Raw genomic sequence first — 144,179 nt, forward strand, 5'->3', positions numbered from 1 at the left:
GTGTCAATAAGTGGAGCACAAATACCACTAAACCCCTTAATAAACTTTCTATAAAAACTGCACAACCCATGGAAACTTCTTACCTCAGAGGCGGTAGTAGGGGTAGGCCCATTGAGTATGGCTTCTACCTTGCTTGGGTCCATTTTGAGACTGCCCTTAGAGATGACAAACCCCAAGAATATCAATTCTTCCTGCAAGAAAACACATTTTTCAAGATTGATTTTCAATCTCTCCTCTTGAAGCCTCTTGAGTACCTATTGGATATGCATTAGGTGTTCTTCCTTGCTGCCACTAAAAACCAGTATATCATCCAAATATACAACCACAAATTTGTTAAGGAAAGGTTTTGGCACCTCATTCATCAACCTCATGAAGGTGCTTGGTGCATTTGACAAACCAAAAGGCATCACAACCCACTCAAATAACCCTTCATTGGTTTTGAAAGCAGTTTTCCATTCATCCCCTTCCCTTATCCTAATTTGGTGATATCCACTTTTTAGATCCATCTTAGTGAAAAACTTAGCCCTACCCAAGTAATCCATTAAATCTTCTATTCTAGGCATTGGAAACCTATACCTGATAGTGATTTTGTTGATGGCCCTAGAATCAGTGCATAGTCTCCACGTGCCTTCTTTCTTTGGTGCAAGTACTGCAGGTACTGCGCATGGGCTAATACTCCTCCTTATGAGCCCTCTATCCAACAAGTCTTGGATTTGTCTTGCTACTTCCTCATTTTGCTCTGGTGTAAGCTTGTAGGCTGCTTGGTTTGGTAGGGTGGATCCAGGGATGAGATCAATGCAATGACTAATCTCCCTCTTTGGTGGAAGGGCATCTTTTTCCTCATTAGCTATCACATCCTGAAACATCTCCAACATTCCTTCCACTTCCTTTGGTCCAACCTTCCTAAGAGGTTGCTTCCCTTTGGCTTTCTTAGGATTCACCTCCTTGGGCTTGAGAACTACTACAAAACATGGCACCTTTTCTTCCTTGAGGTTAGCTAAAAACTCTTTTTCTCCTATCAACTTAACTGAACTAGAAATGACCTTTTCTTTACAATCATCAATCAAAGGAGTCATAGTAAACATTTCACCATTCTTTGTCAAATAAATCACATTTTTCTTACCATCATGCTGAGCATTTGTGTCATGTTGCCAAGGCCTTCCAAGGAGAAGATGGCATGCATCCATATCTACTATCTCACAAAGAACCTGGTCATGATACTCAACTATCTTGAATTCAACCCAACATTGCTCTTTCACCAAAATTTGTTGTTCCTTGGTTAGCCAAAAGACTCTATATGGATTAGGATGGGGTATCCTTTCCAATCCTAACTTATTCACCATTTCATTAGAAACCAAATTTTCAGAAGAACCTGAATCAACAATGACCTTACAAACTTTTCCTTTTACCTTGCAAGTGGTTCTAAACAAGTTGTTTCTTTGGGGCTGCTCTTGTGTGACCAGCATGATGAGTGATCTATTGAACATGAGGCATTCTCCACTCTTAGGTGCTGCTGGCTTAGAGGAGGTGGTGTGATAACTGGAGGTGCTTTGACAATCTTCTTCATTGAGGAGTTGTATCCTCCTTTCTTTCTGGTTTGCAGCAGTGTTTCCCATCTTTTCAGGACACCTAAAAGATTGATGTCCAATCTGATTGCAAGAAAAACACCTTCTAGTAAACATGCTGGAACCTCTTCCTCCACCTCTTCCTCTACCATTGCCTCTTCCTCTAAACTGACCTTGGTTGGTGTTATTTCTTTCTACTTGTCCTTGGCTGCCCTCTTGTGATCTGTTGTCATAATTTTTAGGGAAGAAATCTCTGTTTTGAAATCTGCCCCTTCCCCTAAAGTTCTGATTTCCTCTTCCTCTGCTGCTGCTTGCATCATGTCTCCTTTTTTGTTTTTCCTCAATCCTCAATGCCATTTGGAAACATTTATGAACTGTCTTAGGGTTAAAGAGACTTAGTTCATCTTGGATGGAGAATTTAAGACCATTTAGATATCTTGCAAGTTTTTGTTTTTCATTTTCAGGTACCTTGGCCTTCAAGGTCATTTTGTGAAACTTCTCAGTGTACGTGCTCACATCCATGTCCTTTTGTTTCAAGTTTTGAAATTTCTTATGCAAACTGACTTCATAATCTTCAAGGACAAATTGTTTCTTGATTTCAAGCACCATCTTCCTCCAGGTTGATATAGGTTGTTTGTCTTCCTCTATCCTCTCATTTTGGATGAAATTCCACCAACTAAGGGCTGCCCCCTTCATTCTTGACTTTCCAATCCTCACTTTCTGATTTTCAGACACTTCCTCACATTCAAAGTAGTTTTCCATTGCCTCAATCCAATCAAGGCATTCTTCAAGGTTCATTTTTCCCAGAAACATAGGTAAGTCCACCTTAGTGTCCTTCCTACTCAACTTTCCAAGGGCATCTATGAATTGTCTTTCAGACATGCCTCTTGATGGCTCTTCCATGGAGCTTTCTTCCTCTTGGTCCTCCTCATCTGAATCTGAAATAACTTCTGATTACTTCTTCTTACTCTTTTCACTCTTCAACTTTTCTATTTCAGCCTCCATCTTTTTGTTCTTGGCTGCTTGCTCTCTGACTATCTTGGCCAATTCAATATTGGTCACCCTTAAAGGGACTTCCTCCTCTTCTTCTCTATCTCCCATCTCTTAGATGGCTCTGATACCACCTGATGCAGAGTACACAACTGAAGGTGTGAGACCAAACTCAAAACCACTCTAGGGTTCAAAAGGGTGACTCCAAAGCTCCAACCAACCACACATACACTTGGTGTTGGTCACAAAGGTACTCCTAAACCTGATTAAAGGCCTGCACTAAATCAAACCTACTCACCAAGACCAATGCAACTTTGATCAAGTTTTGACTTCAGGGCTTCAATCCCTCAATAGGACTCAAAATGGGAAAATGACTCAAAACACTCCTAGGATCAAAAATTTCAGTTTGGACACTTCATATGGCCCTAGACCATCATGACTCCACCCTTGGTTGGATTCTACAAACTCCCTTTCTCAATTTGCTCCTTTGGACCTATGAAGCAACTTGGTCTTCACACTTCAAATTGGGTGGTCTCAAACAAAGATTTAAGGTTTTTCAATGCTGTCTTTAGTGTTTTGGCATCTCCTTAGGGTCCTCAATCATCCTCCAAAAGGGTAGAGACTCACTACACTCTTGCACCCCTCAAGTTTCAACAAGTCTCCCAGGCCTAGTTGGCCAAACTGAGAAAGGAACACTTGGAAAGCAAGATGGATGGGTTCTTGCTATGGGGAAGTGACCTTTAGAGGTCTGTACACCTGCAAGGGACCCCTACCAATCATACAATACTCATTTTTGGGCAGTAAACTTCAAAAACCCTCTTCACACGTGGTGAGACAGGCTAAATACATAGAGATATTTAGCCTAAAATTGCTTCAAAAACCTCCTTGCACTTTCCTCCAGACCCTGAGGCTTTGGGATAATATGGTACATTCTCCTACCTTGCAAACCCCAGAAAATGGAGTGATTTCAGTGAGGGATTTGCAAGATATGAATCATTTTCTCTAAAACCCTGCCAAAACCCTAGGTCACGGGTCACTGGCAGAAAAATGGTGATATCTCCCTTGTTACTGCTCCAAATTTGATCAAATCACCACCAATGGAAAGGTATCTGAGTCCTCCAACCTATCCAGGCATTTATTGTTCTGTACCAATCCGTACCAGGCCGTACAAACTGAGTTTTCTCAGAAAATCAGTGTTTTATTGCAGAAAATAGGTGTTTTTACATCACAAAGAATTATAACCCCTTGGATTTCGAAGGGGAAGCCTCAAATGTGCCTCTACATGCCCAAATAACTGATCCATATCAGTTAGGGGCATTCAAACTACCTTGGAACCAATTTGAGAAAAGTTGTCATGCATTTTGACAACTTTTTTGACAACTTTGCAACTTTTTTGACAACTTTTAAAAATGACTTCAAATGATCAACCTAATGATTTTTAATCATTGGAATGGGTCTAAAATGACCTCTAACTACTTCCCAAACCATTTCCAAGACCTAAAACAAGAAAAACGTTTTTGAGTGCATATGAGGGTTCCCAGTGGACTAAGAGCATTCTAGGCTTATAAAATGGCCTTAGAATGTCTTGACCACACACATGGGCCCAAAACACCATGGATTCTCAACGGTCATCCTTATTACAATGCAAAACCTGAAAAACACAATAAAATGCAAAAATCTTCCTTATTTGGGCTTCCTAGGTCCTGTGCCCTGCACCATAGTCACTTAACATTGTCTGTCAGTAATAAAGTAATTTCCAACTTCTCATCTCTAACCGAGGGAATAATAGCAAATGTGTCATTAGATTGCCCAACCCTCAAAGAAACTTTCTTCAATTTGGTGAAGAACTTCCTGCCGGTGGAGCACTACTCTATCTTGTCGGTGGAGTGATGATTGGTTCTAATGATGGAGGAGTATTCCCAACATTTAGATAAGCTTTTCTAATCCACTCTTTTGAGAATTCTTGTTTTACCTCTTTAACTTTTTCTTTCCCTTTCAAGCTAGAACTTTTGTTGTTTGTCGGTGATCCTTTGCTTCTATAGAATTTTGCAATTTGTCCAACCTTGTTACATGCATAACAAGATACATTATTCTTCTGAATAGCTTTCCCATAATCTATGCTAGTTTATGTTCTACATTGATTAGATAGGTGTCCAAATCTTCCACAAACATAACATCTCAAATTCATTCTGCAATTTTCAGAGTTGTGACCAACTTTGTTGCATTTTGAACATTGACTAGTGGGTGTGTTGATATTCTGATAATTTCTAGATCTACATTCATTTTCTCTATGACCATACTTATTACAATTAAAGCATTTTCCATTGAATTTATAAGCATTAGGTTGTCTTACCAGTTTGCTATGATCCTGAGTATATGCAGTACCAGAGCTTTCACCAACTTCAAAGCCAATTCCAGAAGTGTCACCCTTAGGTTTTTGATTCTTCAGCAAGTTACCAAGTTCCTCTGAGCTTTTCTTGATTTTTTCTTTATGTTGATTTGCAGTATCCATTACTCTTTCTAAGACTTCTTTCTGCCTCATCAGTTCATTGGAGTCATTCTGAGTGTGCATCAGATCTATCTTTAATAAATTATTTTCATAGCTAAGTCTTGTGTTTTCATTTGCTGCATCACTTAGTCTTCTAGTCAAATATTCTTCATTATTCTTTCTATCTTCAATTTCTTTACAAAATCTCATAGTCATATCTTGCATCTCATTCTTCATTGTTATGTTCTCCAGTTTTAGCTTGCTTATCTGATCATTAAGTGAATCCTTTTCATCATTCTCATTTTGCATCTTTTCACAAACTTCTCTTCTCTTGTTTCTTGAAATTGTAAGATTTTCTTGAAGTGCTTGAATAATATCCCGAGCTGCCTTTAGATCATCTTCTAGTTTGATATTTTTCAATTTCTCTGCATCATAGTCTGAAAGAGCTTCTTCAAGTTGCTTCATCAGATTTTCCATATCTACCAGTGTCAAGATCTTCCTCAAGTTGTTAGGCTTCTGAAAATAGAGAACCAAGCTCTGACACCAATTGTTAGGATTCCCACAGATACTGAGAGGGGAGGGGGGTGAATCAGTATCCAACCGATTTTTAGAATTTCTTAACTTAAAACATGTAGAACATAATATAACAGTGTACCGGTATGCAAGAAATAATGCAATAAATAGAAATGAAAGCAGCCACATAAGAAATACACCATAACACAATGATTTAATGGGGAAATCTGGTGTGGGAAAAACCTCAGTGGGATTTGTCACCCACAATATTCACTTACTGGCCAATAAGAGAATGTTACTTACAAGAGGGGCCTGCACATGCAGGAAGGCCAACTGCCTAGAGCTCACTACACACTGGGAAGTCTCACTAACTTACAATGATGGATTATACAAATCCAGTATCTTGTACTACTTCAGAATAGCATCTATAATGCCAGATCTAGTACCGATTGTTGCTCTGCTTCTTACAAAAACCCTTAACCTATAATTCTCATAATAGGTCTACCTAATATCTTTTCTTATCTCTTCTTAAAATGTCTACAATGATCTCTCTTATATATAAGAGTCATTTTACAACTTGCCAAGTTGGCTTACAAAGATTTTACAATAATAAACAAAATACAATATAACAAAAATCCTTTCGACCTCTATGCTGGTATGCTTCCTTTCTCTGTGTCAGTGCCGGTGGTCTAAGTGCCAGTGTAGAGTCTGATCTTGCTAGTTTCATTGTAATGCCTTGCCGGTGTAATAGGATTGTAAGGTTGCCATCAATGACAAAACCTTCAATCACCTACAATGTCTCATTGGAGTGTGCATATGCCAACAGAAAGAAACCGTTTCGATAACACAAAAGAAAGATAAACTAATAGCCGTTGAAAGGCTGACATTTCATTCCTACATAGCTAAGTATCCACAACAACTAAGGAAGTTATGGGTTTGTCCTATTTTGATAGAGATCCTCACCATTCTAGGTGTGCAGTTAGAAAATTTAGGATAACTAGAAAATAGGGAAGACCAATGTGTATGATCCTTTTCTTTTATACTTCTTTATCCATATTCACCTGTGTGACCTTCACTTTATGAACCTCCAAGTGATCCAAACAGATAATGAACATTGATTCAATCCTTTCTACCTTCATAAAGTCATCGGTAGTGAAAGATTTTGTGGTCTGAATGGAATGAACTCTATCTTGAAAGACTTTAATCATGTCTACAACTTCCTCAATCACCTTAGCTCTCTCCTTCATGAGTTGGATGTCAATACATTTAAGATCCTTTTGTATAGTGTTAATCAAATCAGCTAGTCCTTTAAGTAGCTTAGTGGATTCTTCATGGCCTTGCCCAATGATTGAGTTTTGCCATTCCACATTTTTCTTTGACACATATAGCACATTATCATCTAGGTTCTCTATTGGTTTCTTAGCTAAGAACTTCATCAATCCATACTTCTGAACATCATTCATTTGTGTGAGAACCACTACCCACTTAACCCTTTCCTTTTCCCAGGTGACTGTTTCCAACTCAAGCTCTTTACTCATAGTTTCTGCTTCTTTGTAAACCTTGACCAGATTAGCAATATATTCCGATCCTTGTTGAATTATTAGATCTACCCATTTTTTGAACATCTCTGTCACTACCCTGTTCCATTGAACTTGATCAAGCATCTTTTGGTTTACTGGAGACTTAGGATCAAATGACACTAGTATCTATGACAATGGTTGAGGATTTGGATTATGAATAGCATTGATGTACTCTACCATATGTGCGACCATTTGTTTCATCTCTCTCTTGTCTTTCTCATGTTTCCAAGTCTTGGAGATTATCCTCTTTGTAGAAGACTCAAAATGTTTTACATCCATGACCCTTGATGCAACACCCAAATCTATTTTCTCCACAATAAAATCTTCTTTCGTGCCCTTATCTGCATCTCTCCTAGGAATAGGCTTGGCCACTTTTTCTATCTAGTGTCTTGTTGTGTCATCCACATCAAGCATTGCTTGTGTTTTGAGCTTTTTTAGCTTTGATACTTTTCCTAGGCATTTACTAACCATGTGCTCTAATGGAATGGTGATCGGCAGCACACTCCTTTTCTTGCCAATGGTAGCTTCAAGCCATCTTGGAGCATTGGTAGATCCTTTGGGTGGCGGAGTGACTTATGTATTTAGAGAGGTAACAATTACCAGAGCATTCATGGGATCCTGTTGAGCTCCTACCCCTTCATTTGTATCCTCTTCTTGTATCTTAGGTTCACTTTGGTCTTGTGGGTCCATTATTTGTTCAGGCTCTTCATTGGGGTCTAAATCCACCACAACCTGTTGCAGAACAGGCTTTCTACTCTTCTTCTTGCTTCTTGACTAGGTTACTCGGGTGGCTGTAGGACTAGATGATGACCTTCTTAGCATTATTTTCTCTACAATGGGCTTTCAGACACCTACAATATCAGTAATTTTATTAGCGGCAAAAACAAGAGGTTGAACCAATATGTGTGAATCACTTCTTGATTCGTGTGGGGACATGAAAGGACACTCCTTGAATTTCAGTTTCCTCAACCATCTCTTTGTTCTCCTCACAACATTGAAGGTCCTTGTTTGAATGCTATCATCTCCTTTCATGTTCCAGTCCATTTCTGGAATTGGTTTCCCTTCAATCTCAGTACTGAACTTAGGGTCTAGGACATCTTCCTCAGTATCTTCCAATACACCTGATGTATTAATTGGGAGACTTGAGACAAATATCTGTCGCAAAGTGAATCTTGACGACAACCTCTTTCTCACTTCATTCTCATCCTTGCAATTTCCCAATAATCCTCCATCTGGGGTTCATGGTAGAAATGACTATCTATGTTAAGGTTCTCCCTTGCATAACCTTTGCTATCAAATCTTTGCCTAGCTACATATGGCTGCAGATTCATTCTTTTGAACTCCAGTTCCAGATTCAGAGCATCTGACACCAACTTGGAGCTGTAATATCCAAGCTCAATAGGAAAAACCACCCTGGATTCTCGCTTTGCCCCTAGTCTTTTATCTATATGGGCTAGCTGCCTACTCACCTCTGTAAGTACGAAGCTATCAAAGGCGTATCTAGGCAATTTGAATAGTTGGCCTTCAAAACCACCTACCCGTATGTAAGTAAACCATGGAAACTGGATAAAGAAGCTTCCATAAATACTCACTAACTCCATAGCCTCTACGGACATCATTTTGTTGGCATCCCCCTAGAGTTCAAAAGCCAGTCTTCTCGCAAAGACTCCATTCCATTCGTCAATTTGTTCAACATATCTCTGTTGTTGCAACAAAGGGTAAAAATCATAAACTCTCATTCCAACAAGCCAAGGTTCATTGGGTAATCCAAGCCAATCCTTTGTGTAGGCTAAAATAAAAAACAAGTAAGAAGACATGTAAAACCCAGTCATACCCACAAAGTTGCTTAGTCCTTCGTGAAGCCTCTCTGCAATTACCTGAGACCAATCCAGAAATCTGTCACTAGATAGAACTACTTGAACAAAAAAGTACATCCAGTCTTCCCAATAGAAGGAATGTGAATTCCCTTTTACTCTGTTTAAAAGGACAACAATGTCTCGCACCTCAATGATGAGGTGTTCTCAGGTTAAGGGTTTAGGTAGTCATCATCCTCCTTTGCGAGCCCTCAAGAGCCAATTTCTGGCAATTACACTTCTGTACTTTCTCTTCTTCTTCGAGAAATAGGCATATGAATTTCCAATGGTCTAAACCTCATACTCCTCCTTATGCGGTATTCCCATTGTCGCCATCACCATTTCCTTATTAATATGGACTAACACTCCACCATCTCTAGTTCTGGTACATATGTTCTTAGAATCATATCTGTTCATACAAGCCAACACTAAATTTGGACATGGTGTGGCTAACGGAAATGCAGCAACTTCCACAAGACCACTCTTAACTATCTTCTCCATTAGCGACCCAGCCTGAGGATTCTTATCCCTTTCAAGGAAATTCCTCAAATCTGTAAGAACTAAGGAGGTATCTTCCATTTTCGACAGGATACTCACTAAACATGAGGTTTAGTCAAGCTTTGGTAGCACATGCCTCATTTTTAACTACTTATTCCCTTAACTAAGAAATTCTAACAACAGTACAATATGCTACCCCAACAATTGTTAGGAATCCCACAGATACTGAGAGGGGGGCATGAATCAGTATCTAACTGGTGAATAGAATTTCTTAACTTAAAACATGCAGAACATATTATAATAGTGTACCAGTATGCAAGAAATAATGCAATAAACATAATAAAGAACATCCACATGAAAAGCACACCATAACACAAGGATTTAACGAGGAAACCCGGTGTGGGAAAAACCTCGGTGGGATTTGTGACCGTAATATTCACTCACTGGCCAATAAGAGAATATTACTTACAATAGGGGCCTGCACATGCAAGAAGGCCAACTGCCTAGAGCTCACTGCTCAATGGGAAGTCTCACTAACTTACAATGAGGATTATACAAATCCAATATCTTGTACTGCTTTACAATAGCATCTATAATGCATGATCCAGTACCGGTTGCTGCTCTGCTTCTTACATAAACCCTTAGCCTATGTTTCGCATAATAGGTCTGCCTAATATTTTTCCTTATTGCTTACATCTCTCATACCAAATGCCTATAATGATCTCTTTTATATATAAGAGTCATTTTACAATTTTCCAAGTCGGCTTACAAAGTTTTTACAATAATAAACAAAAAATAATATAAAAAAATCCTGTCGGCCTCTGTGTCGGTATACTTCCTTGCTTTGTGCTGGTGTCAGTGTCCTGAGTGCTAGTGTAGAGTGTGATCTGCTGATGTTGGTATAATGCCTTTGCCGGTGCCATAGGATTGTAAGGTTGCCATCAATGACAAAACCTTCAATCACATACAATGTCTCATTGGAGTGTGCATATGCCAACAATTTCCCCCTTTGGCATTGATGGAAACGCTCATGAGAAATTTCAAAAATGTATCCAAAAATGTGAATTCCAAAAATGTTACCAAAAATGTGTGTGCTCCCCCTGCGCATATGATTCCTATGAAATTTTCTCATCCCACTACTCCCTCTTTGGCATCAATGACAAAGGTTGTCAAGATGTCAATAGAGTTTGTAGTTTAAACCTTGTAACTGGGTGGTTACAATTTGAAAAAGATCTCCCAAAATCAAGTTTATACCATCCATAAACTTCTTGCTATCCTTTATTGTTGTCTCTGTTCTCTTCACTGTATCAGTGAGATGCTGCAAATGCTCTGCCGGTGTTTTTTGTCCCTGTATTAGTGCCTCAGATACTTCCTTCCGCAGTGATGCTAGATAGTCCAATCTTGGACTCAATTTTAATCTCAGATGCTTTGCCTTATTCACAATTCTCTCTTTCTCTCTTTCCAATTTAAGTAATTCTTCTTCAAAAAAATTTATCTTCTCCTCAAAAACTGATAGTGTATCCGGTGAGTTAACAAAATTATCTGCAAGTTTATTGATCTCATCCTGTACCTTGCTCATCTTCTTGTCTATATCTACAGTCAAAAAGTTTGTCTTACAGGTGTCTTTGTATAGAGTTTTGTACTCTTTCAATAAATTACACGTTTCCGGTAGAAGTGTGTCAAAATCTCTATTACACTTCTTTATTTGCTCATCAAAGAATTTCTGCTTTTCAATTTCTATTTTATCCTTCAATGACTCTTCCTTTATTTTCTCAATGTTTTTTGTGATATATTTACATAGTGTATCAAGTTGTCCTAAAGAATCTTTATGGTCTATATTACAGTTAGGAGCAATTACCTTCAAAATTGGTATGGTATCATCAATTGCCTTATAAGCTTGTGAGCTGCAGTCTGTTATCTTTTTGACTGAATCTAATAGTACCTCAGTCACATTAGTTGATTTGTAGCCTGATGATGAACCAACATTCTGAGTACCGCCAGTGGAAGTAGCCAAGCTTGTATTGACCTCTGGTAGGTCTGTTTGTGTCTGCATTTCTTTAAGCAATGTTTTTTCTACTTCTCTAGTTGTCGGTGGCACTGTTTCCTTATGTTCTTGTTCTGGAGCCTTTTGCTCTATTTGTTTCTCTATTTGTTGCATTGTCTCAGTCTGAGTCTAAGTCTCTACCTTTTGCTCTTTGTCTTCTACTGGTTTTTCCTATGTGTTTTCAGTTTGCTCAGCTATCAGAGGCTCACTAGTCATATCAGGGTTATCAGCTGTATCTTTGTCTACCACAATGTTGATCTTTTGAGTATCAACATCCACAGTATATAAGACTTTAGGATTAGGATTACCATCCTCTACATCCATACTCTTAGTTTCTGGTTGATCTTCTGTAGCTATTGTTTTTACTGGTGGAGTAATCAAAGGAGGTGGGGGTGAGTTGTCTCTAACCTTGATACTAGGTGGTCCACCAATTTTACCCTTACCCTTGTCTCTATCTTTCTGATAAACTTTTATGGGTTTGGGGTTCCTGTATTCTTCTTGTTTTTCTTTTTCAACTAGGAATATATCCCATCCATTTTCTGTCTCCTCAGTCACCTCATTAATTCTTCCAACCATTAAAGCAATGTGTCGGCGTGTAGTAGAAAATACTAATCGGTTGGCTTGAGCAATTAGGTCATCAATTTCTTTGGGTGCGTTTACCAGATTATACAGCAAGTAGCTTTTCAATCTTTATTTTCTTGTCTAGTTCTATTATTGCTTATCTTCTTCCTTCCAGTCTCTTAAATAGTTCATCTGGTACTTCATCTACTACTTCCATCAAAAATTTCTTATACATATCCATATACAATATAACACTGTTTTCAACTTGTTCTTTTTCTTCAGCTATTAAAGTGTAATATATTTTCTCTATATTCTTTAATTTACCTTCCTCTGTAATTTCATTCAGCAGTATATCAAGAGGGGCCAAGTCTTTGTTTGTCCTCTTCTTCTTTTCAGGTGTCAGTTTCTTCTTCTTTGGTGTAGCCTTTCTTACCGGAGATCTCACTGCTTGTTGCTTTTGTCTTGTCTTCTTGGGTGAGGGTGTGGTTGCCGGTGAGGGATCTCTTTTCCTTACAACTCTTTTGAAAGTTGCAGGCATGTCACTCTCTGAAAAAGTACCTACCAGTGATAGGTGAGTTTCAAGTTGTGGAGCTGCTAACTCATCCTTTGTTATACCAGTTTTCTTCAACACATCTTCTTTGATGGCTTTTGCTCGTCTGGAACCTTTCCTTACAACTGCCTCAACCTTTTTCACTCTTTTCTTTGATTGTATTTGGCTTTCAATAGTTTCTACACTACCAAATATTTCTTCCTTAGGTTCTCTGGGGGCTTCCAGAAGTGCTTTAGCATATGTTTCAATTATATGATCATCTGTTTCATAGCCCATCTTGGTTACCCAAACTGTCCTAGGGATGACTGCTTCCATCCAGATTTCATCCTTCTTGATTACAAAGCATATTTCATCTTTGTCTTTGTCGACAATCTTTTGTAATAACCTAATTCTTTTCTTCATTTTGGCCTTTAATGCTTGAAAGAAGTCATGAATATTGTTTTCCTTGTCTTCTCCCATGTTATTGAATAGTTGTGTTAATTTTTAACCTACCGGTATATCATATCCAAGTTCTTTGTAGCCTATACTAGGAACCCATTTGGTTATGTGTAGCATCAGACATACTAACAAATTTCCAAACCTAAAAGTTCCTTTCTTTTCCTTCTTAATCTTTCCAAGGTTGTCAATTAATTCATCCTTTAACCACTCACATATAACAATTTTTGCATTATCTATGACCATATCATAAGCACTCTTAATGCATAAAATTGAAACTAAATTGAATATATTTGCATGAGTAGCTTTATACCCTAATATCATGCTGATATATCTCACATTAATGTTTGTTACATCATTAACTCTTAGGGACCTTTTGTTGAATGCTGCACTAGTTAGGTTTGTAACTAGGTCATTGGATACCTTCTTGGTTTTATCTAGCCTTTTACCGGTGGTCGATAACCCTGTGATATCTTTCATAGCTTCCTTAGTGATTTTGTGGATTGCATCTAACCAGAAAAATTCACCATGTACCTTGCTCAAGACTATCCTAATCACATCTTTGGGGAATTCAGGAATGCTAAGGATCTCTGTAAATCCTAGGGTTTCAATGATCTTGTGTTCATCTTTTACAGTGCCGGTTTTATCACATATCATAGTTTTAAACATGGTCTTAATCTCTTCATCTCCTAGTTCCTCAATGTTGTAGTGGATGTACATTCTGGGGTCTTCAGCATAAACAAATCCCTTAGGAATTTGAGAAAAAGTACCTAAGGTATCATCTTTCTTTCCTACCTTGGGAACTAACTGAAATACGGGCCTACGTCTTTTTATCACTTCAACAATAGTAGGGTTTTCTATATATTCAATTGCAGCAGTGGATGCCATGATAAAATACCTTTTACTGCCTTTAGGATGGATGATTGCTTGGAGTGTTCTTGCTTCTTGCTTGAAATGCCTTAGCTCGGAATCTTTGTGCTCTTTGTAGGTTTGAAATCTCGGAAAAATGAAATGGAGCCAAAACCTCAATTTTTATAGTGTCTTTTCAACATCTACCACATTAAATGCATTCCGATTAAGTGTTCAGTTAACATTGTCTACCGGTAAGAAGTAATTTCCAACTTCTTGTCTCTAACCGAGGGAATAATAGCATATGTGTCATTAGATTGCCAAACCCTCAAGGAAACTTTCTTCAATTAGATGAAGAACTTCCTACCAGTGGAGCACTGCTCTGTCTTATCGGTGAATCATCACTCTATCCTGTTGGTGAAGCATCACTCTATCCTTCTGGTGGAGGAGTATTCCCAATATTTAGATCAGCTTTTCTAATCCATTGTTTTGAGAATTCTTGCTTAACCTCTTCAACTTTTTCTTTACCTTCCAAGCTAGAACTTTTATTGTCTACCAGTGTTCCTTTACTTCTATAGAATTTAGCAATATGCCCAATCTTGTTACATGCATAAAAAGTTACATTATTCTTCTGAATAGCTTTCCCATAACCTATGCCAGTTTGTGTTCTACATTGATTAGATCAATGTCCAAATCTTCCACAAACATAACATCTCACATTCATTCTGCTTCTTGTCGCGCCGCTTTTATTTCCACCACAAAGCTTTTCCAGATTAGTTTTAAAAGAACTTATGAACCTTGAACCACTTGAACACAAGGTTCAATGGGTTCAAGTTCATTTAGTTAATAAAACAATAATAGTCGACACATAAACAACATCAGGAACAAGCGACAAAGAAAAAGGAATAATTAAAAACAAATGAACCTTGAACCTTTTGAACCGCTTGAAATTTTGGTTAAAGTTTCAAGACTACATACCAACTTAACATAAAAGAAAGACTTATGCTTGTCATAAAACAATAAATTGTTGTGACCCACTTAAAAGGCATTTTTGAACCTTGAACCCTTGAACCGCTTGAACACGAGGTTCAATGGGTTCAAACCTTCAGTTACTAAAGACCAAGTGAACGCGTTTGAAAATTGGAGACAGGAATGACTGATGTTTTTTTTTTCCTTCTCTTTTAGAATGCACTTTGAACCTTGAACCTTTGAAACCTTTTTTTAAGGTTCAAGTACAAAGAGAACAAATGACTTGATGGAAACAAAAGACACAAAAAGATAACCCGCAAATTGGTATATTTTATAAAAGAAAAATTTATGGGTGGACTAACATCAGCTTTGACTGGAGACTAGAACTGTGAAGGAACTAGAAATGAATTTCAGAATCTCTGGTTTCGCACGCCAGACTTTATTCAAAGATACAAACTAACTAAACCTAAAGAAACACACAAACACAAAAATAACCAGACTCTATGTACAAAAACTATGAGGGAGTCTCATTTACAGCTGATACAATTTCAGATCTTGACCATTGTAGGTCAAAGGAAGAACAGTACCATCCAAATATGTAAGTTTAAAAGAATTTGGTCCTTTTACCTCATGAATCAAGAATGGTCCCTTCCAGAGCGAATAGAACTTAGCATGTGCTCCCTTAGGTTCTCTTCTTCTATCCCAAAGCAGTACCTGATCACCTTGCATGAAATTTTGAAGGCTTGCTCGCTTATTAAATATTCTTTTTACTCTCATTTGATGTTCTATTATCCGGTCCACTAGTCTATCCCTCTCTTCATCAATCTTTGTCAGGTGCATGATTCGCTTTTCAAAAGAGCTCTGGAAGTAAGCATCTTCAATCACTATCTATAGCTTTGTGGCTGCCAGCTCTAGAGGAAGTGCTACCTGAGCGTCAACACCATAGACTAGTTCAAAGGGAGACATCCCAATTTCCCTCTTTGGTGATGTACAGTCGGCCCAGAGAGCTTCATATAGTTTCTTATGCTAATCCTTAAAATTCTCACTCACTAAATTTTTCATAATATTAATGAGGTTTTTGTTACTAGATTCAGCTTGGCGATTTCCCTGAGGATAATAATCAGATGAGTGAGCAAGAGATTTCAGCAGAGGAGAAATTGGTAGCATTATCTGCCACAATTTTTATGGGAACTCCAAAATGAACTAGAATGTTCTCCTTCAAAAAGTTACAAACAATCTCTAAGGTTGTCTTTCGTACCAGAATGGCCTTGACCCATTTAGTGAAATAATTTGTGGCTGTCAAAATATGGGTATGACTGGCACTTGAATTTGGTGTCAAGGGACCAATCAAATCCATACCCCACTACTTTAAAGGTTCATCTACAATCACGAGTCTAAGTGGTAATGTTGCAAACTGAGGCTTACCAGCAAACAACTTACATTTTTCACACCTGGCCACCCATGTATACGTGTCCCTGAACATTCTTGGCCAATAGTAATAGTTCCTTAGGATCTTATATGTAGTTACTGTTGAAGAAAAGTGACCTCCATAGGCTTCATCGTGGAATGTTCTCAAAAGAGATTCCTGGAGTGATTTATCAACACATCTTAGAAAGGTCCCATCTAGTCCCCTTTTATATAGTACATCGTTAAATATGACATACTTAGCAGCTTTCAGTCTCAGGTTCCTTTTTTCCTGTGCAGAAAGGTGTTCCAGACAATCTCCATATGTCAAGAAATATGCTACATCCGCAAACCAGGAATCTTGTAGAGAAACAAATAAAACTAAAGGCAATTCCTTCGTCACCTCCTGCTTACTTTCAGCGATTAGCCTGCACAAACCTTGCCCCCTCACCAACTTTGTGGGTCAAATTTCTAAATTGAACTCCTGAATTTTTGATACCCAAGAAGCTATTTCATTCATTCCTATGTCTTGTTGTGTTAGAATGCTCTTGACAATGGAATGAGGTACAAAAACCACGGCATGAGAATGAAGAATATAATACCGGAACTGTTTCATTGCCTTTTTGACCGCATATGCTTGTTTTTCAATTATTGAGTATTTAAGTTCATGCTTTTTCAAAGGTATGCCCATGAGTGCTATAGGGGCCTCATCATTATTATCATTCTTTTGTAGCAAAACCCCTAACATAGTGTGCTCTGATGCATAGCAGTAGATGATAAAATATTTTCTAAAATCAAGATTTAACCAAGACAGGTGCCTGACCAGTTGCATCTTTTATTGCGGCAAATGCCTTTTTCCCCTCCTCACTCCGTTTGAAAGATTGTTTCTCACTCATCAAGTTCACAATATATCTGGTAGTCTTAGCAAAGTTCAGAATAAACCTCCATAGAAAATTCACCTGCCCAAAAAAGGATCTGACAACATTTCAATTTGATGTTAAAGTTAATTGTTGAATTGCTCTTACCCTTTCAGGATCTATTTTCACCCCTTCTTTAGAGACAATATGACTGAGAAACTTACCCTCTGTGACTCCAAATGCTAATTTCTTGGGGTTCAAGGATACCTCATGCTCGTGACATCTCTGCAACACTCGTGTCAGGTCTCAAATGTGATGTTTCCTTCTTTTCAAGAATACTATCAAATCATCTAGATTTACAACAATGATCTTATCCTTTAAGTGACCAAATGACAAATCCATAGCTCACTGAAATGTTGCTCCTGTGTTGATTAATCCAAAAGGCATCCGGTTATATGCAAATGTACCCCAGGGAGTAATAAAGGCAGTTTTGTGTTGATCATTTTCCTGAACACTGATCTGATTATATCTGGAAAACCCATCTAACATGAACATCATCTCTGACCCTGAGACGGTTTGCAAAATGTGATCCATGGACGGCAAGGGATAATTGTCTTTTAGGCTGGCTTGGTTTAGATTTCTAAAGTCGATGCAAATCCTTATTTCCCCATTTTTCTTTCTGACTGGTATAATATTTGCTATCCATGTCGAATGATGGATGGGATATATAATTCTAGCTTTTAGCATCTTATCTACTTCTTCAAATATAGCCTATGCCACTTTTGGATTAAAGCTTCGAAGCTTTTGCCTGAATGGGCTTGCTCCGGGCTTCAAGGGAATTCGATGCTGAAATTTTCCCTCTGAAGTTCTTAAGGTCGTCATAACACCAAGCAAACACATCCTTAAACTCTACCAGGAGATTAATGAACCTCTCCTTTTCTACCAGTGTGCAACACTTTCCCAAATTGATACATTTAGGTTCATTCTCAGTACCAATGTTGACCTTCTCATAGCCTCCACTATCTTGAGCCTCTCAAGACTTGTCACCCTTATTATTTGTGTGGGCATCATTACCGTCAAATAAATGTTCCAAATAAACCAATCCTCTAGGAATCTTATTTCCTTTCAATTGCATGATCCCATCAGGTAATTCCTTGGCTCGTTCAGGTGAAAATTCTTTGCATTCTACATCAAAGCCTTCAAAATACATGGCAGAAAACATATCCAAGCCTTGCATAATATTAATTATTTGTTTATCATTCTCAAATACCTACCATGAGTCAGAATTATCTAGAACACTGGGCCAATATATCAACTCTATTTTGTAAGTTTCTTCAGCAAATTCAGGGTGTGGGACAAGCAATGAAGCTGAGACTGCGAATGAATCTGCTTTTGAGTTCAATTCCCTGGGTATTGCCTCAATGGAAAATGCATCAAAACCTTCAATTTCATCCCAAACTCTATTTTGATAGTGCTTCAACCTTTTAGTCTTAACACTTAACAATCCGCTAACTTGCTTAACAATGAGTTCAGCATCTCCTTTAACCCATAGGATCTTAACCCCAAACCTTTTAGCTTCAACTAAGCCTAACAATAAGGCCTCATACTCCATTGTATTGTTGGTGTTTTTGAACTCTAGTTTAAAAGAAAAAGGAATAGGATTGTTGGAAGGTGGTATCAACACAACTCTTGCACCAGATCCTGATGTTGCACAACTACCATCGAACTCCATTAGCCACAGGCCTTCTTTTTCTTCATTTTGGGATGAATACCCATCCACTTCACTATCAGATAGAATCATGTAGCTCCCAAATTGACAATCATGGTACAAAATCTGGGCCTTAGGGTCATCGGATGGGAAAATAGTGAATTTGGACTTTGGTTCATGTTGTAGGATGACTCATTTTTTTCTAATAGGGATTGTGGCTTGGGATCAATCCATTTTGATTTCTCCACCTAAATCTTTATGGAAAGTATGACTTAAAAACATGTCATAGCTGGCTGGGATATCGGCTATTAGAATTGTCAACTTGATCCTTTTATCTGGGTGAGAAGAAAGAACTAATTGAGCATCTTTAATTTGGCCTAGCAAAGGAATTTGTTTTGAGTCCATGGAATAGCAACTACCAAAGGTTTTGGTCAAGGATAACCCCAATGCTTTGGCTACAATGGAGGACATTATGTTATCAGATGCACCTGAGTCTATTATACAATTACTCAACTTATGACCATTAATGAATAATGATATATAAAAGGGCTCTGGTTTCACCTCGAGAAGGGGAACATAATCATCTATTTGAAGAGCAGTAATTTCAGGCATTTTTTCACAAACCGGGGAATGAACTGACTCATTGCTATGTGAGGGAAAAAAGGCATTTATTGACTATTGCATATCATTAATCTATTGTGTATTATTTCCTTTCATGAATTGTACCAGTCTATCTAATTCTTTAGGATTTAATTTTAGATACTTAGCAAGTGTGATTTGAATTTGTGAGGACTTGCAAAATTCTACTATATCAAAGGAACTTTCTTTTTTAATAGTATTTAAAAAAAAAGGTTCTTGCAATTCTTGATCATTTTGATGCAACTTTGAATCCATTCTTTTACCTTTGAAGGCCATCGCGGATGAAGAAGAAGACATCTGGGGTTTCACATTTTGCTAATTTCTTGTGAGCACCGCACATGAAGGATCCTCCAAAGTAACCAAAATATCACTGCCTCTTTCTAAATCAGACTCATACTCAAGAAAATGGATGTAAGAGTTGCCAGGTTGCTTTGGAGATCCCTCTTCACCCCATTCATTCAAAGTATCTTTAAAATTCATCAATTGTGCATACCGTACCATCTCAGGGCAAGAACTGCCATCATGCTCATTAGTTAGGTGAAATACACACATATTTCCTTTAGTAGGAGGTGCTTCAATTGCTAGAGTTTGCTGAGTGGGGGGTAACTGCATTATCTTATTCCCATAGCTTGGAAACTGGTTCATATTCCTTCTAGGTATATCTTGGTAAGGTGATGAGTACGAGGTACTAGCTTTGGGAATTTGTCTTTTAAGGGTGATCACGTCATTCTTTAACCTCTAGATAATAGGATCAGAAGAGGAAAAAGAAGAAGAATAAGGTTGAGCATTGGGTGTCTTTACTTCCCCTTTCCATTTACCTATCGTGATTAGATCATCTTCCAATTCAACTGCAAGGGTTTTGGCAACATTTAGATCTACAACTCTTTGCCTACGGATCAAGAAACCTATTTTAGAAGGCATAAAATTAATAGAAAAACACTTGAGATTATCATCTGAGGGTTTTTGGTTAATTGGAATTTTTGTACAAGATCTTGTCAAACTTTGCCACAAAATCCCTCATTGGTTTAGGAATTTCCTTCTTTAGCTGGGCTAATTGGGCTAAGAGGGAATGTTCATCCTCTGCTACCTTAAACCTTTCTTCAAATCATGTTTTTAGATCATGTCCAGTCGTTATCACACTATTTGGTAAGTGATAAAACCAGTCTACTGTTGCCCCAATTAGCATCTGAATGAACAATCTCACTGCAACATCCTCATGTTGAACTGCTATTACTCCACAGGCTACATTAAAGGCATTCAAGTTTTCATCAACAAAAATCTTTCCATCACCTCTAAATTTTGGCAAATGATCCCTAGTGCCCTTTCGTAAGGGGTTAAGATTCAAACCCAAGTTCAATGGACCTACAGCCGCCCCCCAAGGATTATTTGCTGCCATTGGAAATATGATATTGACGGGAGTAGGGTTTATTATATTAGGTAGAATTACACTATGCAAGGTGAGAGCTTCACAAACTGAGGACATAGGTGGTGATGACGATGAGGAAGGAGGCCTACTTCTTGCCCTTCTCTAAGGTGAAAAGGTAGGTTGAGAATATAGGTTTTGTAACTCCTGAAAGACAGAATCAAAAACCCCTTCCCTTCTCTGGGACCTAGTATATCTCCTTGACTCCAGACTTGCAACTAGGCAACCGATTTGATAATTCAATATCCCCAGTAGAGTCACCAAAAAATCTATTGGTAAACAGATTTGTCTCTTTCTTGAAATGCTTACAATTATCTTATTTAAACAAAATATGACTTCGTTTTACCTGTTAGAAAGAAACAAATATAACAATAGTTGGAAGAATTAATGAAAATTCAACCTCTGCATTAGAGGGCGGCTCCTCGTATGATTTGCAATGAATTTATTATATAATTGATAGGCTAACACTTTTAACCAGAAAGCATTGAAAGGCTTCAGCATTTATCCATCAACACAAATAAATGCCTTCAAAAGAAATTGGAAAACATAGGAAATGTCTGAAAAGAATATTCAAAGGAGAGTTCACAGACTCTGATTCATAACATTCTTGCTATATAAATTCAAAGCAAAATAAGGACTCAGCAAAGACTAATGGCTCGATTGATACTCTCTCATGCCTCACAGGGTAAGGGGAATCAAGCTGATTAACATCATGTGAGTCATCCAACATTCTGTAATAAACATTAACCAAAAGGAAATGCAGATATAACTGATTATCTGATTAAATTATGCCCACATAACAACCTAAGAAGAATTCTCAGAATGCATAGATTTAAAGATGTATCAACATCCCATTAATAATCAGTCATTACTTCATTTCACACAATATGTATCAAAAACTCTTCTATTTGTTTCCAAAAATCACAGTTTTTATAACCCTTCCAAAAGAAAGCTTTTCAGCTTAAATAGCCACTAGGCCATAGCTTTTACATAATTAACAAATAACATTTACATTCACTTCAGTGAAAGAAACCGTTATGATAATGCTAAAGAAAGCTAAAATAATAACCGATGAAAGGCCAACATTTCATTGCTACATAACTAAGTATCCACCGCAACTAAGGAAGTTACGGGTTTGTCCTATTTTGTCAGAGATCCTCGCCATTCTAAGTGTGTGGTCGAAAAATTTAGGATAACATGGAAATAGGGCAGGCCAATGTGTACAATCCTCTACTTCCACACTTCCTTATCCATATTCACCTGCGTGACCTTCACTTTATGAACCTCCAAGTGATCCGAACAAACAATGAGCATTGATTCAATCCTTGCTACCTTCAAAAAGTCATCGGTAGTCAAAGATTTCATGGTCTGAATTGATTGAACTCTATCTTGAAAGACTTTAATCATGTTTGCAAATTCCTCAATCACCTTAGCTCCCTCCTTCTTTAGTTGGATGTCAATATATTTAAGATCCTTCTGTATAGTGTCAATCAAATCGGTGAGTCCCTTAAGTAGCTTAGTGGATTCTTCATGGCCTTGGCCAATGATTAAGTTGCGCCATTCCACATTTTTCTTTGACACATATAGCACATCATCATCTAGGTTCTCTATTGGTTTCTCAGCTAAGAACTTCATCAATCCATACTTCTGAACATCATTCATTTGTGTGAGAACCGCTACCCACTTAACCCTTTCCTTTTCCTAGGTGACTATTTCCAACTCAAGCTCTTTACTCATAGTTTCTTCATCTTTGTAAACCTTGACTAGATTAGTAATATATTCCAATCCTTGTTGAAATATTAGATCCAACCATTTGTTGAACATCTTCGTCACTACCTTGTTCCTTTGAACTTGATCAAGCATCTTCTGGTTTGCTGGAGACTTAGGATCAAATGACACTAGTATTTGTGACAGTGGTTGAGGATTTGGATTATGAATAGCATTGATGTACTCTGCCATCTGTGCGACCATTTGTTTCATCTCTCTCTTGTCTTTCTTATCTTTCCAATTCTTGGAGATTATCCTCTTTATAGAAGACTCCAAATGTTTTACATACACGTTCCTTGATGCGACGCCCAAATCTATTTTCTCCATAGTAAAATCTTTTTTTGTGGCCTCATATGCATCTCTCCTAGGAATAGGCTTGGCCACTTCTGCTATGCAGTGTCCTGTTGTGTCATCCACGTCAAGCATTGCTTGTGTTTTGAGCTTTCTTGGCTTTGATGCTTTTCCTAGGCATTTACTAACCATGTCCTCTAATGGAATGGTGACCGACACCACACTCCTTTTCTTTCCAATGGTGGCTTCAAGCCATCTTGGAGCATTGGTAGATCCTTTCGGTGGTGGAGTGACCTTTGTATCTAAAGAGGTAACGATTACCAGGGCATTCATGGGATCTTGTTGAGTTCCTACCCCTTCATTTGTATCCTCTTCTTGTATCTCAAGTTCACTTTGGTCATCTGGGTCCATTATTTGTTCAGGCTCTTCACTGGGGTCTAAATCCATCACAACCTCTTGCAGAACAGGCTTACTACTCTTCTTCTTGCTTCTTGACCAGGTTACTCGGGTGGCTGTAGGACTGGATGATGAACTTACTAACCTTCTTGGTGGTATTTTCTCTATGACATGCTTTGAGACACTTGCAATATCAGTAATTTTATTAGTGGCAAAAACAAGAGGTTGAACCAAGATGTGTGAATCACTTGTTGATTCGTGTGGGGACATGAAAGGAAACTCCTTGAATTTCAGTTTCCTCATCCATCTGTCTGTTCTCTTGACAACATTGAAGGTCCTTGTTTGAATGCTATTATCTCCTTTCATGTTCCAATCAATTTCTGGAATTGGTTTCCCTTCAAACTCAGTACCGAACTCAGGGTCCAGGACATCTTCCTCAATATCTTCCAAAACACCTGATGTATTAATTGGGAGCCTCAAGACAAATATCTTCCACAAAGTGAATCTTTACCACAACCTCTTTCTCACTTCATGCTCATCCTTGCAATTTTCCCAATAATCCTCCATCTGGGATTCATGACGGAAATGACTGTCTATGTTAAGGTTCTTTCTTACATAACCTTTGCTATCAAATCTTTGCCTAGCTACATATAGCTGTAGATTCATTCTTTTGAACTCATGTTCTAGATTTAGAGCATCTAACACTGATTTGCAGCTCTAATATCCAATCTCAATAGGAAAAACCACCCCAGATTCTCCCTTTGCCCCTAGTCTTTTATCTATATGGGCTAGCTGCCTGCTCACCTCTATAAGTACGAATCTATGAAAGGCATATCTGGGCAATTTGAATGGTTGGCCTTTAAAAACACCTACCTATATATAAGTAAACCATAGAAATTGGATAAAGAAGCTTCCATAAATACTCACTAACTCCATAGCCTCTATGGACATCCTTTTGTTGGCATCCTCTTGGAGTTCAAAAGCCAGTCTTCCCGCAAAGACTCCATTCCATTTGTCAATTTGTTCAACATATCTCTGTTGTTGCAACAAAGGGTAAAAATCATAAACCCTCATTCCATCAAGCCAAGGTTCATTGGGTAATCTAAGCCAATCCCTTGTGCAGGCTAAAATATAAAATAGGTAAGAAGACATGTAAAAACTAGTCATACCCGCAAAGTTGCTTAGTCCTTCATGAAGCCTCTCTGCAATTACCTGGAACAATCCATAAATCTGTCACTAGATAGAACTACTTGGATGAAAAAGTACATCCAATCTTCCCAATAGAAGGAATGTGAATTCCCTTTTACTTTGTTTAAAAGAACAATAATGTCTCGCACCTCAGTGATGAGGTATTCTCTAGTTAAGGGTTTGAGTAGTCGTGATCCTCCTTTCTGAGCCCTCAAGAGCCAATTTCTAGCAATTACACTTTTGTACTTTCTCTTCTTCTCCGAGAAATAGGCATATGAATTTCCAATGGTCCAATCCTCATACTCCTCCTTATAAAGTATTCCCATTGTCACCATCACCATTTCCCTATTAATATGGACTAACACTCCACCATCACTAGTTCTGATACATATGTTCTCACAATCATATCTGCTCATACAAGCCAACACTAAATCTAGACACTGCATGGCTAATGGAAATGCAGTAGCTTCCACAAGACCACTCTTAACTATCTTCTCCATTGGTGACCCATCCTTAGGATTCTTAGCCCTTTCAAGGAAATTCCTCAAATCCATATGAACTAAGGAGGTGTCTTCCATTTCCGATAGGATACTCACTAAACATGAGGTTTGGTCAAGCTTTGGTAGCACAGGCCTCATTTTTAACTACTTATTCCCTTAACCAAGAAATTCTAACAATAGTATAATATGCTACCCCAAAAATCTCATGTCTTCCCCTTTCCTATACTGGTAAAACTTTAGTGCACAAAGAAACACAATCATAGGTGAAGACAACTGAACTTAGCCGATAATACCATGAAAACTAGGGATTCTTCCAGAGAACACAACTGGATTTACCTCCGGTGCCTCTGATTAATTGAAGTCAAGCAGCTATGATCTTCCTAAATATGGAAATAAACTCATACATCTTCCTTTAACCAGAAGGGTAAATATCAATAGGGTTGCACATGCTTCATCCTAATTTACTCAAACGTGCAATGCAATGGTGAAATGACAAACTTGACACCTTCTTAATTATCCATCACTTTCGCATAGGAAATTTGACATTTTCACGATTACTTTCCACATTTAGAATTTCAAAAAGCCAAATAAGGGAATATTCCTTCTTGTCGCGCCGCTTTTATTTCCACCCCAAATCTTTTCCAGATTAGTTATATAAGAACTTATGAACCTTGAACCACTTGAACATGAGGTTCAATGGGTTCAAGTTCATTTAGGTAATAAAACAATAACGGTCAGAACATAAAAAACACCGAGCACGAGCGACAAAGAAAAAGGAATAATTAAAAACAAATGAACCTTGAACCTTTTGAACCACTTGAAATTTCGGTTCAAGGTTCAAGACTGCATACCAACTTAACATAAAAGAAAGACTCGCACTCATCATAAAATAACACATTGTCACGACCCACTAAAAAGGTATTTTTGAGCTTTGAACCCTTGAACCACTTGAACACGAGGTTCAATGGGTTCAAACCTTCAATGACCGAAGACCATGTGAACGCGTTTGAAAATTGGAAACTAAAACGATTGATTTTTTTTATTTTTTTTGTTCTCTTTTAGAATGCACTTTGAACCTTGAACCTTTGAAACCTTTTTTAAAGGTTCAAGTACAAAGAGAACAAATGACCCGATGGAAACAAAAGACACAAAAACATAACCCGCAAATTGGAATATTTTGTAAAAGAAAAACTTACGGGTGGACTAATAGGCCTAAAGGAGATGCAGGACCTCAAGGGGAGTAGTACATTGAATTTATCATTCACCCCCTTAGTGAAGAAGGACACATGGAAGAACATGTTGTTGTTGGTATGAAAGATGGAAATGAGAAGATATGTGTGTAGTGGTTTCCTTGTTCACACACCTGTAGATCAGAGTTGGATCATTGCTACATATGTCAATGGATGGAGGTTAACAATTGGAATTAGATGCCAAGTGACAAAAAATGTAAGGAGTCACAGGAAGTTGCTCTGGTAGTGATAATGGATCAGTATAGGAAACCGGTATGTGCAAGATGTTACCGATATGAATGATAACAAGTACTTGCAGGTTATGTAAGACAATGAGGTTGGAGTTCATTGCAATAGCCATGGTAGCATGGAATGCGATGTTATGTCTTAGGTGGTGTTTTTGAAGACTTGAATGACATATGTTGGCCCAGTTGTTGGTCATGCAGGCATGCATGTTTTTGGGCTAACCAGTTTACTTTATGGCATGGTGATATCATTATATGGCATTGTGTCGATTCATGATCATGTCATAGGTTGTGGTAGATATGATGGAGCTAAAGATCATCAAATGATCACATATTCAAAGTTTAGTCGATATATTGAAGAGATTGGAGTCCTTGTATTCTACCTGACCGGAGATGAGGACTTGAGATGTATGACTCAGGGGGGGTTCAAGTGCTTATGATGTTGAACCGCCATGCTTGAACTTGAAAGCATAAGTGCACTGATTGCCCAAACTGTAGACGATGGAAATTATAGGAGGAATACCCAGGAGAATTTTGTGGTTATGGGTATCTACTTGTCATTTGGTTGGTTGTATTCATAGTACAATCACATTTGATTCTAAAGAAATTTGGGATAAAACAAGACGTGATGCAGTTTGACTGTCAGAGGAGGAGAGACATCTGGTAAAGAAAAAAGGGGGGGGGGAAGAATTGTGTCAGTGTTTGGTATATACAAGGAGGAATGATACCCTGATAGTGCCCTTTGTCATTGTTGTCAAATGGGGAGAAGGATTTTGTAGTATATAGCATAATACATTTGTTGAGAATCCATGGATTAGAGAAAGGGGGAGAAGGATTATGTAGTATGTTGAATACTACATGAGTTGACATCAATGCCAAAGGGAGAGATTGTTGGCATAGGGTTGTCATTGATGTCAACCAGTATGGGATGACTACTAGTATGAGAGATGTATGTGTAACACTATCATGTAGGAGTACAGGTTGAGATATCTTTGATATCAATTTGTGTTGCTGGACACCGCTAAGGTAAGGAAGAGAATGTCATTCAGATGGATGACCACTAGTGTTATCGATACGCAAGTTAGTGCCTAACTGATAGCTCAATGATGAACAAATAGTACCAAACCAATACTAAGAGGGGGGGGGGTGAATCAGTATAGACAAAAACACACTCTTGAACCGGTTTGTCAGTAGACATTGTGCATTGATAGACAAATAGTAACATCGGTCCTGAAATAGAGTACAACCGGCAAAAACCTAGAATAACTGAGACAAGCATAAACTAGTTGATACCTATCTTCTCATATACTCTAACACTTCATTACCATTTCACCCTAATATGTAAGCAAGTAATCTACCATCAAAGATATACATATGAGCAACTAGATCAACATGATTCACCGCTTGACAGAAAACAACAAAGCATCGCATGAAGAAGACATCACACATGATACACATATTTTTCATGTGGAAACCCAACTGGGAAAAACCACGGTGGGGATGAATACCCACAAGCTTGTTTTTGAACTCTTTAGAAGTCTGCTCTGTTAGGAGCCTTGTTTAGTTAAAGACTGATACAATAGGTTTTGTTAGGAACCGATCCTATTAGGGATTACCCGGTTAAGGGATGGCTAGAATACCCGGTTAAGGGTAAAACCCTGTTAAAGGTTACCTTGTTAGAGGATTTCAAGATCTCAATGGTTTTGAGTCACCCTATTAAAGGATTTACAACAAGCCAGTTAAAGCTACCCTATTAAGGGATTTCTCAACTATTGAAGTGGTTAGAGATCAACAAGTATTACAATGATCTGGTAATAGCACTCAATGCCAATGCAGATCCACTTAAGCTCCTCTTCACCTTCTGCACTTACACTCTGCAGGTATCACTTCTCTCCTTTGGTCTAGCAAGAATCATGTATCCCTTCTCTTGGATACACACACACAACTTTTGCCAACAACCTCTGAAAGAATCACAACATCAGCCTTATAGGAAAATAGATAGGTCGATAGCATAAACCATAAACCCTAAACCTATTAGGTTAAGAAATTCAAACAGTTCAATCCTGACAGTTGAGCACACTACATTAAATGCAATAGTTCTTGATCCAATCTCAAGACATTCTCCATTGTCCATTTTCCACCAATTTCATGGCGGCTGATAACCCATCATGCGTTATCACTATTTACATACTTCGCACATTCCCGAGGTAGATAGGAACAATCTCCTTCATGCAAGATCCTTCATGCACACAAGGCTTATGTGGAAACATGATATGTTCTTCGTTATCATGCTAACTCATCACACAAAGTCACTGGTTGAGTCACACAAGTGTAAAGCACTTCAACTAGAAACCCTGAAGTTGAGACTACCAACTGGTAGTCATACAATGCTTCCATGTGCTAGTTCCCATAACCATATGCCGGTTCACCTTGAACAAACACACCGCTTCACTTTGGCACAAATGTCGGTTCACACCTCTTCAGCATATTGACATCAATGACAACACACAATGTCATTATGTCCTCATACTGGTTCACATAATTCCAACACTGACTTGTGTGGATGAGATGGATAGGTTACTAGTAGAGTGTATCACCAGTAAGCAAAGGATTTCAATTGGTAAGTGCTTTGTTGACATGGGGAAGATAGCTGAGCCAAGTGAGTAGCTACCAACCGACAAAGCTCGTGACCAGTGAACAAGCAGGATGAGAAAGGTGCTTGAACTATTGAATGTGATGAAGAGGCAGAATGTTACCTAAATCACATCAACATAGGAGGAGAAGGATGAATAGGTCACTGATATGTTGTGTGGTTGCAGAACAACAAGACTCCCACCTAATTAAGATGCAGTCATCATGAGAAGCAATGACTTACAATGAATGTGACCACACCAGATCACATGTGCCTATTTCAAGATGTGTTGCACAAACAAGGAAGTCACATGAGTGCAATGCAAGATGCAGAAGACTAGGTGTTACTCCACTAATAAGTGGAGCTTATCTCTTATTATGCATAATGTGCATTATAGTTTTGTGAGATAAGGAAGAAGAGGTGAAGGAAGATGTTTTGAAGACTCACACCAAATCTACCAGTGAATCAAAAGAAGGCCTTAAGTGCATAAAATCAGGGATATGCACTGGACTGACTAAGAAGGAATTATGAAAAGCCAGTACAGATGAAGAGTGATGATTTTGTCACTTTGACAAAATAGTTGAGATATGGTCTGAGCTGATCAGGTTGAAGGCAATGCTGAGCAGATGAAAGTGGCCAGACTGTAGATGAAGTTTGTGGAAGGATGATGGCATAGTATCATCTAGCCAGTTTACCAGTATGTAACTCCACTGGTAATATGGACAAGGTGCAGATGAAGGAGACTCCCCATCTGATGAAGATGTGCATAAGGCAAGTTAGCAAGAATGCTGATAGATTTTGTAGTCCACCTAAAGAGAAGCAGAATGCAAGGTTGATGACAAACCAATTTGAGGGTTTAATCGACAGGGTTAGTAAACTGGTAGAAGAGAAGAACCGGTTGTGTGTTTGGTCGGTGATTCCTAAACCGACACACCAATCCAAGATGGTAGTTGGTCGATGTGGATGCCATGAAAAGATGAAGTGGCAAGCATGCAGAGGTCGGTGGAGTGCTGTGTAGAGATAGGTGTCTCTATTGTTGTGCATTCATTATGGATCTCATGATTTATGGATCCGATAAAAAGAGTGTGGCTCAAGGAAGAATGAGTGATAGAGACAAATCAAGGAGTTGGTGGCGCCTAGATCAAAGCAATAAAATTAGTTTGTGAGAAGACCTCGAGAAGGAAACAACGGAGGTATTAATGGTAGTTTGACAGATGCAGGTCGAGATAAAGGGTTGTATTTTCTATATTTGGAAAATGTGTATTGGTAGGTGCAACAATTGTGGAAATGTATAGTTGGTTGTCTGGTAGATCAGATCGGACAAGATCTGATTGGATTTGGTTTCCCTCGAGGTAAGTGAGGAAACCCTAACCGCCCAAATTTTGAATTGGTTTTTGGCAAGAAAACTAGTCTATAAATATGCAAGCCAAAATTAGAGATGGTTGCCGCTGGATGAGAGAGTAGTGCTATTGAATAGAAGAATAGAGTGCTTCTACGAAGTGATTGAGCGTTAATTCTGCATGTGAGAGAAAATCAGTCAAGTTCTCAATGGGTATCTAAGAGGAGACTTAGAGTGAGGGAGAACTAGGTTTAAGTGTTCAGCTGGTAGCAATGCAAAACCCATAGTGTCCACTAGTAGAGAAAAAGTAAAGGAATCTATAGAGAAGGTGGAAATAGAACCGGAATAGTATAGTACTGGTAAAGAGAAGAGCAGTGAGGAGAAGATCTAGTAGAGAAGAATAGAAGAGAGGTGAACCGGTAGAGTTTACCAGCAATGTAGGAGTAGAAGAGTGAACTGGTGTAGTAGAGAAGGTATCTCACTAATAGAAGGAACTTGTGCGCAGAGGTTGCAAAACTCTTTTGTACCTAGGATATTACTTTTGTATTTGAATTCTTATTTGTGATCATTGAGTTGTATCTTAGTTTAGGGGTTGTAGCCCATAAATCAGTGAGGGGTTGGTGCTCCTTTGGTTGGTGCCGTAAATCAGGGGTTGTAGCTCCTTGGGTTGGTGCCCTAAATCAGGGGTTGTAGCTCCTTGGTTGGTGCCCTAAATATTGTAATAGAGTTTTGATTGTGAGGCTGGATTGGAGCAGTAGACTCCAAAAACATTGCTCACTGAGGTTTTTCCCATATTGGGTTTTCCCCATACATACTGGTGTTATGTGATGTCCCCTTGTGCGATTGCATTTGTGTTGGTATCCCCACTAATTGGTAAGCTTGTTTTGTGTTAGATCTAATAATTGATATGTTGATATGCTCAGATAGGATAGTTTAAGGAAAAAGTTTGAGAACCTCTGATTCACCCCTCTCTCAGTGGTGCATTGTGTCTAACACTTTTCTCAATGGTAATATTGAAGAAGAGGTGTATATAAAACAACCAGAAGGGTATTTGTTGCATGAAGATGGGCTTTTTATATGCTAGTTGAATAAATCCTTGTATGGTTTAAAGAAGGCTCTCGGAGCATGGTATTCCCAATTAGACAAATACTTGAAGGAGAAAGGATTCTGGAAAGGGAATGCAGACAAAAACTTGTATGTCAAGGTAAATGGAGATCACATGATTATAGTACTTGTATATGTGGATGATATTATCTCTGGTGGAGACAAGGAGATCATGTGCAAATAATTTGCAGATCAGATGAAGACAAATTGGAGATGTCCATGCTGGGTGAGTTGTCCTATTTTCTTGGTTTGCAGATCTCGTAGTAGGAGAAAGGAATTTTCATCTCTTAAACTAAGTATGCAAAAGATATGGTGAAGAAATTTCAAATGGAGGATAGCAAACCGGTAAGTACTCCCATCATTACTAGTTGTAAGTTGAGAAAACTAGAAGAGTCACTGGAAGCTGAGCAAACACTGTATAGGTCTATGATTGGTAGTCTGTTATATCTAACAACATGTAGACCAGACATTATACAAGTTGTTTGCATGGTAGCAAGATTCCAAGATACTCCTAAACAACCTCACCTAAATGCAGTCAGAAGGATCTTCAGGTATCTGCAAGGAACTATCAACTAAGGTTTGTGGTATCCAAAGAAAGGAGAGTTCTATTTGTAGGCTTATACTGATGCAGATTGGGCAGGAAGTATTGAGGACTGGAAAAGTACAAGTGGAGGTGCTTTCTACTTAGGAGACCAATTACTATCATGGCACAGTAAGAAGCAAGATTCAGTGTCATTGTCTACTACTGAGGCAGAGTATATAGTAGCGGCTACATGTTGTTCGCAAGTTTTATGGATGAAGAGGACACTGAAAAACATATAGGTGGAGATATTGGAACCTATTCCAATCTGGTGTGATAACTCAAGTGCAATCAACATCTCCAAGAATCCAGTAATGCACTCAAGAACAAAACATATTGCAATAAAGTATCACTTCTTGAGGGAGAAGGTAGCAGACAAGTAGTTCATAGTAGAATATGTTACCACAGGAGAGAAAATTGCTGACATCTTTACCAAACCACTTCCTTTGGCTTCATTTGAGTACTTGAGACAAAAGATGGGAGTTATCCCACCATTTGCCAAGTAGTTAAATGCATAGGAGAATGCATGATTCAGGTGGAGTCAACCATTGTTACTCTCTTATGACTCTTGAATCATGAAGCATGGACACAGGGGGAGATTGTGTCCTAACCGTGTATAGTCAAGAGAAATTTTATTGGTGTTAGACTAAGGTTCCCTTTGCAATTGTTGTCAAAGGGGGGGATAAACTAGAAAAGAATACAATGTTGGCATCAATGCCAAAGGGGGAGATTGTTGGCATTGAGTTGTCATTGATGTCAACTAGTAGTACAGGCTACCGGTAGAAGTATGTCAAACCGATATGGAGAAGATTGAACCGGCATAAGGAAGATTAAGATGAAGGATTGCCAATGTTGGTATTTTGGTATGGTTTTGTCATTGATGTAGACACCTACTAAAACACTAGCACTTTGGAGATCGAACAACATTCACTGGCAAGCAAGTAACTATTGTATAGTTACTGGTATATGGTACACCGGCGGGATATAATGATCACCGACACTTGGAATGGCATGAAAAACACTTGGTAATATCGAAGATATCGTATGGACATCTCATCTTAATGAATTGATCATTGGTATATTCATATTTGCATATTTTCTTTTACCGACAAACAGGTCCAGGGTTATTTAGGGTTACACCAACAGGTTTATCTTTTCCAGATCAACATGGCACGCTATGGAGATGATTAATTATTGTTGTAAATGCATTAAGCCGACATGTTCAGTTGGTTATTGCATCAGATATTATATTGTTTGTAAAATGTTTTAGTGTAATATCTTGTAGAGCCAACCTACTAAAATTGGTCTTAGGTTATGGTATAAATGTAAGATCTTAGATGTAAGATCAAATGTGGAATGCGAAAAAGAATTGTGTGAAGGTATATGCGAGATTAAGCAGAGCAATACATGCAGACATCATTTGAAGGTGAAGTGAGGTTTTTGTGAAAGCATATCAACATTACACTGGTACTGAATCCAACATATGAAGATGCTATTTTGAGTAGTACATTCTTATTGGGTTTAACCATCCAATTGTAGTCAGTGTGACTCCCATTTTGTGATTGAGCAGTGAGCTCTAGGCAGTTGGCCTTTCTGCATGTGTAGACCCCATTTATGTACACTTACTATCTGCAGTAGTATCATCTAATTGTGGGTAAGGTTTCCCACTGTTGCTTTTCCCCTTACAGGGTTTCCATGTACAAATATTGGTGTTATTTGTTGTGGATGACTTTGTGTTTATGTTTCATGCATTAATCTTTACCAGTATAGCAATTAACTGTTAAAACTGTCTACCGGCATACTTAACTCATTTACTGGTATTAAGCATTAAGCTGGTTAAGTTGTTTTTGGTTTGAATTTATTAGACAACTGATTCACCCCCCCCTCTTAGTTGTCTCCGAGACCTAACAGTCAACCGGTATGGTGGAAGACAAGTAGTTATTGAGACTATCACTGACTTCACTGGTATGAGGTGAGATGCATGTGTGTGTTATCATGTTGAGTGATAACCGGTAGAGCATAAACTAGTTTGGAGGTTGGCTGCCTATTTATGATTAAGAGGCAAAATGTTAAAATGATCACAAACCACCAAAGGTGAAGTTGTGCTACCAGTCTAGTATGCACTACCAGTTAGTAGGAGGAGAAGGTCTCACCGATAAAGGCTTGTGTCGGTATGAGTTTGGTGAATGTTCAAGTGTAAACTGACCTTCTATCAGTGAGCTGAGTGTATGATCGATGTGATGCCATGTGGAGCTGAGGTGGCAAGCATGCAGTGGTTGGTGAAGTTTCCATCGACATGGTCATTGAAATAGATAAGTCGATATTAATGAAACATCCACAAATCATGGGATGATAATAGATTTATGCAGCCCAAGGAAGAAAGAGTGACAGAGAAAGATCAGGGAGTTTGGTGCATGGATCGAAGCAAAGAAATCAGACTTCAAGAGGACCTTGAGAAGGAAACAACTGGGTCATCAATAAGTCGACAGATTTCAAGGACGAGGATCATGGTTTGGATTGCTATATTTAGAAAATATGCATTGGATAATGGAAAACATGTACGGATTCATTCCTCGAGTACAAGTGATTGATCCAAGGCAAATTGAATCGGATCTGATGCAGATTTGGTCAGGTGAAGGAAAATCTAACCGCCCTTAGATTGAATTGATTCTTGGTGGGAAAGCTCAATTTTAAATATGATGACTTGAGACGGTTATTGTTTCTACTGCAAAGTGAAGGCAAGTGTGAAATCACTATCAAATAGCCGAGGAGATAAAGACTAAAAGTGTTTATGAGTAAAGGCTAGACCGGTAAGGAGAAGCAAGATAAACCGATGTAAGGAACAAACCGATGGAGTGAGCATAGAACACAGAGGTGACAAGATAGAAAAAGCGGTACCTGATAAAGAGTGATCAAGTGTGAGTTGAGGAGTGAATAAATTATGAGAGGGGACTTAGAAAAGTTATCAGAAAAGCCAAGTTGCAGAATGCATGGAGAGAATATAGACCGGTAAGGTTGAAATTGACAGAGCAGAATATTGTAAGGTTGCAAAACTTCATTTGCAAAAGTGATTCCATTTGTATAACTGAGTTTTATATTGTTTTCACTAAGTTGATGCTTAGTGCAAGGGTTGTAGCTCCTTGAGGTTGTGGCCCATAAATTGTGCAGGGGTTGGTGCTCCTTTGAGTCGATGGTCATAAATCAAGGGTTGGTGCTCCTTGGGTTGGTGCCCTAAAATTGTAATCAAATCTTTTACATTGTGAGGCTGGATTGGAGCAGAAGATCTCCAACAACTATTCTCGCCGAGGTTTTTCCTAGATTGGGTTTTCCTTGTATATTTGGTGCTGTGTGATGCATTCTTGTCTATGAGTTATGTTGATGTTATAGTTTGCACTGTTTGAAATACCAGTTAGCACTCAGTTTGTTTTATATATTACTCATATATCCCTGTTAAATAAAAAAGTACTTAAATCACTGATTCACCCCCCTCTTAGTGATCCATTGTGTCTGACAGAATCAACAATGAGGCTAAAGCTACAATTGGAATAAAAGTTGAAGACAATTGGTCAAATGGAATGTAAGGTTCTACCAAACATAAAGGATAATCAAGGTAGTTTAAAATATTTGGATCAGTGGAATTTAAAAGTTAGTTCATTATTGTCTAAAGAAATTTCAATTATGTATGAGGAAAATGAATTGAATGTGGAGAAATTAAATCATTTTTCCAATGAACTTTGTGCCTTTGAAGTCATATGTGAATGTTATCCAACAGATTCAAGGTTACTTTTGGATTCAACCTATACTAGCTACCTTAATAAAATTAAATGTGATACTAAATTATCCTTAGCCTAGTAATGCAACATTTACACAATTCGATGAGAAGTATGGAGAATATTGAATTTGGAATCACAAATTATAATACTATTTTGGGTAGAAGTCAACATTATTCTCTAAGGAAAGAAAGTTATCACAAGTTTTTTAACTGAAATAATATTTTTCCCTCTCTTTTACTTATATTTTATTTTCACCTTCCACTAAATTCTAAAATCCAAATTGTTAGAGTGATGTTCATTTATTATTCTCAAATTAATGATTAACACTTGTACAATAGGCTTCAAGCTTAGTCAATCCCTTTCTCATATAAAAGTGAATTCAAAGCCATTGTAGCTTTTCCTGAAATATTTTGATCTCTAGGGAGAATTCGGAGCAGTGTTTTGGTATTAGCAGTTGATTGTAGAAATACAAACTTATCAATTTGCAATTGTAAATAATACTATCATATTTGATAAATAAAATAGAGTTTGGGGCCTACTTGATATGATTGTATTCTTATTTTTTTATATTTGATCCTTTGAAATGCTTAAACACTTGTCTTACTAGTTTCATCTTTTACTACTTATCAAATTGCGATTAGTTTCATATCCAAAGTCATACTATATTCTAGTCGGTTAGTATTACTGAATCATGCAGTCGGTACACATAGAGAAGTCGGTATGAACAGTCTAGTCAGTTACTGAAGAAAGTAGTCACAGAACACAGTATTCACCGAGTTGTTTACCGAGTAAAGTTTCATGGCTACCGAGTGGTAAAGTTAACTCACCGAGTTGATATTCACCGAGTGAAATATTTTACCAGATACATTGAACCTGGACATGCACATGAAAACGTGTTACAAGATCGAGGCACATCTAACCATTTTTGCATTGGGAATTGCATTAGGAGATTGTGTATGATTACAAGGCCAATCTAACCTATGAGATATTTTGTTTAGTTATTCATTTGAAGAATCTTTTTGTAAGATCGAAGCAATGAATCAGATCACCGCTGTAAGAGATCTATATATACAACATGATTCTAGGGTTAGAAACAAGAGATGATACAATGAGATAGCAGTGTGTATGCATGAAGGAAGACTGTTATAGAGACACAGAGAGGTCACCGAGAAGGTTATCAGTGAACAGTCGAAGAACAAAGTAAACAGAAGGGTTTACCAAGTTTCATTATGGGTTACCGAGGTATGCTACAAGCTAGGTAATCTTATTCAGAGCACATAGAATCTGCTTTAGCATTTCAGATGTAAAGTTGCAGATATTTGTAAAGATTATATTGAAATATTTTGAAGTTGTAAGAGAAACCTTTAACAGGGTAAAAGACTCTAACCAAGTCTATAAATTGTAAATCCTTTAACCAGGTGCTACACTTATATAGTGTCGTAAAAATCCTTTAGTAAGGTAGATCTAACTGATCTTAATACTCCTAACAGGGTAAGCTATCAGAAATAGCTAAATGTAGCTCTAACCAAGCATTCTTTATTATTGCAGTAGTGAAGTTGTGGGTGACATCCCCACCATAGTTTTTCTCTCTAACCTAGAGTTTCTGCATGACCAAAATATATGTGTTATGGAGTGAATCATGTATGATTGTTATCTATTGATTATAGTTTTATTTTATGTTACTGCACTATTTTGTTTATGCATAACAGTAAGGTTATTATCAGAGAAAAGTTTTGGAGTACTGATTCACCCCTCCCCTCTCAGTACATTAGCTTTCTATATTGGGCCTAACAATTGGTATCAAAGCTTGAATCTTGGAAAAGGGTTTATTTACCTAAAGAGAAAGATCTTAGCAATGGAAGGCTACAAACAATCTCAGAGGATTGTGCATCTTCAAGAAGAGCTGGATAATGTAAATCAAGTGATTGCAGAAATCCAGAGGCAAATGCAAAAATCTTTGAAAGTAAGGAGAAGATTATCTGATGACTTGCAGAATTCTCAAGAGCTAGTGGAACAAATCGAGACATCATCTGAGAACAGTATATCTGAAGAAACTGAAGAAATTATTGGAATGTTGAAAGAAAAGAACAAAGCATTGGCTGATCAACTAAAAGCAATGAAAAGAGAACATGAACATTTCAGTACACAAATGATTGAAAATCTAGATGCATTAAGGATAGCTAAGGATAAAGCAAGAGATCTACAAAGAGAGAAACAACAACTTGAAGCTCTAGTATCTAATAAGGATGATGAAATCATAAGGTTAACTGGTATTCAACAAAATATGATAGATCAACTAGGTTATGCACATCATGAAGCAATTATGAAGAATGATGAAAATCAATCATTGAAACTTGAAGTATCAAGGTTGACTAGTGAACTTGAAACAGAAAAGAAATCCAAAGAATCATTGGAGAAAAATTATGAAGCATCAAAGATGTTGGATGAGCAACTGAATACAAGAAGACTCTACAAAGATGGAGGACTCTGTTACAAAGAAAAAGACTCTACCGAGAAAGGAATTCATACTACCGAGAGAGGAGAATCATCAAAACAAGCTGGAAAAAGGAATAACATCAAAAGGAAGAAGCCTATTTGCTACTACTATGGAAATCAAGGTCATACTGCCAACATATGCCAAATTAGAAAAGGTAAGCAACCGAATATCTCTAAGTCTAATGGATATTGTTATAATTGCAATAAATATGGTCACATACCTAATCAATGTAGGACATAGTCTATTAACAACCATCAAAAGGCAAAATTCAAAGGGTTTTGTAAAAACTGCAATAGATATGGACATAGTATCGAGAAGTGCTGGTTTAAGAAAAAGAACTACATGAAGTATCCACACCGAGAAAACACTGGAGGTTACCAAACTCACACAGATCCTTATCGACAATATGCAGCAGTACCATGGGATTATAATACAAGGATATGGTGTGAATGTTGTGGAAGATATGGACATATAAGTGCCAACTATTTTATAATGTTTGGAATGAACAACTGGAGATCATGGAGAAATCCCGGTATGGCATGTTTTCATTGTCACAAAGCTGGACATTTAGCTAGAGATTGCAGAGATCAACCGAGAAGAGACACTGAGGAGATAAAAGAAAAATTCAAGATGATTTGGAAAAAGAAAGAGTTATGTCTGATGAAGAAAGCACCTTACCTACCGAGTTAGGTGCACCTATTTCAAATTAGTCAAGAAAAGGTATGAAGGGACTGCATTCTTTAAAAGTTAAATCATAACAATTCCTATTTTATTATGAACAAGAATTCAAAATCTGCATAGTTAAGATGCAATTAGTCAGTTTGCATACTATAGAGGAAACCTATCAAGTTGATGTATACAGGAAACCTATCAGGTTGGTTAACAAAGCAAAGTTGGGTACTCAGTGAAAATAGAAAATGGAGTAAATTGGTAAAAGGTGAACCGAGTGCATTTAATATCTTGACCTAACTTGCATGGAGCCCGATAAGGTATTTTTGAGTACTTAAAAGTGTTTTCGCGGTCATTATCATTCACCCAAGTTTTTGAGAAGTAGAGTAGAGCGAATCAAGTGATCAAACTTCATTCATAGAAAATATTCGAGGTATTTACATCAATCTATTCACACTGTTTAGCTGGTTTCTGATCTAGTCAAATTGCTAGTGTCTACTGAGTGTGAAGTGTAAGTCACTTGTAAACCCTAATGATAACCTGTTGAATTTTACTCGAGATCTATCATGGCACCCAAGATCCAAGACCCTGTAGTTGTCCAAAATGTGGAAAAACCATCTCTGAAGTAGTCCCTAACTCCTAAAGTCACCTCAGAAATGGATGATAAAACTGCATTTTCACTCATCCTGGATCGAGTCTTATTGGTAGAAGATATCAGATTCTTTACCAAGTGCCGTGTTGAGGAACTCGGTCATGTAGAGATTAGTGACACATATGATGAACTGTGCACTGACGGCAAACTGGATAGTAAATTTGAACATATCAGAATCGAGGGATTAACTAAAGCCCAGGTCTATCCTCGTGTGTTCAAACCCCAATGGGTTAAGTTTGTATTGAGTAGAGTACATTATGATTTCATGTGGCTACAAGAGCAATTGTTCAAGATCATGAAGGAATTCATTCACCTAATCACCGGATATCCCATCTACGATCATGCTCGTGCACAGAAAATGATATCACAAAAGGAGCTAATCAGTCTAACTAGAGTAGAATCCGATTACCGAGGACTTAAATTGAATAATGTCACTGATGCTGAACTAAAATTTGCAATCAGAGTTATTGGCTACTGTTTCTTCCAATCTGCAAGGGAAAACAATGTACCATGTGCTGCAGTGGACCTGGCCTACAAAATTGTAAAGAAGGGAATGAAAGTAGACTTATGTGAAGTGCTACTAAAGAACTTATTTGAGAACATGAACACAATAAGGAAGCCAAAGAAGAACAAATCGGCAAACACACTAAAGTTTAGTTCACTACTTGTCTATATGTTTTTCTATTTTAAGAAGTTCTTTCCCTCAATCGGTAAATTAGTATGGGAGCTACACTGACCTATCACCCATCAAATCAATGATTACATCAAGAAGTTAGGAGATAACTTTAATGATATCATGGATGATTATTTTAGCAAATTCCAAGAGAAAATGGACAATAGGTATAGGATGCCACCATAGTTGGTCGAAAAATACAAGGACAATATATGTTTTGAAGTCGACACTGATTATTGCTATGTAAATGTTGTTGAACCGAGGATTCAATCGTTGCAACCAATGGGTTATGAAATTGATTATGATATCACACAACAACAAATTGATGCCTACCTATCATTGCCAAGGCATGCAACTGAACTAAGGTATGGAACCTATGAAGAGGTGAAGGAGAAAGTAAAAATGAGCATTGTAGTTCCTAAGGCTACAAGAAAAGCTACAAAGATGATAAAAGCTTTATCTAAGAAATTTGAAGAAGAATCCTCATCTACACCTGTCAAAGGCAATCTGGCCATTACTGAGGAAGAATCAGAAGCACAAGAGGCTGCAATAACATTGAGCACAGAGTTGCCAAAGGGAAAAGTTCTAAAACGAAAGAAAAAGGACATCACAAAGGCCCTGCCGACTCCACCAATAAAGAGACCCAACACCAGAGCATCAGCTGCATCACGGAGCAAGAAACAAAAGATTATTGTCATTCCTAAGGTAACAAAGACTTACAAGAAATGTACTCAGAGACTCATTTTGGCAAAAGAGTCGAGTGATACAAAGTCTAATGATGCAAACAAATTCCAAATTGTGAAGAGCAAAAAGGTAAACATTCACAGTGTTAAAAACTTTTGTGCCAATCTTAAGGAATTCAGAGGATTTGCAAGATTTAGATATGTTAAGTATGAGTCTAGGAATAATGATGAGAAATATAGATTGAAGAAGTTGTCATATGTACACTTCTAAAGTTTCGGTTAGCACCATTAGAACTAGCAAAGTCACTTCTGAGTGAACTCTACTCACATATTGATAACAGATGGAAATATGCAATGGATTCAGAGAGACAAATAAGAGAAAGAAGTCTTGTCCATTTATTTCTTGACATGTCCATAGCTGAAATCAAGGAGCATTTGTCCACATACAATTCAAAATTTCTTGTGAAACAGAGAGGCTTAAAATTGATGAATGGGCTATATATTGATGTGGAGAATGAGACTAAGGCCAAGTGGCAGGATATCTTCAAACAAAAGGATGTCGGTGAACAATCTCAAATTGAAATTGTTGATGTCACTGAGCAAGATCTAGATGTCACCGAGAAAGGTCCAGACCCGGTTGACACTATACAAATTGATGAAGATGTAATGGATGAAGCCGCACCAGAGCAGGAAATGATTAAAGGCGCCACCTATGCAAAACTTGTGTCTAGTGAATCGGTCTTAGAACAAGTTCAGCCTTATCCACCGGTGAAGCCCCCAGTCCAAATCGAAACTCCCAAGGACACTGAACAAGTTACCGAAGGTAACAAATCTGAAGCTGCAGAAGATACAAGTAACAAATCTAAAGCTATAGCAGACACAACCAAAGATCAAACGTCTCAAACACAAACAAGCACAATAAATATTACAGCTGAGACCCCTAGCACCGAGCCATCCAAAGACACTGCAACTGCTACAGGAACAGTCCAAAGTGTTGCATCTATCGAGCAACCTATCGAGGGATAGCAAGCCTCGCAAGCACTTGTCTTAGTGCCCCAGACCAAAGGAAAAGAGAAGAAGGTGAGAAAGCATGGTTTTAAATTTGACTTATCTAAACCAATCGTGTTGCCCAATGTCAACATTTCCAAATTAAAAGGGAAAGCATTCACTGAATTCGGTGAACTATGCAAAGCAAAGGCCAAACAGGAGAAGCAACTAGCCATACAGAAAAAGAACAAGGTACTTCAAAAGGTTAGGACACTGCTCACAGAAATGCTACCATCAGCAACAGTGTCAACCGATGCAGCCATCCATATTCAGTTCGATGAACTCCTTAATCAGATTGAAACATTGGAGTTGATGCATTCGAGTACCTAAGCAAGCTCAAGGATAAAGAGCTCACAACAAAAATGATAGAGGAAGTCAAAAAATCAATTGCTGTTGGCAAGGTAAAACTTGTCAAATTCATTTTTGAGTTGTCCCCTCAACTCAAGCACATTCTTTACTTATTCCAGAAATTGTGTACATTTTCTTTATTAATTAAAGACCTCAAAAATAAAACTGATGTAATTGAGAAAGAGGTCACCGATCTCTCATCCAAGTTGACCACTGAGCCTAATTCAGTTTAGAATTTTTACAAAAAGCTACAACAGCTCATGGCTTAACAGTTAGAACTGAGGAATGGAGAGCATAAAATTAGGATGGATATAAAGACCCTTCAAACATTATTCCTTCCTCATCCCTCATTAGTCCAAGAGCAGCTCAATTGAGCTACAAGCTAATCAACTACCCAAGAGGGAAGCACTCTTGATGGCTTGATATCACTCTTATCTGATATTCAAGCATAGAACTCATTAATGGAAAGTCTCAAGGACTCATTCTCAATCGCCCTCACTGATGCCCAGACCAAGTATAAGACTATTTTTAATCAATTACCGCCTCCGGATGCAAATTAAGTTTTTAATGTTTGTCAAAAAGGGAGAGTAATATTATGTACATAGAGGAAAGCCCAGCAAAGGGGGAGTAATTCTGCACTTGGAGAGTAGTATAGTTTTGATAACACAATTTTGAGTATTGTATACAAAGGGAGTATACCGTGCAAAATATATAGAGCATTCAGAGCACACAAGTACAAAACAGAACCAAACATGCAAAATTCAGAGTTATGTATAGGATAATGATAAGGGTAGTATATCTACATATACTATTGACTATTGTACAAATTGTCAAGTATATAGTTTTTTGAGTTATGACTTTGTAAGTAGTTTTTGTCAAACATCTCAACTAATGTCAAAAGGGGAGATTGTTACTACTTATCAAATTGCCATTAGTTTCATATCCAAAGTCATACTATATTGTAGTCAGTTAGTATTACTGAATCATGCAGTCAGTACACACAAAGAAGTTGGTATGAACAATCTAGTCGGTTACTAAAGAAAGCAGTCACAGAACATAGTATTCACCGAGCTATTTACCGAGTAAAGTTTCATGGCTACCAAGTGGTAAAGTTAACTCACTGAGTTGATATTCATCGAGTGAAATGTTTTACCAGATACATTGAACCTGGACACGCACATGAAAACATGTTACAAGATCGAGGCACATCTAACCATTTTTGCATTGGGAATTGCATTAGGAGATTGTGTATGATTACAAGGCCAATCAAACCTATGAGATATTTTGTTTAGTTATTCATTCAAAGAATCTTTTTGTAAGATCAAAGCAATGAATCAGATCACTGCTGTAAGAGATCTATATATACAACATGATTCTAGGGTTAGAAACAAGAGATGACATGATGTGATATGAGATACAATGAGATAGCAGTGTGTATGCATGAAGGAAGACTATTACAGAGACATAGAGAGGTCACCGAGAAGGTTATCAGCAAACAGTCAAAGAACAGAGTAAACAAAAGGGTTTACCGAGTTTCATTATGGGTTACCAAGGTATGCTACAAGCTAAGTAATCTTATTCAGAGCACATAGAATCTGCTTTAGCATTTCAGATATAAAGTTGCAGATATTTGTAAAGATTATATTGAAATATTTTGAAGTTGTAAGAGAAACCTTTAACAGGGTAAAAGACTCTAACCAAGTCTATAAATTGTAAATCCTTTAACCAGGTGCTACACTTATATAGTGTTGTAAAAATCCTCTAGTAAGGTAGATCTAACTGATCTTAATACTCCTAATAGGGTAAGCTATCAGAAATAGCTAAATGTAGCTCTAACCGAGCATTCTTTATTATTGCAGTAGTGAAGTTGTGGGTGCCATCCCCACCATAGTTTTTCTCTCTAACCAAGAGTTTTTGCGTGACCAAAATATATGTGTTATGGAGTGAATCATGTATGATTGTTATCTGTTGATTATAGTTTTATTTAATGTTACTGCACTATTCTGTTTATGCATAACAGTAAGGTTATTATCAGAGAAAAGTTTTGGAGTACTTATTCACCCCTCCCCTCTCAATACATTAGCTTTCTATATTGGGCCTAACATCATGTCTATAATGTAGTGTGTCTCTTGATTTTTGCTTTACTTCAAGGAAATGTTTAAAATGCTATAATCAGGATACAAGGATTGAATGTGGTTTTAAGGATATTAAAGAATAATTTCATTTAAAGTAGTGTTGGGAAGTTAAATGTAATTCATTAAACCAATTGCTCCTAGGGTTGAAATTATATGTGTAAACGTTGCAGATAGTAGTGTTCTAGTTAGACACTATTGACCTATAAGGCACTGGTCTGATAAATTTCTAAGGATTAGTTTTTTTATACCATCTCATAAATTCAAAAGATAAAAAATATTTATTTTGTTATAGTTTTATTAGTGTAGGGTTTGTTGTTATCCGATCATAAGGAAACAAATCCAAGTGAAACTAGCCTAGATGTATATATCATAAACTCTGTATTTCATATAGATCAGAATATATATGCTAAAAATGCAATATGAAGTTTCAAGTGATGAATTGTGAAGGTTTTTTCATAGGATCACCCTCCTTGGTTTTGTAGAGCTAATAGTGCAAAAGGGTTAGGCCTTGTTCATTGGCCACTAGCCTAGAAGTCCTTGATCATAAGTGAGGGCTAGTCTTTATAGGATTCTATGGAACTCAACTGCAAAAAACATGAACACCTTTTCCTCTTCTATCTTCTCATTCAATTGGTAAATTTATAAACTTCTTCATCTTCCTCATCATCACCATCCATAACCACTATTTTGATCTTGTCTCTCTTTGATTGCTACTTAGTCCTTTGTTTCTTCTTCTCTACTAGAGTTTCATTTTTTACTAGTACCTTAGTGGAAACTTTTCTTCTACTTGGAGGTGTTTAAAAAGGTCTTGAAGGTTTAGACAAAGTACTCATGGTAGTGGCAGATCTACCTATCTTTCCAGGTCCTTGTAGAGATTACAAAGTGGTAGAAGGAGCTTGTGGTATCACTACAGGATCCTCAGATGCACTTTCTAATGGAGTGCCAAATTCTTTTTCTATCTTTTCTCTCATCTTATCCACACTCTCTTATTCTTTCTACATGCTCCTCTAATTTTTTTAATCATAGGTCCCAAACATTTTAGAAGTGGGATCCTTAGGCTTGTTGATAAAGATGTCAACATAAGCAATCTATTCAAGTCTGAAGACCTCTAAAAGCAACTAAGCTATCCAAGAAATTCTAGGCTTAACTACCTCCATGTAATAATTGTCCTTTATTGGCATTATGTTGGCATTGATGTCAACCGGAATAGGATGGCTATCAGTATAAGAGATGTATGTGCAACACTATCTTGGAGGCATAGAGGATGTGATATCTTTGATATCACTTAGTGTTGCAGGTGACCATTACACAATTTAGTGTTTGAATTGTGTTGAATATATGGACAAGAGACTAGTACGATATAACAACTGATAAATGATGACATCTATGAGTTGGGTTGTTGATTGTGATGAAGAGGAGAAATGTTATCAAGAATCACATCAACACCAGAAGAATAAAATGGATAGGTTACCGGTACAGTCTATCATCAATAAGAAAAAGGTGTCAACTGGTAAGTGTTGTGTTGATAGTGAGTAGTTGCCAATTGACAAGCTTATGAATGGTGTACAAGCAAAGTGAGCAAGGTGCTTGGATGTTTTAATGAAGAGACTGATTATTACCAGGAATCACATCAACACTGGAGGAGAAGGATGTATAGGTCACTAGTATGTTGTGTGGATGAAGAACAATATGACTCCCACTGAATAGAGTTGCAGTCACCATGTGAAGAGATGACTGATAGTGATTGTGCCCAAATGGATCATAGGTTCCTATTTGAAGATATGTTGCACAAACAGGGAAGCCACATGAGTGCATTACTGGATGCAAATGACAAGGATTCACTACCACTGGTAATTTAAGCTTATCTCTTATTATGCATACTGTGCATCATAGTTATGTGAGATAAGGAAGAAGAGGTAAAGGTAGGTGTTTGAAGGCTTCCACCGGATCTACTGGTGAATCAAAGGAATGCATCAAGTGCATGAAATCAGGGATATGCACTAGACCAATAGAGAAGGCATGTTGAGCTTCCCGAATAGATGAAATGTGATGGGTTTGTTACTTTCACAAACTGATTGAGATATGGTATGGGTTGATGAACAAGAAGGCAAGGCTGAGCAGCTGCAGACAAAGGACAATGGCCAGATTGAAGATGGAGTCTATTGAAGGTTGATGGCATGGTGTCATCAAGGTGTTTACTGGTATGTATGTGTTAGGTCCCAGAGACAACTAAGAGGGGGGGTGAATCAGTTGTCTAATAAAGTCAACCAAAATTAACTTAACTAAAACTTAATGCATAATACCAGTAAACCAAACTTTATGCCAGTAAACAGCCTTAACAGTTAATTGCAGTACCGGTAAAGATTAATCCATGAAACATAAAGACAATAACATCCAGAACACATAACACAGATATTTGTACGTGGAAACCTTGTAAGGGGAAAAACCATGAGTGGGAAGCCTTACTGATAATCAAATGAGACTACTACAGATAGTATGTGTGTACAATATAGATTTTGCACATGCAGAAAGGCCAACTTCCTAGAGCTCATTGCTCAGTTGCAAAATGACAGTCGCACTGACTACAATTGGATGGTTAAATCCAATAATAATGTACTGCACAAAATAGCATCTTCATATGTTGGATTCAGTACTGGTTTAGTTTTGATTGCCTTCACAAAATCCTTCCTTCAACCTTCAAATGATGTATTCATGTATAGCTCTGCTTATTTTTGCATATACCTTATTACAATCCTTTTCGCAATCACATATTAATCTCACAAATGAGATCTTACATTTATACCATAACCTAAGACCAATTTGAATAAGTCGACTCACTAAAAGATATTATAATAGAATAAATTATAAATAAATCAATATCCAATGCATGATGTTGGCTCAATGTATTTACAATAATAATAAGTCATCTCCATAACATGTCATGCTGATCTGGAACAGATATACCTATCGGTGCATATCCTGGACCTATTTGCCGGTAACAACAAATATGCAAACCCAAATAAACAATTAACCAAATCATCAAAACCAAGTGATCGAATAATGTCTTTGACATAACCAAGTATTCTCCAAGTCATTCCAAGTGCCAATGAAGAATATAATCTATCGGTGAACCAAATACCAGTGACTATGTATAAGTCTTTGACTTGCCGGTGAGCATAACCAAAGATCTCCAAGTGCTGATAAGTGTTGACAAGTGATGACAGGTGTTGAAATCAATGAAAAAATCATATCAACATATCCAAAATGCCAACAATCTCCCCCTTTGGCATTGATGGCAACACACGATGGAAAAACCATCAAAGTGCCAAAACAGAAATGTCAAAAACCAAAAACCAACAATCTCCCAAAGAGATCATTAACTAGAAGTCAAAATACATAACATCTCTCCCCCTAGGAATAATCTCTCCCTAAATGAAAAAGATAATGTGTTTTTCCATATCAATCTCTCCCCCTTTGACATCAAGTGCCAAAGCAATACAAAACCAAATACAAAATGCCAACTCATTATACCAACTACTCCACCTGAGAAGTAGCTCTCCTTATCAAAGCTAGAAAAAGATTTCTATATTAATTCTGTTGGTTGATGACAAACACCGATGACTATGTATAAGTCTCTGACTTGCTGATGAACATAACCAAAGATCTCCAAGTGTTGATAAGTGTTGACAAGTGATGATAGGTGTTGACATCAATGACAAAACCATATCAACATATCCAAAATGCCAACAATATGTAGACCGGAAATGCTAACAAGAGTGCGAATGCAGAACACTCCCATCTGATGAGGATGTGCATAAGGAAGGTTAGCAAGAGTGTTGACCGGTTAAGTGTTTCATCGGAAGGGAAGCGAAGTGCAAGATTGAAAGAAGACTAGTTAAGGGTTTATCCGGTAGGGATAGTAACCTAGTAGAGGAACCCAGAAATGGAGAAGGTCAGTGATCCAATCCATATGGAGACATATGATAAAGAAAAGGTGGATGCCGACATAGTTGTGACATGGAGATGAAGTGGCACGCATGCAAAGATCGGTGTGTTGAGTCCGTGAAGTGTCTGGCGGCAAGGTAGATGGGGATACGTCAACATTTATGTGGACTGGGAGATTCACAGGATGCAAAGCAGAGGTTTGTGGCTCGAGGTCAATGGACAGTAGAGACCCAACATAGATTGTTTGAGTAGATCGAGGAAGGTGAAGGAAACCACAAAACCAATCTTGGTGATCGACCAAGAAATCCGCTGATAGGATAAAAGGATATTACTAAAAATAGAAGGCATGATCAGGAAGGCACGAGAATGACGGGTTTGATTGATTAGTTATAGTTCATCAAATTAGGTGATCAAATCAAATGAGAACTAATTGGATTTGGTTTTCCTTGAGGTTGATGAGAAAACTCTAACTGCCTAAAATTTGAATTGGCTTTTGACGAGAAAACTAGGTTATAAATATGCAAGCAAAAATCATTGAAGGGTTCCGCTAGATGAGAGAGTGTTGCTGCATGTGAGAAGAAATCAGCCAAGTGCTCATCAAGATGAAGTAGAAGAGACTGAGGGTGAGGAAGAACATCATTGAAGTGTTCAACTAGAATCAGTGAAGCAACTGATAGTCAGCCATTAAGTCTAACAAAGGAGAGAACCAAAAAGGTCATACCAGTAGAGAAGACATGCAGAACACTATAGTGTAAGTAGGCATAGAACCGACAGAGTGTAGAACTAGTGGAAAACAATAGTGTAGTAGAGATAAGAGAGAACTAGTAAAGTGTAAAACTAATAGAGAAGGAGAAGAGGCTGAACCAAGAAGAGTGCACTAAAGAGTAAGCTTGCAATAGTGAGAGGGTGAGAAGAGTATCGATAGTGAACTAGATAGAAGATCCAACAGAGAGATTGACAGAAGTGTTACAAAATTCATTTATAACAAGAAGATAACTTCTATATAGAAAATGTTATTTTAATCACTGAGTTGGAGCTCAGTGTAGGGGTTGTATCTCCCTGGGTTGGTGCCCTAAATCATGGGTTGTACCTCCTTGGTTTCATGCCCTAAATCAGGAGTTGGTGCTCCTTGGGTTGGTGCCCTAAATCCGGGGTTGGTGCTCATTGGGTTGGTGCCCTAAATATTGTAATTAGAGATTTATTGTGAGGCTATATTGGAGCAACATTCTCATCAAGTTTTTTCCCATCTTGGGTTTTCCTCATAGGTGATGGTGTTATGTGATGTCTCCTTATGTGTGATTGCATTGAGTAATCTCTCTTTACCATTCTGGTAGGTTATCTTGGCTTTAGTATGTTAACCGGTAAATACACTTAGGAGTCTAAGTGAAAAGAAATTGAGAACCACTGATTCACCCCCTCTCAGTGGTACATTATGTCTAACAATTGGTATTAGAGCCCTAGGTTCTCGGTTGATAAGCTTTCTCTGGCTTGGCTAGATTATGTTTTAAGGACACAATGGTTTGTTTAGTGTCAATCCTTGCTCCTAGTTTTGATGGTTCAAACTATTCCATTTGGATTTATAGAATGGAAGTATACCTATCCTCTCTAGGGTTTGATGTGTTGGTATTTTGGTATGGTTTTGTCATTGATGTCAACACCTACTTAAACACTAGCACTTTGGAGATCCAACAACATTTATCGGCAAGCAAGTAACTATTGCACAGTTACTGGTATATGGTTCACTGCCAGGATATAATGATCACCGACACTTGGAATGGCATGAAACACACTTGGTATTATCGAAGACATCATGTGGACATCTTATCTTAATGGATTAATCATTGGTATATTCATATTTGCATATTTACTTTTATTGGTAAATAGGTCCAAGGTTATCTAGGGTTTCACCGGCAGGTTCATCTTTTCCAAATCAACATGGCACGCTATGAAAATGATTAGTTATTGTTGTAAATGCATTAAGCCGACATGTTCAATCGGCTATTGCATTGGATATTATGTTGTTTGTAAAATGTTTTTATTGTAATATCTTGTAGAGCCGACCTACTAAAATTTATCTTAGGTTATGGTATAAATGTAAGATCTTATTTGTAAGATCAATTGTGGAATGCGAAAAAGAGTTGTGTGAAGGTATATGCGAGATTAAGTAGTGCAATACACGCAGACATCATTTGAAGGTGAAGCTAGGTTTTTGTGAAAGCATATCAGCATTACACCGGTACTGAATCCAACATATGAAGATGCTATTTTGTGCAGTACCTTCTTATTGGATTTAACCATCCAACTGTAGTTAGTGTGACTCCCATTTTGTGATTGAGAAGTGAGCTCTAGGCTGTTGGCCTTTCTGCATGTGTAGACCCCATTTATGTACACTTACTATCTCTAGTAGTATCATTTGATTGTGGGTAAGGTTTCCCATCATGGTTTTTCCCCTTACAGGGTTTCCACGTACAAATAATGGTGTCATGTGTTGTGGATGACTTTGTGTTTATGTTTCATGAATTAATCTTTACTGGTATAGCAAGTAACTATTAAAACTGTCTACCGACATACTTAATTGGTTTACTGGTATTAAGCATTAAGTTGGTTAAGTTGTTTTTGGTTTGAATTTATTTGACAACTAATTCACCCCCCCCCCCCTCTCAGTTGTCTTTGGGACCTAACAAATTGTATCAGAGCTTAGTCCTCTTTTGCAGAAGTTTAACAGCTTGAGGAGATCCAAAGTCTACTAATTATTTCAAGAAGGACAGTCCTAAACTTGATGGAACCAACTATGGCATATGGAAGATCAGAATGGAGACACATCTAAATTGCATTGGAAAACATGTCTAGGAAGTTACAAAGAAAGGTTATACTACTGTTGTACGTGGTCAGCCCAGTCCAACTAACTTGGATAAAGATGAGGAAAATGATTGCAAAGAAAGAGAAGCACATTTGAGCGCATTATCAGATCAACAAATCATGGGACTATCAGATAGGTCTACTGCTAAATCTATTTGGGATCATTTGGAAACACTGAATGAAGGAGATTCCATAGTCAAAATTGCAAAACTTGAAAGCTTCCATGTCAAGTATGAACATCTAAAAATGGAAGAAGATGAAAGGATTTCTGCTTTTATGGAAAGAGTAAATGAAATTTTTTTGGGTATTAAATGTTGTGGAGGAACCTTAAGTGAGGATGAAATTGTTTCAAAATTTTTAACAGGATTGTCACCGACATATAAAATGAAGGTTACTGCTATAAATGAGTTAAGAACAATGCCTAATGCATCAGTAACTAGGGACACATTGATTGGGAAACTTTCAACTTTTGAAATTGAATAATTTGGTCCTGTTGCTACTATTAAGAAAGATTTAGCCTTTAAAGCATCAACATCATCTGCTCCATCATTTGACAAATTTGATTGGAAAGTCTTTTATGCAAGAGAACTTGAAGAAAGCAGGAAAGAAAATCAAGAACTTGAGGAACTTGAAGTATTATTTGCAAGGAAAATGCCTAAAGTTCCAGTTGGAAGTAAGTATGAAGGTAAAGCACCCTTTAAATGTTTTAACTGCAATAAGATTGGTCATATGGCTTCAAGATGCCCTAATAGACATGCTAGACTAAGAGAAGAATCTAGAACAACATACAAGCCTAATCTTGAATATCAGAGATACAGATTTAAGAAGAACAAAGACAAATCTTGTTACATTGTTGATGAAGGTGTGACTGATGATTCTGATAAGGATTCGACAGACAATGGATGGGTTTTTGTTGCTATAACAGAAGATCAACCGGCACCTACTTCTCAACCTATAGAACAAGCCCTAGTAGCTAAAGTTGAAGTAAAGTATGAATGGATCATTGACTCAGGATGCTCACATCATATGACAGGAGACAAAGGTAAACTCTTGAACTTTCAAGAATACAATGGAGGTTTAGTAAGATTTGGAGATGACAAAGCATGTTCAATCAAAGGTAAGGGTACAATATCTCTTGATGGCAAGCATAAAACTGACAATGTTTACTATGTTGAAGGATTAAAGCATAATCTTTTAAGTGCTGGTCAATTAGTTGAGAAAGGATTTCAGTTACAATTTAAAAATGGAAAATGCAAAATCATGAATAGAACTAGTTTGCAAATTGCAACCGGTAATCAGACTAGAGGTAATATCTTTCATTTGAATAATAGTGAAAAGACATGCTTGATTGCACATATAGATGAAAGTTAGTTATGGCATAAGAGACTTTGTCATGTAAACTTTGATTGCATGGTGAAGATCAGTACTACTAAGGCATTCCAGAAAAATCCAATAATGCTCTTGATTTGATTCACACTAATTTATGTGGTCCAACTAGAACTAAAAGCTTACAAGGTGATAGATATTTCATGCTAATCATTGATGACTATTCTAGAATGTGTTGGGTTACTTTTGTCAGAGAAAAATTAGAAGCACTTGGAAATTTCAAACTATTCAAAGCAATGGTTGAAAATGAAACTGGTAAGAAAATCAAATGTTTAAGATCAGATCAAGGAAGAGAATTCACATCTAAGGACTTTAATACATTCTGTGAAGTAAATGGAATCAGAAGATAGCTATCAGCACCTCGGACACCACAGCAGAATGGAGTTGTTAAAAGGAAAAACAAAACTATCTTGGATGTAGCAAGAAGTATGTTATGAGAAGCAAATTTACCACATGTGTATTGGAGAGAAGCAGTCAGCACAGCGTTCTATACATTCAACAAGTTCACATCAAAGGAGAAACCGGTAAGACCCCTCATGAACTATGGTTTGGTAACTCTCCTACTCTTAAGTATTTCCGAATTTTTGGAAGTAAATGTTATATTAGAAGAGATGAGTATATTGGAAAATTTGATCCTAGAAGTGATGAAGGAATATTTCTTGGTTATTCATCTAAGAGCAAGGCATATAGATGTTTTAACAAGAGATTGCAAAAAATTGTTGAGAGTACAAATGTAAAAATTGATGAACAATTCAGAGGAAATTCAAGGTATATAGACTCTGAACCAACAACAGAAATTGTGACAAACGAACCTACATTAAATCCACTGGTACAGAATGAAGATCCAGTTACCCTAGTACCATCTAAGGATTCCACAATAATTGAAGAAAAATAGCAAACAAAGACACCCCGGTATGTAAGATTGAATCATTCTGAAGATCAGATAATTGGAAATAAATTTAAAGGAGTTATGACAAGAGGAAGATTGGCAAATGAAGAGGTATGTCTTATTTCTCAAATTGAACCATCATTTGTTAATGAGGCATGTGAAGATAAATTTTGGATTAAAGCTATGGAAGAACAATTAGAACAAATTGAGAAAAATAGCACTTGGACATTAGTTCCCCAGCCTAAAGATAAAAATGTAATTGGAACCAAATGGGTATTCAGAAACAAACTTAATGAAGATGGTAAGGTTGTCAGAAATAAAGCAAGACTAGTGTGTAAGGGATATTCTCAGAAAGAAGGAATTGATTACAATGAAACCTTTGCACTGGTAGCTAGAATTAAGGCTGTCTGATTATTCTTGGCTTTTGCAGCACACAAGAACTACAAAGTTTCTCAAATGGACATTAAATGTGCATTTTTGAATGGAGATCTTGAAGAGGAAGTATACATTGAACAACCTAATGGATTTTGTTTGATAGATGACAATGATATGGTTTGCATGTTAAGAACAGCTCTGTATGGATTAAAACAAGCTCCAAGAGCTTGGTATGCAAGATTGGATAAGTATCTTTTAAAGATTAGTTTTACTAAAGGAAATACAGACATCAATTTATATTATAAAATAACTAATGATGACATCTTGATTATAGAAGTATTTGTTGATGATATAATCTTTGGAGGAGAAGATGGATTATGTAGGGAATTTTCTACTAAAATGCAGCAAGAATTTGAAATATCTATGATTGGAGAAATTAAATTCTTTTTAGGATTGCAAATTTCACAGACTGATAAAGGTATATTCTTGAGTCAATCCAAATACTTGAAAGAGTTACTAAAGAAATTTGGGATGGAGAACTCTAAATCGGTAAGCACACATATGACTACAAATGACAAATTATCTCAAAGGGATCAATCTACACCTGTTAATCCAACTAGATACAAATCTAAGAAAGGACGTTTACTGTATTTGACACAAACCAGACCTGATATTATGAATCCAGTATGTATTGTTTCTAGATTTCAATGTAATCCTAGAGAAAATCATGAATCATTAGTAAAAAGGATTTTCCGGTACTTACAAGGCACTATAAATCTTGGACTATGGTATCCTAGAGATGAAAACTTTAAATTATGTGCATACATAGATGCAAATTGGGCAGGGGATGTGGATGATAGAAAAAGCACCACCGGCGGAGCATTCTTTCTTGGAAACAGACTAGTTTCTTGGTTAAGTAAGAAATAGAGTTGTACATCTTTATCAACAATAGAATCAAAATATGTTGCAGCAACAACTAACTGTATGCATGTACTATGGCTTAAGAAAATGTTGAAAGACATAAAGGTAAAATGCAAGGAACCTATTACTATATATTGTGATAACACTACAACAATTGATATATCTAAGAATCCTGTACTACATTCTAAAACAAAACATGTTTCTATCAAACTGAATTTTCTAACAGAAAAAGTTGAAGAAAAGGAGATAAAACTGGTTTATGTGAATACTAAATAATAGCTTGTAGATATTTTCACAAAACCTTTGCCTAAGGAGACTTTTCAATATCTCAGAGATCAGCTTGGAGTCATACCACCACCGGTAGAGACTTAGACAGTTGATGATTGTCATCAACTGGCAGAATTAAAAGACAAATCTTTTGCTCCGTTCTTTGATGAGGTAGCTACCTCCCAGGGGGAGTAGTTGGTATATTGAATTGATTGGTATTTTGTATATGAACTTGTTTTTATTATAACTTTGGCATTTGATGTCAAAGGGGGAGAGATATCTATGGAAAAACACATTATCTTTTGAGGAACTTTGGATAACACATGTTGCTTCTAGGGGGAGAGATTGTTGTTTGGGAGAGACTATTACTCTCTGTATTCTAGTTATGATCATTTTGGAGATTGTTGGTTTTTGGCATTTCTATTTGGGCACTTTGATGGTTTTTCCATCTTGTGTTGCCATCAATGCCAAAGGGGGAGATTGTTGGTATTTTGGTATGGTTTTGTCATTGATGTCAACACCTACTAAAACACTAGCACTTTGGAGATCCAGTAGCATCTACCAGCAAGCAAGTAACTATTGCACAGTTACTGGTATATGGTTCACCGATAGGATATAATAATCACCAACACTTGGAATGGCATGAAAGACACTTGGTATTATCAAAGACATCATGTGGACATCTTATCTCAATGGATTAATCATTGGTATATTCATATTTGCATATTTGCTTTTACTAGCAAATAGGTCTAGGGTTATCTAGGGTTTCACCGAGAGGTTCATCTTTTCCAGATCAGCATGACACACTATGGAAATGATTAATTATTGGTGTAAATGCATTAAGTCAGCATGTTCAATTGGTTATTGCATCGGATATTATATTGTTTTTAAAATTTTTTTATTGTAATATCTTGTAGAGCTGACCTACTAAAATTGGTCTTAGGTTATGGTATAAATGTAACATCTTATTTGTAAGATCAATTGTGGAATGCGAAAAAGAATTGTGTGAAGGTATATGTGAGATTAAGGAGTGTAATACATGCAGACATCATTTGAAGTTGAAGCTAGGTTTTTGTGAGAGCATATCAGCATTACACTATTACTGAATCCAGCATATGAAGATGCTATTTTGTACAGTACATTCTTATTGGATTTAACCATCCAACTGTAGTCAGTGTGACTGCCATTTTGTGATTGAGTAGTGAGCTTTAGATTGTTGGCCTTTCTGCATGTGAAGACCCCATTTATGTACACTTACTATCTGCAATAGTATCATTTGATTGTGGGTAAGGTTTCCCACCATGGTTTTACCCCTTACAAGGTTTCCACGTACAAATATTGGTGTCATGTGTTGTGGATGACTTTTTGTTTATGTTTCATGCATTAATCTTTACCAGTATAGCAATTAACTGTTAAAACTATCTACCGACATACCTAACTGGTTCACTGGTATTAAGCATTAAGTTGGTTAAGTTGTTTTTGGTTTGAATTTATTTGACAACTAATTCACCCCCTCTCTCAGTTGTCTCCAGGACCTAACATGATGTGTGCATGTGTGTTGTAAATGGCTACCCTAGTAAAGTCAGTCCTCTCACCGATTCAGATGTAGAAAAGAGAAACCAATGCAATGAAGCACCAATGAAGGCTATACTATGTGGGTTATCAGTTGATATCTCCTCACAAGTGGACAAATGCAGATCGACAAAAAGCTTATGGGACAAAGTGAAGAAGCTCTATGGAAATGGGTCTACTACTGTAGAACTGGTTTGTGAAGATAGGATGAGAAATGCATCTCATGTATTTGCAAATGATGAAGGTAGATCTACTAGCAGCCACAACAATGATGAAGAAGGAGCCCACCTCTTCATGGCTCAAGAATTAGAAGATGAGAGGCACACATCTAAGAATGATCATGCAAATCACTCCTACCAAAAAGATCTATTTGGTAGTGATAGTGAAGGAGAGCTTGTAAATGCACTTGAAGAACTCAGTAGAGTAAGAAATTAATACAAGCTATTCAAGAGTGATTCTATTATGGAGTAGAACTGGTTGATCAAATGCCTTGAAGAATCTGAGAAATGTATCTCAGATTTGAAGACTCAAGAAGAAGACACCAAGGAGTGTCGGTGTAGTGATCTAGCATGTAAGCTAGAAGTAAAAGATAAAGAATACTAGCAGCTAGTTGGAGAAATGGAGATTCTCCAAAATGACCTTGAGAAATGTTTGGATGAGCTCAAGGTGAGAGTTCAATTTGATGGCAACAGTGATGCCTTAGACATAATGTTGAAAAAGAAAAAGCATGCCAAGGACACTCAGGGATTAGGAAGTGGTGTTGGTGAATGCTCCACTAGCAAGAATGTCCCCCACAATGACATTTTTTTTGTCTCCTCAAATGGAGAGAATAAGGGATAGACCTTCACAGTTAGAAATGCTCCATGGAAGAAGGTTTGAAGCAGAGATATTTAGAAGTAGTGTGGCAAACCCACACACTCTCTCACCTTTCACTCTCACAATCTCAAGCCTATGAAGGCCTCAACTCACTCTAAAACCAAAACTTGAACTTTATCCCTCACAAGGTTTGGCAAACACCTTCAGTATGCCCTTAGGGTCTCACAAGACTTTCACAACCTTCTTATCATTGATGGCAACAAGGTTCCATAGGTTCAACCGACAATAGAATTCACCTACTGGCACTAGTAGATACAACAAGGCTCATTCACACTGGCATCCGGTTTACACTAGCAAAAGATTATACCGTTACATTATAATTGTAGTTTCAAATACCCTTTTGGAACTTCTCTCAGACTCCAAAGAACCAGATCCCCAACTCACTCCAGCACTCCTAGACACCTACTTGGGTCACAAACCTAGTTGATCAGATTAGGCCTGACTTACAAAGTATTGGTATTTTGGTATGGTTTTGTTATTGATGTCAACACCTACTAAAACTCTAGCACTTTGGAGATTCAGCAACATTCACTGGCAAGCTAATGACTTATGAACAGTCACTGGTATCTGGTACACCGGCATGATATAGTGATCATAGGAACTTGGAATGATATGGAAATCACATGATTATGTTGAAGTCATCATTTGGACACTTTGTATTGAAGGTTTGTTAATTGGCATATTCGTATTTGCATATTTGTTGTTACCGACAAATAGGTCCAGGTTATGCACCGATAGGTTTATCTTTTCTAGATCAGCACATCATGCTATGCAGATGATTTATTATTGTTGTAAATGCATCAAGCCGACATGTTTCCATCGAACTAAATTTTCTAAGAGAAAATGTTGAAGAAAAAGAAATAAAACTAGTTTATGTGAATACTAAAGAGCAGATTGCAGATATTTTCACTAAACCTCTTCCTAAGGAAACTTTTGAATATCTTAGAGATTAGCTTGGGGTCATACCCCCACTGGTAGATACTTAGAGAGTTGATATTTTTCATCAACCGACAGAATTAACAAAGAAATCTTTTACTCTAGCTTTGATGAGGAAGCTACTTCTCAGGGGGAGTAGTTGGTATACTAAATTGATTGATATTTCGTATATGAACTTGGTTTTGTAATAACTTTGGCATTTGATGTCAAATAGGGAGATATTGGTATGGAAAAACATGGAACACAAGGAAACACATGTTACTCTTAGGGGGAGAGATTATTACTTTGAGATTGAGTTTACTTATACCTTGGTAATTGTTGGTACATTGGTATTTGGCATTTATGTGTTGGCACTCTGATGGTTTTTCCATCTTGTGTTGCCATCAATGCCAAAGGGGGAGATTTTTGGTATTTTACTATGGTTTTGTCATTGATGTCAACACCTACTAAAACTCTAGCACTTTGGAGATTTAGCAACATTCACCAGCAAGCTAATGACTTATGATAAGTCACTAGTATCTGGTACACCAGTAGGATATAATGATTGCCAGAACATGGAATGACATGGAAATCACATGATTATGTCGAAGACATCATTTGGACACTTTGTATTGAAGGTTTGTTAATTGGCATATTCATATTTGCATATTTGCTGTTACCGGCAAATAGGTCCAGGTTATGCACCGACAGGTTTATCTTTTCCAAATCAGCACGACATGCTATGAAGATGATTTATTATTGTTGTAAATGCATAAAGCCAACATGTTGAATCTGTTATTGCATTAGATATTGTTTTGTTTGTAAAATGATTTTATTGTATTATCCTTTAGAGCCAACCTACTAAAATTGGTCTTAGGGTATGGTATAAATGTAAGATCTTATTTGTAAGAACAAGTGAGGAATGCGAAAAATAATTGTGTGAAGGTATATGCGAGAATAATCAGAGCTATACATGTAGACATCATTTGAATGTTAAAGGAGGGTTTTTTGAAATCATATCAAAACTACACCGGTACTGAATCTAGTATATGAAGATGCTACTTTGAGCAGTATATTCTTATTGGATTTTACCATCCAATTGTAGTCAAGGTGACTCCCATTTTGTGTTTGAGCAATGAGCTCTAGGTGCTTGGTCTTTCTGCATGTGCATACCCCATTTGTATAAACTTACTATCTGTAGTAGTATCATCTGATTGTGGGTAAGGTTTCCCATAGTGGTTTTTCCCCTTACAGGGTTTCCACATATAAATATTGTTGTTATGTGTTGTGGATGAGTATGCCTTTTTGTTTCATGCATTAATCTTTACTAGTATTGCAATTATCTAATAAAACTGTCCACCGATATAATAGATTGTCTCACTGATATTAAGCAGAAAGCTGATTAAGTTGTTTTTGGTTTAAGTTCATTAGACAACTAATTCACCCCCCCCTCTCAGTTGTCTCCGGGACCTAACACAAAGGAAGTGTACAAAAATGGGAACACAAGGAAGATCCAATCCTTTAGAGGGATTTTCTAATGTCTCAATGTACCTATTCAACCATCTAACTTCTTCTTCTAATGTCTGGCATCATGCAATCCATTAATTCTTGACTGTACTAGTCTAAACCCTTACAAAGTTTAGGCTAGGGCTTGGTGGTAAAAATACCAATCCAACTCCCTTGATCTCACCCCTTTGGAATCTTATAATACACCCCCTAACTCGCATCCTACCAAAGGCCGTTGAGAGCCAATGACTAGATTGCAAGTTAGGGCCTCATCTTTGCAACACCCTAGGGAAATTAAGGGTTTTCGGACTTGTAGAAGAAAATTGTCGATATCTCCTTCCAAACACGACTTCACAAGGTCAGACCAGATTCATATGAAATATTATTCAGCGTTCTACTATACCAAGCCAATTTTTAACAAAATTATTCAATGTTCTGTATGGACAGTATGGAAAAGTAATAGAATCCAGGAAAAATCAGATTTGTTTCATTTCATAGTCTCCACCAAACTTCTCTAAATAATTTTTTGCCTTCAACCAGCCTTGATCATCAATTGTACAAGCACAAATAGGCTCCTCTCAAGGACCACAACCCACTTTGAAATGGTTGTGACCATTGGAAAGAGGTTACATTCCAACCGACAACTTTTCAAAAGTTACTTTGACAATAATGACAACTTTTGCAACTTTGAATTTCTATGTACCTAAACCTTACCAAACATATCTAAGGACATCATTAACCTTTAAAACACCTAAAACAACATTCTAGGATCATAACCACAAAATTACATGATTCAAGCCCACATGGCCTAATAGACCTCTAGGTTTATATGTGCACCTGAGAGGTTATTGATCATAGAAAGTTATTTTATTACATCTAGGTGATCCTTGAGATCCAACCCATTATGGAAACATAATGGAACACAAAAAAAGAACTAGACACCCCTAATGGCATGAAAAGACCATGAAAAGAAGAGGTGCCCTGCACCATACTCCCTCGGCTAAAGAAACTCAAGTCCCTTGAGTGGGTATGTCTAAAATTTTCATTCCTATCCTCTCAATGGCTTCTAAGGTCATCCATGTAGCATCTTCTAAATTTTGATTCCTCCATTTGACTAAGTATTCCAAATAAGTCTTCCTCCTTGTTTGCTTGCTGGCCCTTTGATCCAAAATACACTCAATTTCTTGTTTGGGTTGTGTGGAAAGTCCTTCTAGCATGTCTGCAGTAAAGAAATCAAATTGACTTGTATCACAATCATCATCAACAACACCCTTATATGCATATATTTCAGGACATCTATTGTGTATGCATTGTTCCTAAATATTTTGAGGACCTTGAAAGGACCTGTCCTCTTCATGAGAAAATTGTTGTATTTCATCTTAGGGAGTCATTCTTTATTGAAATGAATCATCACCATATCTCCCACCTCAAATTGAACATCTCTCCTTTTGAGTTCTGCTACTTGCTTGTATTTTTCAAAGGTATGAATCAATTTGTCTGAGACTTGTTGGTGTATATCCTTCATGACTTTAGCAAAGTCATCTTCCTGAGCACTTCTTCTATCAATATTCTTCACATATATAAGTTGAAGAATTCCCCTGGTATGTGTACCATACACACTTTGGAAAGGACTTAACCCTATACTTCTATTCATAGAGTCATTATAGGAAAATTTTGCTTGTGGAAGAATGGTATCCCAAGTAGTTCCATGCTCCTTGGTCAAGCACCTTAACAAGTTTCCAAGGGACCTATTTATTAACTTAATAAGAAGAAGAGAAACACAAGTTAGTCCCTAACTTATGCCACAAAGTTCTCCAAAAGTGTCCTAAAAACTTAGGATCCCTGTCTAAGATAATGCTCAAGGGTAACCCATGAAGTCTGACAATTTCCTTGAAGAATAAACCTACAATATTAGAAGCATCATGTGTAACCTTGCATGGTAAAAAGTGTGCCATCTTTGAAAACCATTCCACCACAACATAAACACTGTCATAACCTGATTTAGTCCTAGGATGGCCTAAGACAAAATCCATGCTGATTGAATCCCAAGGTTTTATAGGGATTGGTAAAGGAGTATAGAGGCCTGCATTTGAACTTGTACCTTTAGCTCTTTGACACACCACACACTCTGAAACAAATTTCCTCACATCTGATTGCATTCTTGGCCAAAAATAAAACCTTCTAACCAATTCAAGTGTCTTATGAAGTCCAAAATGTCCTAAAAATTCCAACAATGCTTTTTCTTGACAATATTCTCCCTCATTGAGCAATTAGGAATACAAAGATGACTACCCTTGAAAAGTAAACCTTTTTGAAGCATATACTCAAAAAAATTAGTATGATACCTTTCATTCATAGCTTGACAAACCTCATAAGCCTCCTTCAAATCTGCATCTTCTTGGTACATGTCCTTCATAGCAGTGATTCTCATGCTTTCTAATTGAATCTCTTGGATTACCAAGTTCCTCCTATTAAGGGCATCTGCAACTTTATTGGCCACTCCCTTCTTATTCTTGATAGTGAATGTGAAATCTTGAAGGTATTCCATCCATTTCATGTGCCTGTGGATGAGTTTCTCCTGCCTGTTCAAAAATATTAAAGCATGGTTGTCAGTATAAACAACAAATTCCATAGGTAATAGATAGTGTCTCCATTTCCTAAGAGATTGTACCAAAGCATACATCTCTAGATCATAGGTTGAATATTTTTGTTTTGCTTCATTTAACTTCTCACTAAAAAAGGACACAGGCCTACCCTCCTGACTCAAGACTCCTCTTATAGCTTTCTTAGATGCATCACATTCAATAGTGAATACATTATGAAAATCAAGAAGGACTAAGATGGGCTCCTCTACAATCTTTGTTTTCAAATACTCAAAAGATTTATTAGCTTCATCATTCCAAACAAATTGACACTTCCTTCCACCCTTGATTGTATCTATCATAGGAGCACTAACCCCACTGTAACTTCTTATAAACTTTCTATAAAATATTGGTAAGCCATGGAAAAGTTTTGCCTCACTTGCAGATTTAGGTGTGGGCCAATTGAGGATTGCCTCAACCTTAGATTTATCCATTCTCATGTTACCTTTGGAAACAACAAATCTAAGAAACACCAATTCCTCCTGCAAGAAAACACACTTGTCCAAGTTGACCTTCAACTACTCCTCATGCAACCTTTTGAATACCAAATTCAAGTGCATCGGATGTTCATTCCTATCCTTACTAAAAATCAATATATCATCCAAGTATACTACCATAAAATGATTGATAAAGGGCTTAAGGACCTCATTAATTAACCTCATAAAGGTACTAGGAGCATTGGAAAGCCCAAATGGCATTACCATCCATTCAAACAAGTCTTCATTGGTCTTAAATGTTGTCTTCCATTGATCTCCATCTCTGATCCTAATTTGGTGATAACCACTTTTCAAGTCTATTTTGGAGTAGTACTTGGCCTCTCCTGGCCAATCCATCAAATCCTCTATTCTCGGCATTGGGAACCTATATCTTATTGTTATCCCGTTGATAGCCCTAGAGTCTATACACAACCTCCATGTCCCTTCTTTCTTAGGAGCTAGTACTGTCAAAACTGCACGTGGGCTTATACTCTTTCTAATGAACCCTTTCTCAAGTAACTCTTGGATTTGTCTTGGAAATTTTGCATTTTGTTCAGGGGTTAGTTTATAGGCTGCCTTTTTAGGTAGGGTAGCACCTGGTATAAGGTCTATGCAATGATTGGTCTCTCTTTGAGGAGGTAACGGATCTGTGGTACTATCTACAACAATTCCCTTATACTTATCTAGTAGATCCTGAACCTCCTTAGGCCCAACTTTTCCTTTTGCCTCATGGTTCTTTGGCTTCTTCTTAGTTTCATCCCTAGGCTTGAAAACTATGGCAAAGAAAGGAGTATCCTTCACCTTCAAATCCCTCATGAATTCTTTCTCATCTACTAGCATGACACTAGTCACAATGTGTTTGTCCTTACTATCATCCGGGAGAGGGGTCATGGTAAATTTTTCTCCATTTTTCGTGATAGTATATAAATTCTTCCTACCCTCATGGCTAGTATCCAAATCATATTTCCAAGCCCTACCAAGTAACAAATGACAAGCATCCATTTCTACCACATCACACAACACTCTATCCTTATATTCACCAATTGAAAAATCTACCCACACTTGTTCACTAATCAACACTTTTTGTCCCTTATTCAATCAAGATACCTTATAGGAATATGGATGAGGTATTCTTTGAAATTTAGTCTTGGTGACCATCTCAACAAAAGCTATGTAATCTATGGATCTAGAATCTACAATGACACCTTGTACCTTGCAGGTGGTTCAAAAAAGAGACTTCCTCTGAGGCGGTTCTTTGTTGATTGGTTCCTTCAAGAGAGTCATTTTTATCATCAAGAGCTCTCCTTGCTCTGGGTCTACATGATGCAGAGCATCATGAAAAACCAATCAAAACTCTATGATCATGTTGATTCATCCATATTTTAATCATGATAAAAATTCATTAGAGGCATATTTTATCATTCTTCAACAATCAATCAATCAAGAAAACTTAATCTAGGTATCAAACTTGCCAACTTGTTGCCCCTTTGGATAGACCTATACACAGAGGTCTATAAATTTTTAAAAAGAACTATAAAACTCAATCCCTTTGGTCTGACCCTGAGTAACTGTATTATAAGAAACATATCCAAAATTCATAAAGATCCAACAGTGCAATAAAACGTTATCATCTCTGCACCAAGACCAATTTTGACTGTCATAAATCTGGAAAATGTATGCTTGCTGCCTACTAGGGCATCATATTTAACAACAAATAATTAACCAAAATAAAACAATACCATACTAAAATGAAATCCCTCTAAGTATACTTTCATAATATGTAATTCATTAATTTTTCCAATGGTGAAATCATGAGATAAGTACAAACCCTTTCCAGCAACTCCATTTAAGACAGTTTAAAACCAGTTTTCACCAAAATCTTCATAACTTCCGCAAATATAAACAAAAACACTTCAAACAAAAGGGAAAAGAAATATGATTCACATATATTTATAATAAGTCTATTTAGAGGTCTTAATAATATCATATGAGTTCATTCCATATGCTGCAATGTGACTGTTCTCAGGAAGTATCAAATCTGCAATTAAAAACTTTCACCAAAACTTCCATATCTTCTTCATTTCTAAACATAATCACTCCAAACTAGAAGGAAAAGAATGGTAATTAACATAGATATCTATAATTTATACATATACAAAGGTTTTTAGGCCATAAATGGTCGTACAAGGCCTGGATCCAACACAAAAACTAGAAAGCCAACCAAAATAACAATAGTAGAATGCACCAAAATGTATCCAAAATGTTCTCCTTTCTTCTCTATTCTTCCAATAATGATCTGGTTAGACCAATAAAACATATTTATAGAATATTTGGTAGTTATAAACCATCCAACTACCTTTTTGACCCTTCATCTTCCCTTTTACAACTTTATGTGCAATTTTGCACTTTTACATTTTTGCAAATGTTGCACTTTTGCAATTTTCTTGCAACTTTGACACTTTTTCCTAATGACTCTCCAAATTATAAAAACCCCCTAAACATATCCAAATAATCTATTTAATACCTTTTACATACTTTATATCCTTCTCATGGCCTTTTATACAATTTTGACCATCTTGACCTATAAGGGCCTATATGGACAACTAGGACATAATCAGGACTTGCTTACATTTTTAGGCTTCCAAGCCTTACAAATCATTTCAAATGGATTAAAATACATTATAATTGACCTTCAAATATCAATTATATTTCAAATGATTACTTTGACCATATATTTTCCTTACACCATGGGTGCTCCTGCACCACTATAGGTCTTGAAGTTTATGTATGGTAGGAGGTCATGCTCTGACTACCTTCCTCTTGAATCAAATGTGCTCTTCTTTCACCCTCGTGACCACCATTTCCTTGCTTCTCTAGACACCTAAAGGATTGATGTCCCACTTGGTTAGAAGAGAAAAACCTACCGATGAAAACACTAGGTCCTCTTCTACCGAATCTTCCTCTACCATTTTCTCTTCTCCCTCTAGAACTACCTCTATTCCCTGATTCTCCTTCATGTTCCTGACTTCTTGTTTCTCCTTGGGGTTTAGGGTATGATCCTCTACCATTGAATCTGCCCTTACCTCTGAAATTTTTACCCCTTCCTCTATTATGGTGTTCTCCTCATCTCTTTTGATTCTCTTCAATCCTAAGCGCCATTTGATAACACTTATGCATTGATTCAGGATTAAACAAACTGAGTTCATCTTGAATGTTAAACTTAAGGCCATTCATGTACCTTTCTAACTTTTGTGTCTCTCTCTGGTATCTTTGCTTTGAGTGTCATTCTGTGGAACTCCTCAGTGTAGGCACTAACATCCAAATCCTTTTTCCTCAAATTTTGTAGTTTCTTATGTAGGATTATCTCATAATCCTTAGGGACAAACTTCTTCTTAACTTCTAATACCATCCTCTTCCATGAAGTGATGGGGTTCTTACCTTCCACCATTCTTTCCCTTTGTAGGAAATTCCACCAACTAAGGGTAGGATCCTTCAATTTTGACTTATCCACCTTTACTCTTTGGTTCTCTACCACCTCCTCATACTCAAAATAGTTTTTCAAAGCCTCAATCTAGTCCATGCACTCCTCTGGATTCATCTTCCCTTGAAACATAGGTAATTATGCCTTACTGTCTCTTCCACTTACTCTCTTAAGGGCTTCAATGAATTGCCTTTGATCTATAGGTACAACTAGGTTCTCTTCTTGTTCTTCTCCTTCTTCTTCTTTAGATTCTGAGCCAACTTCCTTCCCAGCCTAATCCTTCTTCAACTTTGCTAGTTTTGCTTCCATCCTTTTGGTCTTAGCTATTTTCTCCGTCACTATCCTAGCCAATTCTACATTGGTGACTCTAGAGGGTATCTCCTCTTCACTCCATCCCTTTGTCCAATCTCCCATGGTTCAAACTCTTCCCAGGTTATTCTAGAGCTTTGATACCACCTGATGCAAAGATCTTTAGCAGTAGTGTCACAAACCCACACACTCTCTCACTTTCACTCTCACAATCTCAAGCCTATGAAGGCCTCAACTCACACCAAGACCAAAACATGAACTTTATCCCTCACAAGGGTTGGTAAACACCCTAACTATGCCGTTAGGGTCTCACAAGACTTTCACAACCCTTTTATCATTGATGGAAACAAGATTCCATAGGTTCAACTGACAATAAACTTCACCTACCGGCAATAGGCTTCACCTATCAGCACCAACAGATACAGCAAGGCTCATTCACACCGGCAAAAGATTATACCGATAAATTATAATTGTAGTTTCAAATTCCCTTTTGGAACTTCTCTCAGTCTCCAAAGAACCAGATCTGCAACTTGCTTCAGCACTCCTAGACACCTACTTGGGTCACAGACCTAGTTGATCAGATTAGGCCTGGGTTACAAATGAAGTGTATAGAAATGGGACTACAAGTAAGATCCAATGTTTCAGAGGGATTGTCTAATTTCTGAATGTACCTATTCAACCATATAACTCCTTCTTCTAATGCCTAGCATCATGAAATCCATCAATTCTTAATATCTCCTTCCAAACATTACTTCAAGGGGTCAGACCAAATTCATATGAAATATTATTTAGTGTTCTACTGTACCGAGTAAAACTGAGCAAAATTTTTACAAAATCATTTAACGTTCTGTATGGATAGTATAGAAAAGTAACAAAATTTAGGCAAAATATGATCTGTTTCATTTCATACTCTCCACCAAACTTCTCTGAATCATTTTGTGCCTTCAACCAGCCTTTCTCATCGATTGCAAAAGCAAAAATAGGCTCCTCTCAATGACCACAACAAAATTTGAAATGGTTGTAAGCATTGGAAAGAGGTTACATTCCAACCGACAACTTTTCAAAAGTTGCTTTGATAATAATGACAACTTTTGCAACTTTGAATTTCTAAGTACCTAAACCTTACCAAACATATCTAAGGACATCATTAACCTTTAAAACACCTAAAACAACATTCTAGGATCATAACCACAAAATTGCATGATTCAAGGCCACATGGCCTAATAGACCTCTAAGCTTATATGTGCACCTGAGAGGTTATTGACCACACAAAGGCATTTTATTACATCTAGGTGATCCTTGAGATCCAACCCATTATGGAAACATAAGTAAACATAATGATGAATACTAAGAGGGGGGGTGAATTAGTATGCCAAAAATCTTTGCACTTAAACACTTTACAAGACTGATAGTAAACTGGTAAAACAATTTAGCAGACAAACAGGTTAGCACATATGCAAACCAAATAGCAAATAATGCATTCACCCAAAAAAGCACAAACACCATAACCAATGAGATTTTGACATGGAACCCAAATGGGAAAAACCATGGTGAGATGGAACTCACAAGTAACTATCTGCATAATAGAAACTAGACCGGTTAAGGTCTTACAATGTTCTTTACCAGAACAGATCCTGTTAGGAATCTCAATCTCTATTAGGAGATAAGTCTGATTAAAGACTACCTTGCTAGAGGATTTTAGATCCACAGATGTGAACCACCTTATTAGAGGATTTACAAAAGGCTTTTGGGCCTACCCAGTTAAGGGCTACAGACTTGTCAAAGATGTGAGTAATCAACAAGTGATTGATCTAGCTAATAGCACAGACTGCTTGGTTATATCCTTGATAGCTCGTTCCTAATGCATTCCAGCATTACTTCAGTCTTCTACACATTCATAATCTCTCTAACTCCTCAACCACCTTAAACCCTAGCAACAACAAAAATTTTCGCTGCAACCACACCAACAACCTAAAACCCTAGACATGATGTCCTTATAAAGGAATCTGATTTCATGTCGGTCCAATAGGATTACATGAAAATTTCCTAGGTTCAATGAACTTGGACATACTTGGTAACATGACACAGAAAGTACCGTTAAAGTGTCGGCACCGTCAAACAAGCGGAGGATGGAAACTCATCATAGAGTATTACTGGTTCATACAAAATGCCGGTTCGAACAAAAATGAACACTGGGAAATATGTGTTCTACTGCTTTGATCCTTCGTGCTGCTTGAGATCCTCGAACCACTTAGGGTCTACATATTGCTTCAGACCAGGAAACACATTCTGCAAAACACCAATAGTCTAAAGACTATAATACAACATATCGGTTGGAACGCTCAAACTCATACATATAAAGGGGATCTCAATGCGAGTGTGTGTCTGTCAATGACAATCAAAATGTAAACATCAAAAATGCCACCAATCTCTCCCTTTGGCATTGATGGCAACACTTAGGAAAATAAAATTTTGACAACTAAGTGTTTTACAACAAAATCATGCCATTAGCAAAATTGCTCCCCCTAAGAATATACACTATTCCTTTGACAATACAATGTATAACAATTTTGCATATAGAGCATAAACATTGAGATATTCAAAGCATATATCAAAATTTTGATTACCAGATACTTCTCCCCTATAATTCTCTCAAATAGAATTCTTCTCCCCCTTTGCCAACAATGACAAAGTATAGCTGAACAACCCTATTTTCATTTGATATTGAAATAATAAAAGTTTATGACAATAAGGAATAATACTTGTCAAAAACAGATTTAAAGTCCTGCAAGAATTGTTTCATCGACAAAGACTAGGACTCAAGTAGGGAGGTGGCTATTTCTTTCTCTGTCTACATCTGGGAGACCTGTTCTTCCATGGCATCAATTGTGCTCATCTCCTTAGTCACTGTTAAGGCATCCAGGTTTAGATAGCACTTCTGAAGAATTTGTAATCATGGGAGTAGAACCAGTTGTAGCTCCTGCAAATCTCTAGACCGAGTGTTGATCTCTTGCTCTATTTTTGCTGATTGGATGTGAAACCAGTGAACGGTTTGCCCATAAGTTGTAAAGGAATCATAAGGCAGCTTGAATGTGCTCATGTAGGACTGCAAGTCTGTTTGAAGCTTTTTCTTCTGAGCTAGCACATCATCATAGAACAGATGGGGTTGGTAAATCTTGCTGAGTAGCAGATTCCCCTGATCCAGAGCATCCCTTATAGCCTTTTGTTCTTTTTGCAGTTCAAACCAGAGCTCATTCAACTTCTTTACCAGAGTAGTATTGAGAGCTTTTTGATGCTCTTTCTTGAAATTTGCCTCTGCTACCTCTTCTAGGCTCTGCACCTGATCATTGACTATTGTGCATAGGAGCTTAAGTTTATCCATTGATGATTCAGTGTTGGGAAGGTTAGTATTGAGTATCAAGCTGGTAAGAGTGTCCACAGCCGCTTGAATTACATCCTACTCCTTCTTCCTCCGTATGTTTTCAAGCTGTTCTTGGGCAACTTTGATGCTTTGCATTAGCTCCATTTCACTTGCAGACTGGAGGTCGATAGGACTGGTGAGGTTAGCTAGTTTGGCTTGACTACCAGTTGCCTTCAGAGTCTCCATCTGGGTTCTCTTTGCCACTTATCTTTCCTTATCCTCTTTTTCTTTTTTCTTCTCCGCTTCTCTCCTCTTCTCCTCTTTCTTATCCTCCTCTACCTTTTTCTTCTCTGCTTCTCTCCTCTTCTCCTATTCCTTATCTTCCTCTTCCATCTTCTTCTCCTGTTCCTTGTCTTCCTCTTCTTTCTTTTTCCTTTCATCTTCTTGCTTCTGTTTCTCTTCATCTTCTTTTCTTTTCTCTTCTTCCTCTTTTCTCTTTTCCTCCTCTTTTCGCTTCTCCTCATCTTCATCCTTTTTCCTCTGCTCTGCTTGTTCCTTTGCTACTTCCTATCTATCCTCGGCTTGCTTGTCAACCTGTTTAGCCTATTGCTCCTATCCTATTGCCTTAGATGGTGTTTCTTGAGTAACATCCTCTACATAGCATCGACATCAATGGTGTCTATCAGCTCAACAACTGGGTTTCCTTCATCATCAAACGCTTCATCAGGTTTTGTTATTACCAGTTCTTTCTCAGCCTTCTAGTTGGATTCAGCCACTCTATGCATCTTTAGAGCTTCAAGAGAAAGGGTGTGTGTATTCTTGAGCACTTCTTTACCTTTCCCTTCAAGTAACAGGAGTCTTCTTCTCATGAAGAAGAGCCCTTTGTATTTGTTCATCACTTCAAACAGTTCCAAATTTGATACATCAGGAAAATGTTCAGCAAAAACTTTTTCTCTCATTTCTTGTTCCTGCTCTATGGCAATACGCCATTTATTATCTAAGGATTTATACAAATAATCCAGTGTCTCAGATCTAATTTTTGAAGGCGACCGGTCATTAACACATAAATAGATTATTATTTCTTTTTCCATCGCTTCCTTTTCATCATCATTAAAGTTTTCAAAACAATCAATTAAATCATTCAATACTTTTCTCCTAATGTTTTTGATATTTCTTTGACAATGTGTCAAAAGTTTGTAGGAGGAGATGTCAATATTTACTGGTGCTGATGATGCTGGTTCATTCTTTGTCTTTTTCTTTGCTTAATGTGTTTTCTTTGGTTTTTCCTCAGACACAGTTTCTTTTGAGTCTGGAGAGGTATTCCTTGTCTTCCTCTTTCTCTCGAACACTTTAGCCGGTGTCGCTTTAGGTTTCTTCTTAGCTGGTGACTGCTTGGTCACTGCAAGACTAGTTGTAGTAGCCAGTGCCGATGCTGAAGGCACTATTTTTGCCTTCTTCACTGAAGGTTCTTTTCCTTTCTTTGCAGAGGGTTCCTCAACCAGTGTTATCCTTTCTAGGTAGGTGCTGGTTCTTTTTGCCTTTGGATCAAACGGTGAGGCAATAAGGGTAGAGGATATCCTTCCAGCATATCATTAATTACCTCATAGCCCATAGGCTCCACTTCCTCATTTCTGGGCTCAACAACCTCCATTATGCATTGACCCACTTTGATGGTGAAACATATATCATCTTCATATTTTTTTTGACAATATCACTTGATATTCTCACCCTTTGACTCATTTTGCATCTGAACTCATCAAAATACTTGTTCAGAACTTCAGGGTAACTGGTTCCAACTACTTGAATGCTTTCCTTGATTTGTTTGGTTACTAGTTCGTCAGCAGACCATTGGACATCACCTACTCATGGAAAGTAGCCTTGGAAGTAAAAAAATAGCCCAACCAATAGTTGTCCAAACTTGAACCTTAAAGCATTATCCTGTTTGATAGATTTCAGATTCAATAGGAGTTGCCTTTGCATACCGATGCATAGGTCAAATGATGCATCCTCCTTGATCATCCGGTAAGTGACACTTACCGCTGCAACAAATACAGAGTTAATTCTGCTAGCTGAGAATGTTTGATATCCAATCACCATACATGCATACTTCACCAGATCATCTTTAATAGAATTGATGGTCATACCTCATGAGTCACTCACTGAACCGGTGAGTTTGGATATTTTAGTTTTGCTTACCATCCTTAGGGTTGGCACTTCCCCTGTATTGCAGAAACCGATGATGACATGAATTGCTTGTGGTCTTATATCATGCATTCTTTCTAGGTACATCTTGTGACCATGAACTCTGCTCAGAATGATCCTAATGTGATCATCTGTGAAATCCTCTAGGAAATAAACAGCATTTTGGAGCTTCTTCTTTTCCAAGATACTAAACTCCAATTTGATCTTTTTATCTTGTCCATAGAACAAACCTAGCTAGGAGTGGATAGCTAGAGACCCTAGGTCTTCAATCTTGCAATCTATGTAATCAGAAATCCCTTCTTCTACTATAACATTAACCGGAACTTGTGATAGGGCATTATACTTAGGCTTGCGTTGAATAAAACTTGCAGACTTGACAGATGCACTAGAACTAGTATGAGATGTAGAATCCATGATAGAAACTTAAAAAACTTGAGAAATACCTTTTGAAACACGTGAATTTAGGGCTTTTAGATTCTCCTGCTTTACATTCTTCACTTGGCCGTTTGCAATTTGAATTTGAATCTCCTTTGCAGTTTCTCAATTTCTCAAAATCTCAACACAAATCACTTTGTCATTGCTCCGCACTCAAAAACCTCCTTCACTTCAAAAACTAATAGTGAGAAATGATTTGAAAAATCCTTTTAAACATATTCCTCACCTACTGCAATTAATTCTCTTCCATTAGGGCGTAAACCCTAATTTGCCTTTTACTGTTTCCGGTCTTCCACCAACAGACAGGTATCACATACCAGTTAAGGTCTTTTACCGATGTAAACCGGGGGTTTGAAACATTTCACCGTTTGCTCCCCTTAAGCTTTTCTGAAGCTTAGTTTGTCGGTTATGTGATTTCCACACTAGGTGCAGAAACCAGTTCCTCTTGTAACACTGTTGGTTTCTTCTTCTAGGTTTTGTTCATGTCCCCTTGAATAGTATCAACATTAATGTTTCCTTCCGGGGTGACCGGTATATCATCAAATATGTTCTTTCTTGATCTGCAAAATCTGGCAGTGTGACCCGGTTTGTTGCAATGATAGCAGACCAATCCAGGTGCTCTCCAAGGTCCATTGTTTATGTTTCCATTCTTCCTTCTACATGTTGCAGCAGTGTGACCATGACCATGACAGACCATGCAGTTTTCTCTCCATCTGGTTGCCGCTTGATAGCCACCGCTTCTTGGCTGATGATTGAAGGCATTAAACCGGTTGTGATTCTGGTTCACAAAAGGTTCAAGACCAACTCCTTGGATCCTCTGAGGATATCTTCCAGTGTTATTCATAATAGACCTGCATTCAGATGCTCTATGCCCAAACTTGTTGCATGCATAATAGTTACCATTAAATCTATAGGATCTAGACTTATCATTTAGGAAATAAGGAAAATTGTTGTAAGCCTTACTCCTACACACATTTGCAATATGTCCTTCTTTAAGATAGTTAAAGAAAACAAGTTTAAACTTTTGCTTACCTTTATCCTTTGATGCCGGTTGTTTCTTTGATGTTCCAGCATTTGTACTAGAGGTCTCACCTTCCTCATGACCAGAATAACCAAGTCCATTGGTATTCTTTGTCGGTTTGGCAGATTCAAGCTTTTTCTCTAGCTTGATAGTACTCTTGTTGAACTTAGCAAGTATTTCCTTTGACATAGAGAGTTCTTTTGAAATAGCAGCACTTGTTTCCATCAGGTTTTCATTCTCAGAGATGGCAATGTTCAGTTCTCCTTGCATGTCTTCCTTTTCCACTTTGCTTGCATGGAGTTGAGCAGTTAGGGCACTGATTTTTTGTTTCAGCTTGGAGATCCCATGATCTTTGTCCTTCACCAAATATTTAGCTTTCCTCCGATTCTCAAGCTCTTGACACATCCGGATAGTCAGTCCTTCCAACTCCTTTCTCAGGTTGGAGTTTGATTCATTGAACTTATTTACTTCTGCAATTAGGGCTTCCATGTCTGCTTCATCTGAAGAACTATTTTCAGATAGTTCCAACAACTTTTCAGCATGTTCTCTCCTTTTTGCAAGAGAGACCTTATATTTTGCCATAAGTTCATCATAGGCTTGCTCAGACTAAGTGAGCCGGTGAGTAAGTTCCCTTATAGAGTATTCCCCCATATCTCTTTCCAAGTGGCTAAACTTATAGAAAGGTAGGCTTTGATACCAATTGATGAATACTAAGAGAGGGGGGTGAATTAGTATGCCAAAAATCTTTGCACTTAAACACTTTACAAGACTGACAGTAAATCAGTAAAACAGTTTAGCAGACAAACAGGTTAGCACATATGCAAACCAAATAGCAAATAATGCATTCACCCACAAAAGCACAAACACCATAACACATGAGATTTTGACATGGAAACCCAAATGGGATAAACCATGGTGAGATGGAACTCACAAGTAACTATCTGCAGAATAGAAATCGGACCGGTTAAGGTTAGACCAGTTAAGGTCTTACAATGTTCTTTACCAGAACAGATCCTATTAGTAATCTCAATCTCTGTTAGTAGATAAGTCTGATTAAAGATTGCCTTGCTAGAGGATTTTAGATCCACAGATGTGAACCACCTTGTTAGAGGATTTACAAAAGGCTTTTGGGCCTACCTGGTTAAGGGCTACAAACTTGTCAAAGATGTGAGTAATCAACAAGTGATTGATCTAGCTAATAGCATAGACTACCTGGTTAGATCCTTGATAGCTCATTCCTAATACATTCTAGCATTACTTCAGTCTTCTACACATTCATACTCTCTCTAACTCCTCAACCACCTTAAACCCTAGCAACAACAAAAACTTTCGCTACAACCACACCAACAACCTAAAACCCTAGACATGATGTCCTTATAAAGGAATCTGATTTCATGTCAGTCCAATAGGATTACATTATAATTTCCTAGGTTCAATGAACCTGAACATACTTGGTAACATGACACAGAAAGCACCATTAAAGTGTCGGCACCATCAAACAATCGATGGATGGAAACTCATCACAAAATTCCGGTTGGTAACAAATCACATAGTATTACTGGTTCATACAAAATGTCGGTTCAAACAAAAATGAAGACTAGGAAATATGTGTTCTGCCACTTTTATCCTTCGTGCTACTTGAGATCCTCGAACCACTTGGGGTCTACATACCACTTCAGACTAGGAAACACATTCTGCAAAACACCAATAGTCTAAAGACTATAATACAACATACCTTTTGGAATAAATACCGGTTGTGCTCAAACTCATACATATAAAGGGGATCTCAATGCAAGTGTGTGTCTATCAATGACATTCACAACATAAACATCAAAAATGCCAACACATAAAACAAACACCCCTAATGGCATGAAAACACCATGAAAAGAATAGGTTCCCTACACCACAGTTGATCTAACCACAACCAGTGAAGACATGCAGACAAGGATGAGGACCAGTGTTGCAAGAAGGAGGAACAGTTCAGATCCGAAAGGAAAAGTGAAGATGGGAGAAGATGACTTCATCAAAAGAAACATGAGAAGACAACAAATAGGACCTCCTATTGGTAGAGGACAAAGGAATGGTACCATCCATAGGACAAAGGAAGTGTGGGAGAAGAAGAGATCAGATGGAAGTGTTGGCATTTTGAGTTTGTTGGTTCTTTTACATAGAGATTGCATTAATAATATGTTGTCATTGATGTCAATTGAACCAGTAATGGTATTCATGTTATTGTTGATATTGTTGTTTTTTATATTGGCTAGTAACCGGTAAGAAGAGCTTTGTGGAAGATGTTGTAAACCAGTATGTAAAGTTTATGAGTTGAACCAGTGAACCGGTGTAAAGGGTTAAACCTTTCTATGTATTGTAACTGGTAAAGCATATCAGTTGTAAAACCCTAACTGATCAAGTTTGATAGTTTATTATCTGATAAGCAGTAATGATGGAGACACGTGTGATCATTGAATGAGGATATGTTCAAATTGTTTGGCACATTATTTTTTGTCTAGGGAAGGAGCAAAGTGGACTGCATCTAATGCACAATGCATGATGAGTTACAAAGTTCAATGAAGCAGTGATCATGGAGTGGTTGGAATTTTCTTGAAGAATGTGAAGAGATTGTCATGATTTGTAATGGTCAAGATTGTACCAAATCGTTTGTAATCTCAATGATGAGAATTAGGTTTTTGTTGTGTTTCTGACCTAATTAATTTCTATTTAAGGTCGATGAAGCTGTTTGTAAAGGTTGTTGGCAAGATTGATGAAAACCTATTGAGTGTGTAGTTGCCTAACCAGTGAATGGATCTACACTTTGACTGAAGGAAGATTGAAGCTTCGAAGGATCTGATCAAGCAAATGTAGTGCTACTCAGACATATCAAGAAAACTTATCATTTTCTAACAATTAAAGCAGAAGTGAAATCCCTTAACCTGGTAAGCTCTAATAAGCTTGGTTACTCATTAAATCCTCTAACAAGGTGGTCCTTTAGCTTGGATTCTTAAATCTTCCAACGAGGTTACTCCTAAAAGGGTATTGTTCTTTACATCAAGGCATATTTTTAAATCCCTTAACTAGAATTAGTTCTTAACATGACTTATTGTAAAGCTTTAACATGATTGGCTCCTAACAGGGTGAACTTCAAAAAAATTCATATAGCTATCCTTGTGAGTCTCATCTCACAGTGATTTTTACCTATTTGGGTTTTCCATGTATAAACATTTTTGTCAAGTGGTGAATGCTTTTGTGGTTGTGATCTTATTTGTTGATTTGGTTAACTTTTGATAAGGCATGTTAAGTAGAAGCATTGAGAGTTGAATATGTTGAGTTATGATTAAGCAATGTTGTTTGATTGAAGTTTTTTACTATTAAAGTTGTCATAATAGTTAAACCGGTTGATGTCAAGTATTCTTATGAATATTGATCTTGACTAAGATGTGTTTACTTTGTTTGACTGATTTTGAGTTTGGGAACTTTGTATCAGTTTTTCAATATATTGATTCAGCCCCCCCCTCTCAGTATTCTACCAGATACTTATTCTTTCATCATACCATCAATTGGTATCAGAGCATCTCAGGTACTCTTAATCTAAAAGCCTAACAACTTGAGGAAAAGATATTGTAGATAATGATGAAGAAAGAAGGTCTGAAGTTTAATAAAGATAACTATAGCATATGGAGTGATAGAATGAAGATCTACATTAAGAGTGTTGGTAGTCAGTATTGGTATCATATAGAAAATAGGTCTAATACACCTACTGTACCCCTGAATGATGATCGTAAGAAAGAACAACAAGAAAATCACTAGGTATTAGAAGCTATTATTAGTTCCCTGTCTGATGCTAAATATGTAGATGTTCATGGTCTTGAAACTGCATATGAAGTATGGAAGAAATTAGAAGAGATTTATAGCGGTGATGAACATGTTAAGATTTCAAAAGAGGAGAGTTTAAGAGGAAAGTTTGACAACATGAGAAGTTCTGAAGGTGAGAATATCCAACAGTACAGTCAAAGGATTAAAGAGATAGTTAGTGAGATAAAGAGTGCAGGAGGGAAAGTGAAAGATGCCACAATAATCAGTAAGGTACTGAGAACTCTGCTACCAATTTATGCTATCTAAGTTGTAGCTATTCAAGAGATGAAATCCATTTACAAGACACAGGTAACTCTTGACTCTAACATTGGAAAACTTACTGCTTTTGAACTAAATGGCTATGATGGTAGTGTATAGAAATCAGAATCTACATTTAGAGCTTTTGTCTCTAACCCATCTATGAGAAAAAGTAGAGATACCGGCCATAACTATGAGTCTAGATCCAACAAAGATGCTGAAGATGAAGATAGCTTAGTGGAACTTTAAGCATTGTTGGCAAAATGACTTCCTAGAGGCACTGGTAAATATAGAGGTAAGCTACCTTTAAAATGTTTTGCATGCAACAAGATTGGTCATATAGTAGCAAATTTCCCTAATGGTGAAAATGAATACAAGAGAGACAAATTTAAGAAATACAAGGGTAAAGGCAAGAGAGATTGTCTTGTAGCTATTGACAATGGTATTACTAATGAAGAATATGATGATGATGCCAATGAAGATATTGTGTATGTAGCTATTAAAGAAGAAATATTAGATCAGAAGGCACTAGTATCCAGAATGGATAACTTTGATGATTGGATCATTGATAGTGGTTGTTCACATTACATGACTAGTTATCGGAGCAAATTTCTTTCCCTGAAGGAATTTGGTGGCGGTGTTGTCAGATTTGGCAATGACTCACCCTGTATGGTTAAAGGTAAGGGAGTTATTTCTCTTAATGTGAAGAGAAGTGTAGACGATGTCTATTGGGTTAAGGCCTAAAGAACAATCTTTTAAGTGTGGCACAACTTGATGACAAAGGATACCCACTGAAGTTTAGAAATGGAATGTGCAAAATCTTTGACAAAAAAGGTGAATTGATTGCAACTGGGAAACAGACCAAAGGTAATCTATTACATCTCAATCCTAAAGTTAGCAACTATTTGATTGCAAAAATAGATGATAGTTGGCTTTGGCATAGGAGATTTTGTCATATACATTTTGACAATATTGTTAAAGTAAGAAAGTCTAAGACAGTAAGAGGCCTTCCTCAGATAGACAAACCGGTTAATGCTCTTTGTAAAGAATGTCAACTAGGAAAGATGACTTCTTCAACTTTTAAGAGGAAGTCCTTCTCAGTAGAGAACATGTTAGATTTGGTTCATACAGACCTATGTGGACCAATAAGAACAACAAGCATTCAAGGTGATAGATACTTCATGATCTTCATTGATGATTGTTCAAGGATGATGTGGGTCACATTCTTGAAGGATAAGAATGAATCTTTTTCATAAATTCAAGGCATTCAGAGCCTTAGCTGAGAAAGAGAGTGGCAAAAAGATAAAATGTCTAAGAATGGTATAGTAGAGAGAAACAATCGGTTAGTGGTTGAAGTTGCTAGAACTATGTTGATCCAAAGAGGTGTATCAAAATTTTTTTGGAAAGAAGTTGTAAGTACAGTTGTGTATGTTGGCATTATGTGAACCAGCATGAGCCTTATGTAAACTAGCATAAAGACATAATGATATTGTATGTTGTCATTGATGTCAATATGAGACATGGTAAGAACCAGCACATGTGATAGCTGAAGATAGAAGAACTGGCATATGTATTGGTTTATATGCCAAAGTGAAGAGGCACATTTGTTCAAGGTGAACCGGCATGTAGTTATGTGAACCAACACATGGAAGCACTATATGGTTACCGGGTTGTAGGTAGCTTCCACTTCAATGTTTCTAGATGGAGAAACTCAAGTGACTCAATCGGTAATCCTCGTGTGATGAGTTAGCAGTATGATGGAGGACAGATCATGTTGCCATGTAAGCTCTATGCGCATGAAGGATCTTGCATGAAGAAGACTATTCCTATCCACCTTGGGAAAGTGTGAAGTCTGTCAAATGGTGACAATGTGTGATGAGTTATCAGCCGCCATGAAAATGGTGGATAATGGATGATGTAGAATGTCTTGAGATTGATTCAACATTCTTACATTTAATGCAGTATGATTCAACGGTCAGGATCGAACCGTTTGAATTGCTTAACCTAACAGGTTTAGGGTTTAGGGTTTTTGCTACTGACCTATATGTTTCTTATAAGGTCGATGTTGGGTTTCTATCTAAGGTTGTTGGCAAAAGTTGTGAGTGTGTATCCAAGGAAAGTGATACGAGATTCTTACTAGACCATAGGAGAGAAGAGATACCTGCAAAGTGAATGTGCAAAAGGAAAAGAGGAGCCTAAATGGATCTGCATTAGCATTAAGTGTTGTTAATAGATCATTGTAATACCTATTGATCTCTAACCACTTCAATAGTTGTAAAATCCCCTAACAGGGTAGCCTTAACTGGCTTGATTCAAAATCCCTTAAACCGGGTGGTCTTAACCAGCTTGTTTCAAATCCCTTAACCAGGTAACTCAAGGCTAATGAGTTCTGAGAAGCTTGAGAAGCTTAGAAGATCCTTTCAGCTATTGAGTTCTTGAAATCCTCTAACAAGGTGACCCTATGGGTTTAACCCTTAACCGGGCATCCCATAACCGGGTGATCCCTAACAAGATCGGTTGCTTCTAGAAGCTATTGTAATGTCCTTAACCGGACAAGGCTCCTAATAGAGCGGACTTCTAAAGAGTTCAAAAAGCAACTTGTGGGCATTCATCCCCACCGTGGTTTTTCCTAGTTGCGTTTCCACGTGAAAAAAATGTGTGTCATGTGAAATGCTTTTGTCTTGTGATACTTTGTCTTACCTGTTAAGCATACGAAGGTTCTATGTTTTATGCCTGTCTATAAAACACATTGAACTAACTGTTGTGAAGATCCGATGGTTAAGTTTACTTATTTATGCATGAGAATATAATGATACTGTGGTATTAGGCCAAGAGGAAAGCTTATTGAGTGACTAGTTCATGACTGGTTGAGCTATACTGGATGTTGCCGGTTGCACTCTGTTTTACCGGTATCCCTGTTTGTTAGTCTTTTGGAGTATTTGTTGTCAAACTGGTTTTGGATGATATTGGTGTTTGTACTGATTCACCCCCCCCCTCTTAGTACCGGTTTGGTACGAGTGGTTCATCATTGAGTTATCAATTGGTATCAGAGCACTCCAAGTCCTCTGTGTTGTAAGCTTAACCGCTTGAGGAAAAGATCCTAGCCAAATGATGAAGAGGGAAGGTCCAAAGTTCAATAGGGAAAACTTTGGTATATGGAAGGACAGGATGAAGATATTCATCAAAAGTATGGGTTTTCAACATTGGAGTTATGTTGAAAATGTATATGTTGTTCCTACCAGTACTCTCACCGATGACCAAAAGAGAGAGATACAAGAAAATGGGCAAGTCATGGAAGCCCTCATTAGTAGTCTTTCTGACATTGAGTTTATTGATGTTCAGGAAAAGACAAATCCCAAAGAGATATGGGATGCTCTTGAAAATATCTATGGTGGTGATGAGCATGTAAAATAGGCTAAGGAAGAGAGCCTGAGAGGAAAGTTTGAAGACATGAGAATGGTTGAAGGAGAGACCATTCAGCAGTATGGAATAAGAATCAAAATAGTTGTTGGAGAAATAAAGAGTGTAGGTGGCAAAATAGAAGATTCCACTATGGTAAGTAAAGTCCTGAGATCCCTGTTGTCAGTCTATGCAATAAGGGTTGCTGCTATTCAGGAGCTGAGATCAATAGACAAGTATAAGGCATCCTTGGACTCCATCATAGCCAAGTTGATAGCCTATGAGCTGAATAGCTTTTAAAGCTTCTGCGATACCATCTAGAAAAGGAAAAGAGGCTAGCACTAGTGGGGAACCCAATCAGAACAGAGAAATGAAGGATGAAGAGTTTCTGATGGAACTTGAAGCTCTTCTAGCTAGGAGATTTCCAAAAGGGGCTAGTAAATACAAAGGTAAGCTTCCTTTGAAATGTTTCTCTTGTAACCAGATAGGACATATTGCTATGAACTATCCTATTAGTGACAACAAGGACAAACCGGAAAGGTTCAAGAAATTCAAAGGAGGAAACCAGAAAAATTGTTTTGTGGTAGTTGATGAAGGTGTCACAGATGAGGAATCAGAAGATGAAGAGAATGAAGACATTGTGTTCGTTGCTGTAAAGGCAGATGTGGCAGGACAAGAAGGCTCTTGTCTCTCGGTTTGATCATTCCAATGAGTGGATCATTGATAGTGGCTGCTCTCACCATATGACTGGTGATCGGAGCAAGTTTCTATCATTAGAAGAGTATGATGGTGGTGTGGTTCACTTTGGCAATGATGCACCATGCATGGTCAAAGGTAGAGGGTCCATCTCCTTGAATGGAAAGAGTAGTTCTAATAATGTGTATTGGGTTGATGGTCTCAGACACAACCTTCTAAGTGCTGCCTAGTTAAATGACAGTGGACTCACTCTGCAATTCAAGAATGGAGTTTGCATTATCAAAGGTGAAGATGGTAAATTGGTAGCCACCGGCATGCAGACTAAAGGTAACCTATTTCATCTAAATGCTAATATAAGTACATTTCTTATGGCTAAGCATGATGATAGTTGGATATGGCATAGGAGATTCTGTCATGTGAACTTTGACAACATTATGAAGGCTAGTAAGATCAAGGCAGTTAAAGGGTTGCCAGTGCTGAGCAAACCGGATAATACCTTGTGGAGAGAATGTCAATTGGGGAAAATGTCTTCCGCAACTTTTAAAGGTAAATCTTTCACTGCTGATAACTTGCTTGATCTTGTGCATACTAATTTATGTGGTCCTATGAAAACTAGAAGTGTGCAGGGTGATAGGTACTTCATGATTCTCACTGATGACTGCTCAAGAATGATGTGGGTCACATTCTTGAAAGACAAGTCTGGAGCTTTTGGGAAATTCATAACTTTCAGGGCATTAGTGGAGAAGGAAAGCGGTAAAAGGATCAAGTGTCTCAGAACTGATCAAGCAGGGGAATTCACTTCTAGTTAATTCAACAAGTACTATGAAGAATTTGGCATCAAGAGACAGTTGTCTACCCCGCGGACTCCACAGCAGAATGGACTAGCAGAGAGGAATAACTGGACTATGGTTGAAGTAGCTAGAACTATGTTGATCCAAGGAAAGGTTGCTTACACCTTTTGGAGAGAAGCAGCGAGCACTGCAGTCTACACTATGAACCGGGTACTCATCAAAAAGGGTAAGGACAAAACTCCTTATGAGTATTGGACTGGTAAGACACCTGTGGTTAACTACTTTAAGGTATTTGGTAGCAAATGTTACATCAAGAGGAGTGAACATGAGGGCAAATTTGAAGCTAAATGTGATGAAGGAATATTTCTAGGATATTCCACCAAGAGTAAAGCTTTCAAGTGCTACAACAATAGGACTCAGAGAATTATGGAAAGCATCAATGTAAGAGTTGATGAGTCCTCTAAGAAGACTGAGGAAACTGACAGTGAGCAAGTTATAAATAAACCAATTGCAACCTTCTGGGAACCGGTTGTCAGTCAACTTAGTACTAGTAATAGTGTTCTTGAACTGGTGAATGATGATACTGATGAAGATGAGGATGAAGAAGAAAAGCAAGAAGAACCAGTTAAGATCATTCCTCAGTATGTCAAGTTGAATCATGATCCTAAGCAGATCATAGGTGATAAGGATGCAGGAATCCTTACCAGAAGAAAGATCAGAGAAAACTCATGTATGATCTCTAAATTTGAGCCCAAGTCATTCAAAGAGGCTCATAAAGATGAAGACTGGATCAAGGCAATGGAAGAAGAACTTGACCAGATAGAGAAAAATGGTACATGGTCCTTGGTACCTAGACTAGAGCATAAAAATGTCATTGGCATCAAATGGGTGTTCATAAATAAGTTGAATGAGGATGACACAGTGATTAGGAATAAAGCTAGACTGGTATGCAAAGGATATGCTCAAGAAGAAGGTGAAGACTATGGGGAAACCTTTGCTCCTGTAGCTAGATTGGAAGGAGTTCGTATGCTTCTTGCATATGTAGCTTTTAAGAGATTCAAGGTATATCAAATGGATGTAAAATTTGCATTCCTAAATGGTGTACTTGAAGAGGAGGTGTATATTGAGCAACCAGATGGATTTACCCTATCTGAAGATAGTGACATGGTATGTAGGCTACACAAAGCATTATATGGTCTAAAGCAAGCACGTAGGGCATGGTATGAGCGCCTACATTCCCATCTTGTGAAGATTGGATTTGAGAGAACAAGTGAAGATAGCAATATCTACTTGAAGTCTGAAGAAGATCAGATTCTGATCTGTGAAGTTTTTGTTGATGACATTATCTTTGGAGGAGATGACAAGATGAGTCATGAGTTTGCTGATGAAAAGAAGAAAGAGTTTGAGATGTCACTCATAGGGGAGATTAAGTTCTTCATTGGACTGCAGATCCAGCAGATGAATGATGGAATGTTGATCACTTAGTCCAAATATGTCAAAGAGGTGTTGAAGACTTTTGGCATAGAAGATAGCAAACCGGTTGGTACACCAATGGTGACCAGTTGTAAATTGACAAAGGAGGATGATTTTGCACCAGTTGATGAGAAGGAATATCATTCAATGATTGGTAAGTTACATTATGTAGTGCATAGCAGACCGAATATTTCACATGCAGTTGGCATCACTGCAAGGTGCCAAATGAGTCAAAGAGAATCTCACTTGAGTGCAGTCAAGCGGATTCTTAGGTATCTGAAGGGAACAATTGACTATGGATTGTGGTACCCATATAGCAATAATTTCAATCTGAAAGTATTCACAGATGCTGATTGGGCTGGTAATGTGGATGACCGGAAGAGCACAACCGGTGGTGCATTCTTTCTCAATGGTAGACTGGTCTCATCGATGAGTAAGAAGAAGAGTTGCATCTCTCAGTCTACAGCGGAAGCAGAGTATGTTGCAACTTTCATGAACTACACTCAGACAATTTGGATGAAGCATGTACTAGAAGGCTTCAAGATCCCTGTATCTGAACCGGTAAGTATATTCTGTGATAACACAAGTGCTATCAATATATCAAAGAATCTATTTTTACATTCTAGAACCAAGCATTTTGAGCTTAAGTATCATTTCTTAAGGGAAAAGTTTAAGAACAAAGAGATTGCACTGGAGCATGTGTCTAGTAAGGAGCAGTTAGCAGACATATTCACCAAGCCTCTCCCAAAGGCAACATTTGTGCATTTGAGAGGTGAATTAGGGTTATTGCCCCTTCAGGAGGTGAACTAAAAGTGATTGTTCCACATCAGTCAGGTACTGAAAAGACAAATCTTTTGTTGATTGGTGTGTTTATGGATGCTACTCCTTAGGGGGAGCAGCATGATGAAACAGTGATGATTGTACCTCCACTTTGGCATTATTGTCAAAGGGGGAGAAGGAGTGAGAGTGAAGCAAAAAGATATCTATAGAAAATGGGGAGAAGATGTGAAGTAGAGAAGATATCTTTTGTATATTGCCATCAATGCCAAAGGGGGAGATTGTTCGCATTATGTGAACTGGCATGAGCCTTATGTAAAATGGCATGAAGACATAATGATATTGTATGTTGTCATTGATGTCAATATGAGACATGGTAAGAACTGGCACATGTGATAGGTGAAGAGAGAAGAATCGACATATGTATGAACCGGTTTATATGCCAAAGTGAAGCTGCACATTTGTTCAAGGTGAACCAACATGTAGTTATGTGAACCGGCACATGGAAGCATTGTATGGTTACCGGGTTGTAGGTAGCTTCCACTTCAAGGTTTCCGGTTCGAGAAACTCAAGTGACTCAATCGGTAATATTCGTGTGATGAGTTAGTAGTATGATGGAGGACAGATCATGTTGCCACGTAAGCTCTATGCACGTGAAGGATCTTGCATGAAGAAGACTATTCCTATCCACCTCGGGAAAGTGCGAAGTCTGTCAAACGGTGATAATGTGTGATGGGTTATCAGCCACCATGAAAATGGTGGATAATGGACAATGGAGAATGTCTTGAGATTGATTCAAGATTGTTACATTTAATGCAGTATGATTCAATGGTCAGGATCGAACTGTTTGAATTGCTTAACCTAATAGGTTTAGGGTTTAGGGTTTTTGCTACTGACTTGTATGTTTCCTATAAGGTCAATATTGGGTTTCTATTTGAGGTTGTTGGCAAAAGTTGTGAGTGTTATCCAAGGAAAGTGATACAAGAGTCTTGTCAGACCATAGGAGAGAAGAGATACCTACAAAGTGAATGTGTAGAAGGAAAAGAGGAGCCTAAACGAATCTGCATTAGCATTAAGTGATGTTAACAGATCATTGTAATACCTGTCGATTTCTAACCACTTCAATAATTGTAAAATCCCCTAACAGGGTAGCCTTAACTGGCTTGATTCAAAATCCCTTAAATCGGGTGGTCTTAACCAGCTTGTTTCAAATCCCTTAACCGGGTAACTCAAGGTTAATGAGTTCTGAGAAGCTTGAGAAGCTTAGAAGATCCTTTCAGCTATTGAGTTCTTGAAATCCTCTAACAAGGTGACCCTACCAGGTTTAACCCTTAACTGGGTATCCCTTAACCGGGTGATCCCTAATAGGATCGGTTCCTACCAGAACCTATTGTAATGTCCTTAACCGGACAAGGCTCCTAATAGAGCAGACTTCTAAAGAGTTCAAAAAGAAGCTTGTGGGTATTCATCCCCACCGTGGTTTTTCCTAGTTGGGTTTCCACATGAAAAAATATGTGTGTCATGTGAAATGATTTTGTCTTGTGATGCTTTGTCTTACCTGTTAAGCATATGAAGGTTCTATGTTTTATGCCTGTCTATAAAACACATTGAACTCACTGTTGTGAAGATCTAATGGTTAAGTTTACTTATTTATGCATGAGAATATAATGATACTGTGGTATTGGGCCAAGAGGAAAGCTTATTGAGTGACTGGTTCATGATTGGTTGAGCTATACTGGATGTTGTCGGTTGCACTCTGTTTTACCAGTATCCCTGTTTGTTAGTCTTTTGGAGTATTTGCTGTCAAACTGGTTTTGGATGATATTGGTGTTTGTACTGATTCAGCCCCCCCCCTCTTAGTATAGGTTTGGTACTAGTGGTTCATCATTGAGTTATCAGTGTACATAATGAACTGAGTTCTTATGAAAAGAGGTAAGGACAAGACCCCATATGAGTAATAGTATAGGAGATCACCTGATGTTAGCTATTTTAAGATATTGTTTTATTAAAAAAGGTGATTACATAAGAGAGTTTGAAGCTAAGAGTGATGAGGCATATTTCTTGGTTATTCCACCAAGAGTAAGGCCTATAAATGCTTCAACAACCAGACACAGAAAATTGTTGAGAGTGTTGATGTTCGTATAGATGAATGTCCTGAAATTTTAGAAGGAAATAGTTCTGAGAAGAAGGATGAAGCTCATTTCATTTTGCTTTTGGAACCTGAAACTGTTAAATCAGAAACCGATAAAGAAAATCCTGAATGATCATGTTATTCCTAGGTATGTGAGACTGAATCACAGTCGTGAACAGATAATTGAGGATAAGGATGTTGGTGTACTAACCATAAGGAGAGTAAGAGAGAACTCTTACATGATCTCCACCTTTGAACCTAGACGTGCTAAGGAGGTATTTGGTGATGATCATTGGGTGAAAGCTATGGAGGAGGAGCTGGATCAAGTTGAGATGAATAACACTTGGACCTTGGTACCTTGACCGATAAACAAGAATGTTATAGGTACTAAATGGGTTTTCAGAAACATATTAAAGGGAGATGGTGTTGTAGTTCACAATAAGGCAAGATTAGTATGCAAATTTTATGCACAAGAAGAAGGAGAGGATTATGGAGAAAATTTTGCACTAGTAGAAAGAATGGAAGGTGTCAGAATATTGCTTGCATTTGCAGCTCATAAGAAGTTCAAGGTATACAAGATGGATGTTAAGTCTGCATTCTTGAATGGGATACTGGAAGAAGAGGTTTATATAGAGAAGCCTGATGGTTATGCATTGATAGATAAGGAAGACATGGTATGCAAATTTCATAAAGCCTTATATGGATTAAAGCAGACACCCAAAGCATGACATGAACGACTTCATACTCAATTGATGAAGATAGGCTTTGCTAGAACCAGTGATGACAAAAACATTTATCTCAAGTCTGAAGGAGATGAAATACTGGTCAATGAAGTATTTTTAGATGACATGAGTAATTGTTTTGCAGATGAAATGAAGAATGAATTTGAGATGTCATTAGTAGGGGAAATAAAAATTTTCATAGGCTTACAGATACAACAGATGAAGAATGGTATTTTAATTACTCAATCCAAGTATGTGAAAGAGGTTTTGAAGACTTTCGGTATGAGTGACTATAAACTAGTTGGAACCCCAATGGTTACAGGGTGTAAATTGTCCAAGGAAGATGCATCTAAGTTTTTAGATGAAAAGGAATATAGGTCAATGATTGGCAAATTACACTATGTTGTTCACAGTTGATCGGATATTGCCCATGTAGTTGGTATTGTTGCTAGATTTCAAAAGAATCCAAAGGAGGCACATCTAATGGCAACCAAGACAATTTTAAGATATCTGAAAGGTACTGTTGACTATGGGTTATGGTATCCATATGGTGGAAATTTTGATTTGAAAGCATACACAGATGCTGATTGGGCAGGAAATGTTGATGACCGAAAGAGTACTATCGGTGGAGCAATTTTTCTAGGAGGAAGGCTAGTCTCTTGGAGTAGTAAAAAGAAGAGTTGCACTTCACAATCTACTGCTGAAGCTGAATATGTAGCAAATTATATGAATTGCACACAAGCTATGTGGACTAGGCACATTTTGGAAGGTTTGAAGATGAAAATCTTAGAACCTATAAAGATGTGTGATAATACAAGTGCAATAAACATTTCTAAAAATATTGTTTTGCATGCAAGGACTAAGCACATTGAATTGAAATATCACTTCTTGAGGGAAAAAGTTCAAAGTAAAGATGTTATCTTGGAGCATGTTTCTACCAAGGAGCAGCTTGCAGATATCTTTACCAAAGCTCTGCCTAAGCCACTTTCGAGTATCTTAGAAGTGAATTGGGGATTGTACCTCTTCATGAAGTTAGTTGAGCATGATACTGATTGCATCAGTCCCTGAACCACTTGCAGAATTTTACATGGATTAATGAAGAAGTGGATGTATTCCATAGGGGGAGCATCAAGTTGCAGAATGATGTTGATGCATAGTGAGAGCATAATTACATGTTTTCCTTTCACTTTGGCATTGTTGTCAATGGGGAAGAACAATTATGTGATTGAGGAGAATAATTATGTTTCTGATTAGGTGAACTAGAGGCAAGCTGAGGATAGACAGAGCAAGGTGAATACTTGGTAATGCAAACTAGGATTCCTATTCACCAATCTCAGCAGCAATTAGAGGCATTGATATTTGTATTGCCATCAAAGCCAAAAGGGGAGATTGTTGATATTTTGAGTTTGTTGGTATTTTGCATAGAGATTACATTAATGATATGTTGTCATTGATGTCAATTGAACAGGTAATGGTATTCATGATATTGCTCATATTGTTGTTTTTTATATTGGCTAGGAACCGGTAAGAAGAGATTTGTGGAAGATGTTGTAAACCGGTATGTAAAGTTTGTGAGTTGAACCAGTGAACCAGTGTAAAGGGTTAAACCTTTCTATGTATTGTAACTAATAAACCCTATCAACCGTTAAACCCTAACTGATCAAGTTTGATGGTTTATTATATGATAAGTGGTAACGATGGAGACATGTTTGATCATTGAATGAGGATATGTTCAAATTATTTTGGTGCATTTATTTTTTATCTAGGGAAGGAGCAAATTGGATTGCATCTAATGCACAATGTGTGATGAGTTATAAAGTCCAATGAAGCAGTGATCATGGAGCAGTTGGAATTTTCTTGAAGAATGTGAAGAGATTGTCATGATTTCTAACGGTCAAGATTGTATCAACTTGTTTGTAATCTCGATGATGAGAATTAGGTTTTTGTTGTGTTACCGACTTAATTAATTTCTATTTAAGGTCGATGAAGTTGTTTGTAAAGGTTATTGTCATGATTGATGAAAACCTATTGAGTGTGTAGCTGCCTAACCAATGAATGGATCTGCACTTTGAGTTAAGGCAGATTGAAGCTTAGAAGGATCTGATCAAGCAAATATAGTGCTACTCTGATAGATCAAGAAAACCTGTTGTTTTCTAACAATTATAGCAAAAGTGAAATCGCTTAACCGGGTAAGCTCTAACAAGCTTGGTTACTCATTAAAAACTCTAACAAGGTGGTCCATTAGCTTGGATTCTTAAATCCTCTAGCGAGGTTACTCATAACAGGGTATTGTGCTTTTCATCAAGGCATATTTGTAAATCCCTTAATCGAGTGATTCCTAATTGAAATTAGTTCTTAACAGGACTTATTGTAAAGCGTTAATAGGCTTGGCTCCTAATAGGGTAAACATCAAAAGAGTTTAGATAGCTATCCTTGTGAGTCTCATCTCACCATGGTTTTTACCTATTTGGGTTTTCCACGTATAAAAATTTGTGTCAAGTGGTGAATGCTTTTGTGGTTGTGATATTATTTGTTGATTTGGTTAACTTCTGATAAGGCATGTTAAGTAGAAGCATTGAGAGTTGAATATGTTGAGTTATGATTAAGCATTGTTGATGTTTACAAGATTGAAATCGTTTACTGTTAAAGTTGTCATAATAGTTAAACTAGTTGATGTCAAGTATTCTTATGAATATTGATCCTGACTGAGATATGTTTACTTTGTTTGACTGAGTTTGAGTTTGGGAACTTTCTATCAGTTTTTCAATATACTGATTCACCCCTCCCTCTCAGTATTCTACCAGATACTTATTCTTTCATCATACCATCAGGAAGAGCTACAGAGAATGGACAACCTAGGATCCATCCGCGAAGAAGTAGAAATGGAGATGCTACATTGGTAAGATCTCCCCATGCATTGCAGAATAAATTTATAATTTATAGGCCATCATTTACTGGTTATTGCTTTGCACGTAATGGCTATGGGCATAGGGCAGAAGAATATAGAAAGGGATCTAGAAGGGTTAATCTAAGATCTCATAGATTTCATGCAAATGAGAAAATTATATCAGGGAGTACATACATGCATATCCCCTCTCCCAGTTATGCAAATAATGTTTGTTATATCTGTAATGGAATTGGCCATAGAAGCTATGAATGCAGGAAGAAGGACTTGCAGTCATATGGAAGCCGATATAGCAGCTATGCTCAGCATAGAAATGAATACAGAGAATATGGAAGTCAGAGACCTACATGGAGTCAAAGGAGAAATGTCCCTATAGAATCAAGAGGTCTGTCAGTTTTGGTTGCCAATCAAAACAACATGACCAGAAGAAGATGGTCAAACTGGTATGTTAAGAGATTTCCCAATCATGAGATTAGCATGGATGTTGTGCTCTACTATAGCACTGCTTCTGATTATGATTCAGAATTTGGAAATCGAAGGACCCATCAACAAAAGAAGGCAAGACATACTCCCATGAATGAAAATGGGAAGAAGAATGTGACCAAGCATGTATGGAGGGAGAAGAAAGAAGATGCAATCATGGACCGACACCGTGCTTTCAATGCATAGGTGATATCTCCGAAGGCTTAAAGGAGATGCAAGACCTTAGGAAGAGTAGTACAGTAACCTTATCATTCACCCCCCTAAATAGAAGAGGACACATAGAAGAACAAGTTGCTTATGGTAAGAAACAAGAAAATGAGATGATAAGTGTGTGTAGTGGCTGCCTTGGATACACACCTATAGATTAAAGCTGGATCAATACTGCATGTGTCTATAGATGGAGATTAACAATTGGAATCAGATACAAAGTGACACATAATGTCAGGAGTTGCAGGAAAGTGCTCTAGTAGTGATGATGGACCGATATAGGAAACCGGTATGTGCAAGATGTTACCAGTAGATTCCTAACAAGTTCTTGCAAGTTATGTAAGACAATGAGGCTAGAGATCATTGCATTAGCCATGATAACATGGAATTTGGAGTTTATGTCTCAGGTGGTATTGGAAAAGACCTGAATGAGATATGTTGGGCCGGTTGGTGATCATGCAGGCATGCATATGTTTGGGCTAACCAGTTTGTTTCATGACATGATGATGACATTGTATGGCATTGTTTACATCCATGATCATGTCATAGGTTGTGGTAGATATAATGGAGTTGATAGATCATCAGGTGATAAAAGTTGCATATCTCAACTAGTATAAGGTGTTGATGAGAATTTTAGGTTAGGACCTTATAGGCATTGAGGACTTGAGATGTATGACTCAGGGGAAGTTCAAGTTCTTATGAAGTGGAGCCGACATGCTTGAACTTGTGAGGATAATAACTACCTAAAATGGAGATGATAGAAATTTTTGTAGGGATACCCAAGATAATTTCATGGTTAAGGGTATCTACTTTTCTTTTGATTGGTTGTATTCATAATACAATCACACTTGATTTTAAAGAAATTTGGGATCAAACGGGAGGTGATGCAGGTTGACTGACAGGTAAGCAGTATTCACTGACACATCCTTCTGCAATTGAGTGCTTTAACAGTTAGTATCAGTTTAGTATTCTCAATTGGTGTCAGTTGATGATTGAGTCCTCCATCTCAAGTGTTGTGATGAGAAGATGTAACAAGTGTTGGTTGAAGGAGGAGAATCATCTGATAGAGAAAAAGAGGAGAAAAATATCTGAGAAGTGACCGGTAAATATAAGGAAGTGAGAGACCCTAACAGTGCCCTTTGCCGTTGTTGTCAAAGGGGGAGAAAGATTCTAGAGTATATCGCATACTACATGGTTGAAGGGAGGGACTACAAAAAAAGGGGAGAAATATTATGAAGAATGTCAGATACTGCATGTATTGACATCAATGCCAAAGGGGGAGATTGTTGGCATTGTGTTGTCATTGATGTCAACCGGTATAGGATGGCTACCAGTATAAGAGATGTATGTGCAACACTATCCTGGAGGTATAGAGGATGTGATATCTTTGATATCACTTAGTGTTGTTGGTCACCGGTATACAAGTTAGTGTTTGACTTATGTTGAATATATGGACATGAGACTAGTATGATATAATAACTGATAAATTATGACATCTAAGAGTTGGGTTGTTGATTATGATGAAGAGGTAGTTTATTATCAAGAATCACATCAACACTAGAAGAGCACAGTGGATAGGTTAACGGTATAGTCTATCACTGGTAACAAAAGGGTGTCAATTGGTAAGTGTTGTGTTGACAGTGAGTAGTTGCCAACTGGCAAACTTATGGCTGGTGTACAAGCAGAGTGATAAAGGTTCTTGGATGTTGTTTGTGATGAAGAGATGAACTATTACCAAGAATCACATAACCACTAGAGGAGAAGGATGCAGAGGTTACCAATATGTTTTGTGGATGCAGAACAATAGGAATCCCACCAGATAGAGTTGCAATCACCATGTCAAGAGATGACTGATAGTGAGAGTGCCCAATCGGATCACATGTTATTCTTTAAAGATATGTTGTTAAAACAGGGAAGCCACATGAGTGCATTATAGGATGCAGATGACAAGGATTCACTACCACTGATAAGTGGAACTTATCTCCTATTATGCATAGTGTGCATCATCGTTCTATGAGATAAGGAAGAAGAGGTAAAGACGGGTGTCTGAAGGCTCACACCAAATCTATCAGTGAACCAAAGGAATGCCTCAAGTGCATGAAATCAAGGATATGTACTGGATTGATAGAGAAGGCATGTTGAGCTTCCAGAACAAATGAAGTGTGATGGGTTTGTCACTTTGACAAACCAGTTGAGATATGGTCTAGGCTAATGAAGAAGAAGGAAAGGTTGAGCAGTTGTAGATAGAGGACAATGTCTGGATTGAAGATGGAGTCAGTTGAAGGTTAATTATTGTAAGGATTCCCACAGATACTAAGAGGGGGGTGAATCAGTATCTAACCGGTTTGATGATTTTCTTAACTTAAAACATATAGAACATATTAATACTGTATACCGGTAAACAATAAATAATGCAACAAACAAAGATAACAGCAACCACATGAAAAACACACCATAACACAATAGTTTAATGAGGAAACCCAGTGTGGGAAAAACCTCAGTGGGATTTGTGACCCACAATATTCACTTAATGGCCAATAAGAGAATATTGCTGCTACAATAGGGGCCTGCACATGCAGGAAGCCCAAGTGCCTAGAGCTCACTGCTCAATTACAAAATGGGAAGTCTCACTGACTTACAAAATGGATTATATAAATTTAATGTCTTGTACTGCTTCAAAATAACATCTACTATGCCAGATCCAGTACCAGTTTATAGCTCTGCTCCATACATAAACCCTTAACCTATAATTCGCATAATAGGTCTACCTTATTTCGCCTATATATTTTTCTTCCTTCTATTTCATTATGTTCTACAATGATCTCTTATATATATGAGTCATTTTACAACTTGCCAAGTCGGCTTACAATGATTTTACAATAATGAACAAAATATATTACAAACAAAATTCTTCTTGGCTTCTATGCCGGTATGCTTCCTTTCACTACCGGTGGTCTCTATGCCAGTGTAGAGTTTGTCTTTGCCAATGTCGGTAAATTGTCTTGCCGGTGTCATAGGATTTTAAGGTTGCCATCAATGACAAAACCTTCAATCACCCATAATGTCTCATTGGAGTGTGCATTTGCCAACAATCTCCCCCTTTGGCATTAATGGCAACACTCATGAAAAAAATCCAAAAATTATTATCCAAAAAGAATCTACTGGTATTGTCTAACCAAAAATGTGTACCAAAAGAATATGTGCTCCCCCTGAGCTAATGAGTCATTTGCTGGTTATTTTTCTCATTCCACTACTCCCCCTTTGGCATCAATGACAAAGGTTGTCAAAGTGTCAATGAGTGTGGTTTCCTGCTTCATCCTTGTAACCGGTTGGTTACAATCTGAAAAAGATCTGCCAAAACCAGATTCAAGCTATCAATAAAATTTTTGTTGTCTTTTATTGCGGCCTCTGTCCTCTGAACTATACCAGTGAGGTGTTGCATTTGCTTTGCCGATGTTTTCTATCCTTGAATCAAAGCATCAGATATTTCTTTTCTTAAGGAGGCGAGATAGTCCAATTTTGGACTAAGTCTCCATTTAAGATCTTTAGCCTTTCCTTTTATTCTTTCTTTGTCTCTTTCCATGTTTAGTAGTTGTTCCTCAAAGCCTGTTATTTTTTGCTCAAAAACTGATAATGAATCAGATGAATTAATGAAATTGGCAGTTAATTGATTTATTTCTTCCTGTATCTTGCTAATTTTCTTGTCTATATCAATTGTCAAAAAGTTAGTTTTACATATATCCCTGTACAAAGTTTTGAATTCCTTCAATGTGCTACATATTTCTGGTAGAAGTGTGTCAAATTGCCTTGTACACTTCTTTATTTATTCCTCAAAGAATTTGTGTTTTCCTTCTCTAATCTCTCCTTGAATGCTTCCTCTTTTATTTGTTCAACTATCACATTGTTTTCAGTAATATACTTAGACAAAGTGTCAAGTTGACTCAAAGAATCTTTATTATCTACATTACATTTTCGTGCTATCATTTTCAAAATTGGAATGGTGTCATCTATTTCCTTGTATGATTGTGAGCTACAATCAATTATCTTCTTAATGGAATCCAAAAGAACTTCTGTTACATTATTTGATGAGCCAATAATCTATATTCCGCCGATGGGAGAATTTTCCTTGCTTGTGATGACCTCTGGTAGGTCAGTTTGTGTTTCCATTTCTTTAAGAAAAGGTTTGGATTGCTCAGCTGATGTCAGTGGTACTGTCTCTGTATGAACTTGTTGCTGTGATGGAGCCTTTTGCTCTATGTGAGTCTGTTTCTCAATGTTGTCATCTGTCAGTTTGCCTTCTGTACCATCAGTTACCGGTGGCTCATTAGCCATATCTATTTTCTCAGTTGTATCCTTATCTACCACAATATTGACCTTTTGTGTGTCAATGTCCACTGTATATAACACCTCAGAATTGGGATTGGTGTCCTCTTGTGGTATGTCCATACTCTCACTAGCCAGTTGATTGTCAGTGGTAACTACCGGTGGAGTATTCAGAGGTGGTGGGGATAAGTTATCTTTTATTTTTATGCTAGGTGGTCCACAAACCTTGCCTTTTCCCTTATCCTTATCCTTCTAATATACTTTGATGGGTTTGGGTTTTCTATATTCTTCCTTCTTTTCCTTCTCTACAAGGAATATGTCCCATGCATTGGCAGTTTCCTCTGCAACCTCATTTACTGTACCAACCATAAGTGCTACATGCTGGTGTGCAGTTGAAAATACTGACCAGTTAGCCTCTAAGATCAGATCATCTATCTCTTTTGGTGAGTTGATAGGATAAACAACAAGTTTTTCAATTTTCATTTCTTATCAGGCTCTACAACAGCTTGCCTTCTAGCTTCAAGTCTTTTAAACTGTTCTGTTGGTAATTCATCTACAACTTGCATTAGGAATTTCTTGTAAATGTCCAAGTGGAGAATTACACTATTTTCAACTTTTTCTTTGTCATCAGATGATAATGAATTATATAATTTATTGATGTTTTTCATCTTTCCATCCTCTGTTATTTCATCTAGAAGTTTGTCAATTGGAGCAATGGTTTGTTGAGTCTTCTTCTTTGGTGTTAACTTCTTCTTCTTCTTTGGAGTTATCTTCTTAGTCAGGGGCCTTACTACCTGTTGTTTCTGTCAGGTTCTTCTAGGAGAAGGTGTAGATACCGGTGAAGGTTCTCTTTTCCTCACAACTCTTTTAAATGCAGCTGGCATATCACTTTCTGAAGAAGTTTCTACTGGTGAAAGGCGAGTTTCTAGCTGTAGTGTTTCTAACTCATCTTCAGTGATACCGGTTTGCTTAAGTACATCTTATTTGATAGCCTTAGCTTGTCTAGATACCCTTCTTAATGTTTCTTATACCTTCTTTACCCTTTTCTTAGATTGAATTTGATTCTCAATAGTCTCAGCACTGCCAAATACCTCTTTTTCAAGTTGCTTGGGTGTTTCCAAAAGGGCTTTTGCATATGTTTCAATTATGTGGTCATCAGTTTCATAACCCATTTTAGTAACCCAAATGGTTCTTGGGATAACTGCCTCCATCCAAATCTCATCCTTTTTAATAAAAAAGCATATTTCATCCTTATACTTATTTACAATTGCTTGTGAAAGTCTGACTCTAGTATTCATCTGGGCCTTTAATGCCTGAAAGTACTCATTTGTATTCTTTTCTCTATTTTCACCCATGTTATTTAGTAAATCAGACAATTGTTTGCCTACCAGTATATCAAAACCAAGATTCTTATTACCGATACTGGGCACCTATTTTGTTATGTGCAGCATTAAACAGACAAGTAGGTTTCCAAATCTAAATGTCCCCTTTTTTGTCTTTCTTAATTTTTCCAAGATTATCAATAAGCTCATCTTTCAACCATTCACACACATCTATTTTTGCATTATCCGTAATCATATCATAGGCACTCTTTATGCATAGGCTAGATACTGAGTTTAACCTATTTGCATGTGTGTTTTTATAGCCTAGAATCATGCTAATGAACCTGACATTGATGTTGGTTACATCATTCACTCTTAAAGATCTCTTGTCAGATGTTGCATCTGTTAGGTTGATCACTAGGTCATTTGAGACCTTCTTTATCTTATCAGGCCTATTACCAGTGGAAGGTAACCCTGTCACAGCTTTTACTACCTCTTTTGTAATTTTGTGAACTAAGTCTAACCAAAAGAATTCACCATGAACCCTGCTTAAAAATATCCTTATAACATCCTTAGGGAATTCCGAAATACTAAGGATTTCAGTCAAATCCTAGGGTTTCAAGTATTTTGTGTTCAGGTTTCACATTCCTGGAGTCATCACAAATTATAGTCTTATACATGCTCTTGATTTCCTAATCACCTAATTCTTCTATGTGACAATGTATGTACATTCTAGGGTCTTCTGCAAAAACTACTTTGGAAATTTGAGAAAATGCACCAACATTATCATCTTTCTTGGAAATCTCAGGAACTAACTGGAATACGGGTCTAGGGCATTTGTTCACTTTGACTACAGTAGAGTTTTCTATGAATTACGGAACATATGAAGAAGCCATGGATATAAATACCTTTAGCTGCCTTAAGGATGATTGCTTGATGAATTGCTTCACTTCTTTGCTCGAAATACCTTTGCTTTGGAATTTTCGCACTCTTTGAATGTTTGAATGCTTGGTGAAATGAAATTGGAGCCAAAACACTTTATTTATAGTGTCAATTTTGCCAACCACCACATTTAATGCTTGCCAGTTAAGTAATGACTTAACTTATCTACCGGTATAGAAGTAATTTCAACTTCTTACCATCAACCAAGGGAATTATAGCAAGTTTCACTTTTGATTGCCAAACCCTCAAATGAATTTTCTTTAGTTAGATGAAGAGTCTCCTGCCAATGGAGTGTTACTCTATTCTACTGGTGGATGAGTATTCCTATCAATATTTAGTTCTAATTTCCTGATCCATTGTTTTGAGAATTCCTGCTTAACTTCTTCAACCTTTTCTTTACCTTTCAAACTAGCACCATTGTTGTTTACTGGTGAGGACTTGCTTCTACAAAATTTAGCAATATGTCCAATCTTGTTATAGGCATAACAAGTCACTTTATTTTTCTGAATAGCTTTCCCATATCCTATGCCGGTTTGTGTTCTGCATTGGTTAGATAAGTGTCCAAATCTTCCACAAACATAACATCTCACATTCATTCTACAATTTTCAGAATTATGACCAACTTTGTTGCATTTTGAACATTGATCGGTGGGTGTATTGATATTCTGATAATTTCTAGATCTACATTGATTTTCTCTATGACCATACTTGTTACAGTTAAAGCATTTTCCATTAAATTTATAAGCACTAGGTTGTCTTACTAGCTTGCCATGATCTTGTATGTTTGCAGTACCAGAGCTTTCACCAATTTCAAAGCCAAGACCATTAGTGTCACCATTAGGTTTCTGATTCTTCAACAAGTCACCAAGTTCTTCTGAGCTTTTCTTGAATTTTTCTTTATGTTGATTTGTAGCATCCAGTTCTCCTTCCAAGATACCTTTTTGTCTCATGAGTTCATTTGAGCCATTCTGTGTATGCATCAGATATGTTTTCAACATATCATTTTCATAACTAAGTCTTGTGTTTTCATTTGCAGCATCATTCAGTCTTATAGTCAAGTCTTCTTCATTCTTCTTTCTATCTTCAATTTCTTTACAAAATCTCATAGTCATATCCTACATCTCATTCTTTGTTGTCATGTCTTCTTGTTTCAGTTTATTTATCAGATCACTAAGAGTTTCCTTTTCATCATTCTCATTTTGCATCTTTTCACAAAGTTCTCTTCTCTTGTTTCTTGAAATGGTAAGATTTTCTTGAAGTGCTTGAATAATATCCTATGCAGCTTTTAGATCATCTTCAAGTTTGATATAATTCAATTTTTCTGCATCATAGTCTGAGAGAGCTGCTTCTAATTACTTTATCAAGTTTTCCATCTCTACCAGTGTCAAGATCTTCCTCAAGTTGTTAGGCTTCTAAAAATAGAGGACCAAGCTCTGATACCAATTGTTAGGATTCCCACAGATACTAAGGGGTGGGGGGGGGGGGGGGGTGAATCAGTATCTAATCAGTTTGATGATTTTATTAACTTAAAACATGTAGAACATATTAATATTGTATACCGGTAAACAAGAAATCATGCAATAAACAAAGATAACAATAACCACATAAAAAGCACACCATAACACAGTAGTTTAACGAGGAAACCCGGTGTGGGAAAAACCTCGGTGGGATTTGTGACCCACAATATTCACTTATTGGCCAATAAGAGAATATTACTGCTACAATAGGGGCCTGCACATGCAGGAAGGCCAAGTGCCTAGAGCTCACTACTCAATTACAAAATGGGAAGTCTCACTGACTTACAAAATGGATTATATAAATCCAATGTCTTGTACTACTTCAAAATAACATCTACTATGCCAGATCCAATACCAGTTTATAGCTTTGCTTCATACATAAACCTTTAACCTATAATTCACATAATAGGTCTACCTTATTTCGCCTATATATTTTTATTCCTTCTATTTCATTATGTTCTACAATGATCTCTTATATATACGAGTAATTTTACAACTTGCCAAGTCGGCTTACAGTGATTTTACAATAATTAACAAAATATATTACAAACAAAATTCTTGTCGGCTTCTATGCCGGTGTATAGTCTGTCTTTGCCGGTGCTGGTAAATTGTCTTGCCGGTGTCATAGGATTGTAAGGTTGCCATCAATGACAAAACCTTCAATCACCTACAATGTCTCATTGGAGTGTGCATTTTCCAGCAATGACATGGTGTCATCAAGGTGTTTACCAGTATGTATGTCCACTAGAAACACTTAAAAGAGTACAAATGTAGAAGACTCCCATCTGATGAGGATGTGCATAAGGAATCTTGGCAAGAGTGATGACCAGTTGAGTGTTCGACCGGAAGAGAAGCGGAGTGAAAGATTGAAAGCAGACTGGTTAAGGGTTTAACCAACATGGATAGTAACCTGGTAGAGGAACCCAATAATGGAGTTGATCGGTGATCCAATCCATACCAATAGAGATGATCAAGCAAAGATAGATGCCAACAAAGTTTCCACGTGGAGATGAATTGGAATGCATGCACAGGTAAGTGTTTTGAGTCGGTTAAGTGTCAAGTGGCAAGGTAAATGGTGACGGGTCAACATTAATGTTGACTGCGAGATTCACAAGATGGAAAGAAGAGGTTTGCAGCTTGAGGTCAATGGAAAATAGAGACCAAACATAGACTATTTGAGCAGATAGAGGAAGGTGAAGGAAACTGCAAAACCAATCTTGGTGATCGACAAAGAAATCCGCTGATGGGATAAAAGTAGATTTCTAAAAATAGAAGGCGTGATCAGGAAGGCACGAGAATGGCAGGTTCGATTGATGAGTTATAGTTGTCAATCTAGGAAAGCAGATCGAATGAGACCTGATTGGATTTGGTTTCCCTTGAGGTTGATGAGGAAACCCTAATCACCTAAAATTTGAATTGTCTTTTGGTGGGAAATCTAGGTTATCAATATGCAAGCCAAAATCACTGAAGGGTGTTGCTAGATGAGAGAGTGTTGCTGCATGTGAGAAGAAACCAGTCAAGTGCTCATCAAGAAAAAGTAGAAGAGACTGAGGATGAAGAAGAACAAGGTTGAAGTGTTCAACTGGCATCAGTGATGCAATTGACAGTTAGCCATTAAGCCTGACAAAGGAGAGAATCGACAAAGGTCATACCGACAGAGAAGAAGTGCAAATCTGGAAGAGTCTAGTACCAGTGGAAAACAATGGTTTAGCAGAGAGAAGAGAGAACCAGTAAAGTGTAGAATCGACAGAGAAGGAGAAGAGGTTGAACCAACAAGATTGTAGCAGAGAGTAAGGTTGCAGGAGTGAGAGGGTGAGCAGAGTACCGACAGTGAACTAGAGAGAAGATCCAGTAGAGATATTCGTAGAAGTGTTACACCATTTATTTATAACAAGAAGATAACTTTTGTATAAAAACATGTTATTATAATCACTGAGTTGGAGCTCAGTCCAGGGGTTGTAGCTCCTTGGGTTGGTGCCCTAAATCAGGGGTTGTAGCTCCTTGGTTTGGTGCCCTAAATCAGGGGTTGGTTCTTCTTGGTTTGGTGCCCTAAATAAGGGGTTGGTGCTCCTTGGGTTGGTTCCCTAAATATTGTATTCAAAGATTCATTATGAGGTTGGATTGCAGTAGTAGTCTCCAACAAAATTTCTCACCGAGTTTTTTCCCATCTTGGGTTTTCCTCGTATATGTTGGTGTTACGTTATTTGTCCTTGTGTGTGATTGCATTGAGTAATCTCTCCTTAGCATACTAGTAGGTTATCTTGGCTTTAGTATGTTAACTGGTACATATACTTAGGAGTCTAAGGAAAAATAAATCAAGAACCACTGATTCACCCCCCTCTCAATGGTACATTGTGTCTAACATCCTTAACCACCATGAAAGTGACAAAATTTTTATAACCCTCCACTACTTCAAAAGGTATCTTAAATCTCATCTATATTTCCTTTTGAAAATTCCTAAAGAACTCATTATGTATATTGTATCATATTATTTTCTATCAAAAAACCTATATTTGTGATCCCTAATCGAAAAAGAAATACGGATATCTCTTCTCCAAACCACATCCTTCAATCTAAGTAATTCCTTCATGAAATATAAAATTAGACAAATGATAAGAGATCCACACCTAAATTTATATATAGTCTATTAATCATATGCAAGTTCTCCGTCAACTACTATTGTAAGAGCTCACAAACATCATAGTCTATTCCTTCACTCACCATTTGACATACATTATAAATGGTAATGATGGTAGTAGATCTTTCCCTATTAGTGAAATAAATCTTGTATGCAATGCCTATAGTAGCATACTTGATACCTAAGTCAATGATACCTTCTACTATAAGTGTTCTCTTATCATTTTTTTTTTTAATGAGCCTTATAACCTCATTATTCTTTGTAGAATTCAATAGTAGTATAGATTTAGTGTAGAATAACCATAACATATCTCTTATTGATTCTTTTGTGATCCTATAGGGTTTATCAAGGTAAAAAAAAATCTCATGGATCTATTGGGACTCATTAAAATTGAGTCAAGTTTTGAGGCCCATTTCAAAAAGTACCTAAATGAGTCAGTTTTGAATGGCCTAGGTAGAAAGGGGGTAAATGGAGCCAGTTGATTTTCAGAGGGTAAGGCTCGAGATTCATGTCCTACACCTTTCATTTGGACTATGTAGTGATGTGCAACTTTCAGAATTTAGTTTGGATAAGTTTGTGAGGTACCCAGTTCGAGGGGTGAGCTGAAAGTGCATTTTAGGCACAAATGCAGATTTTATGGAGTAGCCTACTTTGATCTATTACATCTTTTTCCCTATTGATTTTCATGAAGAATTTCAAAATGGACTTATTTATATGCATAAATATGAGTCAGTATGCAAAATTTCAAGTCCTAACGAATCCATTTGCAGTTTGTGTGGTTTGACTAGTCCCTGTTTTGCATAAGTTTAAAAGTTGCCTCAGTAAGCATCATGTCAAAATGTTTGTTCCAGGCTAATGGCAGTATAAATGATGAGCTACATTTCAAATTTCAAGCCTCTGTCAATCCGTTTGATCGGTTTTCAAAAGGATTCATTTAGCTATCATTTTCAGTTATCCACACTTTCAGTGCCGTATCAGTTAATGTAGCTATTTTTGTGAGCGCACCGTTTGCATCGTGTCAGTCTGGTGATCAAACTGAGAATTCTAAGTTTTAATATGTAATTCAAGGTACCTATGTTTCAAATTTGAAGGCCTATGGATTTCGTTTGATATTTTTGAGAAAGGCGTCATGTGTTGCCAGGACATTGACTTCATCAGGTCCGCAGTGTCGACAAAGCCAGTTGGGCATTTTCGGAAATTAATATCTCTTCGCTCGGGACTCGTCTTGAGAAACCATTTGGTAGAAGTCATCCTTGTATATCAGAGTACATGCCTATCAGATGGAGAGATCCAAAAAGGTGTTTTAACAGGTTTGAAAATTACGTCTTCGCGATTAAATGCAAAAATGTGGCGTAATTGCTTGAAGGTTGCAAAATTCAGTCGGATGATCCAAAAATGATGTCGATGATTTCCAGAGGTATGTTTGAGGTCTGTGAAGCATTTCAAAGGCTATTTGCTTGAAAATGAAAACTTTTTTTAGTCGAACCCACTTTGGGCCTCGACCTGGCTCCTACCCGTGCATCAATTTTATGGTAAAGTGTTCTTCATGCATGCTAATGTTGTTACCGCTAGCTCGGTCTATATTATGATCCTTTGTGTCTCATTACTTTGGTGAATAGAGCGAGGTGTAATTCCAATATGCTCCTTGCATGGTTTTTTGAGAGGGCTGTTTAAAGCTTCAAGTAAAATGCAATTGCCAGCATATGAAGAGTCACGTGGAGGCTGGAGAATAATGTTTTTCTTCATGTCATCAATTGCAACCATTGTTAGTATATATTGGGACTTTGTTATTGATTGAGGACTCTTGAGCAACATATTCTCATATATACATATCCCTTGTATATATCTTGGAAGGTTGAAGGAGTTGTAGAAGAGTTTAAGCAAATGCAAACATGGTAACTCCTCCCTCTATGGCGTTGAAAATTCATATTCACACAATTGTCTTCTTACAGTATGTGGTAGTAGACAGAGTTTTTTAAAGCAAACTAAAACATTTAAACAAATGCAATATTGGCAGTTTTAAATGTCATTCTCCTCCCTCACTATAAACATGAAGCCTCCCAGCAATTTATTAACCAGAATTATCCTTTGTGCTGAGCATGTTGAAAAGATAATAAAACTCTAGCCAATGCTTTGGCAGCTCCTTCTTGCAAATGTCATGTGGCATTACAAGGCATTGAAACCTTCAGCCAATTAAACCTATTGGCAACTCTCCCTCTGCATGGTTGTTTGGAGGCTAATGTTGTTTTATTAACAGCAAATGGTAAGTGCAAATGGCAAATGAAGATTGTCATTCTCCCTCATGCGGCCTGGTGAAAGGGGGAATTTAAATTCAGTAAAATCCAACATAGCAGGTGTGTGCCCAAGCTCCCCCACTCTCCCAACATCCTCCATGTGCATGGCATGGTAAATGGTTTGTTTTTAATTTCAAGCAAAGGATGTCAGCGTGGATTGGGGAGGAGGCTTCAGAAACTTTTTCAAACCAAATGAACTTGCTGCATTGTTTTTCCCTTTGCCATGAGCTTGTTGCTGTGCAGTGGAGATTTGGGAAGTGCAATAAAATTCCAAGAAAATGTAGACTTGGCATGTATAAAATGCCAATAGCAGCTCGTGCCTCCTCTTTTGTGGTATCTGGGTTTTCAGATTTAAAGAAAAGGCATTTCGAAGTTTCAATAAAAATGCATATGGCAAATGTATAAATCATTTTCCCCCCCAATGGAGGCATTGAAGAAGGAGCCATTGAAGAAGTTTCCAATTTAGAAGAATGGTACCCATTAAAACACTCAGAAAAAGCTCCAAAATATGCAGTCCCAGGCAAAATGAATTATCCCACATTGGCTAGGAAATGGTATTTTTTGATATTTATATGCAAAACCTTACTAATGTAATATGTCTAAGCCATAAAGGTTTTTGACAGACGGTGCCTATGGGTGCCCAAGGTGGGCCCATGCATGAGCACAGATCCTGAGGCGATGGAGGAGGTGATTGAGTAGTGACCAAGTGGACCCCACGTAGGCATGCTTTTCGAGGCAATTACGTAGAATTTTGCAGAGAAAGGCCGGCTTAACTAGTGATCAAGTCCAAGATGATCCGATGAAGCACGCGGTTTCGTAGGCCAAAGTTGCTCGCCAGTTAAGCCCTATGAAATAGTGAAACGCGAAATGGCGAAAAGGGTGAAAACGCAGCATGGTAAAGGTCGAGCAAGTTCGATGGAGATCAACGGCCTGCGTGGTTTCGCGAAAGAAAGATGCATGAAAGTTAGAGCTTGCAAAATGGTGAAAGCCAGGTGGACAGACAGATGGTGGGTATATTCAGATGTCCAGCAGGCAGGCCCGGTGAGGTGGCGCAGAGCTGGTGATGATGTGGCACTAAAATGGCGTACACGTGGTGGCCAAGTGGCAATGACAAAGCGGATGACATGGCAGTGATGAGGTGTCATCCCAGGTGGCATCCAGTCAACCCCATCAACCAATCAGGTCCTGCCACGTGGCAAGGCATCAGAGCACATCAGAGCCAAAAATCAAATTTAAAATCAGTTAATGATATAGTTTCAACTATATGAATAATTCAAAAATTTAAATGATGGTGCACATTGGGTAATTAATTTGCCTAGGGCTCAATTTTTTGCCAAAGTATGAAGTGTTATATATTTTCGGAAAGCTCTCGGAATGAGAAATCCGATTATGGAGTTAATTTTGGCAAAGATCAGATTTTTTGGAAGCAGATTGGCTGAAAATGAATTTTAGTTAGAAGGAGGGACACTTGGCATGTTCTGATTGAAACTTTCATTTTTCCCCCTTCTTCTTATTCCCAATTCTTCTTAGTTGTAAGGGTTCCAGAAATTTGGAAAATGCTCCAGATTTGATAGCTTCCACTTTCTGAATATCATCAGCCAGATTTGTGAATGCTTCTATTTGGTTTTAGGTAACAAAGATTGCAGTGCATTGTTGTAAATGTGATTTTAGTTGCAGGTCTTGCTTGTGTCAGGCATGAGTAAATTCCTCACAGTATTGTCTCTACGTATACATTTCATTATCATAAATTGAATCCTCAAGGAGGATGAAGATTTGTCAATTTTGAGGAGATTGTGTGATTGTTTATAGGTATCCTTCATAGAAGGTTTTAAATTCTGTAGTCAGTCATGAATGATGAAATGTGTATCCAGATCTAATAAATTTGTGAATGAATCAAATAGTGCATTAATATAAGGTATTGATGCATGAATATCTTGTTTAAGGAAAATAAGCTTGCATCTATGATTCATATTTGTAGTTCTGTCTGTGACTCTGTTGCCCAATGAACAAGGCACTGGTCTTGCAAGTTTGGGGATGTTTTCAGATCAAACATTTTTATAAGATAAATCTATTTCCCTTTATGTTTAGGGATGTGTGTTCCATTCTTTCCAAGCTCTATTTCATCTTACTGTTTATATAGATCTAGCCAATCTATAATGTTTCCTAACTTATTGATCTTGTGAAATGATCTATTTGCTTAGTGTTAATGCAATTATGTGTCTATAATCATGGTATTTGATGTATCAGAAGGGTGTCCCCCCCTAGGTTTAGCAGAACCTGAAGTGCAGGAGGATCAATTAGGGTCCTATGTTATGTTTTCCAAGCCCTGATGTGTTTTGAAGATTGAAATTGGCCATTTCATAGAAGGATTTGTGGGTGTTCTTGGGTTATCACTTTTGGTGAACAACAGGATCTAGCTCAAAACTATCATTATCCATTCATCTTCAAGGTGAAGTTAGGAAAACACTTCGCAACATCTTGTCTCTTTGCCTCCACATTCATGTATTATATTTAGAGAAAAAAATTATCATCCAAGAGTTGTTTTCTCCTAAAATCTTCCAAATCCATATGGTTGTATTTATTTACCTACAAGTGGATGTAGTTTTAGACATTTTCAACATGTAACACATTGATCGAGACATGGGAAAATGATCCATCCTTGTCTTCCATAGTAGATTTGTATAAATGCTTCTTAAATTTAGTCCTTGGCATCTCCACAATGTCAATAACCCTACGTGTCACCTTGATTATCCATCTGAAACCTGAGTTTGTAAGAAAAACTAGAAAAACCTTCAAATGTAGCCATTAGAGTTTGCATGCAAAAACACTTGAAAACCTTGTTCTCTTCTTAGCTCTTGAACTCACTTGAATGAATAGAATGAGATCAATTTTGATCCATTTTCCCCTATATATCCTTCACATATACCCTAGATACTCTACATTGATTTCACTTAGGTTTTGATAGTTTTTTATTGTTCAATGATATTAAGGCTCTGTAAACCTTTAAAAAAACTTTGACAAAGAGAGTATTTCCTCAAAAATTTGCCCAAACGACACAATATTTCAAGCTAGTCATATCCATGTCACCATTTACATATATGATAAATATTTTTTGTACCTTTTATTTTATAGGGGTCTAAAAAGTCTACAATTATAACTCACCCTTAACCAATACACTCATTTAGTTTTTGGAAGATCCATCTACACCATATAGAGGTACAAATCCATCATTCACTTCAATTTCATCCTTCTTCTTCCATATCTTATTCATTTTGTTCTTCTACTAAATTAGACCAACCTTATTTTGTGGAGCATAAGGTCTTACATTCTTTCCCTTATAAATCATAGGAATGTGTCCTAGTTTATTACACTTATAGAAGATTATACTATGCAATGAAGAATTTCCACTTTTCATATTACTTCTACAATTATCAACCCTATAACCAAACTTGTTACATGTTTAGCAATAACCATAGAAGGATTGAGTGGTCATAATATTGTTTTAATTATTTATTATCTTACATATGCATTAATTAGCCTGATGACCAATTTTATTGTAAAAATAGCATTGACTGTGAAATGGTTGAGAGTTCATAGCATTGTACCTTGAAGGCCTAAATTAATTCTTTCTCATTCTACTTCTATAATCAATAGGGCCTTATTTCCGACCTTATTACAAAAATAGTAATGACTTGAAATATTGAGAGTACCTAGTTTGAGCAGATTGTTTAGGAGAAGCCTTTATGAAATTCTTCCTCTTGTTGTAGATTTATGTGAAGTTATGCTTCCTTCCTTTTGTAATCTTAGATTCATATTGTACCTTTTATTTTTCCTTCCCATTCTTGTTTTTAGCCATATTTTCTTTAGAGATTTCCCACTTTTCAGAACCAAGACCATCATTGTCCATTTATGATTTTTGACAACTGAGTATTTTATCAAGGATGAAACTACCACCTTCAAGTTTTAGGCTTCTTCCTATCTACTCTTTTTTATTAAATCTAATTATTTTCTATGATGCATAAAAATGGAACCAAGTAACTAAAACCTAATCCCACTCTCATATAAACATAGTGGAATATGAAAGAGCCTAGGGGGATATCTCGCTCTGACTTCTTCTTGTAGGGAAGAGAGAGTCAAGGAATGTCTCTTAGGGTTTATATTCCTTTGCAGTAAATGAGGAGTAGATATGAAAAATGCAATGCAACAATCAACTAAACTAGGAGATAAAAAACAAAGCAAACTTAACCCGAAAAAATGCAGATTTTGCACAAACAGAAACTGAAAGATAGAAAGGAGAGCTTGAAAATGGATTCAGAGGTGTACCGACTACTGAAACTAATGCAAAATTGGCAAATCCTAGGTTGTTGGGTGCCCCTGTCCCTCTACTGATAGGAAGTTGATCTTTTGAATCTGAGGTCTTGAAGGTCTGATATGCAGATCTGGCACCTAAAACTACCAAACCCTAAGGACCCGGGCGTGGTACCCTGGTCCTATCCCAAGGCGACACACCCTTGTCTCTGAGATCTGAGATCAGATTTTTGCCCTGACACTATCTTTGTGTCTCCTGTTGGTCCCAAAATTCATGCATCCACTAGAGATTCCTATACCTGCATCTGCAACTTGAAAAATGTTGTCTAGGTGGCTATATAGGGTTTTTCCTTAGTCAAACCCCTTATTTTGGTGATTTCCACCTCCACAAATAGCTGATAATGTAACAAAAATGTGTGTGCACAAATCTTGTGTCTATGCAAGATCATAAACGAACAAGAAAGTAAATATAGAGTTCTACCCTATGCTTTGGAGAGAAAACCCTAAATGATTGTAAATGTAATTGTCAATGCTTCAAATTAAAAATGCTACAATGGATCTAAAGTACAAATGTAAATCGGAAAATGAATGTTATAAAGCTCATACAAAGACACGAAAATAACATGAAACCTTACCAAACCCTAAGGGAGAGGTACAAGCCAATCATCAATCGGTGATCTATTATTCTTCAATGTCTTCAGAGCTCTTAAGGGATGTTCAAAATTCTTGATTTAGACTTGATGGATCCTTGATTTTATATTGTAGACTTCATAAAACCTGTACTTTCACTGCATAAGAAGTTCCTTCAATGGCTAGATCTTAGACCTTCAAATGAGGAAAAAAAGGGTGTATGTAGGAGACCCTAACTTTGTTTTGAGTCATAGGCCGACTTCGAAATATAATATTTTTCACCAATCTCTTGGATTTGAATATTTAAATATTGCCAAAACATGCTCCATAAATTCGATGAGAAAAAGTCAGGACCATGTTGGTACCAACATTGTTCGAACACACAGTCCCACCAACTTTTTGCCAAATTTTCGAGGAAGCAAGATTTTGTGATTTTAAAGGAAATTCTAGGAGTTTGTGGAAATTTGCAACGTTTAGATATGCGAAATCGAGCCTTGAAGGTCGAAATAAGACATAATTAGAGTATTTCATGAAATGATTAATTGGGGGATTGAAATAAATAGGGGTGCACTTAGGGTAAAGGGCCCAATTTTATGATGTGTACAGAGATGAAAGAAGGCCTTACATATTTAATTAAATTAATTAATTAAATTCTTCAGGGGGAATTGAAATGCAAGATTCAAACACACTAAGGCAGGTGCTAACCTAAGCATGGAATTGCCACCTAACTAGGGGTGTATAATTTACAATGCAACATTTAGCCCACACTTTAGCAATCATATGCAACTATGTGCATATGCAAGATAAAGTACAAAAAAGTAAACATTTCATGAAAAAGGATATATCCATAAGGTGTCAGACGAAGCCCCTAGCGATATTTGCAGTACATTGTTAGCTAAAATAAAAAAATTACCTAAATTATTACTAGGGAAGTGATTTAATTCTTAGGTAGCTATATGACCTCCTATTTTGGCTTGCTCAGTAGTGAGGTGAAATAGGGTATCATGTTTATCGCAATGAATTATGAAGAGAGGTGAGGAACAATTCTCACAACAAAGCTTTATACAAAATCAAAGTGCATTATGGAACATTTGGTAAGGAAGAGAACTGAATCACGATTCCAATGCCACCATTGGTGCAAAAATCAGAGTTCTCTAACTCAGGATATGATAGATTAAGAAGAAAAGCAAAAATTAGGGTTTTGGGAAAGAGAGAAGCACATACCTCATAAATAGTGAAAATGACACTTTCATTTATCATTTTCTCAATTTTTGTCCTATTTTCAAAAAAGGAGCCCACATAGCACTCATGATTCCTCAAAGACGACCCAAGATGCCCTCCCCAATGGAGATCCTATAACAGTCCATCCTCTTCGATCAATCACTTGATGAGGTTAGTGTATTCAACTACCTTTGTACTTCCTATTGACTTTTTGTTGAGTTAACTTTTAATATTTGGTATGAGGGAATGTCTAATTGCACATGTGCTCCTAGGAGAGCACCATGGTCCCACTAGGGTGTCATGGTCCCACTAGGGCACCATGGTCCTAACTGAGCATCCTGGTCCCACCAGGATGCCATGATTCCACTAGGGTGCCTTGGTCCTCCTAAAGTACCCTAGTCCCTCCATGGCATCTTGGTCCTTAGATAGGGTGACCAAGGGTTAGCATAGGATCAGGCTTTCTAATGCCGAGTTGATTGAGATAAGGATATTGATTTTTGATTGGTTGATTTTTGCAGAGACTACCCTATATGTGAGAGCACATTTCCAGTCATACATATCAAAATCTATAGAGTCAGATTCCCTGATTGTCTTTGAACAACAGAGGGCTGCTTAATGTAGTAGGGTTATGGTATATCTATAACATGTCATCCATGAAGTTCCATTCAATGATGCTTATGAAACTCATGGAGAGATGGGATATAGATACCAGTTGATGTTTGTCCTACCAATGGGGTAGATGAAAGTGAGACTTGAGGATGTTTACCATATACTAAGGCTTCCCATTAGAGGAATTATAGTGAGATATCAAGAAGGTTGCACCCCATCTTCTTTTAGGAGAGACAACAAGTACTGCATTGGGCGAGTCATGCCCAATGAGACTAGAGGATGGATCATGATTCAATAGTTACTGTTGGCATTATGTGAACCAGTATGAGAACATGATGACATTGTATGTTGTCATTGATGTCAATATGCTGAATAAGAGAGAACTGGTATATGTGAGAACCGGTATAACATTATGAACTGGTATATGTGCCAAAGTGAAGCGGTGTGTTTATTAAAGGTGAATCGGCATGTTGATATGGGAATCGGTACATGGAAGCTTTGTATGACTACCAGTTAGTAGTCTCAACTTCAGGGTTTCTGGTTGAAGTGCTTCAAGCCTGTGTGACTCAACCAGTGACTTTGTGTGATGAGTTAGCATTGTAATGAAGAACAGATCGTGTTGCCACATCAGCCTTATGTGCGTGAAGGATCTTGCATGAAGGAGATTGTTCCTATCTACCTCAGGAATGTGTGAAGTCTGTAAATGGTGAAACACGTGATGGGTTATCAGTCACCATGAAAGCGATGCAAAATGAATGATGGAGAACATCTTAAGATCTGCTCAAGACTGTTGCATTTAATGCAATGTGCTCAACGATCATGATTGAACCATTTCAATTGCTTAACCTAACAGGTTTAGGGTTTAGGGTTTATGCTACAGACCTATATGCTTCCTATAAGGTTGATGTTGTGTTTCTTTCTAAGGTTGTTGGAAAAAGTTGTGTGTGTGTATCGAAGTGAAGAGATGTGTGATTCTTGCCAGACCAGAGGAGAGAAGTGATACCTACAGAGTGTAAGTGCAGAACGTGAAGAGGAACTAAAGCAGATCTGCATTGGCATTGAGTGTTGTTACCAGATCATTGTAATACCTGTTGATCTCTAACCACTTCAATAGCTGGGAAATCCCTTAACAGGGTAGCTTTAACTGGCTTACTATAAATCCTTTGACAAGGTGACTCAAAACCATTGAGTTCTTGAAATCCTCTAACAAGGTAACCTTTAATAGGGTTTAACACTTAACCAGGTATTCTAGCCATCCCTTAACCGGGTGATCCCTAATAGGATTGATTCCTAACAAAACCTATTTATCAGTCTTTAACTGAACAATGCTCCTAATAGAGTGGACTTCTAAAGAGTTCAAAAGGTACCGTGGTTTTTCCCAGTTGGGTTTCCACGTGAAAAATTTGTCTTTCATGTGTGGTGTTAATCATGTGATAGTTTAAGTGATATGTGTCTGAAGGTAAATCATGTTGATCTAGCTATTTATGTATTTATGATGATAGATTATCTATTCATGCACTAGGGTGAAACGGAAATGAAGTATTAGATTGTATGAAAAGATAAGTGTTAACTGGTTTATGCTTGTCTTAGTTATTCTGGGTTTTTGCTGGTTGTACTCTGTTTAAGACCAGTGTTACTATTTGTCTGCCAAAGCACAGTGTCTACTGACAAACCAGTTTTAGGAATGCGTTTTTGTCTATACTGATTCACCTCCCCCCTCTCAGTACTTGTTTGGTACTATCCATTCATCATTGAGTTATCAATTGGTATCAAAGCATCCTCCAGGTCCTCTGTGTTATAAGCTTAACCGCTTGAGGAAAAGATCCCAGTCTAATGATGAAGAGGGAAGATCCAAAGTTCAATGAAGATAATTTCAATATATGGAAAGACAAAATGAAGATATACATCAGAAGCATGGGTGCTCAACACTGGAGCTATGTTGAGAATGCTTATGTTCCCCCTACTGGTACTCTCACCGATGACCAAAAAAGAGAGATGCACAAGAATGGGCAAGTTATGGAAGCCCTAATTAGTAGTTTATTTGACATTGAGTTTATTAATGTCCAAGATAAAGTAAATCCCAGAGAAGTATGGGATACTCTTGTAAATATCTATGGCGGTGATGAGTATGTTGAAAAAGCTAAGGAAGAAAGCCTTAGAGGGAAGTTTGAAGACATGCAGATGGTTGAAGGTGAAACCATTCAACAGTATGGAATAAGAATCAAAACTGTTGTCAGAGATATCAAGAGTGTAGGTTGTAAAATGGAAGATTCCATTGTGGTAAGCAAAGTTCTGAGATCCTTATTACAGGTCTATGCAATAAGGTTTGCTGCTTTTCAGGAGTTGAGATCAATAGACAAGACTAAGGTATCCCTAGACTCCATCATTGCAAAGCTGATAGCCTACGAGCTAAATAGTTTTGATGGCAGTGTTTAAAAGACTGAATCAACTTTTAAAGCTTTTGCTATACCATCCAGAAAAGGAAAAGAAGAAAGCACCAGTGGTGAACCAAGATGGAGGAGAGAAATGGATGATGAGGAGATTCTAATGGAATTTGAAGCTCTTCTTACCAGGAGACTTCCTAAAGGAACCAGTAAATACAGAGGTAAGCTCCCTTTGAAATGATTTTCATGTAACCACATAGGACATATTGCTATAAACTGTCCTAATGGTGACAATAAGGACAAATCGGAAAGGTTCAAGAAATTCAAAGGAGGAAACCGGAGAAACCATTTTGTGGCAGTTGATGAAGGTGTCACAGATGAAGAATCAGAAGATGAAGAAAATGAAGATATTTTGTTTGTTGCTGTCAAGGAAGATGTGTCAGACAAGAAGGCTCTTGTCTCCCGCTTTGATAATTGCAATGAGTGGATTATTGATAGTGGCTATTTTCACCATATGACTGGTGACCAGAGCAAGTTTCTATCCTTGGAAGAGTATGATGGTGGTGTGGTTTTCTTTGGTAATGATGCACCATGTATGGGAAAAGGCAAAGGTTCCATCTCTCTGAATGGAAAAAGTAGTGCTGACAATGTGTATTGGGTTGATGGTCTCAGACACAACCTTCTGAGTGTTGCCCAGCTGAGTGATAGTGGTCTCACTCTAGAATTCAAGAATGGAGTGTGCAGAATAAAAGGAAAGAATGGTGGAATGGTGGCCACCAGCATGTAGACCAAAGGTAACCTATTTCAGCTGAATACAAATATCAGTACATTTCTTATGGCCAAGTTTGATGACAACTGGATATGTCATATGATACTCTGCCATGTAAACTTTGATAACATTGTGAAGGCCAGTAAGATCAAGGCAATTAGAGGGTTGCCGGTGCTGAGCAAACCGGTAAATAACTTGTGCAAAGAGTGTCAACTGGGGAAAATGTCTTCCTCAAACTTTAAAGGTAAACCTTTCACTACTGACAATTTACTTGATCTTGTGCATACTGATTTGTGTGGTCCTATGAAAACTAGGAGTGTGCAGGGTGATAGGTACTTCATGATTCTCACTGATGACTGGTCAAGAATGATGTGGGTCACATTCTTGAAAGGTAAGTCTGAATCTTTTGGAAAGTTCAAAGCTTTCAAAGCATTAGTGAAGAAGGAAAGTGGTAAAAGGATCAAGTGCCTTAGAACTGATCAAGGAGGGGAATTCATTTCCAGTGAATTCAACAAGTACTGGGAAGAACATGGCATCAAGAGGCAACTGTCTACCCCCGGACTCCACAACAGAATGGCCTAGCAAAGAGGAATAACTGGACTGTGGTTGAATCATGAAGAACAATACTGATTCAAGGAAAGGTTTCTCACACCTTTCAGAGAGAAGTGGTGAGCACTGCAGTCTACACAATGAACCGGGTACTCATCAAGAAAGATAACGATAAAACTCCTTATGAGTATTGGACCGGTAAGAAACCTGTGGTTAGCTACTTTAGAGTGTTTGGTAGCAAATGTTACATCAAGAGGAGCGAACACCAAAGCAAATTTGATGTGAAATGTGATGAGGGAATATTCCTAGAATATTCCACCAAGAGAAAAGCTCTCAAGTGTTTCAATAATAGGACTCAGAGAATTATGGAAAGCATTAATGTGAGAGTTGATGAAACCTATGAGAAAAATGAGGAAACTGACAGTAAGCAATTAGTAAATGAACTAGTTGTAACCTTCTGGGAACCAGTTACCAAACAACCAAGTACCAGTAACAGTGTTCCTACACCGGTAGATGTAGATGTTGATACTGATGGAGATGAGGATGATGAAGAAAAGGAAGAGGAATCCGTTAAGACCATTCCTTGATATGTTAAGCTGAATCATGATCCTAAGAAGATCATAGGAGATAAGGATGTTGGAATCCTTACAAGAAGAAAGGTCAGAGAAAACTCATGCATGATCTTTAAATTTGAGCCTAAATCATTCAAAGAGGCACATAAAGATGAAGACTGGATCAAGGCAATGGAAGAGGAACTTGACAAGATAGAGAGAAATGGTACATGGTCTTTGGTACCTAGAACAAAGCATAAAAATGTCATCAGTACCAAATGGGTTTTCAGAAATAGGCTGAATGAGGATGGCACAGTGATTAGAAACAAAGCCAGACTGGTGTGTAAGGATATGCCCAAGAAGAAGGAGAAGACTATGGAGAAACCTCTGCTCCTGTATCCAGATTGGAAGGAGTTTGTATGCTTCTTGCATATGTAGCTTTTAAACGATTTAAAGTGTATCAAATGGATGTAAAGTCTGCATTCCTAAATGGTGTACTTGAAGAGGAGGTGTATATAGAGCAACCAGATGGGTTTTCCCTATCTGAAGATAGTGACATGGTATGTAGGCTACATAAAGCCTTATATGGTCTAAACTAGGCACCTAGAGCATGGCATGAATGCCTGCACTCCCATCTTGTGAAGATTGGATTTGAGAGAACAAGCGAAGATAGCAATATCTACTTGAAATTTGAAGGAGATCAGATCCTGAGCTGTGAGGTATTTTTTGATGACATTATCTTTGGTGGAGATGACAAGATGAGTCATGAGTTTGCAGATGAGATGAAGAAAGAGTTTGAGATGTCACTCATAGGGGAGATTAAGTTCTTCATTGGACTACAAATTCAGCAGATGAAAGATGGAATCTTTATCACTCAATCCAAGTATGTCAAAGAGGTGTTGAAGACCTTTGGCATGGAAGATAGAAAACCGGTTGGTACACCGATGGTGACCAGTTGTAAACTATTCAAAGAGGATGAATCAGCATTGGTTAATGAGAAGGAATACCGATCAATGATTGGTAAGTTGCATTATGTAGTGCATAGAAGACCAGATATTGCACATGCAGTTGGCATTACTGCAAGGTTCTAGAAAAGTCCAAGAGAATCCTACTTGGTTGCAATCAAGCGGATTCTTAGGTATCTGAAGGGAACTATTGATTATGGATTGTGGTATCCATATAGCAAGGATTTCAACTTGAAAGTATTCACTGATGCTGATTGGGCAAGTAATGTGGACGACTAGAAGAGCACAACCAGTGGTGCATTCTTTCTCGGTGGTAGACTGGTCTCATGGATGAGTAAGAAGCAAAGTTGTATCTCTCAGTCTACAGCGGAAGAAGAGTACGTTGTAGCTTTCATGTTGAAGCAAAGTTGTATCTCTCAGTAGACAACTTGGATGAAGCATGTATTAAATGGCTTCAAAGTTCCTATATCTGAACCGGTAGGTATATTTTGTTACAATACTAGTGCAATTAACATCTCCAAGAATCCAGTTTTACATTCTAGAACCAAGCACTTTGAACTTAAGTATCATTTCTTGAGGGAAAAGGTTCAAAACAAAGAGATTGTGCTGGAACATGTTACCAGTAAGGAGCAATTAGCAGACATATTCACCAAGCCTCTCACAAAGGCTATATTTATGTACTTAAGAGGTGAATTAGGGGTGTTGCCCGTTTAGGAGGTGAACTAAAGATATATTCTCCACAACAGTCAGGTATTGCATAGTCAATTTTTTTTCAGGATTGATGTGTTGAAAGATGCTACTCCTCAGGGGGAGTAGCATAATGGAACTGGGAAGCTTGTGTCTCCACTTTGGCATTCTTGTCAAAGGGGGAGAAGAAGTGAAGCGAACAAGATATCTGTAGAAATTGGGGGAGAAGATGTGAAGAGGAGAGATATCTTTGTATATTGCCATCAATGCCAAAGGGGGAGATTGTTGGCATTATGTGAACCGGTATGAGGACATGATGACATTGTATGTTGTCATTGATGTCAATATGCTAAAGAAGAGAGAACCGGTATGTTACCAAGAATCGGAAAATGTGAGAACTGGTATAAAATTGTGTACCAGTATATGTGCCAAAGTGAAGCGATGTGTTTGTTCAAGGTGAACCAACATGTTGATATGGGAACCGGTACATGGAAGCTTTGTATGACTACCAATTGGTAGTTTCAACTTCAAGGTTTCTGGTTGAAGTGCTTCAAGCTCGTGTGACTCAACCAGTGACTTTGTGTGATGAGTTAGCATTGTAACGAAGAAAAGATCATGTTGCCATGTCAACCTTATGCGCGTGAAGGATCTTGCATGAAGGAGATTGTTCCTATCTACCTTGGGAATGTGCAAAGTCTGTAAACGGTGAAAATGCGTGATGGGTTATCAGCCACTATGAAACTAGTGGAAAATAAATGATGGAGAACATCTTGAGATCGGCTCAAGACTGTTGCATTTAATGCAATGTACTCAACGGTTAGGATTGAACCATTTGAATTGCTTAACCTAACAGGTTTAGGGTTTAGGGTTTATGCTACCGACCTATCTGCTTCCTATAAGGTTGATGTTGTGTTTCTTTCTGAGGTTATTGGAAAAAGTTGTGTGTGTGTATCCAAGTGAAGAGATACGTGATTCTTGCCAGACCAAAGGAGAGAATTGATACTTGCAAAGTGTAAGTGCTGAAGGTGAAGAGGAGCTAAAGCGGATCTGCATTGGCATTGAGTGTTGTTACCAGATCATTGTAATACCTGTTGATCTCTAACCACTTCAATAGTTGGGAAATCCCATAATAGGGTAGCTTTAACCGACTTACTGTAAATCCTTTTACAGGGTGGCTCAAAACCATTGAGTTCATGAAATCCTCTAAGAAGGTAACCTTTAATAGGGTTTAACCCTTAACCGGGTATTCTAGACATCCCTTAACCGGGTGATCCCTAATAGGATCAGTTCCTAATAGAACCTATTGTATTAGTCTTTAACCAGAAAAGGCTCCTAGCAGAGCAGACTTCTAAAGAGTTCAAAAATAGCTTGTGGGTATTCATCCCCACCGTGGTTTTTCCCAGTTGGGTTTCCATGTGAAAAATTTGTGTGTCATGTGTGGTGTTATTCATGTGATAGTTTAAGAGATGTGTGTCTGAAGGTAAATCATGTCGATCTAGCTATTTATATATTTATGATGATAGATTACTTGTTCATGCACTAGGGTGAAATGGAAATGAAGTATTAGATTGTATGAAAAGATAAGTGTTAACCGGTTTATGCTTGTCTCAGTTATTGTGAGGAGACTCATGATAGCCATAGTGGGGCTAGCCATATGCCCAAATGGATGAGGTAGTCACATTCATGGGGGTCTCACTTATACTATCTGAGTGATGGAGGAGCGGCAGTCAGTTTTCTCCTGGGTACGGAGCATGTTAGCCCATCTCTACCATGACTTAGGAGATTATGTCTATGGTGATGGATGTAGCTTGATGACATGCACCCTTCTTCAAGTTTGGATTTTCAAGCATATTACATGTACTAGGCCAATAGGAGTACGAGTTGATATTGGCTCAGATGATCCTAGAGCATATGCATACCCACTCACCAAACCATGGCAGAATGGTGAGTTGTTATATTGAAGGATTATGATTGATAAACTGAGATAGGATGTCATAAGACGGAGACCATATCGGTGCATGTCCACATGGCTAGGCTAGCACAATCAGCTTTGTTTTATGCAGAGGAACCACCTCATTAAGGGGTTCTATAGCCACATCGTAGTCCCATTCTATTTAGCCCATGTCAGGTGATAGTTTGGGCTAGAGAAGGGTGTTCCAGATGACGTTCCTATTTTTATATGCCACTCTCGAGTGATGGAAAGGCAGGGAGTTTTTCTCAGGCCTTGCAGTGATGAGATTGAGTTGCCAGATTTAGATGGTTTTGATCAAGATGTTGTGGTCCCATTTAAAGATGATGTGGTAGCTCCTTGCAGTTACATCACATGGTGGGATGGGACTTTCCCTAGAGCCATTTTTCCTTTAAACTATCCTAGGGGGAATAATGGAATATGAATGTGATTACCTAGGGAGGATCATGAGACATCTAAGGACCCAAGTGATGTAGATACATTGTATCACAAAGATGGGAGAGAGGAGGAAGGAGAACAACAGGATGGAGATGATGATGAGGAGGGAGAAGGAGATGGAGATATTGGTAAGGAGGGAGGTCAGGATGGGGATGATGATGAGGATGACATGGAGAAGAGGGAAGAGGAGGATGAGGAGGATGAGAGAGAGGAGGAAGAGGTGGGAGAGGAGGAGGAGATTCCCCATCACTTCAAAGATGATACCATAGCCCTAGATCAACCAATAGTGTCGGCTAGAGGAGCTCCAAGTAAACGATCTTTATTTAATTTAGTTTGTTTAGAATTTTATTTTTATTATGATGAACATGTAATTTGATTTCATTCCCTCTTCTATAGTCCAAGTATAGGAGTGGAAGTCCGTTATCCAGCAAACCCTATCAGACATCATCACTGCTTCACGCATACCTCGGTCTTTGGAAATCATGCATATACCTCATGTTGGTATTTTGGTATGGTTTTGTCATTGATGTCAACACCTACTAACACTTATCAACTTTGGTACCTTGGAGAATCAACAACATTCACCGGCAAGCAAGTGACTTATGCATAGTCACCAATATCTAGTACACTGGCAGGATATAATGTTCACCAACACTTGGAATATAACGGAAGACACCTGGTTATGTCGAAGACATCGCTTGGACACTTTGTCTTGAAGTTTTGGTGATTGGCATATTTTGTATTTGCATATTTGTTGTTACTGACAAATAGGTCCACGTTATACACCAATAGGTTTATCTTTTCTAGATGAGCACGACACGCTATGGAGATGTCTTATTATTGTTTTAAATGCATCAAGCCAACATGTTGAATCGGTTATTGCATCAGATATTGTTTTATTTGTAAATTTATTTTATTGTAATATCCTTTAGACCCAAGCTACTATAATTGGTCTTAGGTTATGATATAAATTTAAGATCTTATTTGTAAGATCAAGTGTGGAATGTGAAAAAGAATTGTGTGAAGGTATATGCAAGAATAAGCAGAGCTATACACATAGACATCATTTGAAGGTTGAACGAGGGTTTTTGTGAAGACAATCAGAACTACACCAGTACTGAATCCAACATAGAAAGATGCTAATTTGAGAAGTACATTCATATTGGATTTAACCATCCAATTGTAGTTAGTGTGACTCCTATTTGTGTTTGAGTAGTGAGCTCTACGTGCTTGGCCTTTCTGCATGTGCAGACCCCATTTGTATATACATACTATCTACAATAGTATCATCTTATTATGGGTAAGGCTTCCCAACTTGGTTTTCCCCTTATAGGGTTTCCATGTACAAATATTGGTGTTATGTGTTGTGGATGACTTTGTCCTTTTGTTTCATGCATTAATCTTTATCGGTATTACAACTAACTGATAAAACTGTCTATCGGCATAAAAGATTGGTTTACTGGTATTAATCATTAAAGTTGGTAAAGTCATTTTTGGTTTGAATTTGTTGGACAATTGATTCACCCCACCCCCCCCCCTCTCAATTGTCTTTAGGACCTAACAATTGGTATTAGAGCCTAGTCCTCTTTTTGTAGAAGTTTAACAGCTTGAGGAGATCCAATGTCTACTAGCTATTTTAGGAAGGACAATCCTAAACTTGATGGAGCCAACTATGGCATATGGAAGATTAGAATGGAGACACATCTGAGTTGCATTGGAAAGGACATCTGGGATGTTACAAAGAATGGCTATACAACTCCTACAACCAGTCAACGTAATCCACCAAACTCGGCTAAAGATGAAGAAAATGATTGCAAAGTAGGAGAAGCACTTTTGAGCGCATTAAAAGATCAGAAAATCATGGGATTATCAGATAGATCAACTGCTAAAGCTATTTGGGATCATTTGGAAACACTGAATGAAGGAGATTCCATAGTCAAAATTGCAAAACTTGAAAGCTTTCAGGTCAGGTATGAAAATCTGAAAATGGAAGAAGATGAAAGGATTTCTGCTTTTATGGAAAGAGTAAATGAAATTGTTTTGGGTATTAAAAGTTGTGGAGGAACCTTAAGTGAAGATGAAATTGTTTCAAAAGTTTTAAGAGGATTTCCATCGGCATATAAAATGAAGGTCACTGCTATAAATGAGTTAAGAACAATGCCTAATACATCAGTAACTAGGGATACATTGATTGGAAAAAAATCAGTTTTTGAAATTGAGGAATTTGGTCCTGTTGCTACTATAAAGGTAGATTTAGTTTTTAAGGCATCAACATCATCTACACCATCATTTGACAAGTCTGATTGGAAAGCTGTTTATGCAAGAGAACTTGAGGAAAGAAGGAGAGAAAATGAAGAACTTGAAGAACTTGAAGAACTATTTGCAATAAAAATGCCTAAAGGTCCAGTTGGAAGTAAGTATGAAGGTAAAACATCCTTTAAATGCTTTAACTGTAATAAGATTGGTCATATGGCTTCTAGATGCCCTGATAAACATGCTAGACTAAGAGAAGAATCTAGGAGAACATACAAGCCTAACCCTGAATATCAGAGATACAGATTTAAGAAGAATAAAGATAAATCTTGTTATCTTGCTGATGACTAATGATTCTGATGAAGATCCGATAGACAATGGATGGGTTTTTGTTACTATAACAGAAGATCAACCAACACCTAATATTCAACTAGTAGAGCATGCCTTGGCAACTAAAGTTGAAGTAAAGGATGAATGGATCATTGATTCAGGATGCTCACATCATATGACTGGTGATAAAACTAAATTGTTGAACTTTCAAGAATATAATGGAGGCTTAGTAAGATTTGGAGATGATAAAGCTTGTTTGATCAAAGGTAAAGGTATAATATCTCTTGAAGGTAAGCATAATACTGACAATGTTTACTATGTTGAAGGTTTAAAGCATAATCTTTTGAGTGTTAGTCAATTAGTTGAGAAAGGATTTTAGTTACAATTCAAAAATAGAAAATGCAAAATCTTGAATAGAACTGGTTTGGAAATTGCAATCGGTAATCAAACTAGAGGTAATATCTTTCACTTGAATAACAGTGAAAAGACATGCTTGATTGCACATATTGATGAAAATTGGCTATGGCATAAGAGACTCTGTCATGTAAATTTTGATTACATGGTAAAAATCAGTACTACTAAGGCAGTTAGAGATTTACCTAAAATTGTCAAACCTCACAATACAGTATGTAAGGAGTGGTAATTTGGAAAACAAGTTAGAGCTACTTTTAAAAATATTCCAGAAAAATCAAATAATTCTCTTGACTTAATTCATATTGATCTATATGGTCCAGCAAGAACTAAAAGTTTGCAAGGTGATAGATATTTCATGTTTATCATTGATGACTACTCTAGAATGTGTTGGGTTACTTTTCTCAGAGAAAAATCATAAGCACTTGGAAAGTTCAAACTGTTCAAAGCAATGATAGAGAATGAAACCAGTAAGAAAATTAAATGTCTGAGATCAGATCAAGGAGGATAATTTACATCTAAGTAATTTAATGCATTCTGTGAAGTGAATGGAATCAGAAGACAGCTATTAGCACCCCAAACACCACAGCAGAATGGAGTCGTTGAAAGGAAAAATAGAACTATCTTGGATGCAGCTACAAGTATGTTATCAGAAGAAAATCTACCACATGTGTATTGGAGAGAGGTAGTAAGTACAACGGTTTATACTTTCAACAAAGTTCACATCAAAGGTGAAATCGGTAAGACCCCTCATGAACTATGGTTTTGTATTACTCCTACTCTTAAATATTTCAGAATATTTGGAAGTAAATGCTATATTAGAAGGGATGAGTATATTGGCAAATTTGATCCTAGAAGTGATGAAGGAATATTTCTTGGTTATTCATCTAAGAGCAAGGCATATAGATGTTTTAACAAAAGATTGCAAATAATTGTTGAGAGTACAAATGTGAAGATTGATGAACAATTCAGAGGAACTTCAAGGTATATAGACTCTAAATTAGCAATAGAGATTCTAACAAATGAACTGACATTGAACCCACTGGTATAGAATGAAGATCCAGTTACACTGGTATCATTTGAAAATTCCACAATAACTGAGGAACAATAGCAAATGAAGACACCCCGGTATGTAAGACTGAATCACTCGAAAGATTAGATAATTGGGAACAAGAATAAAGGAGTTATGACAAGAGGAAGACTAGAAAATGAAGAGGTATGTCTTATTTCTCAAATTGAACCATCATCAATTAATGAGGCATGTGAAGATAAACACTGGATTAAAGCTATGGAAGAGGAACTAGAACAAATTGAGAAAAATAACACATGGACATTAGTTCCCCGGCCTAAAGACAAAAATGTGATTGGAACAAAGTGGGTATTCAGAACCAAACTTAATGAAGATGGTAAGGTAATCAGGGATAAAGCAAGACTAGTGTGTAAGGAATATTCTCTAAAAGAAGGAATTGATTACAATGAAACCTTTGCACCGGTAGCTAGAATTGAGACAGTCGGATTATTTTTGGCTTTTTGCAGCACACAAGAACTACAAAGTATATCAAATGAATATTAAATGTGCATTTCTAAATGGAGATCTTGAAGAAGAAGTTTACATTGAACAACCTGATGGATTTTCTTTAACAGATAACAAAGATATGATTTGCAAGTTAAGGAAAGCTTTGTATGGGTTGAAACAAGCTCCAAGAGCTTGGTATGCAAGATTGGATAAGTATCTTTTGAAGATTGTTTTTTCTAAAGGTAATGCTGACAACAAAATATATTATAAAGTGACAAATGATGACATCTTGGTTATAGAAGTTTTTGTTGATGATATAATCTTTGGAGGAGAAGATGGATTATGTAAAGAGTTTTCTATTGAAATGCAACATGAATTTGAAATGTCTATGATTGGAGAAATAAAATTCTTTTTAGGATTGTAGATTTCATAGACTGATAAAGGTATATTCTTGAGTCAATCCAAGTACTTGAAGGAGTTATTAAAGAAATTTGGGATGGAGAACTCTAAACTGATAAGCACACCTATGACTACAAATGACAAGTTATCACTAAGGGATGAATCTACACCTGTTAATCCGACTAGGTACAAATCTATGATAGGAGGTTTACAGTATTTGACACAAACAAGACTTGATACCATGAATGCAGTATGTATTGTTTCAAGATTTCAAAGTAATCCTAGAGAAAATCATGAATTGGCAGTAAAAAGGATTTTCTGGTACTTGCAAGGCACTACAAATCTTGGACTATGGTATCCTAGAGATGAAAACTTTGAATTATGTGCATACACAAATGCAAATTGGGCAGGAGATGTGGATGATAGAAAAAGAACCATCGGTGGAGCATTTTTTCTTGGAAGCAGATTAATTTCTTGGTTGAGTAAGAAACAAAGTTGTACATCTTTATCAACAGTTGAATCAAAATATGTTGCAGCAGGAACTAACTATACACAGGTACTATGGCTGAAGCAAACATTGAAGGATATAAAGGTAAAATGCAAGGAACCTATTACTATCTATTGTGATAACACTACAGCAATTGATCTATCTAAGAATCCGGTATTACATTCTAAAACCAAACATGTTTCTATCAAACTAAATTTTATATGGGAAAATGTTGAAGCAAAAGAAATTAAACTGGTTTATGTGAATACTAAAGAGCAGATTGCAGATATTTTCACTAAACCTCAACCTAAGGAGACTATTGAATATCTCAGAGACCAGCTTAGGGTCATACCCCCACCAGTAGAAACTTAGACAGTTGATGATGGTAAGCTACTTCTAAGGGGGAGTAGTTGGTATAGTGAATTGGTTGGTATTTTGTATTTGAAAAATGGTCTTTATATTGCTTTGGCATTTGATGTCAAAGGGGAAGCGATTGGTATGGAAAAACACAAGGAAAACTCATGTTAGTCCTAGAGGCAGATATTGTTACTTTGGGGAGATTATTGGTTTTTGGTATTTGGCATTTCTGTTTTGGCACTTTGATGGTTTTTCCATCTTGTGTTTCCATGAATGCCAAAGGGGGAGATTGCTGGTATTTTGGCATGGTTTCTTCATTGATGTCAACACCTACTAACACTTATCAACTTTGGCACCTTAGAGAATCAACAACATTCACCGGCAAGCAAGTGACTTGTGCACAGTCACCGGTATCTGGTACACTAGCAGGATATAATGTTCATCGACACTTGGAATAGCATGAAAAACACCTAGTTATGTCAAAGAAATCGCTTGGACACTTTGTCTTGAAGTTTTGGTCATTGGCATATTTCGTATTTGCATATTTGCTATTACCGGCAAATAGGTCCAGGTTATACACCGGCAAGTTTATCTTTTCCAGATGAGCACGACACGCTATGGAGATGTCTTATTATTGTTGTAAATGCATCAAGCTGACATGCTGAATCAGTTATTGCATCGGATATTGTTTTATTAGTAAATTGATTTTATTGTAATATCCTTTAGAGTCGACCTACTATAATTGGTCTTAGGTTATGATATAAATGTAAGATCCTATTTGTAAGATCAAGTGTGGAATGCGAAAAAGAATTGTGTGAAGGTATATGCGAGAATAAGTAGAGCTATACACGCAGACATCATTTGAAGGTTGAAGGAGGGTTTTTATGAAGACAATCAAAACCACATCGGTACTGAATCCAACATAGAAAGATGCTAATTTGAGCAGTACATTCATATTGGATTTAACCATCCAATTGTAGTTAGTGTGACTCCTATTTGTGTTTGACCAGTGAGCTCTAGGCACTTGGCCTTTCTGCATGTGCAGACCCCATTTGTATACACATACTATCTGCAGTAGTATCATCTGATTGTGGGTAAGGTTTCCCACCATGGTTTTTCCCCTTACAGGGTTTCCATGTACAAATATTGGTGTTATGTGTTGTGGATGACTTTGTCCTTTTGTTTCATGCATTAATCTTTACCGGTATTACAATTAACTCATAAAACTATCTACCGACATAAAAGACTAGTTTATCGACATTAATCATTAAAGTTGGTAAAGTTGTTTTTGGTTTGAATTTGTTGGACAACTGATTCACCCCCACCCCCCTCTCAGATGTCTCTAGGACCTAACACCTTAGAGGAATGTTCGACGACATGTGGATCTATTCAACTAGATTTGGATAGAGCTAGAGATCAGGCAAGAAGAGGGGGAGTGGCTAAAACGCGAGCTAGCAAAGTCTCGAGTAGATTTAACCATGTATCGATGTATAGTCATGGATCAAGACTGACGGATTTCTTCTAGGAGTCACTCATGGTTTCCATCCACTTATACACCCATGGGACCACCATGATAGGGACCTGAGGGCTTGGGTAGTCAACAACCATAGATAGTGTTGATATAGCAGAGACCACATTTTCCATCTAGTGGTCGATTTTGTATATGGTGATGTATTTTATAAATTTTGATGATATATATATATATATATATATATATATATGATGATCTTCGCCTCAAATGTGTTCTTTTAATTTTCAAAACAATGAATGTATCTATTGCTTTGATTAAAAGTAACAATTTTAAAATGTAAATTCATGTCTAATCTAACTCTCATGTGATTGATTTCTCAATACCTCATGGTTAAATTGATACATTTGTGATCTAATTAAATAACTAAGTATTTAATTAAATACAATATTAATGATGTAAAGAAATGTGTTTAAGTTAAAGACTACGTAACTAATGTGATCTACCTAAGAGTTTAATCAAACACAACATGATGCATCTTAACTTAAACATATGAGAAATTGTATTATAAGTTAGCATATAATAGATGTAAATCCCTAAAAATTTACATAATGAATTCAAGACAACCAGCAATTTTAAAACATGTTTTGCAAGAACGAAGTAGTATAGATCTAATGTTAATGATTCAATACTACATGCTTTAATGAAGAGATGCTACCATATCATACACTTTTGAAGAAGATTAGAAAGGAAAGGAAAGGAAAAGAAATGATAAGATCAAGCATAGTATCTGCAAAGATGTATAGCGTTTATGGGTTCCTTAAGACGTGTACCTCCCACATCTACTATTTTGTAGGCACTTGATCCGTAGACCTCAATGATGATATATGGTCCAAGCCAATTCTGGTTGAACTTTCCTCTTTCTTTAGGTAAATAATTCGTGTTCCACTGATTCTCATAGAGCACAAGGTCACCTACTAAGAAGGAATGTTGAATGACCTTATCGGTATAACTTCATTGCAGGGATTTATGATACACTTGAATATTCTCAAGAGTGTTTATACACTGTTCATCAAGCATTTCAAGTTGTTGAAGGCATTATTCTTAATAAAAATCATCATCAACTATACCCTTAAGAGAAATTCTTAGTGAGGGAATCTCTAACTCTAAAGGCATAATAGCATTAGCACCATAAACAAGATTGTAGGGGGTAGTACCCATAGCTATCTGCACACTTGTTTGATAAGCCCAAAGAGCATAAGTCAACTAGGTGTGCCAGTCCATACCATGTTTGTTTACATTATTACAAAGAATTTGTTTAAGAATTTTCTTATAGGACTCAACCTGCCCATTAGATTGAGGGTAATAGGGTGTAGAAAAGCGAAGTTGAATATGGTACCTTTCGAGATTGTAGTGTCATAAAATTGGGACCCTAGCAATTTTTGACCACATTAGGATCCTCACGCACATGCGATCGAATCCTCTAGCCTGATTGGAGACTAGAGACTACTCAACCATCAGAATCTGCTTCTCCCTTGGCATCCACACCACCCTATCTACACTCTTCCCTAGAAAAAGGGGCAAGATAGGGGTGTGGCACCCCTATCCATGCCCTATTTTAGGGCAAGACCTTTCGTAAGAATGCATTATAGGTTGTGCAATGAGTGGGAAAACTTCCCCATCGATGTAGGCCTGTGACTAAAATTAGTTTCATTAACCCTAATTGACATGTATTTAATTTTCATTTGCCCTCTCATTTTGGGTAAGTGGGTCAAATTCGATGAGTGAGAAGTTTACATGAGATCCAGCATTTAAGAGCATTCAAGAATTCAAGCATTATTTTCCATCATTGATTATCTCAAGTCTTCCTTCAAGGCTAGGTGTTACATTCAAGTCAAGGATTCAACCTTTGAAGATGAGATTGATTCCAACATTCAATTCCACAGAAAAATTTCTATCAACATTTCTATCACAACCTCCCTTGAGGTGATTTACATTTTAGTCTTTCATTTACATTTACTTGCAAGTACTTTCTTTCATTACTTGGTTAATTCCAAAACTGGGGTTTGATCTAAAGGAAAACCCCCAATCCCTGTTAGGGTTCCCACAAATACTAAGAGGGGGGGGTGAATCAACATCTGACTGGTAATGAGATTTTCTTAAAACTGAATATGCATAACATAAAGTAATAGTATACCGGTATGCAAGAATTAATGTAAATAACAGAATAAAAAACATCCACATGAAAAGAACACCATAACACAAGATGTTGAACGAGGAAACCCGGTGTGGGAAAAACCTCGGTGGGATTTGTTACCCACAATATTCACTTGCTGGCCAATAAGAGAATATTACTTACAATGGGGGCCTGCACATGTAGGAAGGCCAACTGCCTAGAGCACACTGCTCAATAAGAAGTCACATTGACTTACAATGAGGATTATGCAAATCCAATGATCTGTACTACTTTACAATAGCATCTTCAATGCCAGATTTAGTACTAGTTCTTGCTCTATTCTTTACATATATCCTTGACCTACAATTTGCACATTAGGTCTGCCTTATAATTTTTTATGCTTCCTATTCCTATCCTACAAATGACTACAATGATCTCTTTTATATACAAGAGTCATTTTACAATTTGCCAAGTTGGCTTACAATAATAAACAAAATATTACATATCAAAAATCCTGTTGGCCTCTGTGCCGGTATACATGTTCTTTTCTATGCCGGTATACATCATCTATGTCGGTGCCGATGTAGAGTGATCTTGTTGATGCTGGTATAATGTCTTGCTAGTGCCATAGGATTGCAAGGTTTCCTATGTGATGCTTTGCCGGTATAATGTCTTGCCGGTGCCATAGGATTGTAAGGTTGCCTGTGTGATGCTTTGCCAGTATAATGTCTTGCCGGTGCCATAGGATTGCAAGGTTGCCATCAATGACAAAACCTTCAATCACACACAATGTCTCATTGGAGTGTCCATATGCCAACAATCTCCCCCTTTGGGATTGATGGCGACACTCATGAGAAATTTCAAAAAGATATCCAAAAATGTGTAGACCAAAAATGTTACCAAAAATGTGAGAGCTCCCCCTGAGCATGTGATCCCTGTGCTTTGGATTTTCTCATCCTACTACTCCCCCTTTGGCATCAATGACAAAGGTTAGTATATTTTGTAGTTGTACCAATCCATAACCTCAACCTTGTAGGTGGGTCGTTATTATCTGAAGAATATCTCCCAAAATTAAGTTTATACCATCCATAAACTTCTTGCTATCTTTTATTGCTATCTCAGTTCTGTATACTATACCGGTGAGATGCTGCAAGTGCTCTGCCAGTGTTTTGCTTCCCTGTGTTAGTGCCTTTGAGATTTCCTTCCACAGAGATGCTAAATAGTCCAATCTTGGACTTAGTTTAGATCTCAAGAATTTCGCCTTGTTTATTATTTTCTCTTTCTCTCTTTCTAATTTGAGCAATTCTTCCTCAAAATTTGTTATCTTTTCCTCAAAAGCTGATAATGTATCAGGTGAGTTAACAAAATTATCTACAAGTTTGTTGATCTCTTCCTGTACCTTGCTCATCTTTTTGTCTACATCTATGGTCAAAAAGTTTATCTTACAGGTGTCTTTGTACAGAGTTTTGTACTCTTTCAATAAATGGCACAGTTCCGGTAGAAGTGTGTCAAATTCCCTGTTACACTTCTTTATTCCTTCCTCAAAGAATTTATGTTTCTCTTTTTCTACACTTTCCTTTACAGTTTCTACCTTTGTTTGCTCAAAATTTCCAGAAAATATATTTACAAAGTGTATCAAACTGGCCTAAAGAATCTTTATTGTCTATATTACAATTAGGAGCTATTGATTTCAAAAATGGAATTGAATCATTTATCGCTTTATAAGCTTGTGAGCTATAATCAGTTATTTTCTTGATAGATTCAAGCAATACCTCTATTACATTTGATGGTGACCCAACAAACTGAGTGCTGGTGGAAGTGACCATGCTAGTATTGACCTCTAGTAGGTCTATTTGTGTCTCCATCTCTTTAAGCACTAGTTTTCCTGCATCATTTCTTATCGGTGGCATCTATTCTGGAGCCTTTAGCTCTGTTGGTTTCTCTGTTTGTGTTCCAGATTCCATCTTTTTCTCAGAATCTGTTGTTGTTTGCTCTTTGTTTCCTATTGCTAGTTGCTCTTTGTTTCCTGTTGTCGGTTGCTCTTTGTTTCCTGATTTATCTGTAGTATCCTTATCTACCACTATGTAGATTTTTTGAGTATCAACATTCACAGTATATAGGACTTCAGGATTAGGATTATTATCCTCTGTATCCATACTCTTATCTGCTGGTTGATCTTCTGTAGTTGTTGTTTTTACCGGTGGAGTATTTAAAGGAGGTGGGGGTAAGTTGTCTCTAATCTTGATACTTGGTGGTCCACCAACTTTACCTTTCCCTTTATCCTTGTCCTTCTGATATACCAGAATGGGCTTGGGATTCCTATATTCTTCTTGTTTTTCTTTTTCAACCAAGAATGTATCCCAACCATTTTCTGTTTCCTTTGAAACTTTTGTAACTCTACCTACCATTAGTGAAATTTGCTGGTGTGCAGTGGAAAAAACTATCCGGTTGGCCTAAGCTATCAGATCATCAATTTCCTTAGGTGAGTTGACCAGGTATACTGCAAGTAATTTTTCTATTTTTATTTTCTTATCCAACTCAATTATTCCTTCCCTTCTGGCCTCAAGTCTTTTATATAGTTCATCAGGAATTTCATTTAAGACTTGCAACAAAAACTTTTTATACATGTCCATGTGTAATATGACACTCTCTTCAACTTGTCCTTTCTCATCATCTGATAGGGTGTCATAGATTTTCCCTACATTTTTCAATTTACCTTCCTCTGTGATCTCATTCAGTAATATGTCAAGAGGGGCTAAGTCAGTGTTTGTCTTCTTCTTCTTTTTGGGGGTCAGCTTCTTCTTAGGTGTGACCTTCTTGACTGGAGATCTCATGGCTTGTTGCTTCTATCTTGTCCTTCTAGGTGAAGGAGTGGTTACCAGTGAGGGGTCTCTTTTCCTAACAACTCTTTTGAAAGTTGCTGGCATATCTCCTTCTAAGGAAGTATCTACCGGTGATAGATAAGTTTCAGGTTGTTGGGCTGCCAACTCATCTTCTATTATGCCAGTTTTCTTTAATACATCTTCCTTTATGGCTTTTGCTTGTCTGGTTCCTTTTCTCACAAATGCCTCAACCTTTTTCACTCTCTTTTTAGATTGAATTTGACTTTCGATGGTCTCAGCACTACCAAATACTTCTTCCTTTGGTTCATTGGGGGCTTCCAGAAGTGCTTTGGCATAAGTTTCCACTATGTGGTCATCTATTTCATACCCCATCTCTGTTACCTAGATTGTCCTTGGGATGACTGCTTCCATCCAGATCTCATCTTTTTTTATTACAGAACATATATCATCCTTGTATAGTCTGATTCTTTTATTCATTCTGACTTTTAGTGCTTGAAAATACTCATTGATATTCTTTTCTTTGTTTTCACCCATGTTGTTGAATAAGTCAGATAATTGTTTTCCTACCGGTATGTCAAAACCAAAATCCTTGTTGCCTATACTAGGAGCCTATTTGGTTATATGTAGCATTAAGCATACAAGTAAATTTCCAAATCTATAGGTTCCTTTCTTATCCTTCCTAATTTTTGCTAAATTATCAATTAACTCATCCTTTAACCATTCACAGATATCAATTTTTACATTGTCCTTAACCATGTCATAAGCACTCTTTATGCATAAACTAGAAACCAAGTTAAGCCTATTAGCATGAGTTCCTTTGTAACCTAGAATCATGCTAACAAATCTAACATTTGTATCGGTAACATCATTAACTCTCAATGATCTCTTGTCGGATGTTGCACCAGTTAAGTTTGTTACTAAGTCATTTGAAACCTTCTTGGTTTTGTCAGGTCTGTTACTGGTGGAAGGTAACCCTGTTACTGCTTTCATAGCTTCCTTTGTAATTTTATGCACTGAGTCAAGCCAAAAGAATGAACCATGTACCCTGCTCAAAACTATCCTAACCACTTCCTTGGGAAATTCAGGAATGTAGACGATTTCAGTGAATCCTAGGGTTTCAACAATTTTATGTTCAGGTTTCACATTCCTGGAGTTGTCACATATAACAGACTTATACATGTTTTTGATTTCTTCATCACCTAATTCCTCTATGTTGCAATGAATATACATTCTAGGGTCTTCTACATAAACAACACCTTTTGGAATTTTTGAAAAAGCACCTGTGTTGTCATCTTTCTTAGCTACCTTGGGAACTAGCTAAAACACGAGCCTAGGTCATTTAATAACTTTGACTACTGTAGGGTTTGCTATGAATTCGGGTGCAAAGGAGGGTGCCATGATAATACATACCTTTTTCTGCCTTTGGATGGATTGATTGCTAAAGTGCTTTGCCTCTTTGCTCGAAATGCCTTAGCTCAGAAATCTTCACGCTCTCTGAAAGTTTGAATTCATGGTGAAATGAAATGGAGCCAAAAACCTTATTTTATAGAGTCTTTTCTACTACCTACCACATTAATTGCTTGCCAGTAATGTATTAGCTCAACTCTATTTGCTGGTAATGAATGATTTTCAACTTCTTTTCTCTAACTAAGGGAATAATAGCACATGTGTCATAAGATTGCCAAACCCTCAAGATAATTTTCTTCAATTTGATGAAGAACATCCTGCCGGTGGAGCATTGCTCTGTCCTACCGGTGGAGCATCATATTGTCCTGTTGGTGGAGCATTTGTTGGTTCAACTGGTGGAGGAGTATCCCCAATATTTAGATCACCTTTTCTAATCCATTGCTTTGAAAATTCTTGTTTAACCTCTTCAACCTTTTCTTTACCTTTTAAGCTAGTACTTCTGTTATCTACTGGTGTACCTTTACTTCTACAAAATTTAGCAATATGACCAATCTTCTTACATGCATAACAAGTTACATTATTTTTCTGAATAGCTTTCCCAAAACCTATGCCGGTTTGTGTTCTGCATTTATTTGATAAATGACCAAATCTTCCACAAACATAACATCTTACATTCATTCTACAATTTTTAGAGTTATGACCAATTTTGTTGCATTTGGAGCATTGACCAGTGCGAGGATTGATATTTTGATAATTCCTAGATCTACATTCATTTGCCCTATGACCATATTTATTGCAGTTAAAGCATTTTCCATTGAATTTGTAAGTATTAGAAGGTCTTACCAGTTTGCTGTGGTCCTGGGTATTTGCAGTACCGGAGCTTTCTCCAACTTCAAATCCAATTCCAGAAGTATCACCTTTGGGTTTTTGATTCTTCAATAAGGTACCAAGTTCTTCTGAGCTTTTCTTGAATTTTTCTTTGTGTTGATTTGCAGTTTCCAATTCCCTTTCCAAGATTTCTTTTTGTCTCATTAGTTCATTTGAGTCATTCTAAGTATGCATCAGATCTATCTTCAACATGTCATTTTCATAGCTAAGTCTTGTGTTCTCATTTGCTGCATCACTTAGTCTTCTGGTCAATTCTTCTTCATTCTTCTTTCTATCCTCAATCTCTTTGAAAAATCTCATAGTCATATCCTGCATTTTATTTTTTGTTGTCATGATCTCTTGTTTCAATTTGCTTATCGTATCATTTAGTGATTCCTTTTCATCATTCTCATTTTGCAATTTTTCACAAAGTTCTCTTCTCTTATTTCTTGTAACAGTAAGATTTTCTTGAAGTGCCTGAATAATGTCCTGAGCTGCTTTTAAATCATCTTCTAATTTGATATTTTTCAACTTCTCTGTATCATAGTTAGTAAGAGCTCCTTCAAGTTGCTTCATCAGATTTTCCATCTTTACCGGTGTCAAGATCTTCCTCAAGCTATTAGGCTTCTAAAAATAGAGGACCAGGCACTGATACCAATTGTTAGGGTTCCCACAAATACTGAGAGGGGGGGGTGAATCAGTATTTGACTGGTAATGAGATTTTCTTAAAACTGAACATGCAGAACATAAAGTAACAGTATACCAGTATGCAAGAATTAATGTAAATAACAGAATCAAAAACATCCACATGAAAAGAACACCATAACACAAGATGTTTAACGAGGAAACCCGGTGTGGGAAAAATCTTGGTGGGATTTGTGACCCACAATATTCACTTACTTGCCAATAAGAGAATATTACTTACAATGGGGGCCTGCACATGCAGGAAGGCCAACTGCCTAGAGCACATTGCTCAATAAGAAGTCACACTGACTTACAATGAGGATTATACAAATCCAATGATCTGTACTACTTTACAATAGCATCTTCAATGCCAGATTCAGTACCGGTTCTTTCACTATTCTTTACATATACCCTTGACCTACAATTCACACATTAGGTCTATCTTATAATTTTTTATGCTTCCTATTCCTATCCTACAAATGACTACAATGATCTCTTTTATATACAAGAGTCATTTTACAATTTACCAAGTCGGCTTACAATAATAAATAAAATATTACATATCAAAAATCCTATCGGCCTCTATGTCGGTATAAATGTTCTTTTTTGTGTCGGCATACATCATCTATGTCGGTGCTGGTGTAGAGTGATCTTGCTGATGCCAGTATAATGTCTTGCCGGTGCCATAGGATTGCAAGGTTGCCTGTGTGATGCTTTGCCGATATAATGTCTTGCCGGTGCCATAGGATTGCAAGGTTGCCTGTGTGATGCTTTGCCGGTATAATGTCTTGCCGGTGCCATAGGATTGCAAGGTTGCCTATGTGATGCTTTGCCAATATAATGTCTTGCTGGTGCCATAGGATTGCAAGGTTGCCATCAATGACAAAACCTTCAATCACACACATTGTCTCATTGGAGTGTCCATATGCCAACAATCCCAACCCCTTTTCCTATCTTTTATGTGTGTAGGTTGCAGGTGCGCAGCTGTACTTTCAAATTCAGGCTTTATTTGCAGAGGCAGAAAAACCCTTTTCGTTCCATAGATTTTTTGAAGGACCATGCAGATTCTCGCCACAGTTCAGGAAACTTTTCCTCAAATTCACAGGGCCACTTTGTCTCAACATATTACTACCAAATCCAGGTACATGGTTTCGTCTCATACTCCAATCTCAAGTTATAATCAGTTCGTTGTCACTTTTGAACTATGTAATTCAATCAATTCCTTTCCATTTCAAATAGGAAGAGAAGATTAGCTTATCATTCCCATTTCACTTAGAATTCTATTTTCTTCTTTGGAGGTTGAATCTAGTGAATCCTCCTCTCCTCTTCCAATGTAATTAGGTGAAAAGTGTTTGAAGGGAAATCCGTAATGGAACTCTAATCTCTTCTTGGAGGGAAAGGGTAGTTTTCCTCTTGATCTCTCATTCACACATTTTTCACCCACCAATACACTTTGGTAACATTACCTTTTGGTGAAATTTACGTCTTGCTGTAGCATCCTAAAATTGTGACACTTGCAATTTTGACTGCATTTGGGTCTTCACGATGGCGGCGCAATGTTGAACCTGAATGGAGACCTCGAAACTTGCTTGTGACATCAAAAAATGCATTTTTCTGCACCCTGGCCTGATCCCTCCTTGCACCCTGCTGTCCCAAGAGGTGGGACCATGGCGCCCAATGCCCTGGTCCCTGGCCCTATTTTGGGCCCAGTCTCCTTTTGGGCATCGGGTCTTTAAGTTTGCAAATTGGGAAATAATGTTTCCTAGTTGGCCCAAGGTCGGAAAAACCAGTCTATCAACCCTAATTGACAAGTATATAAACTACATTTCCCCTCTCAAAAAAGGGGGAGGACATATGTGGGCAAAGACGCAGAAGTGATATTCAAACATTCAAACATTCAAGCATTCAAGCATTCCTTCAAGCAATTGAGCATTCTAAGTCTCCATTCAAGGCTAGGTGTTGCATTCAAGACAAGGGTTCTACCATTGAAGAGGATATCACATACAACATACAACATACTACATACATTACACCTTCGCATGTAAGAATACAAACATTCTTACAACAAGGTATCAGTACTTGTTTACATTACAAACATTTACATTTACAGCATTCTCATTTCTTGGTTAATTCCAAAACCGGGGTTTGACCTAAAGGCAAACCCCTCATCCCTAACCCCCCAATCATCCTCTATTTTCTATGTGTAGGTTGCAGGTACGTGGCTATAATTGAAGATCGGGAATCCTTGTGCAGAGACGAACAGATCCCCCTTCGTTTCGCGGATTTTTCGAAGGACCGTGTGCACGTCGGGCGCCATCGTCCTGTCAACTTTTGCTCAAATTTGCAGAACATCACCGTCTCGACATTTTACTGCTAATTCCAAGTTCGCAGCTTCATCCCATATCCCTATCTCTGTTTATAAACAAATCTTTCCTACTTTACATGCATTCCTAGTTCAATCATTCTATCTACATTTCTTTACAAAAGAGGGTATCCTTGATGTCTTAACCCTTGAAACTCACTTAGAATCCAATCTCGCATTGTGTGGGATTGGATCTTTTGGGTTTCAACCCCTCTTTGAATGTAAAGTCCCTCCTAAGTGAAAACCATCAACCCTAGTGACCTCCCTTCTCTCTCCTCGGAGTTGGGGAGGGGAGAACGACTAGGGTTCGATTTTTCTGCTTTACACTTGCATGCTTTCCTTTGAACCAAATTGTATATTTTTCATTTGCACATTTAAATTTTTTGCAAACTTAGTGGTTAAATCATTAAAAACCCTAGTTTTTAAAATGAAAATTGAATTTGTGATTTGTAAACATTTCTTGTGGTTATCTTAGATTTGAAAATTGTTTTCTTTGTCAAATTCAATTTCCTCATTGTCTTGTTCAATTTGCAAATCAAATTTACAAAATTAAGCGGTTACTTGTTAAAACCCTAATTTTCAAAAATCATCTTCAACTTGCGCAAATATTGGATTTGCATTTAATTTTCAGATTTCTGATTATTCTTAGACTTGTTTTCAATTCTACAATTCAAATTTTCAATTTCCCTCCTTTTTCTCAAACTTCAAATTTTAAAATTAAGTTGTTCGGTCATAAAACTCTAAATTTCAAATTTAATTAGATTTTGTGCAAATTTCAATCAATTTCATTCAAATTTAGATTTCTAAACATTTTCCAGGTGTCCCTATTCATTACGTTTGACATTTTTTCAATTCAAATCCTCTTTTTTTCAAAACCCTAATAGCGTCGTATTTTTACATTTGAACCTTCATTTTGCCCATGTAGAAATCACAAAATTCGTCAATTTTTTGGGGTGAGCTTTGAAAACATCGTAATATTCATCTTTGAAAATTTCAAAAAAAGTTGGTCGGACCATATGCCTTCCTGCCACGGTCCTCAACATTTTTCCTGAAATTTTGAGAGACTGTTATGACTGTATTTAGTAGCCTAAATCTAGAAGATTGGTTGATTTCATCGATTTTTTATCCCTCTAGAATCGGAAATACCTCCAAAATTCAACATTTCAAATTTCAAGAAATTTTTTAAAACTAAGAGGTTAATTATAGTCTGCCCTGATTTTAAAATTAAGTGGTATTCCCTTGGCCCTAGTTTTAAAATTCCAATTTCCTTTTTGGAAATTGTGTCATTCTCTTCTTCCAACAAAGTTCAAATTGTGTAATCATTATTTTCTTAAATTTTGCATTAATCAATTTTGTAAGTTTTGTTCCAAGCATCAAAATTCAAATTTTCCCTCTAGTGCATGAGTTTCACCACTATTACTCCTACCTATACTATCTCCGTTAGATGAAGCATTAGAATTAAGGCCTCCAAAGGTTTAATTACTGAGGAGATGGAGTCTAATTTGGGTGACTTCTTTAATGAGGATCATGCTAATTCTTCCCATCCTAATCATGTGCCTATTCACCCAATTAATGAAATCCATGATGAAGAAGAAGCTTTAACTAGGGTCTCTATAGATAAACTTTCCACATTGGACAATCAATTTGATAACTTTCAACAATGGATGTCCCAAGAATACCCTAATAGTGAAGCTCTTCCATTAATTCAAGGCCTTAAGCACATTATTCAAAGTGATAAGAATGGAATTGATATATTGTGTGGCATTGCATATATTATTGATTGTAATGTCATGCCTATCAAGAGTTGTGCTAAAACCCTAGGTTATTCACAACCTTCAACACAAGTCAATCCCTCAATTCCTTTTACTACTCTTATGACTAGTATTTCTACTTTTACTTCCAACATCATGGTTACATCAACTCAAAATGTCATTCCTACAACCACTGGTCATGGGAGCAATCCTTTTTTTTATTTAATCCTCCATATCTACCTATGTCTTCCATAGGTATTCATGTTATTCCTCAACCAATCAATGTGACACAAGGGGGCAATTCCTTCAACAACTTTGTTCCTCCTTTAAGTGTCCCTTTTCCTACCCAATCATCACCTATGCCTACTTATCATAATGTCCCACCATCTTACTCTCAGTCCATTCCTTCTTTCAATAACATCACACCACCTTCTCAATCAACCATGTCTAATATCAATTCTTCTACCGAAATGACAATTAACAATCTTGCTCAAACTGTGTCTTCCTTACAACAATAGATTGCTTCTATGAGTCAATCAAAGTTTAGTGTGCCCACCTTTGATGTTTCCAGCCCAATTTCTCTTGATATTGTTAAAGGCATGCCACCTAAACATGTTGAGGTCCCTCAATTAGAACTCTATAATGGAAAAGGTTATCCTCTTACGCATGTCAAAACATTTCAAACCTTGTGTACCAATTTTGCTTATGATCAAAGATTGCTTGCAAAATTGTTTACAAGAACATTAAGAGATAAGGCTTTACAATGGTATTTCTCTTTGCCTTCTTATTCTATCACTTCCTTTCAACAACTAGAAAATACTTTCATCCAACAATTTCAAAACAATATTGGTCCTAAGATCACTTTGAGTAATTTAATGCATTGTAAACAAGGTGCTAAAGAAAAGTGACTGATTTCATTGGTAGATATAAGCATTTATGTGCTCAAATTTCTCTTTTTGTACCAGATAATGATATTCAAAGAATTTTCATTTCTAATTTGCAAAAATATTTTAGGGAAAAGCTTCTTTTGTCCAAGTTTACTTCTTTTCTATAGTTGTGCGCAACACTCCACAATTATCAACTGGCTGTGAGTCAAATGGAGAAATCCACTCCTATGGCTCCGAGTGATAAGGGGGAGAGTGTTCAACAATTGTTTGTGAAGTTATAACCAACAAAAAGATTCATCAAGTTCAATAATACAATCAACAACAACAATGTGAATGCTACAATAGGTGTGCCTCCTATTTCTAATTTTTTCCAGAGAGAAAGACAATTTACCCCTTTAAATGAATCTTTACATACTATTATGTCTCATTTGTTGCAAAGAAATGTTATCAAACTTCCTCCTATAAAATCAGTTGATCCTTCTAAACTTCCATCCCCTTATTTTGATAACAATTCATTTTGCCAATTTCATCATCATCCTGGTCATGATATTGAGAAATGTTTCACATTAAAACAAAAGATTCAAGATTTGATTGATAATAATACTATATCTGTGGCAGGTGTGAATGATAAAGGGAATAAATTAGTAGCTCCTCCTAATCAAAATCTTAATATTTTCACTGATCCCTTGCCTTCTTATACCTCTATAACATTATTGAGATTGTGCCTAATTCTTTCTCTTCTCAAGAATTTACCTTTATGGCTCCGAACTTAGTACATATGGTAGAAAAACAAGATACGCCTAAGGATCTTTGTATTACATTTGATCGTAGAGAGACCATTAAAGCACCCGATTTTCCTTTATACATAGTTGTGAAGGTTAAGGATATCCCTTTCCGTGGTGCCCTTATTGATCCCTCTTGCATGATTAATGTCATCACTGAGGAGTATCTTTTCACTTTACAATTGCATAAACCAATATATGATTCTTCTAATGTGGTTGTGAAATTATTTGATGGCTTTTTGTGTCCTACCATTGGCTCTATCACCCTTCTTGTTGAAGTTCATACTAAATTCATGGATGTTGACTTTGTTATCATACCCTCTTCTGAGAAATTCCATGTGAAGTTGGGCTATCTTTGGCTATCTTCTATGAAGGCTATTTCTTCTCCAATCCACAAGTGTTTGGAATTTCCTCACAATTGAGAAGTCATAACCATGAACCATAGCTTATTTTGTCCATACAAAAGAAGCCCTAGTGTTCCTATTGATTTCTTTTGGCCTAAATAATTTCAATCTCTTTCATCAAGGAGTAATGATTTTTTCAATGTTATCAAAAATGGAAGAAAGATATGATCTTATCCTTAAGCCAACCTAGATCCCCAATACTTTACATTCCTATTATTCTTCAAGATGAGGTTCTTCCCCTCATAGATAGAACTAATCTCCCTCCTGAGGAAGATTTTCAACCTATTTCTATGGATGTGACTATGCCTTCTCCTAAGAAGAACAAAAATATTGTTCCTAAGGCTATACCTATACCTCCTCCTCATGATGGACCTAGTCTTCTTCCTACACCCACCATTCCTCCTTTCTATGGCATAGTTCCACCTCCTTCCTCTTATCAAGAGAAGAGGCTTTCTTCTCCTCTTGTTCAACCTAAAATTTCAACTATCAAGGAGAGAAACATTCCTACTATTTCAAGTGTTCCTCCTCCTTCTCAACCTTCCACTAAGACTCCCTGCAATTGTTGTACGAGAGAACAATGACATAGTGTTTGAGCTCATGAAGCTATCCCTCAAAACACTCAATCTCCTTAGACTTCGACAATTGACATGATTCCCTTTTCTCCCAAACAAAATGTTCAACCTACATCTCCAAATCATAAGTTGCACAAAACATGTGATGGTTTTACTCCTATTCATGTTCTAACTCCTCTTTCTCTAAACTTTGATGAAGAAATGGTTGAAAATGTTATTCATGATGAGAATACAACTCCTAATGCTTCTAATAGTGAGTATGAATATGTTTATGAGGATAATAATTTATGAACTGAATTTTCACAAACCCTAATCCTAGCTCCTAGAATCAAACAAAGTGACTTACAACATGAGCATAGTCCTTGTTTGGATCTTGTGATAGCTCCATCTGTTGTGCTCAATATCACTCCCCTAGCGTGTTTCTTGCCTTCTTGAAATAGTTAGCAACAATATCGGGAGGTGGATGTTGTGCTAGATTAGCAATATTAGCACTATAGATATTCTCTTTCTTTCCTTTCTTGCTCTTTTGTGACCATTCTTCTATGTGTCCCTATTCTTCTATTATCCTCTTAATGTCTACTTGGGGATGATGCAAAACATTGAGATCTTTTCTTGGTCTCTTTCATGTTGACTCAAAAGACATCCTCTCTTCCCTTTCTTCTAAGGTAGTGTCCTTTGGGGAATGACGATTATTATATGCATACCGATACATGATATACATAAGTTATCATACACCATACTGACCATGAGGAAAGCGAAAATACCAAGTGTTTTGTGTTCGTGATACATGGGTTTATTCCTTGATTGGGGGCTAAATCCTTGTGATAACATCCTCCCTATCTTCTCTCTCTCTTGGGTGTATCCTACCTTAAAGCAATCGCTCCCAATAAGGCACATGCGATCGCTTTAACGTGGGGTCATACACTCTGCTCATATTTTCATTGTTGATACTTAGAATTACTTAGTAAACTTTGTTTTTCTTTGTAATCTTTAGTATCCTTTCTTTCATGGCTCATAGTGAGGGGAAATTTTCTACTTGTAGTCATGGTTCTCGCCTTATTCATCTTCCCTTTTACTTTGTCAATCAAAGTCGTAAGATCCTAAGTCCAATGGGAGCTTTGCACATCTTGCCTCCATGACATGGTAAAAGTATTTCAATCTTGTTTCCTTGTACTTTACCAATAGTATTAGCGTACACTAATACTCTTGCTAAAGTGTGGGGTAAAAGTAGTGTCTTAAAATTGTAACCCTATCAATTTTTAACCACTTTAGGGTCCTTAGGCACATGAGATCGAGTCCTCTAGCTTGATCAGAGACCCAAGAATGCCCAACCCTCAGAATTTGCTTCTCCCTTGGCCTCTGCACCACCTAATCTGCACTCTGCCCTAGAGAAATGGATAGGATAGGGCCATGGCGCCCCTGTCCCCACTAGGATAGGGATGTGGTGCTCTTGTCCTCCTATGATAGGGGTGTGGCGCCCCTGTCCCTACCCTATTTTGGGGTAGGACCTTTCCAAAGAATGCATTGTAGGTTGTGCAGTGAGCGGGAAAATTTCCCCGATGTCGGCCTGTGACAAAAATTAGTTTGATTAACCCTAATTGACATGTATTTAAGTTGCATTTTGTCTCTCATTTTGGGTAAGTGGGTCAAATTGGATGAGTGGGAAGTTTACATGAGATCAAGCATTCAAGATCATTCAAGCATTCAAGCATTCTTTTCTAGCATTGAGCATCATCCCCCTTCAAGGCTAAGTGTTGCATTCAAGTCAAGGATTCAACCATTGAAGAGGAGATTGATTCCAACATTCAATTCCACACAAGCATTTCTATGAACATAGTTATCACAACCTCCCTTGTGCTGGTTTACATTTTAGTCTTTCATTTACATTTACTTGGTTAATTCCAAAACTGGGGTTTGACCTGAAGCCAAACCCCCAATCCCAACCTCTTTTCGTCTCTTTTTGTGTGTGTAGGTTGCAGGTGCGTAGCTATACTTTTGGATTTGGGCTTCATTTGCAAAGGTGGAAAAACCCTTTTTGTTTCACAAATTTTTTGGAGGATCGTGTACATTCTCACCACAGTTCAAGCACCTTTTCCTCAAATTCGCAGGGCGACTTCGTCTCAACATATTACTACTAGATCTAGGTGCACAACTTCATCCCATACTCAGATCTTGAGTTATAATCAGTTTTTTGTCACTTTTGCACTATGTAATTCAATCAATTCCTTTCCATTTCAAATAGGAAGAGGGGATTAGCTTATCATTCCCATTTCACTCAAAATTCTATCTTCTTCTTTGGAGGTT

This window comes from Cryptomeria japonica, chromosome 10, assembly GCF_030272615.1.
Source record: "Cryptomeria japonica chromosome 10, Sugi_1.0, whole genome shotgun sequence".
In the NCBI taxonomy this organism is placed as follows: Eukaryota; Viridiplantae; Streptophyta; class Pinopsida; order Cupressales; family Cupressaceae; genus Cryptomeria; species Cryptomeria japonica.